Genomic DNA, 102,777 nt, shown 5'->3' on the forward strand with positions numbered 1-102,777 from the left:
TTTGTAGAGGGCAGGGGCACATCTGATAACATCAGGAAATTACTGAATGTCCTATATCATGCGGACCAAAGCTTGTCTCCTTTTGCGGTGGTTGCCCTCGATGCCGAAAAAGCTTTCGATCGGGTTAACTGGAAATACATGGAGGAAGTACTGAGGGCCTTCGGCATCGAGGGTTACTTTAAGGAGTGTACAATGGCGCTATATAAGGATCCTCAAGCCAAAGTATCAGGATATATGTTTCAGTCTAATTGGTTCTCTATTAGAAATGGGACTCGACAGGGATGCCCTTTGGCACCCCTGTTATATATCCTCTCCATAGAACCGTTGGCAGCCGCGATCAGACAGAATGAAGATATCAGCGGGCTAAAAGTGAATAAGATGGAGAATAAGATTGCACTATATGCAGATGATATTCTACTGACCTTAGCAGACCCTATTAATTCTATCCCAGCCGTATTTCGGCTTATTAATGTGTTTGGTATACACTCAGGCTATAAAATAAATATAAATAAAACACACATTTTGACAAAAGGTCTAAGTGGACCATGTATAGATAAACTTAAAAAAGACTTTAACTGTGATTGGGAAACAAGAAACATAAAATATTTAGGGGTAAAATTTTCTCTAGATTACAGAGAAACGGGAGAACTTAACTATACGGAAATTGCAACTCAATTTAGGAATACCATAAAAAATTGGCAGGGATTGGAACTTTCTTGGTTGGGTAGGATTGAAGCAGTAAATTTTTATCTCCTTCCTAAGTTGACATTTTTATTTAGTAATCTCCCGCTGAGGGTGTCATACCAGACGATACGCGGTCTTCAAAGGCAATTAACAAATTATATTTGGCAAGATAGGAGACCTAGAGTCTCATTGGAAATATTACAGAGAGACTGGAAAGAAGGGGGGATCTGTTTTCCAGATGTACAGAGAATATATATGAACAATATGGTAGCTCACCTAATTAAGTGTGATAACTACTCAATGGCCAGACCAAATTGGCTAGATATTGAAAAATCAGATCTTGGGGACATGGAACCATTTTTGCTCTGGTGGTGTGATAGTGAATTTTAAAAAAAGATAAGATCTAGCAATCCAATGAATAACTTAATGATCTATATCGTTAAGCACTTGAAAAAGAAATATGGAACAAGATATATATCAACAAATGCCCCATTAACAATTCTAAAATTTTATATAAAGGATATAAATATCCAAGAATGGGAAAATGGTGGAGTAAAAAGAATAGCGGAACTTTTAATTAATAATAAAATGTTGCCATTTCCAACTCTACAACACAAATATAATCTCCCTTCGAAGGAAATATTTAATTATTTAAGAATAAAATCCTTTATTATGGGAAAAGACTTTTCGGAAAGTTCCCCAATGGACCAGTTTGTAGAACTTCAATATAAAAAAAAAATTGCCTCTAGATATAACAAATTCGTAAGAAGCCAAAGGCAGATAGACAAAGCGCCAGCAATGTATAAATGGGAGCAAGAACTTAATTTTTTATCCCCGCTGGAGGATTGGCTGACGGGAGTACAAGCAATAAAAAGATATATACATGGGGTAAATATACAGGAAGTGTACTTCAAATTGGTATACCGATGGTATCTGGTGCCAACTCGCCTTCATAGATTCCAACCCACACTCCTGCCAGATTGTTGGAGATGCGGTAGGGAGTTAGGTTCATTCTCCCACATCTGGTGGGACTATGAGGAGTTGAAACCTATGAAAATAACTCTATCGAAACTGGCAGATTATATGTTTGAAACTCGGACTGAGATCACACCCCAAATGTTCTTGTTTCATCTAGATATTCCAAGAGGCAATATAAAACGAAAAATTCTTTGGATTCATATCTGTATGGCAATAAAGATAGTGATGGCAAGAAACTGGAGAAATATGGGTGCGTTAAACTGGCAGGATATATGCATACAGATTGACTACCAATGTAACATGGAAGCTGGGATTGCTAAAACTTCAAAAGAAAAATATAATGAAATTTGGGCCCCTTGGGTTAGATTCACTAACGATCTACTAACCCTCCCCCCCCCCCCGGCCCCCCCTCACAGAGATAGCTTTGGGTAGACAGTAGAGAGAATGGGATGTATGTTTGGATAGGATGCATGGTATGTATGGTATTCTTGTATGGCTGCAGATACAGTAGAACACTAGAGGTCTATTAGAAGCACGGTCCGTTTGTTATTTATAATTAACATCATTAACTTGATTACTATTATTAGTCTCACTATTGTATTGTATTAGTGTATTTTGTATTGTATTATTTCAAAATATTTTATTGTACCATGCTAAATATAATATGTAAGCTGTATCTGCATTTGAATGAACTTTTAAAAAAAATAATAAAAATAAAGATTTATATATATAAAAAATATAGAAACAAAAGAAAAACAAACATACATACATACAGATGTAGAGGACAACAAACATTATGGGAGTTATTAATTACTGGGGAACCCCAATTGATCAGTATTTCCCTCCCTCATCTGTTCCCTAAGTGCTTTCATGTCTGCCTCCAATCTCTCAGTCTGTCTCTTTAGGTCCCAGTAGTCTCTATTCCCTTCTTTATTCCTCCAATTATCCCAATTCCGTCTATTAGTCTGATGCTCATCCCATCTATGGTTCCTTCTCCAATTATTCTCCCAATAACTGTTCCTGTTGTTTCTCTGTTTTTCTTGCCAACTGTGATTTTTGCAGTTATTCTCTCTCCTTTTTAGCCTCTCCCATGTATTATTATTATTCCAATTATTATTGATTACCTTAGGCCCCTCCCATCTATTTTTCCAATTATCTCCCATTACATTGCTTCTTTTAGCACTGTCCCTATTCCTATGGTCCCTCTGTGGATCTCTCCATCTTTTGACAAAGTCCTGTTTTGGTCCAGTTCTCATTATCCCTCTTGTTCGGGTACATCCCACCTCTGGCTTCTCCATTTACCATCTAAATCTCTACCAGAGTCAACCTTGAATGTTCTTATGGCTGAAACGGAGAAGGCCTGTTCTGAGGAAGGATGCTTAACCCCTTAAGGACCAAACTTCTGGAATAAAAGGGAATCATGACGTGTCACACACGTCATGGGTCCTTAAGGGGTTAATCCACCAATTGTCAGCTCTAGTTAGTACAATCTCTAAGTCTGCTGGTGTTGGATCAAAAAGCCTGACAAATTCTTGACACTCCCAGGGAAGGGCTTCCATTACTTTAGCAATGTGTTCTGGTGAGCCCAAGATCAGAGGCTGTTGAGGTTGGCGTAGCGTATACCAGAACAATATCCTTTGAGCTACCTCTCTAGGACCATCTGCTGGCCTCATCATAATATTAGCTATTTCTTTCTCTATGCTGACTAGATAGAAATTTGTTGCAGCAATTCTTCCTGCCTGATCAGACACACTGTTATTAAATCCAAATAGTCTGCTAGCCAAAGGACCCATAGCATATTCTAACAGTTCTGTCCATTCTTCTAAGTTAAGACCTCCTCTTTTTGCTCTATTTGCTCCCCTCATAAACCAATGTGTAAAGGTGTTAAAGTCGTCAGTTGGCATACTTCCCCACCATTTCTGGAAATTATCTTTGTCTGTGATTGACATAGTCCTTGTCTGTCTAGAGAAGCTAGTAGGCATTTCTCTTACATTAAAATGTTCAGTTATTATTATAGGGGCTTGTGGGACACCATTTACAATTGGCACATTTCCCTTGTGTTTTGTTCCCAGCACTGGTTCTTTACTTTCAGATATATAATACGACTGGTCTGGGCATACTCTAGGAATCTCCTTATCCCATTTATTTCTGTTTTCTTTAATTTTCATTTTATATTCCATGACTAGGTCTTGGAGTTCAGTGATCTTAGCACTATATGCATCTCTCTGTTGTTCTATTTCCTTTAATTCCTTCTCCAACCCCTCGATCATTTTGTTTGTTCTTAGGGCAGCTATTTTAAAACAATCTCTTTTATCAAGAGCATCTTCCATTTTATTAGTGGTTACTAAATTAGCTTGCTGCAATTCGACTACCATGCTTGCCAAACCCCTTATTGTAGCAACAACCAAGCTTTTCCTTTTCTTAATATGGCACTTTTTATTAGCAACAATCTGTGTCAAAACATCCATGAAACCTTCATATTTTCCACAATTGGGGCCTGCTGGTTCTGGAAGCTCATATGGTCCATCATGTTTGTCAATGTCATTCTTGAAGTACTCTAGTACGTCTACAGAAAAATACTTAGTACCCAGAAATGACATTTTAAAACTGAGCTCTTTAATCGAAATAGACTAGCAGACTAAAAACAAACAAACAACAACAAGCTTTTAACAATGGCATTAATTTAAAAAAAACAACTGAAACTGGCTCCAAAGAGATTGAACCATTTGAAAAACTTAATTACATTAACCTATTCAAACAAACTCTTGTCTTTTAAGAAAAAAACGTCACAGTCTCAATACGAGAAATGCCCACAGATAGCAAAACACAAAACCACCCTGTTTGTTTAAGGGGAGGGGGTGGGGGGTTTACAAATAAACAGAATGATTTAAAAGGAAGATATGGGAACTGAAAAATACCTGACTGTAACTTCAGCACAATGATAATTCCCAGCCATATAAAAATCTAGGCACCTTTACTTCATAATATTTACCTCAAATACAAACTTTTCATTTTCTATTAAACACACTCCAGTGTAAAAATGGAAATGGTAACCTGGCTAAACAATAGCCACCACACTGTATTAGCCCCAATACCTTTATCATGTAAACACAATGCTCCTACCCAGAATTCAATGGTTCAAACAGACAAAAGAGAACCAACAAAAAAAAAAACCAAACAGATTGCTATTTAAACTTAGAATGCAATGAAAGCCACAAAATGTACAAAATGTAACATCTAAAAACAATTACAATATATTCAGTTTAGTTCTAGTTAGTTGCAACAGGAGAGAGACAATACAGCACATGGGCTATTAAAAATGGCCGAAACATCAATAATACCAATGCAGTGCAACTATTCAATCTTCCCCTTTAATCACCAATAATTTAAAACTGTGCAGAAACAAAATTAAACTATAAATGCTACAATTTGCAACAAAATACGTTCTGTCAGTCATAATGCACAAACATTATGCTCCTATCCTGAATTCAATTATTCAAACAGACAAAAGATAACAACAACAAAAAATGTTTGCTATTTAAACTTAGAATGCAGGGAAGCCTCAAAATGTAACATCTAAGAAAACAATTAAAATAGATTAAGTTTCATTCTGGTTAGTTGCAACAAGAGAGAGACAATACAGCACATGGGCTATTAAAATGGCCAAAACATCAAAGGTTCCAATGCAGTGAAACTATTCAATTTTCCCTTTTTATCACCAATACTTTAAAACTGTACAGAAACAAAGTGAAACCTATAAATGCTACAATTTGCAACAAAATATGTCAGTCACAATACACAAATTTAAAACAGTCAACAAAACACATTTGTATATTTGTTTCAACAACGAATCCTATGCTATAAAGTCTCTTGCTCTTAGATTATGTATCAATATGGTAGTTATTGCGCCTCACAAACATTTGTTGTAGAAGTCTAAAATTCATGGTCGCCACATGTGGTGTATTACCAAACTCTATAAATTATTATGTACGCATACACATATAAACTCTGGTCCGTCTACTTTAACAAATATTTATTCAGAGACAAAACAACAACAACATGCAAATAATGACACACAATCTAACTAACTATACCAACAACAACAACAACAGCAACAACAACCTAACTAACAATAACAACTAAATCTTATAAAATAACCAGATCCCACTCACAGTTCACCATGATAAAAATTAGCCCATGTCTGCTTAAGGGTCCGCTTAGTAGCGCAGCCAAGAAGGAACAGAAAGGAATGGGGATAGGGGGGAGTGGTTATCTCTTTCCTGACCTGTAAAGGTATTGAATTACCATATCAAAGGTAAAGCTTATCCCACTGTGAGAAAGGCATACATGAGCTTGGTCACATGACCCCTGGTCACCATATTAGTTTGATGACAGAATGTCACCACAGTGCAGTATCAATGGGAAGCTGTAACTAAAATATCCACTTGAATACAGTGGTCTGCATAGAGTTTAAGCTGGAGTGGGAAAAAAAGGATAGAAAATTGACTTCTGGGAGCATATAAAGTATATGTATGTATTGAAACATCCTATCTGCATTCCTTGTGCTCCTTATGGTTATAGAAACATAGAATGTGACGGCAGATAAGAACCATTCGGCCCATCTAGTCTGCCCACTTTTTTTTAAATACTTTCATTAGTCCCTGGCTTTATAAGAACCATTCGGCCCATCTAGTCTGCCCAATTTTTTTAAATACTTTCATTAGTCCCTGGCCTTAGGATAGCCTTATGCCTATCCCACGCATGCTTAAACTCCTTTACTGTGTTAACCTCTACCACTTCAGCCGGAAGGATATTCCATACATCCACTACCCTCTCAGTAAAGTAATACTTCCTGATATTATTTTTAAACCTTTGCCCCTCTAATTTAAGACTATGTCCTCTTGTTGTGGTAGTTTTTCTTCTTATAAATATAGTCTCTTCCATTACTGTGTTGATTCCCTTTATGTATTTAAATGTTTCTATCATATCCCCCCTGTCACGTCTTTCCTCCAAGTTATACATGTTAAGTTCCTGTAACCTTTCCTTGTAAGTGTTATCCTGCAATCCACGAACCAGTTTCGTACAATACCTTTTGTTCAGTGTAAGTCAGTCCAGGTAAAAGGGACATTAATGTAATTGTCACTGTGACATCCAGGCAGGGCCATACCAAAGGTGCTTTACTGAACCTGGATCCTTCTGTGTCCCTGGCCTGCTGTCTTGCCACTGAGCCACACTTCAGTACTTTGATTATAGATGTTGTCTTATGTAGTATGACAATACAGAATTTACATGAGCCAATAAATGGGTGACTAAAGAAATGCATGTTAGTAATCTCATACTGTATAGTTTCCACATATTTTATATTAAGTTCTAAGGCTATAAGGAATTCCTATGTGGATTGAATTTACTGTTATTTCTGAGATTGAAGGTGGTTCATGTCTTTCAATTTACATTTACGTTAATTGACATTTTGCATCTTTCCCTGGTGGTCTAGTGGTTAGGATTCGGCGCTCTCACCGCCGCGGCCCGGGTTCGATTCCCGGTCAGGGAATAGTAGTTTTCAATAATTATTTGATGGTTTTTTTTTTTAAATTATATCACTCTCAACACTAGCAGGAAAGTGCTATTATATGACTTTCGAAAAAAGAGGAAACATTAGAAATATAGCATATATTTTTGTTGTCTTACCAGAATACCAAGTAACATACAGAGAAGAACAATGCCCACTTGAAAAAAATGCTAATAGCACCCAAATAAAAATAAAAGTTAAAGCAAAAAACATAAGTGAAGAGAATGGCTAACTATTTGGTCAACCTGAAGCTAGTCTATTCCAGAGCTCGTTGTACAATGAACTTGAGAAGTGTTGAATAATGGCTGTTAAGTGAGCCACACACACATTGTTTTTGACGTTTAGAGACACTTTTGCTTTGGAGTAGGAGTGCAAATACGTAGCCAGATTTACACAAATAATTCTTTCGGGCATTATAACAACCATAAAATAATTTTTTTTTAAAAACAATTTTTTAAAAACAATTTTTTAAAAACAATTATATAGCCTGACCTTTGTCAGATTTCATAAAAGCTGCTCCTTTCCACAGAAATCTTTAGTAAAAGGCAAGAAAGCAGAGTATGTTAGTGTAACAGACCCTGGGTAACCCGGCTGGTTACCTCCGCTATTAATTATTGACCAGACCCATTTTCCCCCAGTAACTAGACGACACACAGTTCCCGGGGTACAACAACAAGCTTTATTGGCCACACTCGGCTTTATACTCTCCCCATGCAAGGGGGTGGAAAACAGGTAAAAGACAATGTCCCCTCCCTTTGTCCTTCCCCTCCCAGGGGTCGTATATTGGATCCGGGTCCCTAGTCCCTTTGTCCCCTGTTCCTGCCACACCATGTCCCTTCCCAAGGGCCTGTGCGTGTGAAAGATTCCCGCCTCCTGGGCTCCCAGGTACAGAAAGCCCGCCAAACCGCCATTGTCCACACAGAGTGTCCCCATCAATCTCAGGGACCCCCAGAATGGTAACCAGCATGAACAGCCTCTGTTCACGGGGTACCTGGGTGAAACCAAGCAAGGGAAGCGCCTCCTTTCCGTACACGAATGCTCCCCCTGACCGGCGTTCATCTATACGAATGGTGGCCACCCAGGGAAGCACTCATTAATTACTTCCCTTGCGGTTTCACACTTATATTACAAGTTGCCAACATTCTAATTGATTAGTGTGAACACTCCAAGGGTCGCTGGGGAGGTCCTCTTTTGGGAGCCGAACGAGGTGAGAACCAATCTGCGAGTGCTCCCTTGGATGGCGTTCGTCTAACGAACGGGTCGGCACACGCCAAAGCTTCCCTTGCAATTTGTGGTTTCCACAAGTCGTTAGCGAGGTGTGAACATTCTAAATAAAAATTCTAAATGGGGTATTGGGGTGGTCCCCGTTCGTGAGACGAACGGGCTGTGTTCGTACGCAGTCTCCCGAACGGGGAGAAGGTAAAACACACAAGTAATCACGAATACATGGGGAACATAGGCAAATACACTACCACACTTTACGGTTTAGTGGTGATCCCGCTACAAAGCTCCCCCTTAACCACTAGTCGGCATCCAGGTGGATCCCAGCGGATCAACCTGTTGATGTCTGGGGAAAGCACCCATGGATCACTTGTCCAGGGCGATTTTCCTGGACAGGTCATCGGCATTGCCATTCTGCTTACCGGGTCTGTAGTTAATGGCAATGTCATACGGCTGCAGGGCCAGGCTCCACCGTAAAAACCTGGCATTCTCCCCAAAGACCCGGTTAAGCCACACCAACGGGTTGTGATCCGTGAGCAGGGTAAATTGCTGTCCATACAAGTACGGCAGCAGTTTTTTGAGTGCCCACACCAACGCCAGGCACTTCTTTTCGATGGCGGCGTAGCTTACCTCCTGGGTAAGAGCTTCCTGCTGAGGTAACTGCCATCGTCCCCGACCTGGCTCAGTACTGCTCCCAGTCCGAACATAGAGGCATCTGTGTGGACGAGAAAACTTTTCCTGTGATTGAGGCAGCCAGCACAGGGGCTTTTACCAGGGTGTCCTTGAGAGCTTGGAATGCCTGCTCTCACTCTGGGGTCCAAGCTACCTGTCGGGGCAGGTTCTTGCGGGTCAGGTTGGTGAGGGGTTTAGCAATGGCGCTATAATTGGGGACAAATTTCCTGTAGTACCCCGCAGTCCCTAGGAAGGCAGGCACTTGGGTTTTGGTGGGGGAACTGGGCCAGCTAGCGACTGCCTCTATCTTGGCCGGTTCCAGTTTTTGCACCCCACCCGGTGTCCTATATACTGCACCTCTTCCATCCCGAGTTGACACTTACTTTGGTACAGATCTGTTCTAAAAATTTTCATTGAAACTGTTTACTGATCAATACAAAATTGTTTCCACAGTCCTGTTTACTGTCCTTGTCTTATGCTGAATAATAATAATTACACTGAGTAAGATATTGGGAAGGATAGTCGCTGTTATAGAATGTGGCTGTGTGTATGGGAGCAGTGTGGGAGTTTTGGGAGAATCCTGCAAACTGAAAGCTGTGACTCATTGGCTAGTGGGCGTGTTGTATGCAAAATAAGCCATTGTTATTTCACACCAACAATCTTGTCAATTTTATTTAAAAGCATTGCAATCCTATGAAACTTCAGGAATTATTTTTTAAAAATTTTGTTTGATAATATTGTTTATGTTTGTGTAAATGTGAAATGTACGGAATGTCACCACATGTGTAATAGAAACCTTTGGCAGCCTGTTCTTTGCTTGTAGTAAAGGTTCATTAAGACTATACTTTCAGGGATCATTTCTATAGTTTGTAACTGGTGAAATGTGCTCTAAAATGTCCAAACTCAGTACCCACGAGGAAGAGCTTGAGTGTTTTCTCCTGAGCGTGAAGTGGGCTCCCAGTGCTGCTTTATTGTAGCTGCTGGTTGCTGTTGATGACCGTTCCTATTTCCTTAATTGGAGAGTAGGAGGGAGAGAACACAAGCTGAGTGGTTACTACATACTCTGTCAATGAATAGATTACGTAAGCAAGCATCTATAATAAATATTATTACAACTATCTTAACAAAGATATCTCGTCAGGAGCTGGTATGCTCTAAAGTGTTTTTGAAATTGTCTCATTTGTTATCTATGTTTTAATTAGTGTGTGTGTTATTTCTTGGCTTTTTTTGTCGTGTGTAATCATTTGTCAGTCATGCGCCATCTGTTGGCTGCAAAGTGTATGTTCTGAAATCTATCAGTATTTACGTCATCTGTTGGTAGCTGTATGTATTGCATTCCATTTAAAACATTGTCTGATTTCTTACTAAATGTACACATACTGAAAAGGTTTGTGTCTGCTTCCTAACATCCAGCGGGGGGAGGGAGAGTACTTATTATCTATATTAAGTACTCATTTTAACTCTGGTTTAGTGAGTATTACAGAGTAAATTTCAATCCCCTGTGTCCCCCGGTGCATTGGATCAAACTCTCACACATGGGGTGAATTAACCCATTCACTTCCAAATTCTTTCAAGAATCTCGATTTCGCCAGAAATTAAAGTTTGCTACCGATCTGTTCTAAAATGTTCTATTTAAACTGTTTACTGATCACTTAAAACGTGTTCCCAGTCCTGTTTTCTGTCCTTCTATGTTAGAGAATAAATACACCGCGTAAGACAGTGGGAAGCATATTTGCTGTAATGTCCATAGGCTTTTATAACACTCTGAATTTCTGAATTTCCTGTGTTCAAGCACAAAGTGGGTGCTGTACAATGTAACACAGTCCATAAACAGTACTGCAACATTTATAATAGGGATAAGAAGCTGCTAGATCAGGTAGGTACAAAAGCTTTAGGCAGTAAGAGTGTCCCTGCTTTCTTACTTTATAAAAGGACTTATTTAAAGAGAAAGCAGTCCTTTAAAGGGACACTACCGGCACTTTAACAACTTCATCTTATTGAACTTACAGAACTTCATCTTATTGAAGTTGTTATAGTGCCTGCAGTCCGAATTGCCGAAATCTAATATTAAACGATTAATAGCTTCAAGCCACGCCTCCAAGCCCTCTGGGTATGAGAGCCAGGAATCTTACTTAAAGGTTTTTTTCCTGGCACTATAGCTTCCCCTCCCTTGCACCTCCCCACCTCCCCACCTCCCCGTAGTGCAGAAAGGGTTAAAATAAAACTTATTTTGCTTACCTCAGTCCTTGGTCACCTCATCAGATAGGAAGCTAAGAGAAATATCCGATTTACAATTTGTCTCTAATTCAGTCTCCTGGGAACAGCCTGAGGATTGGTAGCCTATTCGCAGTGTAATTACCATACTGCCTCCCAGAATGCATAGCACAGACCTAGCATGCACACATGTCTCTCCACAACGCAAATGAGAGTTTTCTGAATGTTGACTGTGCACTTTGATCATATGAGTTAGCTTTGCGCAGTGGCAGTATCGTAGCCAATGAGGTTTATCCGAGGCGTGATTATTGCTAATTGAAAACTTTTACCAATACCCCGCCATGATGACTTGAAATATAGTCAGCAATGGCAATTTTTGACAGTCTCTAAGGAGACTGAAATTGCATGTACAACAATAAAAATATATTTAACTATTTTTCAACAAGATTGATTTTTTTGTTTGTCTAATGTAAGATTCACTTAGAATTACTTTTTTTAATATTTGGTTTAAGAAATAAATGCTCATAAACTCATATAATGCAAAAAAAAACAAGGGTTTTTACTTTTAGAATATTACTTTGCCTTGTCTCTAAACATGTATTGTGTTATTCCTGATTTGCAGTCCCCTGTCTACAGAACGTAATGGTACTTGCTGATACCCAAACATTTGACGCCTGTCAGTTTGTATGTGCCCTGATTCCATGACAGTTAAGCATGCTGGGAGATTTTTACTATTGCTACTATTGCTCTGTAACACTTTACAATTTTAACATCTTGGACATAAAATAATCTCCAGATTAAATTCTGAGAAATATGTGACATTTCTAATTAATGACTTTATTTTGTCTCTGGAAACTGAACTTACTGGTAGGATTATATGGATGAACAAATGACACTGTAAAACAATACTGTAATATTTTATCATGCATGTACATTTTATTTTTTGCCCTAGAATTTAGTTGGTAACATTACCATTGAAGCTACATAACCAATTTAGTTGGTAACATTACCATTGAAGCTCCATTGTTTAGTTTGTTATTTATATCTGATTTTATACATTTGTTATGTAGCCTGATACGTGTCAGGCCTCTAAAAATTGAGTGAAACTCATGGTTGTTCCTCTCCACGGAAATCTTTAGTAAAAGGCGAAAGATTTATTCGGTCTGAAGAGAAACCAGAGTATGATAAACTTAACTCTCAGTAGCAGACCGGGTTCATAAATATCCTCTTAAGCATATAGAGAAATCCTTAGTTAAGACGTAGCTCGGAGAATCCGGCATAATTAATTATCACATAAACTTGCACACAACATAATATGTATGAAAAGATTATCATTACTTTACTACATAGATGAAAATGGGCATTATTTTTTGCAAAGCATTGTGGGTATGTAAATTAGGCACGCCCCCAGCTAGCATGGTGTTAAGCACATGCTTTGTCTATCTGTTGAGTCTGTCCAGAATGAGAAAAAATGCTCGGTGTATTTTGAGTGTACCCAGAAGTAGTGCATGCTGGGATGTGTAGTTCATCATGTTAGTGCACAGATTTCAAGAAACAAGAGCATGCAGGGATATGTAGTTATTCTACGTATGCAAATATTCAAAGAGAGGAGAGCATGCTGGTAGATGCTTTAATTACGATTTATTGTTCATTTAAATTCAGTGAGTAAAAATAATTGCCATTATTGAAGGTAATTGACGTGTGGTTTTATATTATTATGCATATTTTAATGTTTTACTTGTGTGGGTTCACAGGCAAATTTTGGACACAGAAGTATCTCCAGAGCAAATACTGAAACTATATGAAATTCTTTTTTAATGACTTTACTTCGTCTCTGGCAATTATTGACAGTGTCTTAGGAAAGTGAAATTATAGGTATGATCACACGGATGAAAGAATGATACTATTAAACAAATATTTCAATGATAATGTAACCATTTCAATGAGATGCTTTGTTTCACTTGTTACTTAAATCTGACATTTTACCACTTAATGTAGCCTGACGTTACTCAGGCCTCAAAAAATTGAGTGAAACTCATGGTTGTTCCTCTCCACGGAAATCTTTAGTAAAAGGCGAAAGATTTATTCGGTCTGAAGAGAAACCAGAGTATACCAAATGACAACCTGAGTAGCAGAGCGGGTTCACAAATGTCCTCTTAAGCATATAGAGAGAATCCTTAAGCATTTAGAGAGAAGGTAGCTTGGAGAATACGGTATGATTAATTATTAAATGAATACACATCATAGTATGTATTAAAAGCTTATCATTATTTTAACAAGTACATAAAAATGGGCATTATTTTTTGCAATGCAATGTGGGTATGTAAATTAGGCACGCCCCCAGCTCGCAAAGCAATTGCATGCTTTGTCTAACTGTTGAGCCCTGCAGCTGTTAACCATGTGAGTGCTGGGGTTGCACTTTGTCTAAACCCTCAAAACTACATTTACTGTTTATAACTAAGAAACTAATTATTATTATTATTATTATTATTGCCATTTATATAGCGCCAACAGATTCCGTAGAGCTTTACAATATTATAAGAGGGGGGATTTACCTATAAAGAGGACAAATACAAGAAAACTTACAAGAACCATAGGTTGAAGAGGACCCTACTCAAACGAGCTTACAGTCTATAGGAGGTGGGGTGTAAAACACAATAGGACATATTACTTTATGTACTGTTGGGCCATTTGCAAGAACTGACATTTAACAACTAACACAATTTGCATAATCATTGTTACAAGAACTGGACAAACTGGAAGGGGGCTTTCTGGTGTATCTCCCGAACCAGGAGGCTCTTAGACTGTACTTTAACTTTTGACACCAGCCTTCGGAGTTGGGGATGCCTATACCTTACTCTGGCTTTGTCCAATAGGGTTTCTCAATCCCTCTTTATATGGTTGGGCATAGGGTTATTTATTGAAACTAATCTTGCACTACTTGATTATTGGGCTCAGAGCATGGAGGGGACATGTGCCGGCTGACAAATACGTAGGGACTAGCTATTTGGCTAATTGTTAGACTATAATTGGGACCAATCGGCACCTTCCCTGTTGCCCAAGATTTATATATATTTTGACTCCTAGATTCATACTATAGCCTGGGGAATCACTCTACATGAAAATAGGAAACTATAATATCTTGTAGAATTTCAGCTACTATGTTGCAATTTCCTACAGGACTTTATACGGCTATTGAGTGACATCTAGAGGTGGATTAGCAACATTGTATCCACGTATTTGTATTGGATTCTTTTTGGATAGTTTACTTATCCTTTCATGTTTCTATTACACATGTAGTGTCCCTTCCAGGAAGAACCAGACCATATCATTTTATACTACAGTTACTATCTTTATTTATTCTACTATTATTATCACTATTTGTTAGACATGTGCAATTCGTTTCGGTCCGAATGTGAATTTGGACAAAATTCGGGCTATTCGGATAAGGGGGTGGGTGGGGGCCCCCTATATTAGAAGCTAGTCTGTTCCAGAGCTCATGAAGAAAGCTAAAAATAGAAGAAAAGATATTGGAAGACCAAGACAAAGAAAGGATAAAAAGAAGGGAAGGCGAGTGAGCAGACATAAGGAACCAGAATCTCATTTTAGAAAGATGTACTTAAGATGTGACAAATAATGGCCATTATCTTGTCCATACACATATCGCCTTTACACTTTAGAGACCTTTCGGCCGTAGAAGGCAATGATATATTCAGAACAGCAAAAGATTTGTTCTAATTACTATAACGGTCTCTTTTATTAAACAATTATTTAACCTGACGCAGGTCAGGCCTCAAAAAATTGAGTGAAACTCATGGTTGTTCCTCTCCACGGAAATCTTTAGTAAAAGGCGAAAGATTTATTCGGTCTGAAGAGAAACCAGAGTATGCAACCAAAAAGTCACAGTAGCACATCAGTTTCAGACATGTGCTTCTAAACATATGGAGAGCAATACTACAATAAACTGCAACATGGAGAATCCAGTATAATTATTACCGCCTTAAGGACACATGACGGATATATTCCGTCATGATTCCCTTTTATTCCAGAAGTTGTGTCCTTAAAAGGGGTTAAATAAAAAACATACCGTGTACGGTATTGCCTCTTAAAAACTGTTATTAATTTAGTAGCTAATTGAACACGGCCATCATGCCTTGCAATGCATTGTGGGTATGTAAATTAGGCACGTACCCAGCTGACATGCTGTTGACTGCATGCTTTGTCTAACTGTGGAGCCCTGCAGCTGTTAACCATGTGATTGCTGGGGTCGTACTTTGTCCACACATCCCTCAAAACGACATTTCCTGTTTGTAGACTGTATTGCTTGTTTTCCAAAAAAGTTCAAAGAGGCTATTAATTTCAAGAGTGCTTTCGTAATACTACACAAATGTAAATGTAATATACGCCTATCTACTATTGCACCCTCCCTTTATTTTTTTGTACACTACACCCCAGTGCCCCAATAAAAGAAAGAATGACAAAAAAAAAAAAACTTATCATTATTTGAATACGTAAATAAAAATGGCCATTTTGTTTTGCAAAGCATTGTGGGTATGTAAATTAGGTACGCCCCGAGCTGATATGCTGTTACATGAATTCTTTGAGCAACTGTTGCGTCCTGCAGCTGTTAACTATGTGAACGCCAGTGTCGTCCTTTGTCCACACTTTCCTCAACACTACATTTCCAGGTTGTACCTGCAATGTTTAAGCTTGCTCTAGCAAATACAAAGCTTGGTATAGTAAATAAAACACAACACCGATTATGGGTATAAGATAAAGCTGCAGACAATTTATTAAAATGATTATCCTGCAAAACCAGTAATAAAATAGGTGTGTTAACGCGGACAATGATCCAAAACATATTAAAACTAAAACATATGGTTTAAGGCTAGTGCTGACATGCACTTGTTAATACATCCCTCCCGAGCCAGATTAGTCAGTAAATAGCAATACCCCTTAATTGACCCTACCTGCGCCACCAGTCGGTACCAATCCTGCCAGACCCTCTCATACGCCTTCCATGTAGCAGGAGATAGCGAAGACCTCACCCCTCCTGCAAGCATGACGTCCTAAGCTTCCACATCACTTCCAGACAGGGCAGGCCCTCCGGTGCTGCCTGCCTGAACCGCTCCCACGGAAAACGAGAGAGAGAGTCTGCAATTGCATTAAGGTAACCAGGGACATGCTGCACCCGGAAAGAGACATTTAACTCCATACACAAGAGAACAAAGCCCCACAGAAAACTCACCACCGGCCTTGAAGCTGCTGAAAGACAGTTCCGAGTGTACAACTGCTAGATTATCCGTGAAGAAGACCACCTGTGGATTACGTATTTGCTAGCCCCACAAGGTCAGCACCACTACCAAAGGACACGGCTCAAAGAAGGTCTGAACTTTCCTTTTTGGGACTACACCTAAGTGGGAAATACATAAACCCTTAAGTGGAATTTATAAGAAGGTGCCCGCCAACCTCCATAAACGTACTTCTTTGGCCAACTTTGTGCGAACCGCCTCTGGAAAAGTTACGACCGACTTCAGATTGTGCAAGGACAAATGCGTGACAGTGAGAGGAAACACTGTAAAACCATTGGCTAAAAAAACCCTGAAGAGCCGCCCAAGCCGGCGAAACGCGCTTCGGGGTACACTCGCACTCTCGGACTGCCATATGTGAACATCATTTGACTCACGATCCATAGAGGGCTGACAGGAAGGATTTCACTTCACCTTACCAGGCTAGATTCAGTGTTATGCGCACTATAGTAATAGCATATTACCAACGATCTTACTATAGAATTCTATGCACTTTAGGCATGCACTTAGTATAGATAGTTTAAGTGTATTATTCTACGCAGGTGCCCTTGAAGGCTCAGATAAGGGTTTTTCCCGCTCAGACCGATCAGTCCAACTCCTACCAGACGGCAACTATCTATATAGAACCTTATGCTGAACAAGCTGACAACTTGTGCATTGTCTCTGCCAGTAACAGGTACTAGCAACAATACTGTGGCTTTAGACAGCACAGTATTTGCAGTGACAAGTGGGCTGCATGAGACATACATTCAGAGGTCTCTGGCAGTAACAGGAAGATGTATTAGTGTGTGCTAAATGTTCTTCACTAACGTGTAGCTGCATGAGACACATATTTTTCATTCTCTGCTAGCATTAGCAACACCTGTTACATAACAACACTGTGGCTTTAGACAGCACAGTATTGTATCCTTGCACTCACAAAGCTCCCTTCTAAGGGAGTCTGCATCATTTTTTGACCAACTCCCCTTTTTGCTGCACGAGACACATATTCACAGGTCTCTATCAGCAGCAGAAAGATTTCTCTCTGTGTGTTTAATCATTTCACTACAGTGAAGCTGTCTCTGCCAGCAAGAGCAACAATTCTCTCTTTTTATAAAGCACGTTGCAACATAGTTGCTTTAGACAACATTGTGCTTTATTTTGCACCTATTAAGGTACCTCTGTTTAAGGGAGTCTGTACAATTCCCACTCACTTCATCATTATGACTGATTTTAAATGATAGTTCTTAAAAGTGAATTTTTAAAGCAGTTTTCAGTACACTTTGGTCTGGGCAAAGCTTGTTTCCTTTTTTTGTCGCTTACATATAGGGTTGGTGCCCATCCTGCTCAGAGACCAGACATTATTTTCCTCTCCCAGCTCTCCTTTTAGTTCCTGTACATGGGAGTACTCATGAGACATTGCTGAATACAAATATGTGTATTTTACTGCAATAAAAGCTAACAGTATTATGATATTCACAGTTAAAATGCCATGCAGAACTAAAAAAATATAACATTTCTTAAACTTTGTTTTAGATTTTATTCATATTAAATAGTTCCAGATAGAAATATTTGATGTGAAATGAAAGCCCTGCTTCTCCTGAAAAAAAATATCTATAATAAGTGTGGGTGCACTTAATATGAAAAAGGTGAATTATGGTTGAACAGACACATAGTCAAATTCCAGGTTTTGCTTTGATCAGAACTTGTACAATTGTCTCTGTCCTTAAACGACCACTATAGTCACCCAGACCACTTCAGCTCAATGAAGTGGTCTGGGTCCCAGGTCCCACAGATTTTAACCCTGCAGCTGTAAACTGATATGTTTACACTAGGGTTAGTCCAGCCTCTAGTAGCTGTCTCACTGACAGCCGCTAGAGACGCTTCTGCGCTTCTCACTGTGAAAATCAAGACGCTGGACGTCCAGAGGAAAGCATTAAGAAAATGCTTTCCTATGGGCGCTTTGAATGCACGGGCGGCTCTTGCCGCGCATGCTCATTCAGCGCTGACGTCAGGAGGAGGAGGAGGAGAGTTTCCCAGCACCGAGGGAGCCCGGCACTGGAGAAAGGCGAGTGTTTAATCACTTCAGCCCCCTTGGACCCAACGGGAGTGGGATCCTGAGGGTGGGGGGAACCTAAAGACCCTATAGCGCTAAGAAACCAAGTTTCCTGGCACTGCAGGACCCTCTAGTGCCCCTTTCCCTCCCATTACAAGTTGCTGAAGGGTTTAAAACCTTCATTACCTTACCGGTGTCTAAAAGCAAGGTTCCCCATGATTCTCTGGCTATTTGAAAGTTTTGCCTTGGAGATGATAACCAAAACTTAGCTGGCCCGTACGGGGATCGAACCCGCGACCTTGGCGTTATTAGCACCACGCTCTAACCAACTGAGCTAACCGGCCACAATAGTCACGGTACTGACAGCTATGTCTACAGGAGCCAACTGAATGGGCCCTCGAGGAGTGATCAATCCCAGTTAGAGAAAGAAGCCTACATACCCAACAAGCCAGTGTCGCTGTAGATGCCAGGTAGTGCATGTGGTGTATTACCAAACTCTATAAATTATTACGTACGCATACACATATAAACTCTGGTCCGTCTACTTTAACAAATATTTATTCAGAGACAAAACAACAACAACATGCAAATAATGACACACAATCTAACTAACTATACCAACAACAACAACAGCAACAACAACCTAACTAACAATAACAACTAAATCTTATGAAATCACCAGATCCCACTCACAATTCACCATGATAAAAATTAGCCCATGTCTGCTTAAGGGTCTGCTTAGTAGCGCAGCCAAGAAGGAACAGAAAGGAATGGGGATAGGGGGGAGTGGTTATCTCTTTCCTGACCTGTAAAGGTATTGAATTACCATATCAAAGGTAAAGCTTATCCCACTGTGAGAAAGGCATACATGAGCTTGGTCACATGACCCCTGGTCACCATATTAGTTTGATGACAGAATGTCACCACATTCCCTCACTTTTTTTTTCTCTTATGTTGAGCACATTTAAAAGTGAGAGAAAGAATATAGTCAAACAGGGGTTGCATCACCGCACATTCCCCCAATTTCTATTGTTTTCAGTTGTTCCGTTTTTAAATTAACTACTGCCCTAGTGGGTTGGTAAGAACCCTGGTAGTTGTTCATTAATATTATATGGTAATGTGTTCATGTGAAGTAAAGTAAAATCCAGACACAATCAACCCCATACAGTAATTATCACTAGTTTATGACACAATATGATGTTTAGTTTAGCCTGGGACTGGAATCTGAAGACTGTGACTGATCTGTGTGCTTGATAGCTGTGATTTTAGAATGAATTCTCCTTGAACATTGTCTTAGCCAATCCATTACAAAGCTTGAGGTTTGTTTGTTTAATGGCACATGCAAGTTCATGAGTGTAGGGGAAACTCATTCTGTGACCACCTTGAAATGACACAAATTCCTGCTTCTTGCTGTTACTTTATCCTCATTCTGGGCTGTGTTAATAGTTTGACTTGGTAATCTCAGCACTTCTTCATCTGTATAGTATCCATTTTCAGGATAATAGTTTGACGTGTAATCCCAGCACCTCTTCATCTGAATAGTAATCATTTTCATGATAATAGTTTGTCTTGGTAATCCCAGCACTTCTTCATCTGTATAGTAAACTGTGACAGGACATGTCAGTTACCTTCACCTCTCTGGGCCTTCCAATTAAAATGTTCTTTGAATCAAACACAGACAATGAAAAATGTACAACAGTAATCAGCGTATTGTCTTGTGTCAAAGGCTTAACTAGTTTTGTCTAATAAAATCTATTTGGTTGTGGTGTCTTAAGGCTATGTTTAGATTTTAGATGTAGGTAAAAGACCCACAAATGTCTCCTGAAATTTTGATTAATTTAGACATTTACTCCACACCTGATGGAGAGTTGAACACAAAACCATATTAGTTATTTCATAATTTACTGGTGAATACATGCAATAATCACAAAATGTACATAGTTTTAACTGAAAATTACAATACATGAATGTGAGTGGGAAAGATGTAAGGGTGAAAAATGTATTCGCAATTGAACATAGGTGCAAATTCTCATACCCACAACTATTTAATCCCCTGCGTATAGCCAAATAGAACAAATAGCATACATTGTCACTTTATTCTTTATGCCATCTTCACTCAAGGCAATCTAATTTCCCTATATTCTTAATGACAAAAAGCAAAAAAAAAAAGCATCAAAGATGGAGAGAGAGAAGAAAAAAAAAAATAGACTGAATGCTACCATGACACAGTTTGGCAGCGTGCAATCTATAGATCAATCAAAAATCAACTTGAGGCTATATTTGTTGGGAACCAAATAAAAAAAAATGCTTTTAATGTTTTTACGGTTGTAAACAGAAAGTTACACTATCACATCTCTCCAGTGTGATCAAATATAAGCCTCACGTTGGCCACAATTCACTTAAACTATGATTTTTTTAAATTATTAATCCAGCATAAAAAAAAAAAAACAACAAAAAAAAAACATAGCTGGCAGTGCAGGCGTGCTAAACTAATAAAAACAAAAATATTTGGAATTTGGCCCACCTGACTGTAATTAATGAATTTAGAGGCTTATCCTTAATATGAAAATATATATATATATATAACAATACATACTAAGGTCCTCTTTAAACTGGAGTGTTACGAGATAATGGTGAGACAGATAAAATATAGAAACAAAAGAAAAACAAACATACATACATACAGATGTAGAGGACAACAAACATTATGGGAGTTATTAATTACTGGGGACCCCCAATTGATCAGTATTTCCCTCCCTCATCTGTTCCCTAAGTGCTTTCATGTCTGCCTCCAATCTCTCAGTCTGTCTCTTTAGGTCCCAGTAGTCTCTATTCCCTTCTTTATTCCTCCAATTATCCCAATTCCGTCTATTAGTCTGATGCTCATCCCATCTATGGTTCCTTCTCCAATTATTCTCCCAATAACTGTTCCTGTTGTTTCTCTGTTTTTCTTGCCAACTGTGATTTTTGCAGTTATTCTCTCTCCTTTTTAGCCTCTCCCATGTATTATTATTATTCCAATTATTATTGATTACCTTAGGCCCCTCCCATCTATTTTTCCAATTATCTCCCATTACATTGCTTCTTTTAGCACTGTCCCTATTCCTATGGTCCCTCTGTGGATCTCTCCATCTTTTGTCAAAGTCCTGTTTTGGTCCAGTTCTCATTATCCCTCTTGTTCGGGTACATCCCACCTCTGGCTTCTCCATTTACCATCTAAATCTCTACCAGAGTCAACCTTGAATGTTCTTATGGCTGAAACGGAGAAGGCCTGTTCTGAGGAAGGATGCTTAACCCCTTAAGGACCAAACTTCTGGAATAAAAGGGAATCATGACGTGTCACACACGTCATGGGTCCTTAAGGGGTTAATCCACCAATTGTCAGCTCTAGTTAGTACAATCTCTAAGTCTGCTGGTGTTGGATCAAAAAGCCTGACAAATTCTTGACACTCCCAGGGAAGGGCTTCCATTACTTTAGCAATGTGTTCTGGTGAGCCCAAGATCAGAGGCTGTTGAGGTTGGCGTAGCGTATACCAGAACAATATCCTTTGAGCTACCTCTCTAGGACCATCTGCTGGCCTCATCATAATATTAGCTATTTCTTTCTCTATGCTGACTAGATAGAAATTTGTTGCAGCAATTCTTCCTGCCTGATCAGACACACTGTTATTAAATCCAAATAGTCTGCTAGCCAAAGGACCCATAGCATATTCTAACAGTTCTGTCCATTCTTCTAAGTTAAGACCTCCTCTTTTTGCTCTATTTGCTCCCCTCATAAACCAATGTGTAAAGGTGTTAAAGTCGTCAGTTGGCATACTTCCCCACCATTTCTGGAAATTATCTTTGTCTGTGATTGACATAGTCCTTGTCTGTCTAGAGAAGCTAGTAGGCATTTCTCTTACATTAAAATGTTCAGTTATTATTATAGGGGCTTGTGGGACACCATTTACAATTGGCACATTTCCCTTGTGTTTTGTTCCCAGCACTGGTTCTTTACTTTCAGATATATAATACGACTGGTCTGGGCATACTCTAGGAATCTCCTTATCCCATTTATTTCTGTTTTCTTTAATTTTCATTTTATATTCCATGACTAGGTCTTGGAGTTCAGTGATCTTAGCACTATATGCATCTCTCTGTTGTTCTATTTCCTTTAATTCCTTCTCCAACCCCTCGATCATTTTGTTTGTTCTTAGGGCAGCTATTTTAAAACAATCTCTTTTATCAAGAGCATCTTCCATTTTATTAGTGGTTACTAAATTAGCTTGCTGCAATTCGACTACCATGCTTGCCAAACCCCTTATTGTAGCAACAACCAAGCTTTTCCTTTTCTTAATATGGCACTTTTTATTAGCAACAATCTGTGTCAAAACATCCATGAAACCTTCATATTTTCCACAATTGGGGCCTGCTGGTTCTGGAAGCTCATATGGTCCATCATGTTTGTCAATGTCATTCTTGAAGTACTCTAGTACGTCTACAGAAAAATACTTAGTACCCAGAAATGACATTTTAAAACTGAGCTCTTTAATCGAAATAGACTAGCAGACTAAAAAAAAACAAACAACAACAAGCTTTTAACAATGGCATTAATTTAAAAAAAACAACTGAAACTGGCTCCAAAGAGATTGAACCATTTGAAAAACTTAATTACATTAACCTATTCAAACAAACTCTTGTCTTTTAAGAAAAAAACGTCACAGTCTCAATACGAGAAATGCCCACAGATAGCAAAACACAAAACCACCCTGTTTGTTTAAGGGGAGGGGGTGGGGGGTTTACAAATAAACAGAATGATTTAAAAGGAAGATATGGGAACTGAAAAATACCTGACTGTAACTTCAGCACAATGATAATTCCCAGCCATATAAAAATCTAGGCACCTTTACTTCATAATATTTACCTCAAATACAAACTTTTCATTTTCTATTAAACACACTCCAGTGTAAAAATGGAAATGGTAACCTGGCTAAACAATAGCCACCACACTGTATTAGCCCCAATACCTTTATCATGTAAACACAATGCTCCTACCCAGAATTCAATGGTTCAAACAGACAAAAGAGAACCAACAAAAAAAAAACCAAACAGATTGCTATTTAAACTTAGAATGCAATGAAAGCCACAAAATGTACAAAATGTAACATCTAAAAACAATTACAATATATTCAGTTTAGTTCTAGTTAGTTGCAACAGGAGAGAGACAATACAGCACATGGGCTATTAAAAATGGCCGAAACATCAATAATACCAATGCAGTGCAACTATTCAATCTTCCCCTTTAATCACCAATAATTTAAAACTGTGCAGAAACAAAATTAAACTATAAATGCTACAATTTGCAACAAAATACGTTCTGTCAGTCATAATGCACAAACATTATGCTCCTATCCTGAATTCAATTATTCAAACAGACAAAAGATAACAACAACAAAAAATGTTTGCTATTTAAACTTAGAATGCAGGGAAGCCTCAAAATGTAACATCTAAGAAAACAATTAAAATAGATTAAGTTTCATTCTGGTTAGTTGCAACAAGAGAGAGACAATACAGCACATGGGCTATTAAAATGGCCAAAACATCAAAGGTTCCAATGCAGTGAAACTATTCAATTTTCCCTTTTTATCACCAATACTTTAAAACTGTACAGAAACAAAGTGAAACCTATAAATGCTACAATTTGCAACAAAATATGTCAGTCACAATACACAAATTTAAAACAGTCAACAAAACACATTTGTATATTTGTTTCAACAACGAATCCTATGCTATAAAGTCTCTTGCTCTTAGATTATGTATCAATATGGTAGTTATTGCGCCTCACAAACATTTGTTGTAGAAGTCTAAAATTCATGGTCGCCACATGTGGTGTATTACCAAACTCTATAAATTATTATGTACGCATACACATATAAACTCTGGTCCGTCTACTTTAACAAATATTTATTCAGAGACAAAACAACAACAACATGCAAATAATGACACACAATCTAACTAACTATACCAACAACAACAACAACAGCAACAACAACCTAACTAACAATAACAACTAAATCTTATAAAATAACCAGATCCCACTCACAGTTCACCATGATAAAAATTAGCCCATGTCTGCTTAAGGGTCTGCTTAGTAGCGCAGCCAAGAAGGAACAGAAAGGAATGGGGATAGGGGGGAGTGGTTATCTCTTTCCTGACCTGTAAAGGTATTGAATTACCATATCAAAGGTAAAGCTTATCCCACTGTGAGAAAGGCATACATGAGCTTGGTCACATGACCCCTGGTCACCATATTAGTTTGATGACAGAATGTCACCACAGTGCAGTATCAATGGGAAGCTGTAACTAAAATATCCACTTGAATACAGTGGTCTGCATAGAGTTTAAGCTGGAGTGGGAAAAAAAGGATAGAAAATTGACTTCTGGGAGCATATAAAGTATATGTATGTATTGAAACATCCTATCTGCATTCCTTGTGCTCCTTATGGTTATAGAAACATAGAATGTGACGGCAGATAAGAACCATTCGGCCCATCTAGTCTGCCCACTTTTTTTTAAATACTTTCATTAGTCCCTGGCTTTATAAGAACCATTCGGCCCATCTAGTCTGCCCAATTTTTTTAAATACTTTCATTAGTCCCTGGCCTTAGGATAGCCTTATGCCTATCCCACGCATGCTTAAACTCCTTTACTGTGTTAACCTCTACCACTTCAGCCGGAAGGATATTCCATACATCCACTACCCTCTCAGTAAAGTAATACTTCCTGATATTATTTTTAAACCTTTGCCCCTCTAATTTAAGACTATGTCCTCTTGTTGTGGTAGTTTTTCTTCTTATAAATATAGTCTCTTCCATTACTGTGTTGATTCCCTTTATGTATTTAAATGTTTCTATCATATCCCCCCTGTCACGTCTTTCCTCCAAGTTATACATGTTAAGTTCCTGTAACCTTTCCTTGTAAGTGTTATCCTGCAATCCACGAACCAGTTTCGTACAATACCTTTTGTTCAGTGTAAGTCAGTCCAGGTAAAAGGGACATTAATGTAATTGTCACTGTGACATCCAGGCAGGGCCATACCAAAGGTGCTTTACTGAACCTGGATCCTTCTGTGTCCCTGGCCTGCTGTCTTGCCACTGAGCCACACTTCAGTACTTTGATTATAGATGTTGTCTTATGTAGTATGACAATACAGAATTTACATGAGCCAATAAATGGGTGACTAAAGAAATGCATGTTAGTAATCTCATACTGTATAGTTTCCACATATTTTATATTAAGTTCTAAGGCTATAAGGAATTCCTATGTGGATTTAATTTACTGTTATTTCTGAGATTGAAGGTGGTTCATGTCTTTCAATTTACATTTACGTTAATTGACATTTTGCATCTTTCCCTGGTGGTCTAGTGGTTAGGATTCGGCGCTCTCACCGCCGCGGCCCGGGTTCGATTCCCGGTCAGGGAATAGTAGTTTTCAATAATTATTTGATGGTTTTTTTTTTAAAATTATATCACTCTCAACACTAGCAGGAAAGTGCTATTATATGACTTTCGAAAAAAGAGGAAACATTAGAAATATAGCATATATTTTTGTTGTCTTACCAGAATACCAAGTAACATACAGAGAAGAACAATGCCCACTTGAAAAAAATGCTAATAGCACCCAAATAAAAATAAAAGTTAAAGCAAAAAACATAAGTGAAGAGAATGGCTAACTATTTGGTCAACCTGAAGCTAGTCTATTCCAGAGCTCGTTGTACAATGAACTTGAGAAGTGTTGAATAATGGCTGTTAAGTGAGCCACACACACATTGTTTTTGACGTTTAGAGACACTTTTGCTTTGGAGTAGGAGTGCAAATACGTAGCCAGATTTACACAAATAATTCTTTCGGGCATTATAACAACCATAAAATAATTTTTTTTTAAAAACAATTTTTTAAAAACAATTTTTTAAAAACAATTATATAGCCTGACCTTTGTCAGATTTCATAAAAGCTGCTCCTTTCCACAGAAATCTTTAGTAAAAGGCAAGAAAGCAGAGTATGTTAGTGTAACAGACCCTGGGTAACCCGGCTGGTTACCTCCGCTATTAATTATTGACCAGACCCATTTTCCCCCAGTAACTAGACGACACACAGTTCCCGGGGTACAACAACAAGCTTTATTGGCCACACTCGGCTTTATACTCTCCCCATGCAAGGGGGTGGAAAACAGGTAAAAGACAATGTCCCCTCCCTTTGTCCTTCCCCTCCCAGGGGTCGTATATTGGATCCGGGTCCCTAGTCCCTTTGTCCCCTGTTCCTGCCACACCATGTCCCTTCCCAAGGGCCTGTGCGTGTGAAAGATTCCCGCCTCCTGGGCTCCCAGGTACAGAAAGCCCGCCAAACCGCCATTGTCCACACAGAGTGTCCCCATCAATCTCAGGGACCCCCAGAATGGTAACCAGCATGAACAGCCTCTGTTCACGGGGTACCTGGGTGAAACCAAGCAAGGGAAGCGCCTCCTTTCCGTACACGAATGCTCCCCCTGACCGGCGTTCATCTATACGAATGGTGGCCACCCAGGGAAGCACTCATTAATTACTTCCCTTGCGGTTTCACACTTATATTACAAGTTGCCAACATTCTAATTGATTAGTGTGAACACTCCAAGGGTCGCTGGGGAGGTCCTCTTTTGGGAGCCGAACGAGGTGAGAACCAATCTGCGAGTGCTCCCTTGGATGGCGTTCGTCTAACGAACGGGTCGGCACACGCCAAAGCTTCCCTTGCAATTTGTGGTTTCCACAAGTCGTTAGCGAGGTGTGAACATTCTAAATAAAAATTCTAAATGGGGTATTGGGGTGGTCCCCGTTCGTGAGACGAACGGGCTGTGTTCGTACGCAGTCTCCCGAACGGGGAGAAGGTAAAACACACAAGTAATCACGAATACATGGGGAACATAGGCAAATACACTACCACACTTTACGGTTTAGTGGTGATCCCGCTACAAAGCTCCCCCTTAACCACTAGTCGGCATCCAGGTGGATCCCAGCGGATCAACCTGTTGATGTCTGGGGAAAGCACCCATGGATCACTTGTCCAGGGCGATTTTCCTGGACAGGTCATCGGCATTGCCATTCTGCTTACCGGGTCTGTAGTTAATGGCAATGTCATACGGCTGCAGGGCCAGGCTCCACCGTAAAAACCTGGCATTCTCCCCAAAGACCCGGTTAAGCCACACCAACGGGTTGTGATCCGTGAGCAGGGTAAATTGCTGTCCATACAAGTACGGCAGCAGTTTTTTGAGTGCCCACACCAACGCCAGGCACTTCTTTTCGATGGCGGCGTAGCTTACCTCCTGGGTAAGAGCTTCCTGCTGAGGTAACTGCCATCGTCCCCGACCTGGCTCAGTACTGCTCCCAGTCCGAACATAGAGGCATCTGTGTGGACGAGAAAACTTTTCCTGTGATTGAGGCAGCCAGCACAGGGGCTTTTACCAGGGTGTCCTTGAGAGCTTGGAATGCCTGCTCTCACTCTGGGGTCCAAGCTACCTGTCGGGGCAGGTTCTTGCGGGTCAGGTTGGTGAGGGGTTTAGCAATGGCGCTATAATTGGGGACAAATTTCCTGTAGTACCCCGCAGTCCCTAGGAAGGCAGGCACTTGGGTTTTGGTGCGGGAACTGGGCCAGCTAGCGACTGCCTCTATCTTGGCCGGTTCCAGTTTTTGCACCCCACCCGGTGTCCTATATACTGCACCTCTTCCATCCCGAGTTGACACTTACTTTGGTACAGATCTGTTCTAAAAATTTTCATTGAAACCGTTTACTGATCAATACAAAATTGTTTCCACAGTCCTGTTTACTGTCCTTGTCTTATGCTGAATAATAATAATTACACTGAGTAAGATATTGGGAAGGATAGTCGCTGTTATAGAATGTGGCTGTGTGTATGGGAGCAGTGTGGGAGTTTTGGGAGAATCCTGCAAACTGAAAGCTGTGACTCATTGGCTAGTGGGCGTGTTGTATGCAAAATAAGCCATTGTTATTTCACACCAACAATCTTGTCAATTTTATTTAAAAGCATTGCAATCCTATGAAACTTCAGGAATTATTTTTTAAAAATTTTGTTTGATAATATTGTTTATGTTTGTGTAAATGTGAAATGTACGGAATGTCACCACATGTGTAATAGAAACCTTTGGCAGCCTGTTCTTTGCTTGTAGTAAAGGTTCATTAAGACTATACTTTCAGGGATCATTTCTATAGTTTGTAACTGGTGAAATGTGCTCTAAAGTGTCCAAACTCAGTACCCACGAGGAAGAGCTTGAGTGTTTTCTCCTGAGCGTGAAGTGGGCTCCCAGTGCTGCTTTATTGTAGCTGCTGGTTGCTGTTGATGACCGTTCCTATTTCCTTAATTGGAGAGTAGGAGGGAGAGAACACAAGCTGAGTGGTTACTACATACTCTGTCAATGAATAGATTATGTAAGCAAGCATCTATAATAAATATTATTATAACTATCTTAACAAAGATATCTCGTCAGGAGCTGGTATGCTCTAAAGTGTTTTTGAAATTGTCTCATTTGTTATCTATGTTTTAATTAGTGTGTGTGTTATTTCTTGGCTTTTTTTGTCGTGTGTAATCATTTGTCAGTCATGCGCCATCTGTTGGCTGCAAAGTGTATGTTCTGAAATCTATCAGTATTTACGTCATCTGTTGGTAGCTGTATGTATTGCATTCCATTTAAAACATTGTCTGATTTCTTACTAAATGTACACATACTGAAAAGGTTTGTGTCTGCTTCCTAACATCCAGCGGGGGGAGGGAGAGTACTTATTATCTATATTAAGTACTCATTTTAACTCTGGTTTAGTGAGTATTACAGAGTAAATTTCAATCCCCTGTGTCCCCCGGTGCGTTGGATCAAACTCTCACACATGGGGTGAATTAACCCGTTCACTTCCAAATTCTTTCAAGAATCTCGATTTCGCCAGAAATTAAAGTTTGCTACCGATCTGTTCTAAAATGTTCTATTTAAACTGTTTACTGATCACTTAAAACGTGTTCCCAGTCCTGTTTTCTGTCCTTCTATGTTAGAGAATAAATACACCGCGTAAGACAGTGGGAAGCATATTTGCTGTAATGTCCATAGGCTTTTATAACACTCTGAATTTCTGAATTTCCTGTGTTCAAGCACAAAGTGGGTGCTGTACAATGTAACACAGTCCATAAACAGTACTGCAACATTTATAATAGGGATAAGAAGCTGCTAGATCAGGTAGGTACAAAAGCTTTAGGCAGTAAGAGTGTCCCTGCTTTCTTACTTTATAAAAGGACTTATTTAAAGAGAAAGCAGTCCTTTAAAGGGACACTACCGGCACTTTAACAACTTCATCTTATTGAACTTACAGAACTTCATCTTATTGAAGTTGTTATAGTGCCTGCAGTCCGAATTGCCGAAATCTAATATTAAACGATTAATAGCTTCAAGCCACGCCTCCAAGCCCTCTGGGTATGAGAGCCAGGAATCTTACTTAAAGGTTTTTTTCCTGGCACTATAGCTTCCCCTCCCTTGCACCTCCCCACCTCCCCACCTCCCCGTAGTGCAGAAAGGGTTAAAATAAAACTTATTTTGCTTACCTCAGTCCTTGGTCACCTCATCAGATAGGAAGCTAAGAGAAATATCCGATTTACAATTTGTCTCTAATTCAGTCTCCTGGGAACAGCCTGAGGATTGGTAGCCTATTCGCAGTGTAATTACCATACTGCCTCCCAGAATGCATAGCACAGACCTAGCATGCACACATGTCTCTCCACAACGCAAATGAGAGTTTTCTGAATGTTGACTGTGCACTTTGATCATATGAGTTAGCTTTGCGCAGTGGCAGTATCGTAGCCAATGAGGTTTATCCGAGGCGTGATTATTGCTAATTGAAAACTTTTACCAATACCCCGCCATGATGACTTGAAATATAGTCAGCAATGGCAATTTTTGACAGTCTCTAAGGAGACTGAAATTGCATGTACAACAATAAAAATATATTTAACTATTTTTCAACAAGATTGATTTTTTTGTTTGTCTAATGTAAGATTCACTTAGAATTACTTTTTTTAATATTTGGTTTAAGAAATAAATGCTCATAAACTCATATAATGCAAAAAAAAACAAGGGTTTTTACTTTTAGAATATTACTTTGCCTTGTCTCTAAACATGTATTGTGTTATTCCTGATTTGCAGTCCCCTGTCTACAGAACGTAATGGTACTTGCTGATACCCAAACATTTGACGCCTGTCAGTTTGTATGTGCCCTGATTCCATGACAGTTAAGCATGCTGGGAGATTTTTACTATTGCTACTATTGCTCTGTAACACTTTACAATTTTAACATCTTGGACATAAAATAATCTCCAGATTAAATTCTGAGAAATATGTGACATTTCTAATTAATGACTTTATTTTGTCTCTGGAAACTGAACTTACTGGTAGGATTATATGGATGAACAAATGACACTGTAAAACAATACTGTAATATTTTATCATGCATGTACATTTTATTTTTTGCCCTAGAATTTAGTTGGTAACATTACCATTGAAGCTACATAACCAATTTAGTTGGTAACATTACCATTGAAGCTCCATTGTTTAGTTTGTTATTTATATCTGATTTTATACATTTGTTATGTAGCCTGATACGTGTCAGGCCTCTAAAAATTGAGTGAAACTCATGGTTGTTCCTCTCCACGGAAATCTTTAGTAAAAGGCGAAAGATTTATTCGGTCTGAAGAGAAACCAGAGTATGATAAACTTAACTCTCAGTAGCAGACCGGGTTCATAAATATCCTCTTAAGCATATAGAGAAATCCTTAGTTAAGACGTAGCTCGGAGAATCCGGCATAATTAATTATCACATAAACTTGCACACAACATAATATGTATGAAAAGATTATCATTACTTTACTACATAGATGAAAATGGGCATTATTTTTTGCAAAGCATTGTGGGTATGTAAATTAGGCACGCCCCCAGCTAGCATGGTGTTAAGCACATGCTTTGTCTATCTGTTGAGTCTGTCCAGAATGAGAAAAAATGCTCGGTGTATTTTGAGTGTACCCAGAAGTAGTGCATGCTGGGATGTGTAGTTCATCATGTTAGTGCACAGATTTCAAGAAACAAGAGCATGCAGGGATATGTAGTTATTCTACGTATGCAAATATTCAAAGAGAGGAGAGCATGCTGGTAGATGCTTTAATTACGATTTATTGTTCATTTAAATTCAGTGAGTAAAAATAATTGCCATTATTGAAGGTAATTGACGTGTGGTTTTATATTATTATGCATATTTTAATGTTTTACTTGTGTGGGTTCACAGGCAAATTTTGGACACAGAAGTATCTCCAGAGCAAATACTGAAACTATATGAAATTCTTTTTTAATGACTTTACTTCGTCTCTGGCAATTATTGACAGTGTCTTAGGAAAGTGAAATTATAGGTATGATCACACGGATGAAAGAATGATACTATTAAACAAATATTTCAATGATAATGTAACCATTTCAATGAGATGCTTTGTTTCACTTGTTACTTAAATCTGACATTTTACCACTTAATGTAGCCTGACGTTACTCAGGCCTCAAAAAATTGAGTGAAACTCATGGTTGTTCCTCTCCACGGAAATCTTTAGTAAAAGGCGAAAGATTTATTCGGTCTGAAGAGAAACCAGAGTATACCAAATGACAACCTGAGTAGCAGAGCGGGTTCACAAATGTCCTCTTAAGCATATAGAGAGAATCCTTAAGCATTTAGAGAGAAGGTAGCTTGGAGAATACGGTATGATTAATTATTAAATGAATACACATCATAGTATGTATTAAAAGCTTATCATTATTTTAACAAGTACATAAAAATGGGCATTATTTTTTGCAATGCAATATGGGTATGTAAATTAGGCACGCCCCCAGCTCGCAAAGCAATTGCATGCTTTGTCTAACTGTTGAGCCCTGCAGCTGTTAACCATGTGAGTGCTGGGGTTGCACTTTGTCTAAACCCTCAAAACTACATTTACTGTTTATAACTAAGAAACTAATTATTATTATTATTATTATTATTGCCATTTATATAGCGCCAACAGATTCCGTAGAGCTTTACAATATTATAAGAGGGGGGATTTACCTATAAAGAGGACAAATACAAGAAAACTTACAAGAACCATAGGTTGAAGAGGACCCTACTCAAACGAGCTTACAGTCTATAGGAGGTGGGGTGTAAAACACAATAGGACATATTACTTTATGTACTGTTGGGCCATTTGCAAGAACTGACATTTAACAACTAACACAATTTGCATAATCATTGTTACAAGAACTGGACAAACTGGAAGGGGGCTTTCTGGTGTATCTCCCGAACCAGGAGGCTCTTAGACTGTACTTTAACTTTTGACACCAGCCTTCGGAGTTGGGGATGCCTATACCTTACTCTGGCTTTGTCCAATAGGGTTTCTCAATCCCTCTTTATATGGTTGGGCATAGGGTTATTTATTGAAACTAATCTTGCACTACTTGATTATTGGGCTCAGAGCATGGAGGGGACATGTGCCGGCTGACAAATACGTAGGGACTAGCTATTTGGCTAATTGTTAGACTATAATTGGGACCAATCGGCACCTTCCCTGTTGCCCAAGATTTATATATATTTTGACTCCTAGATTCATACTATAGCCTGGGGAATCACTCTACATGAAAATAGGAAACTATAATATCTTGTAGAATTTCAGCTACTATGTTGCAATTTCCTACAGGACTTTATACGGCTATTGAGTGACATCTAGAGGTGGATTAGCAACATTGTATCCACGTATTTGTATTGGATTCTTTTTGGATAGTTTACTTATCCTTTCATGTTTCTATTACACATGTAGTGTCCCTTCCAGGAAGAACCAGACCATATCATTTTATACTACAGTTACTATCTTTATTTATTCTACTATTATTATCACTATTTGTTAGACATGTGCAATTCGTTTCGGTCCGAATGTGAATTTGGACAAAATTCGGGCTATTCGGATAAGGGGGTGGGTGGGGGCCCCCTATATTAGAAGCTAGTCTGTTCCAGAGCTCATGAAGAAAGCTAAAAATAGAAGAAAAGATATTGGAAGACCAAGACAAAGAAAGGATAAAAAGAAGGGAAGGCGAGTGAGCAGACATAAGGAACCAGAATCTCATTTTAGAAAGATGTACTTAAGATGTGACAAATAATGGCCATTATCTTGTCCATACACATATCGCCTTTACACTTTAGAGACCTTTCGGCCGTAGAAGGCAATGATATATTCAGAACAGCAAAAGATTTGTTCTAATTACTATAACGGTCTCTTTTATTAAACAATTATTTAACCTGACGCAGGTCAGGCCTCAAAAAATTGAGTGAAACTCATGGTTGTTCCTCTCCACGGAAATCTTTAGTAAAAGGCGAAAGATTTATTCGGTCTGAAGAGAAACCAGAGTATGCAACCAAAAAGTCACAGTAGCACATCAGTTTCAGACATGTGCTTCTAAACATATGGAGAGCAATACTACAATAAACTGCAACATGGAGAATCCAGTATAATTATTACCGCCTTAAGGACACATGACGGATATATTCCGTCATGATTCCCTTTTATTCCAGAAGTTGTGTCCTTAAAAGGGGTTAAATAAAAAACATACCGTGTACGGTATTGCCTCTTAAAAACTGTTATTAATTTAGTAGCTAATTGAACACGGCCATCATGCCTTGCAATGCATTGTGGGTATGTAAATTAGGCACGTACCCAGCTGACATGCTGTTGACTGCATGCTTTGTCTAACTGTGGAGCCCTGCAGCTGTTAACCATGTGATTGCTGGGGTCGTACTTTGTCCACACATCCCTCAAAACGACATTTCCTGTTTGTAGACTGTATTGCTTGTTTTCCAAAAAAGTTCAAAGAGGCTATTAATTTCAAGAGTGCTTTCGTAATACTACACAAATGTAAATGTAATATACGCCTATCTACTATTGCACCCTCCCTTTATTTTTTTGTACACTACACCCCAGTGCCCCAATAAAAGAAAGAATGACAAAAAAAAAAAACTTATCATTATTTGAATACGTAAATAAAAATGGCCATTTTGTTTTGCAAAGCATTGTGGGTATGTAAATTAGGTACGCCCCGAGCTGATATGCTGTTACATGAATTCTTTGAGCAACTGTTGCGTCCTGCAGCTGTTAACTATGTGAACGCCAGTGTCGTCCTTTGTCCACACTTTCCTCAACACTACATTTCCAGGTTGTACCTGCAATGTTTAAGCTTGCTCTAGCAAATACAAAGCTTGGTATAGTAAATAAAACACAACACCGATTATGGGTATAAGATAAAGCTGCAGACAATTTATTAAAATGATTATCCTGCAAAACCAGTAATAAAATAGGTGTGTTAACGCGGACAATGATCCAAAACATATTAAAACTAAAACATATGGTTTAAGGCTAGTGCTGACATGCACTTGTTAATACATCCCTCCCGAGCCAGATTAGTCAGTAAATAGCAATACCCCTTAATTGACCCTACCTGCGCCACCAGTCGGTACCAATCCTGCCAGACCCTCTCATACGCCTTCCATGTAGCAGGAGATAGCGAAGACCTCACCCCTCCTGCAAGCATGACGTCCTAAGCTTCCACATCACTTCCAGACAGGGCAGGCCCTCCGGTGCTGCCTGCCTGAACCGCTCCCACGGAAAACGAGAGAGAGAGTCTGCAATTGCATTAAGGTAACCAGGGACATGCTGCACCCGGAAAGAGACATTTAACTCCATACACAAGAGAACAAAGCCCCACAGAAAACTCACCACCGGCCTTGAAGCTGCTGAAAGACAGTTCCGAGTGTACAACTGCTAGATTATCCGTGAAGAAGACCACCTGTGGATTACGTATTTGCTAGCCCCACAAGGTCAGCACCACTACCAAAGGACACGGCTCAAAGAAGGTCTGAACTTTCCTTTTTGGGACTACACCTAAGTGGGAAATACATAAACCCTTAAGTGGAATTTATAAGAAGGTGCCCGCCAACCTCCATAAACGTACTTCTTTGGCCAACTTTGTGCGAACCGCCTCTGGAAAAGTTACGACCGACTTCAGATTGTGCAAGGACAAATGCGTGACAGTGAGAGGAAACACTGTAAAACCATTGGCTAAAAAAACCCTGAAGAGCCGCCCAAGCCGGCGAAACGCGCTTCGGGGTACACTCGCACTCTCGGACTGCCATATGTGAACATCATTTGACTCACGATCCATAGAGGGCTGACAGGAAGGATTTCACTTCACCTTACCAGGCTAGATTCAGTGTTATGCGCACTATAGTAATAGCATATTACCAACGATCTTACTATAGAATTCTATGCACTTTAGGCATGCACTTAGTATAGATAGTTTAAGTGTATTATTCTACGCAGGTGCCCTTGAAGGCTCAGATAAGGGTTTTTCCCGCTCAGACCGATCAGTCCAACTCCTACCAGACGGCAACTATCTATATAGAACCTTATGCTGAACAAGCTGACAACTTGTGCATTGTCTCTGCCAGTAACAGGTACTAGCAACAATACTGTGGCTTTAGACAGCACAGTATTTGCAGTGACAAGTGGGCTGCATGAGACATACATTCAGAGGTCTCTGGCAGTAACAGGAAGATGTATTAGTGTGTGCTAAATGTTCTTCACTAACGTGTAGCTGCATGAGACACATATTTTTCATTCTCTGCTAGCATTAGCAACACCTGTTACATAACAACACTGTGGCTTTAGACAGCACAGTATTGTATCCTTGCACTCACAAAGCTCCCTTCTAAGGGAGTCTGCATCATTTTTTGACCAACTCCCCTTTTTGCTGCACGAGACACATATTCACAGGTCTCTATCAGCAGCAGAAAGATTTCTCTCTGTGTGTTTAATCATTTCACTACAGTGAAGCTGTCTCTGCCAGCAAGAGCAACAATTCTCTCTTTTTATAAAGCACGTTGCAACATAGTTGCTTTAGACAACATTGTGCTTTATTTTGCACCTATTAAGGTACCTCTGTTTAAGGGAGTCTGTACAATTCCCACTCACTTCCTCATTATGACTGATTTTAAATGATAGTTCTTAAAAGTGAATTTTTAAAGCAGTTTTCAGTACACTTTGGTCTGGGCAAAGCTTGTTTCCTTTTTTTGTCGCTTACATATAGGGTTGGTGCCCATCCTGCTCAGAGACCAGACATTATTTTCCTCTCCCAGCTCTCCTTTTAGTTCCTGTACATGGGAGTACTCATGAGACATTGCTGAATACAAATATGTGTATTTTACTGCAATAAAAGCTAACAGTATTATGATATTCACAGTTAAAATGCCATGCAGAACTAAAAAAATATAACATTTCTTAAACTTTGTTTTAGATTTTATTCATATTAAATAGTTCCAGATAGAAATATTTGATGTGAAATGAAAGCCCTGCTTCTCCTGAAAAAAAATATCTATAATAAGTGTGGGTGCACTTAATATGAAAAAGGTGAATTATGGTTGAACAGACACATAGTCAAATTCCAGGTTTTGCTTTGATCAGAACTTGTACAATTGTCTCTGTCCTTAAACGACCACTATAGTCACCCAGACCACTTCAGCTCAATGAAGTGGTCTGGGTCCCAGGTCCCACAGATTTTAACCCTGCAGCTGTAAACTGATATGTTTACACTAGGGTTAGTCCAGCCTCTAGTAGCTGTCTCACTGACAGCCGCTAGAGACGCTTCTGCGCTTCTCACTGTGAAAATCAAGACGCTGGACGTCCAGAGGAAAGCATTAAGAAAATGCTTTCCTATGGGCGCTTTGAATGCACGGGCGGCTCTTGCCGCGCATGCTCATTCAGCGCTGACGTCAGGAGGAGGAGGAGGAGAGTTTCCCAGCACCGAGGGAGCCCGGCACTGGAGAAAGGCGAGTGTTTAATCACTTCAGCCCCCTTGGACCCAACGGGAGTGGGATCCTGAGGGTGGGGGGAACCTAAAGACCCTATAGCGCTAAGAAACCAAGTTTCCTGGCACTGCAGGACCCTCTAGTGCCCCTTTCCCTCCCATTACAAGTTGCTGAAGGGTTTAAAACCTTCATTACCTTACCGGTGTCTAAAAGCAAGGTTCCCCATGATTCTCTGGCTATTTGAAAGTTTTGCCTTGGAGATGATAACCAAAACTTAGCTGGCCCGTACGGGGATCGAACCCGCGACCTTGGCGTTATTAGCACCACGCTCTAACCAACTGAGCTAACCGGCCACAATAGTCACGGTACTGACAGCTATGTCTACAGGAGCCAACTGAATGGGCCCTCGAGGAGTGATCAATCCCAGTTAGAGAAAGAAGCCTACATACCCAACAAGCCAGTGTCGCTGTAGATGCCAGGTAGTGCATGTGGTGTATTACCAAACTCTATAAATTATTACGTACGCATACACATATAAACTCTGGTCCGTCTACTTTAACAAATATTTATTCAGAGACAAAACAACAACAACATGCAAATAATGACACACAATCTAACTAACTATACCAACAACAACAACAGCAACAACAACCTAACTAACAATAACAACTAAATCTTATGAAATCACCAGATCCCACTCACAATTCACCATGATAAAAATTAGCCCATGTCTGCTTAAGGGTCTGCTTAGTAGCGCAGCCAAGAAGGAACAGAAAGGAATGGGGATAGGGGGGAGTGGTTATCTCTTTCCTGACCTGTAAAGGTATTGAATTACCATATCAAAGGTAAAGCTTATCCCACTGTGAGAAAGGCATACATGAGCTTGGTCACATGACCCCTGGTCACCATATTAGTTTGATGACAGAATGTCACCACATTCCCTCACTTTTTTTTTCTCTTATGTTGAGCACATTTAAAAGTGAGAGAAAGAATATAGTCAAACAGGGGTTGCATCACCGCACATTCCCCCAATTTCTATTGTTTTCAGTTGTTCCGTTTTTAAATTAACTACTGCCCTAGTGGGTTGGTAAGAACCCTGGTAGTTGTTCATTAATATTATATGGTAATGTGTTCATGTGAAGTAAAGTAAAATCCAGACACAATCAACCCCATACAGTAATTATCACTAGTTTATGACACAATATGATGTTTAGTTTAGCCTGGGACTGGAATCTGAAGACTGTGACTGATCTGTGTGCTTGATAGCTGTGATTTTAGAATGAATTCTCCTTGAACATTGTCTTAGCCAATCCATTACAAAGCTTGAGGTTTGTTTGTTTAATGGCACATGCAAGTTCATGAGTGTAGGGGAAACTCATTCTGTGACCACCTTGAAATGACACAAATTCCTGCTTCTTGCTGTTACTTTATCCTCATTCTGGGCTGTGTTAATAGTTTGACTTGGTAATCTCAGCACTTCTTCATCTGTATAGTATCCATTTTCAGGATAATAGTTTGACGTGTAATCCCAGCACCTCTTCATCTGAATAGTAATCATTTTCATGATAATAGTTTGTCTTGGTAATCCCAGCACTTCTTCATCTGTATAGTAAACTGTGACAGGACATGTCAGTTACCTTCACCTCTCTGGGCCTTCCAATTAAAATGTTCTTTGAATCAAACACAGACAATGAAAAATGTACAACAGTAATCAGCGTATTGTCTTGTGTCAAAGGCTTAACTAGTTTTGTCTAATAAAATCTATTTGGTTGTGGTGTCTTAAGGCTATGTTTAGATTTTAGATGTAGGTAAAAGACCCACAAATGTCTCCTGAAATTTTGATTAATTTAGACATTTACTCCACACCTGATGGAGAGTTGAACACAAAACCATATTAGTTATTTCATAATTTACTGGTGAATACATGCAATAATCACAAAATGTACATAGTTTTAACTGAAAATTACAATACATGAATGTGAGTGGGAAAGATGTAAGGGTGAAAAATGTATTCGCAATTGAACATAGGTGCAAATTCTCATACCCACAACTATTTAATCCCCTGCGTATAGCCAAATAGAACAAATAGCATACATTGTCACTTTATTCTTTATGCCATCTTCACTCAAGGCAATCTAATTTCCCTATATTCTTAATGACAAAAAGCAAAAAAAAAAAGCATCAAAGATGGAGAGAGAGAAGAAAAAAAAAAATAGACTGAATGCTACCATGACACAGTTTGGCAGCGTGCAATCTATAGATCAATCAAAAATCAACTTGAGGCTATATTTGTTGGGAACCAAATAAAAAAAAATGCTTTTAATGTTTTTACGGTTGTAAACAGAAAGTTACACTATCACATCTCTCCAGTGTGATCAAATATAAGCCTCACGTTGGCCACAATTCACTTAAACTATGATTTTTTTAAATTATTAATCCAGCATAAAAAAAAAAAAACAACAAAAAAAAAACATAGCTGGCAGTGCAGGCGTGCTAAACTAATAAAAACAAAAATATTTGGAATTTGGCCCACCTGACTGTAATTAATGAATTTAGAGGCTTATCCTTAATATGAAAATATATATATATATATAACAATACATACTAAGGTCCTCTTTAAACTGGAGTGTTACGAGATAATGGTGAGACAGATAAAATATAGAAACAAAAGAAAAACAAACATACATACATACAGATGTAGAGGACAACAAACATTATGGGAGTTATTAATTACTGGGGACCCCCAATTGATCAGTATTTCCCTCCCTCATCTGTTCCCTAAGTGCTTTCATGTCTGCCTCCAATCTCTCAGTCTGTCTCTTTAGGTCCCAGTAGTCTCTATTCCCTTCTTTATTCCTCCAATTATCCCAATTCCGTCTATTAGTCTGATGCTCATCCCATCTATGGTTCCTTCTCCAATTATTCTCCCAATAACTGTTCCTGTTGTTTCTCTGTTTTTCTTGCCAACTGTGATTTTTGCAGTTATTCTCTCTCCTTTTTAGCCTCTCCCATGTATTATTATTATTCCAATTATTATTGATTACCTTAGGCCCCTCCCATCTATTTTTCCAATTATCTCCCATTACATTGCTTCTTTTAGCACTGTCCCTATTCCTATGGTCCCTCTGTGGATCTCTCCATCTTTTGTCAAAGTCCTGTTTTGGTCCAGTTCTCATTATCCCTCTTGTTCGGGTACATCCCACCTCTGGCTTCTCCATTTACCATCTAAATCTCTACCAGAGTCAACCTTGAATGTTCTTATGGCTGAAACGGAGAAGGCCTGTTCTGAGGAAGGATGCTTAACCCCTTAAGGACCAAACTTCTGGAATAAAAGGGAATCATGACGTGTCACACACGTCATGGGTCCTTAAGGGGTTAATCCACCAATTGTCAGCTCTAGTTAGTACAATCTCTAAGTCTGCTGGTGTTGGATCAAAAAGCCTGACAAATTCTTGACACTCCCAGGGAAGGGCTTCCATTACTTTAGCAATGTGTTCTGGTGAGCCCAAGATCAGAGGCTGTTGAGGTTGGCGTAGCGTATACCAGAACAATATCCTTTGAGCTACCTCTCTAGGACCATCTGCTGGCCTCATCATAATATTAGCTATTTCTTTCTCTATGCTGACTAGATAGAAATTTGTTGCAGCAATTCTTCCTGCCTGATCAGACACACTGTTATTAAATCCAAATAGTCTGCTAGCCAAAGGACCCATAGCATATTCTAACAGTTCTGTCCATTCTTCTAAGTTAAGACCTCCTCTTTTTGCTCTATTTGCTCCCCTCATAAACCAATGTGTAAAGGTGTTAAAGTCGTCAGTTGGCATACTTCCCCACCATTTCTGGAAATTATCTTTGTCTGTGATTGACATAGTCCTTGTCTGTCTAGAGAAGCTAGTAGGCATTTCTCTTACATTAAAATGTTCAGTTATTATTATAGGGGCTTGTGGGACACCATTTACAATTGGCACATTTCCCTTGTGTTTTGTTCCCAGCACTGGTTCTTTACTTTCAGATATATAATACGACTGGTCTGGGCATACTCTAGGAATCTCCTTATCCCATTTATTTCTGTTTTCTTTAATTTTCATTTTATATTCCATGACTAGGTCTTGGAGTTCAGTGATCTTAGCACTATATGCATCTCTCTGTTGTTCTATTTCCTTTAATTCCTTCTCCAACCCCTCGATCATTTTGTTTGTTCTTAGGGCAGCTATTTTAAAACAATCTCTTTTATCAAGAGCATCTTCCATTTTATTAGTGGTTACTAAATTAGCTTGCTGCAATTCGACTACCATGCTTGCCAAACCCCTTATTGTAGCAACAACCAAGCTTTTCCTTTTCTTAATATGGCACTTTTTATTAGCAACAATCTGTGTCAAAACATCCATGAAACCTTCATATTTTCCACAATTGGGGCCTGCTGGTTCTGGAAGCTCATATGGTCCATCATGTTTGTCAATGTCATTCTTGAAGTACTCTAGTACGTCTACAGAAAAATACTTAGTACCCAGAAATGACATTTTAAAACTGAGCTCTTTAATCGAAATAGACTAGCAGACTAAAAAAAAACAAACAACAACAAGCTTTTAACAATGGCATTAATTTAAAAAAAACAACTGAAACTGGCTCCAAAGAGATTGAACCATTTGAAAAACTTAATTACATTAACCTATTCAAACAAACTCTTGTCTTTTAAGAAAAAAACGTCACAGTCTCAATACGAGAAATGCCCACAGATAGCAAAACACAAAACCACCCTGTTTGTTTAAGGGGAGGGGGTGGGGGGTTTACAAATAAACAGAATGATTTAAAAGGAAGATATGGGAACTGAAAAATACCTGACTGTAACTTCAGCACAATGATAATTCCCAGCCATATAAAAATCTAGGCACCTTTACTTCATAATATTTACCTCAAATACAAACTTTTCATTTTCTATTAAACACACTCCAGTGTAAAAATGGAAATGGTAACCTGGCTAAACAATAGCCACCACACTGTATTAGCCCCAATACCTTTATCATGTAAACACAATGCTCCTACCCAGAATTCAATGGTTCAAACAGACAAAAGAGAACCAACAAAAAAAAAACCAAACAGATTGCTATTTAAACTTAGAATGCAATGAAAGCCACAAAATGTACAAAATGTAACATCTAAAAACAATTACAATATATTCAGTTTAGTTCTAGTTAGTTGCAACAGGAGAGAGACAATACAGCACATGGGCTATTAAAAATGGCCGAAACATCAATAATACCAATGCAGTGCAACTATTCAATCTTCCCCTTTAATCACCAATAATTTAAAACTGTGCAGAAACAAAATTAAACTATAAATGCTACAATTTGCAACAAAATACGTTCTGTCAGTCATAATGCACAAACATTATGCTCCTATCCTGAATTCAATTATTCAAACAGACAAAAGATAACAACAACAAAAAATGTTTGCTATTTAAACTTAGAATGCAGGGAAGCCTCAAAATGTAACATCTAAGAAAACAATTAAAATAGATTAAGTTTCATTCTGGTTAGTTGCAACAAGAGAGAGACAATACAGCACATGGGCTATTAAAATGGCCAAAACATCAAAGGTTCCAATGCAGTGAAACTATTCAATTTTCCCTTTTTATCACCAATACTTTAAAACTGTACAGAAACAAAGTGAAACCTATAAATGCTACAATTTGCAACAAAATATGTCAGTCACAATACACAAATTTAAAACAGTCAACAAAACACATTTGTATATTTGTTTCAACAACGAATCCTATGCTATAAAGTCTCTTGCTCTTAGATTATGTATCAATATGGTAGTTATTGCGCCTCACAAACATTTGTTGTAGAAGTCTAAAATTCATGGTCGCCACATGTGGTGTATTACCAAACTCTATAAATTATTATGTACGCATACACATATAAACTCTGGTCCGTCTACTTTAACAAATATTTATTCAGAGACAAAACAACAACAACATGCAAATAATGACACACAATCTAACTAACTATACCAACAACAACAACAACAGCAACAACAACCTAACTAACAATAACAACTAAATCTTATAAAATAACCAGATCCCACTCACAGTTCACCATGATAAAAATTAGCCCATGTCTGCTTAAGGGTCTGCTTAGTAGCGCAGCCAAGAAGGAACAGAAAGGAATGGGGATAGGGGGGAGTGGTTATCTCTTTCCTGACCTGTAAAGGTATTGAATTACCATATCAAAGGTAAAGCTTATCCCACTGTGAGAAAGGCATACATGAGCTTGGTCACATGACCCCTGGTCACCATATTAGTTTGATGACAGAATGTCACCACAGTGCAGTATCAATGGGAAGCTGTAACTAAAATATCCACTTGAATACAGTGGTCTGCATAGAGTTTAAGCTGGAGTGGGAAAAAAAGGATAGAAAATTGACTTCTGGGAGCATATAAAGTATATGTATGTATTGAAACATCCTATCTGCATTCCTTGTGCTCCTTATGGTTATAGAAACATAGAATGTGACGGCAGATAAGAACCATTCGGCCCATCTAGTCTGCCCACTTTTTTTTAAATACTTTCATTAGTCCCTGGCTTTATAAGAACCATTCGGCCCATCTAGTCTGCCCAATTTTTTTAAATACTTTCATTAGTCCCTGGCCTTAGGATAGCCTTATGCCTATCCCACGCATGCTTAAACTCCTTTACTGTGTTAACCTCTACCACTTCAGCCGGAAGGATATTCCATACATCCACTACCCTCTCAGTAAAGTAATACTTCCTGATATTATTTTTAAACCTTTGCCCCTCTAATTTAAGACTATGTCCTCTTGTTGTGGTAGTTTTTCTTCTTATAAATATAGTCTCTTCCATTACTGTGTTGATTCCCTTTATGTATTTAAATGTTTCTATCATATCCCCCCTGTCACGTCTTTCCTCCAAGTTATACATGTTAAGTTCCTGTAACCTTTCCTTGTAAGTGTTATCCTGCAATCCACGAACCAGTTTCGTACAATACCTTTTGTTCAGTGTAAGTCAGTCCAGGTAAAAGGGACATTAATGTAATTGTCACTGTGACATCCAGGCAGGGCCATACCAAAGGTGCTTTACTGAACCTGGATCCTTCTGTGTCCCTGGCCTGCTGTCTTGCCACTGAGCCACACTTCAGTACTTTGATTATAGATGTTGTCTTATGTAGTATGACAATACAGAATTTACATGAGCCAATAAATGGGTGACTAAAGAAATGCATGTTAGTAATCTCATACTGTATAGTTTCCACATATTTTATATTAAGTTCTAAGGCTATAAGGAATTCCTATGTGGATTGAATTTACTGTTATTTCTGAGATTGAAGGTGGTTCATGTCTTTCAATTTACATTTACGTTAATTGACATTTTGCATCTTTCCCTGGTGGTCTAGTGGTTAGGATTCGGCGCTCTCACCGCCGCGGCCCGGGTTCGATTCCCGGTCAGGGAATAGTAGTTTTCAATAATTATTTGATGGTTTTTTTTTTAAAATTATATCACTCTCAACACTAGCAGGAAAGTGCTATTATATGACTTTCGAAAAAAGAGGAAACATTAGAAATATAGCATATATTTTTGTTGTCTTACCAGAATACCAAGTAACATACAGAGAAGAACAATGCCCACTTGAAAAAAATGCTAATAGCACCCAAATAAAAATAAAAGTTAAAGCAAAAAACATAAGTGAAGAGAATGGCTAACTATTTGGTCAACCTGAAGCTAGTCTATTCCAGAGCTCGTTGTACAATGAACTTGAGAAGTGTTGAATAATGGCTGTTAAGTGAGCCACACACACATTGTTTTTGACGTTTAGAGACACTTTTGCTTTGGAGTAGGAGTGCAAATACGTAGCCAGATTTACACAAATAATTCTTTCGGGCATTATAACAACCATAAAATAATTTTTTTTTAAAAACAATTTTTTAAAAACAATTATATAGCCTGACCTTTGTCAGATTTCATAAAAGCTGCTCCTTTCCACAGAAATCTTTAGTAAAAGGCAAGAAAGCAGAGTATGTTAGTGTAACAGACCCTGGGTAACCCGGCTGGTTACCTCCGCTATTAATTATTGACCAGACCCATTTTCCCCCAGTAACTAGACGACACACAGTTCCCGGGGTACAACAACAAGCTTTATTGGCCACACTCGGCTTTATACTCTCCCCATGCAAGGGGGTGGAAAACAGGTAAAAGACAATGTCCCCTCCCTTTGTCCTTCCCCTCCCAGGGGTCGTATATTGGATCCGGGTCCCTAGTCCCTTTGTCCCCTGTTCCTGCCACACCATGTCCCTTCCCAAGGGCCTGTGCGTGTGAAAGATTCCCGCCTCCTGGGCTCCCAGGTACAGAAAGCCCGCCAAACCGCCATTGTCCACACAGAGTGTCCCCATCAATCTCAGGGACCCCCAGAATGGTAACCAGCATGAACAGCCTCTGTTCACGGGGTACCTGGGTGAAACCAAGCAAGGGAAGCGCCTCCTTTCCGTACACGAATGCTCCCCCTGACCGGCGTTCATCTATACGAATGGTGGCCACCCAGGGAAGCACTCATTAATTACTTCCCTTGCGGTTTCACACTTATATTACAAGTTGCCAACATTCTAATTGATTAGTGTGAACACTCCAAGGGTCGCTGGGGAGGTCCTCTTTTGGGAGCCGAACGAGGTGAGAACCAATCTGCGAGTGCTCCCTTGGATGGCGTTCGTCTAACGAACGGGTCGGCACACGCCAAAGCTTCCCTTGCAATTTGTGGTTTCCACAAGTCGTTAGCGAGGTGTGAACATTCTAAATAAAAATTCTAAATGGGGTATTGGGGTGGTCCCCGTTCGTGAGACGAACGGGCTGTGTTCGTACGCAGTCTCCCGAACGGGGAGAAGGTAAAACACACAAGTAATCACGAATACATGGGGAACATAGGCAAATACACTACCACACTTTACGGTTTAGTGGTGATCCCGCTACAAAGCTCCCCCTTAACCACTAGTCGGCATCCAGGTGGATCCCAGCGGATCAACCTGTTGATGTCTGGGGAAAGCACCCATGGATCACTTGTCCAGGGCGATTTTCCTGGACAGGTCATCGGCATTGCCATTCTGCTTACCGGGTCTGTAGTTAATGGCAATGTCATACGGCTGCAGGGCCAGGCTCCACCGTAAAAACCTGGCATTCTCCCCAAAGACCCGGTTAAGCCACACCAACGGGTTGTGATCCGTGAGCAGGGTAAATTGCTGTCCATACAAGTACGGCAGCAGTTTTTTGAGTGCCCACACCAACGCCAGGCACTTCTTTTCGATGGCGGCGTAGCTTACCTCCTGGGTAAGAGCTTCCTGCTGAGGTAACTGCCATCGTCCCCGACCTGGCTCAGTACTGCTCCCAGTCCGAACATAGAGGCATCTGTGTGGACGAGAAAACTTTTCCTGTGATTGAGGCAGCCAGCACAGGGGCTTTTACCAGGGTGTCCTTGAGAGCTTGGAATGCCTGCTCTCACTCTGGGGTCCAAGCTACCTGTCGGGGCAGGTTCTTGCGGGTCAGGTTGGTGAGGGGTTTAGCAATGGCGCTATAATTGGGGACAAATTTCCTGTAGTACCCCGCAGTCCCTAGGAAGGCAGGCACTTGGGTTTTGGTGCGGGAACTGGGCCAGCTAGCGACTGCCTCTATCTTGGCCGGTTCCAGTTTTTGCACCCCACCCGGTGTCCTATATACTGCACCTCTTCCATCCCGAGTTGACACTTACTTTGGTACAGATCTGTTCTAAAAATTTTCATTGAAACCGTTTACTGATCAATACAAAATTGTTTCCACAGTCCTGTTTACTGTCCTTGTCTTATGCTGAATAATAATAATTACACTGAGTAAGATATTGGGAAGGATAGTCGCTGTTATAGAATGTGGCTGTGTGTATGGGAGCAGTGTGGGAGTTTTGGGAGAATCCTGCAAACTGAAAGCTGTGACTCATTGGCTAGTGGGCGTGTTGTATGCAAAATAAGCCATTGTTATTTCACACCAACAATCTTGTCAATTTTATTTAAAAGCATTGCAATCCTATGAAACTTCAGGAATTATTTTTTAAAAATTTTGTTTGATAATATTGTTTATGTTTGTGTAAATGTGAAATGTACGGAATGTCACCACATGTGTAATAGAAACCTTTGGCAGCCTGTTCTTTGCTTGTAGTAAAGGTTCATTAAGACTATACTTTCAGGGATCATTTCTATAGTTTGTAACTGGTGAAATGTGCTCTAAAGTGTCCAAACTCAGTACCCACGAGGAAGAGCTTGAGTGTTTTCTCCTGAGCGTGAAGTGGGCTCCCAGTGCTGCTTTATTGTAGCTGCTGGTTGCTGTTGATGACCGTTCCTATTTCCTTAATTGGAGAGTAGGAGGGAGAGAACACAAGCTGAGTGGTTACTACATACTCTGTCAATGAATAGATTACGTAAGCAAGCATCTATAATAAATATTATTATAACTATCTTAACAAAGATATCTCGTCAGGAGCTGGTATGCTCTAAAGTGTTTTTGAAATTGTCTCATTTGTTATCTATGTTTTAATTAGTGTGTGTGTTATTTCTTGGCTTTTTTTGTCGTGTGTAATCATTTGTCAGTCATGCGCCATCTGTTGGCTGCAAAGTGTATGTTCTGAAATCTATCAGTATTTACGTCATCTGTTGGTAGCTGTATGTATTGCATTCCATTTAAAACATTGTCTGATTTCTTACTAAATGTACACATACTGAAAAGGTTTGTGTCTGCTTCCTAACATCCAGCGGGGGGAGGGAGAGTACTTATTATCTATATTAAGTACTCATTTTAACTCTGGTTTAGTGAGTATTACAGAGTAAATTTCAATCCCCTGTGTCCCCCGGTGCGTTGGATCAAACTCTCACACATGGGGTGAATTAACCCGTTCACTTCCAAATTCTTTCAAGAATCTCGATTTCGCCAGAAATTAAAGTTTGCTACCGATCTGTTCTAAAATGTTCTATTTAAACTGTTTACTGATCACTTAAAACGTGTTCCCAGTCCTGTTTTCTGTCCTTCTATGTTAGAGAATAAATACACCGCGTAAGACAGTGGGAAGCATATTTGCTGTAATGTCCATAGGCTTTTATAACACTCTGAATTTCTGAATTTCCTGTGTTCAAGCACAAAGTGGGTGCTGTACAATGTAACACAGTCCATAAACAGTACTGCAACATTTATAATAGGGATAAGAAGCTGCTAGATCAGGTAGGTACAAAAGCTTTAGGCAGTAAGAGTGTCCCTGCTTTCTTACTTTATAAAAGGACTTATTTAAAGAGAAAGCAGTCCTTTAAAGGGACACTACCGGCACTTTAACAACTTCATCTTATTGAACTTACAGAACTTCATCTTATTGAAGTTGTTATAGTGCCTGCAGTCCGAATTGCCGAAATCTAATATTAAACGATTAATAGCTTCAAGCCACGCCTCCAAGCCCTCTGGGTATGAGAGCCAGGAATCTTACTTAAAGGTTTTTTTCCTGGCACTATAGCTTCCCCTCCCTTGCACCTCCCCACCTCCCCACCTCCCCGTAGTGCAGAAAGGGTTAAAATAAAACTTATTTTGCTTACCTCAGTCCTTGGTCACCTCATCAGATAGGAAGCTAAGAGAAATATCCGATTTACAATTTGTCTCTAATTCAGTCTCCTGGGAACAGCCTGAGGATTGGTAGCCTATTCGCAGTGTAATTACCATACTGCCTCCCAGAATGCATAGCACAGACCTAGCATGCACACATGTCTCTCCACAACGCAAATGAGAGTTTTCTGAATGTTGACTGTGCACTTTGATCATATGAGTTAGCTTTGCGCAGTGGCAGTATCGTAGCCAATGAGGTTTATCCGAGGCGTGATTATTGCTAATTGAAAACTTTTACCAATACCCCGCCATGATGACTTGAAATATAGTCAGCAATGGCAATTTTTGACAGTCTCTAAGGAGACTGAAATTGCATGTACAACAATAAAAATATATTTAACTATTTTTCAACAAGATTGATTTTTTTGTTTGTCTAATGTAAGATTCACTTAGAATTACTTTTTTTAATATTTGGTTTAAGAAATAAATGCTCATAAACTCATATAATGCAAAAAAAAACAAGGGTTTTTACTTTTAGAATATTACTTTGCCTTGTCTCTAAACATGTATTGTGTTATTCCTGATTTGCAGTCCCCTGTCTACAGAACGTAATGGTACTTGCTGATACCCAAACATTTGACGCCTGTCAGTTTGTATGTGCCCTGATTCCATGACAGTTAAGCATGCTGGGAGATTTTTACTATTGCTACTATTGCTCTGTAACACTTTACAATTTTAACATCTTGGACATAAAATAATCTCCAGATTAAATTCTGAGAAATATGTGACATTTCTAATTAATGACTTTATTTTGTCTCTGGAAACTGAACTTACTGGTAGGATTATATGGATGAACAAATGACACTGTAAAACAATACTGTAATATTTTATCATGCATGTACATTTTATTTTTTGCCCTAGAATTTAGTTGGTAACATTACCATTGAAGCTACATAACCAATTTAGTTGGTAACATTACCATTGAAGCTCCATTGTTTAGTTTGTTATTTATATCTGATTTTATACATTTGTTATGTAGCCTGATACGTGTCAGGCCTCTAAAAATTGAGTGAAACTCATGGTTGTTCCTCTCCACGGAAATCTTTAGTAAAAGGCGAAAGATTTATTCGGTCTGAAGAGAAACCAGAGTATGATAAACTTAACTCTCAGTAGCAGACCGGGTTCATAAATATCCTCTTAAGCATATAGAGAAATCCTTAGTTAAGACGTAGCTCGGAGAATCCGGCATAATTAATTATCACATAAACTTGCACACAACATAATATGTATGAAAAGATTATCATTACTTTACTACATAGATGAAAATGGGCATTATTTTTTGCAAAGCATTGTGGGTATGTAAATTAGGCACGCCCCCAGCTAGCATGGTGTTAAGCACATGCTTTGTCTATCTGTTGAGTCTGTCCAGAATGAGAAAAAATGCTCGGTGTATTTTGAGTGTACCCAGAAGTAGTGCATGCTGGGATGTGTAGTTCATCATGTTAGTGCACAGATTTCAAGAAACAAGAGCATGCAGGGATATGTAGTTATTCTACGTATGCAAATATTCAAAGAGAGGAGAGCATGCTGGTAGATGCTTTAATTACGATTTATTGTTCATTTAAATTCAGTGAGTAAAAATAATTGCCATTATTGAAGGTAATTGACGTGTGGTTTTATATTATTATGCATATTTTAATGTTTTACTTGTGTGGGTTCACAGGCAAATTTTGGACACAGAAGTATCTCCAGAGCAAATACTGAAACTATATGAAATTCTTTTTTAATGACTTTACTTCGTCTCTGGCAATTATTGACAGTGTCTTAGGAAAGTGAAATTATAGGTATGATCACACGGATGAAAGAATGATACTATTAAACAAATATTTCAATGATAATGTAACCATTTCAATGAGATGCTTTGTTTCACTTGTTACTTAAATCTGACATTTTACCACTTAATGTAGCCTGACGTTACTCAGGCCTCAAAAAATTGAGTGAAACTCATGGTTGTTCCTCTCCACGGAAATCTTTAGTAAAAGGCGAAAGATTTATTCGGTCTGAAGAGAAACCAGAGTATACCAAATGACAACCTGAGTAGCAGAGCGGGTTCACAAATGTCCTCTTAAGCATATAGAGAGAATCCTTAAGCATTTAGAGAGAAGGTAGCTTGGAGAATACGGTATGATTAATTATTAAATGAATACACATCATAGTATGTATTAAAAGCTTATCATTATTTTAACAAGTACATAAAAATGGGCATTATTTTTTGCAATGCAATATGGGTATGTAAATTAGGCACGCCCCCAGCTCGCAAAGCAATTGCATGCTTTGTCTAACTGTTGAGCCCTGCAGCTGTTAACCATGTGAGTGCTGGGGTTGCACTTTGTCTAAACCCTCAAAACTACATTTACTGTTTATAACTAAGAAACTAATTATTATTATTATTATTATTATTGCCATTTATATAGCGCCAACAGATTCCGTAGAGCTTTACAATATTATAAGAGGGGGGATTTACCTATAAAGAGGACAAATACAAGAAAACTTACAAGAACCATAGGTTGAAGAGGACCCTACTCAAACGAGCTTACAGTCTATAGGAGGTGGGGTGTAAAACACAATAGGACATATTACTTTATGTACTGTTGGGCCATTTGCAAGAACTGACATTTAACAACTAACACAATTTGCATAATCATTGTTACAAGAACTGGACAAACTGGAAGGGGGCTTTCTGGTGTATCTCCCGAACCAGGAGGCTCTTAGACTGTACTTTAACTTTTGACACCAGCCTTCGGAGTTGGGGATGCCTATACCTTACTCTGGCTTTGTCCAATAGGGTTTCTCAATCCCTCTTTATATGGTTGGGCATAGGGTTATTTATTGAAACTAATCTTGCACTACTTGATTATTGGGCTCAGAGCATGGAGGGGACATGTGCCGGCTGACAAATACGTAGGGACTAGCTATTTGGCTAATTGTTAGACTATAATTGGGACCAATCGGCACCTTCCCTGTTGCCCAAGATTTATATATATTTTGACTCCTAGATTCATACTATAGCCTGGGGAATCACTCTACATGAAAATAGGAAACTATAATATCTTGTAGAATTTCAGCTACTATGTTGCAATTTCCTACAGGACTTTATACGGCTATTGAGTGACATCTAGAGGTGGATTAGCAACATTGTATCCACGTATTTGTATTGGATTCTTTTTGGATAGTTTACTTATCCTTTCATGTTTCTATTACACATGTAGTGTCCCTTCCAGGAAGAACCAGACCATATCATTTTATACTACAGTTACTATCTTTATTTATTCTACTATTATTATCACTATTTGTTAGACATGTGCAATTCGTTTCGGTCCGAATGTGAATTTGGACAAAATTCGGGCTATTCGGATAAGGGGGTGGGTGGGGGCCCCCTATATTAGAAGCTAGTCTGTTCCAGAGCTCATGAAGAAAGCTAAAAATAGAAGAAAAGATATTGGAAGACCAAGACAAAGAAAGGATAAAAAGAAGGGAAGGCGAGTGAGCAGACATAAGGAACCAGAATCTCATTTTAGAAAGATGTACTTAAGATGTGACAAATAATGGCCATTATCTTGTCCATACACATATCGCCTTTACACTTTAGAGACCTTTCGGCCGTAGAAGGCAATGATATATTCAGAACAGCAAAAGATTTGTTCTAATTACTATAACGGTCTCTTTTATTAAACAATTATTTAACCTGACGCAGGTCAGGCCTCAAAAAATTGAGTGAAACTCATGGTTGTTCCTCTCCACGGAAATCTTTAGTAAAAGGCGAAAGATTTATTCGGTCTGAAGAGAAACCAGAGTATGCAACCAAAAAGTCACAGTAGCACATCAGTTTCAGACATGTGCTTCTAAACATATGGAGAGCAATACTACAATAAACTGCAACATGGAGAATCCAGTATAATTATTACCGCCTTAAGGACACATGACGGATATATTCCGTCATGATTCCCTTTTATTCCAGAAGTTGTGTCCTTAAAAGGGGTTAAATAAAAAACATACCGTGTACGGTATTGCCTCTTAAAAACTGTTATTAATTTAGTAGCTAATTGAACACGGCCATCATGCCTTGCAATGCATTGTGGGTATGTAAATTAGGCACGTACCCAGCTGACATGCTGTTGACTGCATGCTTTGTCTAACTGTGGAGCCCTGCAGCTGTTAACCATGTGATTGCTGGGGTCGTACTTTGTCCACACATCCCTCAAAACGACATTTCCTGTTTGTAGACTGTATTGCTTGTTTTCCAAAAAAGTTCAAAGAGGCTATTAATTTCAAGAGTGCTTTCGTAATACTACACAAATGTAAATGTAATATACGCCTATCTACTATTGCACCCTCCCTTTATTTTTTTGTACACTACACCCCAGTGCCCCAATAAAAGAAAGAATGACAAAAAAAAAAAACTTATCATTATTTGAATACGTAAATAAAAATGGCCATTTTGTTTTGCAAAGCATTGTGGGTATGTAAATTAGGTACGCCCCGAGCTGATATGCTGTTACATGAATTCTTTGAGCAACTGTTGCGTCCTGCAGCTGTTAACTATGTGAACGCCAGTGTCGTCCTTTGTCCACACTTTCCTCAACACTACATTTCCAGGTTGTACCTGCAATGTTTAAGCTTGCTCTAGCAAATACAAAGCTTGGTATAGTAAATAAAACACAACACCGATTATGGGTATAAGATAAAGCTGCAGACAATTTATTAAAATGATTATCCTGCAAAACCAGTAATAAAATAGGTGTGTTAACGCGGACAATGATCCAAAACATATTAAAACTAAAACATATGGTTTAAGGCTAGTGCTGACATGCACTTGTTAATACATCCCTCCCGAGCCAGATTAGTCAGTAAATAGCAATACCCCTTAATTGACCCTACCTGCGCCACCAGTCGGTACCAATCCTGCCAGACCCTCTCATACGCCTTCCATGTAGCAGGAGATAGCGAAGACCTCACCCCTCCTGCAAGCATGACGTCCTAAGCTTCCACATCACTTCCAGACAGGGCAGGCCCTCCGGTGCTGCCTGCCTGAACCGCTCCCACGGAAAACGAGAGAGAGAGTCTGCAATTGCATTAAGGTAACCAGGGACATGCTGCACCCGGAAAGAGACATTTAACTCCATACACAAGAGAACAAAGCCCCACAGAAAACTCACCACCGGCCTTGAAGCTGCTGAAAGACAGTTCCGAGTGTACAACTGCTAGATTATCCGTGAAGAAGACCACCTGTGGATTACGTATTTGCTAGCCCCACAAGGTCAGCACCACTACCAAAGGACACGGCTCAAAGAAGGTCTGAACTTTCCTTTTTGGGACTACACCTAAGTGGGAAATACATAAACCCTTAAGTGGAATTTATAAGAAGGTGCCCGCCAACCTCCATAAACGTACTTCTTTGGCCAACTTTGTGCGAACCGCCTCTGGAAAAGTTACGACCGACTTCAGATTGTGCAAGGACAAATGCGTGACAGTGAGAGGAAACACTGTAAAACCATTGGCTAAAAAAACCCTGAAGAGCCGCCCAAGCCGGCGAAACGCGCTTCGGGGTACACTCGCACTCTCGGACTGCCATATGTGAACATCATTTGACTCACGATCCATAGAGGGCTGACAGGAAGGATTTCACTTCACCTTACCAGGCTAGATTCAGTGTTATGCGCACTATAGTAATAGCATATTACCAACGATCTTACTATAGAATTCTATGCACTTTAGGCATGCACTTAGTATAGATAGTTTAAGTGTATTATTCTACGCAGGTGCCCTTGAAGGCTCAGATAAGGGTTTTTCCCGCTCAGACCGATCAGTCCAACTCCTACCAGACGGCAACTATCTATATAGAACCTTATGCTGAACAAGCTGACAACTTGTGCATTGTCTCTGCCAGTAACAGGTACTAGCAACAATACTGTGGCTTTAGACAGCACAGTATTTGCAGTGACAAGTGGGCTGCATGAGACATACATTCAGAGGTCTCTGGCAGTAACAGGAAGATGTATTAGTGTGTGCTAAATGTTCTTCACTAACGTGTAGCTGCATGAGACACATATTTTTCATTCTCTGCTAGCATTAGCAACACCTGTTACATAACAACACTGTGGCTTTAGACAGCACAGTATTGTATCCTTGCACTCACAAAGCTCCCTTCTAAGGGAGTCTGCATCATTTTTTGACCAACTCCCCTTTTTGCTGCACGAGACACATATTCACAGGTCTCTATCAGCAGCAGAAAGATTTCTCTCTGTGTGTTTAATCATTTCACTACAGTGAAGCTGTCTCTGCCAGCAAGAGCAACAATTCTCTCTTTTTATAAAGCACGTTGCAACATAGTTGCTTTAGACAACATTGTGCTTTATTTTGCACCTATTAAGGTACCTCTGTTTAAGGGAGTCTGTACAATTCCCACTCACTTCCTCATTATGACTGATTTTAAATGATAGTTCTTAAAAGTGAATTTTTAAAGCAGTTTTCAGTACACTTTGGTCTGGGCAAAGCTTGTTTCCTTTTTTTGTCGCTTACATATAGGGTTGGTGCCCATCCTGCTCAGAGACCAGACATTATTTTCCTCTCCCAGCTCTCCTTTTAGTTCCTGTACATGGGAGTACTCATGAGACATTGCTGAATACAAATATGTGTATTTTACTGCAATAAAAGCTAACAGTATTATGATATTCACAGTTAAAATGCCATGCAGAACTAAAAAAATATAACATTTCTTAAACTTTGTTTTAGATTTTATTCATATTAAATAGTTCCAGATAGAAATATTTGATGTGAAATGAAAGCCCTGCTTCTCCTGAAAAAAAATATCTATAATAAGTGTGGGTGCACTTAATATGAAAAAGGTGAATTATGGTTGAACAGACACATAGTCAAATTCCAGGTTTTGCTTTGATCAGAACTTGTACAATTGTCTCTGTCCTTAAACGACCACTATAGTCACCCAGACCACTTCAGCTCAATGAAGTGGTCTGGGTCCCAGGTCCCACAGATTTTAACCCTGCAGCTGTAAACTGATATGTTTACACTAGGGTTAGTCCAGCCTCTAGTAGCTGTCTCACTGACAGCCGCTAGAGACGCTTCTGCGCTTCTCACTGTGAAAATCAAGACGCTGGACGTCCAGAGGAAAGCATTAAGAAAATGCTTTCCTATGGGCGCTTTGAATGCACGGGCGGCTCTTGCCGCGCATGCTCATTCAGCGCTGACGTCAGGAGGAGGAGGAGGAGAGTTTCCCAGCACCGAGGGAGCCCGGCACTGGAGAAAGGCGAGTGTTTAATCACTTCAGCCCCCTTGGACCCAACGGGAGTGGGATCCTGAGGGTGGGGGGAACCTAAAGACCCTATAGCGCTAAGAAACCAAGTTTCCTGGCACTGCAGGACCCTCTAGTGCCCCTTTCCCTCCCATTACAAGTTGCTGAAGGGTTTAAAACCTTCATTACCTTACCGGTGTCTAAAAGCAAGGTTCCCCATGATTCTCTGGCTATTTGAAAGTTTTGCCTTGGAGATGATAACCAAAACTTAGCTGGCCCGTACGGGGATCGAACCCGCGACCTTGGCGTTATTAGCACCACGCTCTAACCAACTGAGCTAACCGGCCACAATAGTCACGGTACTGACAGCTATGTCTACAGGAGCCAACTGAATGGGCCCTCGAGGAGTGATCAATCCCAGTTAGAGAAAGAAGCCTACATACCCAACAAGCCAGTGTCGCTGTAGATGCCAGGTAGTGCATGTGGTGTATTACCAAACTCTATAAATTATTACGTACGCATACACATATAAACTCTGGTCCGTCTACTTTAACAAATATTTATTCAGAGACAAAACAACAACAACATGCAAATAATGACACACAATCTAACTAACTATACCAACAACAACAACAGCAACAACAACCTAACTAACAATAACAACTAAATCTTATGAAATCACCAGATCCCACTCACAATTCACCATGATAAAAATTAGCCCATGTCTGCTTAAGGGTCTGCTTAGTAGCGCAGCCAAGAAGGAACAGAAAGGAATGGGGATAGGGGGGAGTGGTTATCTCTTTCCTGACCTGTAAAGGTATTGAATTACCATATCAAAGGTAAAGCTTATCCCACTGTGAGAAAGGCATACATGAGCTTGGTCACATGACCCCTGGTCAACATATTAGTTTGATGACAGAATGTCACCACATTCCCTCACTTTTTTTTTCTCTTATGTTGAGCACATTTAAAAGTGAGAGAAAGAATATAGTCAAACAGGGGTTGCATCACCGCACATTCCCCCAATTTCTATTGTTTTCAGTTGTTCCGTTTTTAAATTAACTACTGCCCTAGTGGGTTGGTAAGAACCCTGGTAGTTGTTCATTAATATTATATGGTAATGTGTTCATGTGAAGTAAAGTAAAATCCAGACACAATCAACCCCATACAGTAATTATCACTAGTTTATGACACAATATGATGTTTAGTTTAGCCTGGGACTGGAATCTGAAGACTGTGACTGATCTGTGTGCTTGATAGCTGTGATTTTAGAATGAATTCTCCTTGAACATTGTCTTAGCCAATCCATTACAAAGCTTGAGGTTTGTTTGTTTAATGGCACATGCAAGTTCATGAGTGTAGGGGAAACTCATTCTGTGACCACCTTGAAATGACACAAATTCCTGCTTCTTGCTGTTACTTTATCCTCATTCTGGGCTGTGTTAATAGTTTGACTTGGTAATCTCAGCACTTCTTCATCTGTATAGTATCCATTTTCAGGATAATAGTTTGACGTGTAATCCCAGCACCTCTTCATCTGAATAGTAATCATTTTCATGATAATAGTTTGTCTTGGTAATCCCAGCACTTCTTCATCTGTATAGTAAACTGTGACAGGACATGTCAGTTACCTTCACCTCTCTGGGCCTTCCAATTAAAATGTTCTTTGAATCAAACACAGACAATGAAAAATGTACAACAGTAATCAGCGTATTGTCTTGTGTCAAAGGCTTAACTAGTTTTGTCTAATAAAATCTATTTGGTTGTGGTGTCTTAAGGCTATGTTTAGATTTTAGATGTAGGTAAAAGACCCACAAATGTCTCCTGAAATTTTGATTAATTTAGACATTTACTCCACACCTGATGGAGAGTTGAACACAAAACCATATTAGTTATTTCATAATTTACTGGTGAATACATGCAATAATCACAAAATGTACATAGTTTTAACTGAAAATTACAATACATGAATGTGAGTGGGAAAGATGTAAGGGTGAAAAATGTATTCGCAATTGAACATAGGTGCAAATTCTCATACCCACAACTATTTAATCCCCTGCGTATAGCCAAATAGAACAAATAGCATACATTGTCACTTTATTCTTTATGCCATCTTCACTCAAGGCAATCTAATTTCCCTATATTCTTAATGACAAAAAGCAAAAAAAAAAAGCATCAAAGATGGAGAGAGAGAAGAAAAAAAAAAATAGACTGAATGCTACCATGACACAGTTTGGCAGCGTGCAATCTATAGATCAATCAAAAATCAACTTGAGGCTATATTTGTTGGGAACCAAATAAAAAAAAATGCTTTTAATGTTTTTACGGTTGTAAACAGAAAGTTACACTATCACATCTCTCCAGTGTGATCAAATATAAGCCTCACGTTGGCCACAATTCACTTAAACTATGATTTTTTTAAATTATTAATCCAGCATAAAAAAAAAAAAACAACAAAAAAAAAACATAGCTGGCAGTGCAGGCGTGCTAAACTAATAAAAACAAAAATATTTGGAATTTGGCCCACCTGACTGTAATTAATGAATTTAGAGGCTTATCCTTAATATGAAAATATATATATATATATAACAATACATACTAAGGTCCTCTTTAAACTGGAGTGTTACGAGATAATGGTGAGACAGATAAAATATAGAAACAAAAGAAAAACAAACATACATACATACAGATGTAGAGGACAACAAACATTATGGGAGTTATTAATTACTGGGGACCCCCAATTGATCAGTATTTCCCTCCCTCATCTGTTCCCTAAGTGCTTTCATGTCTGCCTCCAATCTCTCAGTCTGTCTCTTTAGGTCCCAGTAGTCTCTATTCCCTTCTTTATTCCTCCAATTATCCCAATTCCGTCTATTAGTCTGATGCTCATCCCATCTATGGTTCCTTCTCCAATTATTCTCCCAATAACTGTTCCTGTTGTTTCTCTGTTTTTCTTGCCAACTGTGATTTTTGCAGTTATTCTCTCTCCTTTTTAGCCTCTCCCATGTATTATTATTATTCCAATTATTATTGATTACCTTAGGCCCCTCCCATCTATTTTTCCAATTATCTCCCATTACATTGCTTCTTTTAGCACTGTCCCTATTCCTATGGTCCCTCTGTGGATCTCTCCATCTTTTGTCAAAGTCCTGTTTTGGTCCAGTTCTCATTATCCCTCTTGTTCGGGTACATCCCACCTCTGGCTTCTCCATTTACCATCTAAATCTCTACCAGAGTCAACCTTGAATGTTCTTATGGCTGAAACGGAGAAGGCCTGTTCTGAGGAAGGATGCTTAACCCCTTAAGGACCAAACTTCTGGAATAAAAGGGAATCATGACGTGTCACACACGTCATGGGTCCTTAAGGGGTTAATCCACCAATTGTCAGCTCTAGTTAGTACAATCTCTAAGTCTGCTGGTGTTGGATCAAAAAGCCTGACAAATTCTTGACACTCCCAGGGAAGGGCTTCCATTACTTTAGCAATGTGTTCTGGTGAGCCCAAGATCAGAGGCTGTTGAGGTTGGCGTAGCGTATACCAGAACAATATCCTTTGAGCTACCTCTCTAGGACCATCTGCTGGCCTCATCATAATATTAGCTATTTCTTTCTCTATGCTGACTAGATAGAAATTTGTTGCAGCAATTCTTCCTGCCTGATCAGACACACTGTTATTAAATCCAAATAGTCTGCTAGCCAAAGGACCCATAGCATATTCTAACAGTTCTGTCCATTCTTCTAAGTTAAGACCTCCTCTTTTTGCTCTATTTGCTCCCCTCATAAACCAATGTGTAAAGGTGTTAAAGTCGTCAGTTGGCATACTTCCCCACCATTTCTGGAAATTATCTTTGTCTGTGATTGACATAGTCCTTGTCTGTCTAGAGAAGCTAGTAGGCATTTCTCTTACATTAAAATGTTCAGTTATTATTATAGGGGCTTGTGGGACACCATTTACAATTGGCACATTTCCCTTGTGTTTTGTTCCCAGCACTGGTTCTTTACTTTCAGATATATAATACGACTGGTCTGGGCATACTCTAGGAATCTCCTTATCCCATTTATTTCTGTTTTCTTTAATTTTCATTTTATATTCCATGACTAGGTCTTGGAGTTCAGTGATCTTAGCACTATATGCATCTCTCTGTTGTTCTATTTCCTTTAATTCCTTCTCCAACCCCTCGATCATTTTGTTTGTTCTTAGGGCAGCTATTTTAAAACAATCTCTTTTATCAAGAGCATCTTCCATTTTATTAGTGGTTACTAAATTAGCTTGCTGCAATTCGACTACCATGCTTGCCAAACCCCTTATTGTAGCAACAACCAAGCTTTTCCTTTTCTTAATATGGCACTTTTTATTAGCAACAATCTGTGTCAAAACATCCATGAAACCTTCATATTTTCCACAATTGGGGCCTGCTGGTTCTGGAAGCTCATATGGTCCATCATGTTTGTCAATGTCATTCTTGAAGTACTCTAGTACGTCTACAGAAAAATACTTAGTACCCAGAAATGACATTTTAAAACTGAGCTCTTTAATCGAAATAGACTAGCAGACTAAAAAAAAACAAACAACAACAAGCTTTTAACAATGGCATTAATTTAAAAAAAACAACTGAAACTGGCTCCAAAGAGATTGAACCATTTGAAAAACTTAATTACATTAACCTATTCAAACAAACTCTTGTCTTTTAAGAAAAAAACGTCACAGTCTCAATACGAGAAATGCCCACAGATAGCAAAACACAAAACCACCCTGTTTGTTTAAGGGGAGGGGGTGGGGGGTTTACAAATAAACAGAATGATTTAAAAGGAAGATATGGGAACTGAAAAATACCTGACTGTAACTTCAGCACAATGATAATTCCCAGCCATATAAAAATCTAGGCACCTTTACTTCATAATATTTACCTCAAATACAAACTTTTCATTTTCTATTAAACACACTCCAGTGTAAAAATGGAAATGGTAACCTGGCTAAACAATAGCCACCACACTGTATTAGCCCCAATACCTTTATCATGTAAACACAATGCTCCTACCCAGAATTCAATGGTTCAAACAGACAAAAGAGAACCAACAAAAAAAAAACCAAACAGATTGCTATTTAAACTTAGAATGCAATGAAAGCCACAAAATGTACAAAATGTAACATCTAAAAACAATTACAATATATTCAGTTTAGTTCTAGTTAGTTGCAACAGGAGAGAGACAATACAGCACATGGGCTATTAAAAATGGCCGAAACATCAATAATACCAATGCAGTGCAACTATTCAATCTTCCCCTTTAATCACCAATAATTTAAAACTGTGCAGAAACAAAATTAAACTATAAATGCTACAATTTGCAACAAAATACGTTCTGTCAGTCATAATGCACAAACATTATGCTCCTATCCTGAATTCAATTATTCAAACAGACAAAAGATAACAACAACAAAAAATGTTTGCTATTTAAACTTAGAATGCAGGGAAGCCTCAAAATGTAACATCTAAGAAAACAATTAAAATAGATTAAGTTTCATTCTGGTTAGTTGCAACAAGAGAGAGACAATACAGCACATGGGCTATTAAAATGGCCAAAACATCAAAGGTTCCAATGCAGTGAAACTATTCAATTTTCCCTTTTTATCACCAATACTTTAAAACTGTACAGAAACAAAGTGAAACCTATAAATGCTACAATTTGCAACAAAATATGTCAGTCACAATACACAAATTTAAAACAGTCAACAAAACACATTTGTATATTTGTTTCAACAACGAATCCTATGCTATAAAGTCTCTTGCTCTTAGATTATGTATCAATATGGTAGTTATTGCGCCTCACAAACATTTGTTGTAGAAGTCTAAAATTCATGGTCGCCACATGTGGTGTATTACCAAACTCTATAAATTATTATGTACGCATACACATATAAACTCTGGTCCGTCTACTTTAACAAATATTTATTCAGAGACAAAACAACAACAACATGCAAATAATGACACACAATCTAACTAACTATACCAACAACAACAACAACAGCAACAACAACCTAACTAACAATAACAACTAAATCTTATAAAATAACCAGATCCCACTCACAGTTCACCATGATAAAAATTAGCCCATGTCTGCTTAAGGGTCTGCTTAGTAGCGCAGCCAAGAAGGAACAGAAAGGAATGGGGATAGGGGGGAGTGGTTATCTCTTTCCTGACCTGTAAAGGTATTGAATTACCATATCAAAGGTAAAGCTTATCCCACTGTGAGAAAGGCATACATGAGCTTGGTCACATGACCCCTGGTCACCATATTAGTTTGATGACAGAATGTCACCACAGTGCAGTATCAATGGGAAGCTGTAACTAAAATATCCACTTGAATACAGTGGTCTGCATAGAGTTTAAGCTGGAGTGGGAAAAAAAGGATAGAAAATTGACTTCTGGGAGCATATAAAGTATATGTATGTATTGAAACATCCTATCTGCATTCCTTGTGCTCCTTATGGTTATAGAAACATAGAATGTGACGGCAGATAAGAACCATTCGGCCCATCTAGTCTGCCCACTTTTTTTTAAATACTTTCATTAGTCCCTGGCTTTATAAGAACCATTCGGCCCATCTAGTCTGCCCAATTTTTTTAAATACTTTCATTAGTCCCTGGCCTTAGGATAGCCTTATGCCTATCCCACGCATGCTTAAACTCCTTTACTGTGTTAACCTCTACCACTTCAGCCGGAAGGATATTCCATACATCCACTACCCTCTCAGTAAAGTAATACTTCCTGATATTATTTTTAAACCTTTGCCCCTCTAATTTAAGACTATGTCCTCTTGTTGTGGTAGTTTTTCTTCTTATAAATATAGTCTCTTCCATTACTGTGTTGATTCCCTTTATGTATTTAAATGTTTCTATCATATCCCCCCTGTCACGTCTTTCCTCCAAGTTATACATGTTAAGTTCCTGTAACCTTTCCTTGTAAGTGTTATCCTGCAATCCACAAACCAGTTTCGTACAATACCTTTTGTTCAGTGTAAGTCAGTCCAGGTAAAAGGGACATTAATGTAATTGTCACTGTGACATCCAGGCAGGGCCATACCAAAGGTGCTTTACTGAACCTGGATCCTTCTGTGTCCCTGGCCTGCTGTCTTGCCACTGAGCCACACTTCAGTACTTTGATTATAGATGTTGTCTTATGTAGTATGACAATACAGAATTTACATGAGCCAATAAATGGGTGACTAAAGAAATGCATGTTAGTAATCTCATACTGTATAGTTTCCACATATTTTATATTAAGTTCTAAGGCTATAAGGAATTCCTATGTGGATTGAATTTACTGTTATTTCTGAGATTGAAGGTGGTTCATGTCTTTCAATTTACATTTACGTTAATTGACATTTTGCATCTTTCCCTGGTGGTCTAGTGGTTAGGATTCGGCGCTCTCACCGCCGCGGCCCGGGTTCGATTCCCGGTCAGGGAATAGTAGTTTTCAATAATTATTTGATGGGTTTTTTTTTAAAATTATATCACTCTCAACACTAGCAGGAAAGTGCTATTATATGACTTTCGAAAAAAGAGGAAACATTAGAAATATAGCATATATTTTTGTTGTCTTACCAGAATACCAAGTAACATACAGAGAAGAACAATGCCCACTTGAAAAAAATGCTAATAGCACCCAAATAAAAATAAAAGTTAAAGCAAAAAACATAAGTGAAGAGAATGGCTAACTATTTGGTCAACCTGAAGCTAGTCTATTCCAGAGCTCGTTGTACAATGAACTTGAGAAGTGTTGAATAATGGCTGTTAAGTGAGCCACACACACATTGTTTTTGACGTTTAGAGACACTTTTGCTTTGGAGTAGGAGTGCAAATACGTAGCCAGATTTACACAAATAATTCTTTCGGGCATTATAACAACCATAAAATAATTTTTTTTTAAAAACAATTTTTTAAAAACAATTATATAGCCTGACCTTTGTCAGATTTCATAAAAGCTGCTCCTTTCCACAGAAATCTTTAGTAAAAGGCAAGAAAGCAGAGTATGTTAGTGTAACAGACCCTGGGTAACCCGGCTGGTTACCTCCGCTATTAATTATTGACCAGACCCATTTTCCCCCAGTAACTAGACGACACACAGTTCCCGGGGTACAACAACAAGCTTTATTGGCCACACTCGGCTTTATACTCTCCCCATGCAAGGGGGTGGAAAACAGGTAAAAGACAATGTCCCCTCCCTTTGTCCTTCCCCTCCCAGGGGTCGTATATTGGATCCGGGTCCCTAGTCCCTTTGTCCCCTGTTCCTGCCACACCATGTCCCTTCCCAAGGGCCTGTGCGTGTGAAAGATTCCCGCCTCCTGGGCTCCCAGGTACAGAAAGCCCGCCAAACCGCCATTGTCCACACAGAGTGTCCCCATCAATCTCAGGGACCCCCAGAATGGTAACCAGCATGAACAGCCTCTGTTCACGGGGTACCTGGGTGAAACCAAGCAAGGGAAGCGCCTCCTTTCCGTACACGAATGCTCCCCCTGACCGGCGTTCATCTATACGAATGGTGGCCACCCAGGGAAGCACTCATTAATTACTTCCCTTGCGGTTTCACACTTATATTACAAGTTGCCAACATTCTAATTGATTAGTGTGAACACTCCAAGGGTCGCTGGGGAGGTCCTCTTTTGGGAGCCGAACGAGGTGAGAACCAATCTGCGAGTGCTCCCTTGGATGGCGTTCGTCTAACGAACGGGTCGGCACACGCCAAAGCTTCCCTTGCAATTTGTGGTTTCCACAAGTCGTTAGCGAGGTGTGAACATTCTAAATAAAAATTCTAAATGGGGTATTGGGGTGGTCCCCGTTCGTGAGACGAACGGGCTGTGTTCGTACGCAGTCTCCCGAACGGGGAGAAGGTAAAACACACAAGTAATCACGAATACATGGGGAACATAGGCAAATACACTACCACACTTTACGGTTTAGTGGTGATCCCGCTACAAAGCTCCCCCTTAACCACTAGTCGGCATCCAGGTGGATCCCAGCGGATCAACCTGTTGATGTCTGGGGAAAGCACCCATGGATCACTTGTCCAGGGCGATTTTCCTGGACAGGTCATCGGCATTGCCATTCTGCTTACCGGGTCTGTAGTTAATGGCAATGTCATACGGCTGCAGGGCCAGGCTCCACCGTAAAAACCTGGCATTCTCCCCAAAGACCCGGTTAAGCCACACCAACGGGTTGTGATCCGTGAGCAGGGTAAATTGCTGTCCATACAAGTACGGCAGCAGTTTTTTGAGTGCCCACACCAACGCCAGGCACTTCTTTTCGATGGCGGCGTAGCTTACCTCCTGGGTAAGAGCTTCCTGCTGAGGTAACTGCCATCGTCCCCGACCTGGCTCAGTACTGCTCCCAGTCCGAACATAGAGGCATCTGTGTGGACGAGAAAACTTTTCCTGTGATTGAGGCAGCCAGCACAGGGGCTTTTACCAGGGTGTCCTTGAGAGCTTGGAATGCCTGCTCTCACTCTGGGGTCCAAGCTACCTGTCGGGGCAGGTTCTTGCGGGTCAGGTTGGTGAGGGGTTTAGCAATGGCGCTATAATTGGGGACAAATTTCCTGTAGTACCCCGCAGTCCCTAGGAAGGCAGGCACTTGGGTTTTGGTGCGGGAACTGGGCCAGCTAGCGACTGCCTCTATCTTGGCCGGTTCCAGTTTTTGCACCCCACCCGGTGTCCTATATACTGCACCTCTTCCATCCCGAGTTGACACTTACTTTGGTACAGATCTGTTCTAAAAATTTTCATTGAAACTGTTTACTGATCAATACAAAATTGTTTCCACAGTCCTGTTTACTGTCCTTGTCTTATGCTGAATAATAATAATTACACTGAGTAAGATATTGGGAAGGATAGTCGCTGTTATAGAATGTGGCTGTGTGTATGGGAGCAGTGTGGGAGTTTTGGGAGAATCCTGCAAACTGAAAGCTGTGACTCATTGGCTAGTGGGCGTGTTGTATGCAAAATAAGCCATTGTTATTTCACACCAACAATCTTGTCAATTTTATTTAAAAGCATTGCAATCCTATGAAACTTCAGGAATTATTTTTTAAAAATTTTGTTTGATAATATTGTTTATGTTTGTGTAAATGTGAAATGTACGGAATGTCACCACATGTGTAATAGAAACCTTTGGCAGCCTGTTCTTTGCTTGTAGTAAAGGTTCATTAAGACTATACTTTCAGGGATCATTTCTATAGTTTGTAACTGGTGAAATGTGCTCTAAAATGTCCAAACTCAGTACCCACGAGGAAGAGCTTGAGTGTTTTCTCCTGAGCGTGAAGTGGGCTCCCAGTGCTGCTTTATTGTAGCTGCTGGTTGCTGTTGATGACCGTTCCTATTTCCTTAATTGGAGAGTAGGAGGGAGAGAACACAAGCTGAGTGGTTACTACATACTCTGTCAATGAATAGATTACGTAAGCAAGCATCTATAATAAATATTATTACAACTATCTTAACAAAGATATCTCGTCAGGAGCTGGTATGCTCTAAAGTGTTTTTGAAATTGTCTCATTTGTTATCTATGTTTTAATTAGTGTGTGTGTTATTTCTTGGCTTTTTTTGTCGTGTGTAATCATTTGTCAGTCATGCGCCATCTGTTGGCTGCAAAGTGTATGTTCTGAAATCTATCAGTATTTACGTCATCTGTTGGTAGCTGTATGTATTGCATTCCATTTAAAACATTGTCTGATTTCTTACTAAATGTACACATACTGAAAAGGTTTGTGTCTGCTTCCTAACATCCAGCGGGGGGAGGGAGAGTACTTATTATCTATATTAAGTACTCATTTTAACTCTGGTTTAGTGAGTATTACAGAGTAAATTTCAATCCCCTGTGTCCCCCGGTGCGTTGGATCAAACTCTCACACATGGGGTGAATTAACCCATTCACTTCCAAATTCTTTCAAGAATCTCGATTTCGCCAGAAATTAAAGTTTGCTACCGATCTGTTCTAAAATGTTCTATTTAAACTGTTTACTGATCACTTAAAACGTGTTCCCAGTCCTGTTTTCTGTCCTTCTATGTTAGAGAATAAATACACCGCGTAAGACAGTGGGAAGCATATTTGCTGTAATGTCCATAGGCTTTTATAACACTCTGAATTTCTGAATTTCCTGTGTTCAAGCACAAAGTGGGTGCTGTACAATGTAACACAGTCCATAAACAGTACTGCAACATTTATAATAGGGATAAGAAGCTGCTAGATCAGGTAGGTACAAAAGCTTTAGGCAGTAAGAGTGTCCCTGCTTTCTTACTTTATAAAAGGACTTATTTAAAGAGAAAGCAGTCCTTTAAAGGGACACTACCGGCACTTTAACAACTTCATCTTATTGAACTTACAGAACTTCATCTTATTGAAGTTGTTATAGTGCCTGCAGTCCGAATTGCCGAAATCTAATATTAAACGATTAATAGCTTCAAGCCACGCCTCCAAGCCCTCTGGGTATGAGAGCCAGGAATCTTACTTAAAGGTTTTTTTCCTGGCACTATAGCTTCCCCTCCCTTGCACCTCCCCACCTCCCCACCTCCCCGTAGTGCAGAAAGGGTTAAAATAAAACTTATTTTGCTTACCTCAGTCCTTGGTCACCTCATCAGATAGGAAGCTAAGAGAAATATCCGATTTACAATTTGTCTCTAATTCAGTCTCCTGGGAACAGCCTGAGGATTGGTAGCCTATTCGCAGTGTAATTACCATACTGCCTCCCAGAATGCATAGCACAGACCTAGCATGCACACATGTCTCTCCACAACGCAAATGAGAGTTTTCTGAATGTTGACTGTGCACTTTGATCATATGAGTTAGCTTTGCGCAGTGGCAGTATCGTAGCCAATGAGGTTTATCCGAGGCGTGATTATTGCTAATTGAAAACTTTTACCAATACCCCGCCGTGATGACTTGAAATATAGTCAGCAATGGCAATTTTTGACAGTCTCTAAGGAGACTGAAATTGCATGTACAACAATAAAAATATATTTAACTATTTTTCAACAAGATTGATTTTTTTGTTTGTCTAATGTAAGATTCACTTAGAATTACTTTTTTTAATATTTGGTTTAAGAAATAAATGCTCATAAACTCATATAATGCAAAAAAAAACAAGGGTTTTTACTTTTAGAATATTACTTTGCCTTGTCTCTAAACATGTATTGTGTTATTCCTGATTTGCAGTCCCCTGTCTACAGAACGTAATGGTACTTGCTGATACCCAAACATTTGACGCCTGTCAGTTTGTATGTGCCCTGATTCCATGACAGTTAAGCATGCTGGGAGATTTTTACTATTGCTACTATTGCTCTGTAACACTTTACAATTTTAACATCTTGGACATAAAATAATCTCCAGATTAAATTCTGAGAAATATGTGACATTTCTAATTAATGACTTTATTTTGTCTCTGGAAACTGAACTTACTGGTAGGATTATATGGATGAACATATGACACTGTAAAACAATACTGTAATATTTTATCATGCATGTACATTTTATTTTTTGCCCTAGAATTTAGTTGGTAACATTACCATTGAAGCTGATTCCATTGTTTAGTTTGTTATTTAAATCTGATTTTATACTTTTGTTATGTAGCCTGATACGTGTCAGGCCTCTACAAATTGAGTGAAACTCATGGTTGTTCCTCTCCACGGAAATCTTTAGTAAAAGGCGAAAGATTTATTCGGTCTGAAGAGAAACCAGAGTATGATAAACTTAACTCTCAGTCGCAGACCGGGTTCATAAATGTCCTCTTAAGCATATAGAGAAATCCTTAGTTAAGACGTAGCTTGGAGAATCCGGCATAATTAATTATCACATAAACTTGCACACAACATAATATGTATGAAAAGATTATCATTACTTTACTACATAGATGAAAATGGGCATTATTTTTTGCAAAGCATTGTGGGTATGTAAATTAGGCACGCCCCCAGCTAGCATGGTATTAAACACATGCTTTGTCTATCTGTTGAGTCTGTCCAGAATGAGAAAAAATGCTCGGTGTATTTTGAGTGTACCCGGAAGTAGTGCATGCTGGGATGTGTAGTTCATCATGTTAGTGCGCAGATTTCAAGAAACAAGAGCATGCAGGGATATGTAGTTATTCTACGTATGCAAATATTCAAAGAGAGGAGAGCATGCTGGTAGATGCTTTAATTAAGATTTATTGTTAATTTAAATTTAGTGAGTAAAAATAATTGCCATTATTGAAGGTAATTGACGTGTGGTTTTATATTATTATGCATATTTTTTTTTTTTTTTTAATTCTTTATTTTTGTCGTGCACATAAAACAGTACAAGCATGTCTTGCCACAACAGCAACAGCACACATAAGATTTACACAGAATTTAAAACAGTGTGGCTGTGGGTATGCACATTTTATATATTTTGTAGGACATCATACTTTAGTGTTAGTCAGAAAGGAGGCTAGTAGGCTTATGTTAGGCTTGGTGTCTGACTGTGTGTGGTATAACAGAATATTAACGAGACAGGCTAGAAATTAGGTAGTTCCCTGTGTAACATGCTGAACAGGGAGAGGGTAGTCTGCGGAGGACAGCATGGGAGTGTACCCAAGGTCGTTTGCCCGGCGGCACTGCCTAAATTAACATTACTAGTAAGCTTTAAATATAAGAAGAGGGTCTACCTGTATAGCAGGAGATAATAAAATAAAATTAAAAAAAATAACCACTGGGTTGCTTGTCATTTCAATATGTGGGTACCGCTTGCATTGTATGCGTGTTGTGTGTGTCTTTGGGGGCTGCCTAGCCGATGCCAAGAGATGGGAGGCTGCAGATACATAACAGCCAGAGTCTGTTTAGCCCCGTGTGGGTGCCCTCCCAGTCACAGGTACCGCTGCACTCTCGTGTTGTTCTGCTCGGGCTCCGGTACAGATCATCACCAGGCACGTGGCTTCTGGGTCTCTGCGGTGCATGTGGCCGACCCCTCTGAGCAGGAACCCTCAAATGGCGCGATCTGCGCATGGAGCTACTGTGCCAACCAGAGTGCCGTCTTCTGATGCTACCATGGAGTGGCTTGTTGGGCTGTCGGCGTTGCCGCTTTGGTGGTCGGCCCGGAGGCAACTTCTTCCCTGTCTGGACTCTGCGTGAGGTGCGCTTCAGGTGCTTCCTTTGATCTCTGCAGCCCGTAGGCCTGAGCTGAGCCTGAACTTGTGGATCCCTGGGTAAGGTATATGCTTGTCTCCTTGCCATCTTGGCCCAGAATTGGGCACAGATTCTGTCAAATGCTCTCAGCCATGGCTCTGCATCCATAGGCACCTGGCGGGGAGCTTGTGTGGGGGTATCCACTTGGAAGGCAGTCATCTTGCCTGGCAGGCTGCAGTCACCGGCGTTGCTGGTGCTTGTTAAAGTCCACTAGAGTGAATCAGAGGGTTCTCCAGTGGGGACCGGGATAACCCCCACCAGTCCTGGGGGGGAGGGGGAAGGGAGGATCAAAAGCAGTATTGTGGGGTCCCACGGGTAGCTGAAGAACGAGGAGAGCGGCCGCCTCTCCCCCTCTCTGTCACGAGTAGGCCTCAAATCTCTGAATCCTGTTATCTGTGTAATAGTCGCTTGTGTGGTATCCAGAAGGCCACCGGGACTCCCTCTGCTTAGATCATGCCCAGCTGACCTGGTATTTTGCCTTGAATTAGACAGTTTCGTTGATTAATCGGTGCCAAATGCAGGAGCCAGCACGACACACGTCTGGTCCGCTCGGCAACCAGACTCCGCCCCCTTATTATGCATATTTTAATGTTTTACTTGTGTGGGTTCACAGGCAAATTTTGGACACAGAAGTATCTCCAGAGCAAATACTGAAAATATATGAAATTCTTTTTTAATGACTTTACTTTGTCTCTGGCAATTATTGACAGTGTCTTAGGAAAGTGAAATTATAGGTATGATCACACGGATGAAAGAATGATACTATTAAACAAATATTTAGTCGCATATTTATATTTGATTTATTTTGCACTAAGATTTAATTAATAATGTAACCATTTCAATGAGATGCTTTGTTTCACTTGTTACTTAAATCTGACATTTTACCATTTAATGTAGCCTGACATTACTCAGGCCTCAAAAAATTGAGTGAAACTCATGGTTGTTCCTCTCCACGGAAATCTTTAGTAAAAGGCGAAAGATTTATTCGGTCTGAAGAGAAACCAGAGTATGATAAACTTAAATCTCAGTAGCAGACCGGGTTCATAAATATCCTCTTAAGCATATAGAGAAATCCTTAGTTAAGACGTAGCTCGGAGAATCCGGCATAATTAATTATCACATAAACTTGCACACAACATAATATGTATGAAAAGATTATCATTACTTTACTACATAGATGAAAATGGGCATTATTTTTTGCAAAGCATTGTGGGTATGTAAATTAGGCACGCCCCCAGCTAGCATGGTGTTAAGCACATGCTTTGTCTATCTGTTGAGTCTGTCCAGAATGAGAAAAAATGCTCGGTGTATTTTGAGTGTACCCGGAAGTAGTGCATGCTGGGATGTGTAGTTCATCATGTTAGTGCGCAGATTTCAAGAAACAAGAGCATGCAGGGATATGTAGTTATTCTACGTATGCAAATATTCTATGAGAGGAGAGCATGCTGGTAGATGCTTTAATTAAGATTTATTGTTAATTTAAATTCAGTGAGTAAAAATAATTGCCATTATTGAAGGTAATTGACGTGTGGTTTTATATTATTATGCATATTTTAATGTTTTACTTGTGTGGGTTCACAGGCAAATTTTGGACACAGAAGTATCTCCAGAACAAATACTGAAACTATATGAAATTCTTTTTTAATGACTTTACTTCGTCTCTGGCAATTATTGACAGTGTCTTAGGAAAGTGAAATTATCGGTATGATCACACGGATGAAAGAAAGATACTATTAAACAAATATTTCATTGTTAATGTAACCATTTCAATGAGATGCTTTGTTTAACTTGTTACTTAAATCTGACATTTTACCACTTAATGTAGCCTGACATTACTCAGGCCTCAAAAAATTGAGTGAAACTCATGGTTGTTCCTCTCCACGGAAATCTTTAGTAAAAGGCGAAAGATTTATTCGGTCTGAAGAGAAACCAGAGTATACCAAATGACAACCTGAGTAGCAGAGCGGGTTCACAAATGTCCTCTTAAGCATATAGAGAGAATCCTTAAGCATTTAGAGAGAAGGTAGCTTGGAGAATACGGTATGATTAATTATTAAATGAATACACATCATAGTATGTATTAAAAGCTTATCATTATTTTAACAAGTACATAAAAATGGGCATTATTTTTTGCAATGCAATATGGGTATGTAAATTAGGCACGCCCCCAGCTCGCAAAGCAATTTCATGCTTTGTCTAACTGTTGAGCCCTGCAGCTGTTAACCATGTGAGTGCTGGGGTTGCACTTTGTCTAAACCCTCAAAACTACATTTACTGTTTATAACTAAGAAACTAATTATTATTATTATTATTATTATTGCCATTTATATAGCGCCAACAGATTCCGTAGAGCTTTACAATATTATAAGAGGGGTGATTTACCTATAAAGAGGACAATTACAAGAAAACTTACAAGAACCATAGGTTGAAGAGGACCCTACTCAAACGAGCTTACAGTCTATAGGAGGTGGGGTGTAAAACACAATAGGACATATTACTTTATGTACTGTTGGGCCATTTGCAAGAACTGACATTTAACAACTAACACAATTTGCATAATCATTGTTACAAGAACTGGACAAACTGGAAGGGGGCTTTCTGGTGTATCTCCCGAACCAGGAGGCTCTTAGACTGTACTTTAACTTTTGACACCAGCCTTCGGAGTTGGGGATGCCTATACCTTACTCTGGCTTTGTCCAATAGGGTTTCTCAATCCCTCTTTATATGGTTGGGCATAGGGTTATTTATTGAAACTAATCTTGCACTACTTGATTATTGGGCTCAGAGCATGGAGGGGACATGTGCCGGCTGACAAATACGTAGGGACTAGCTATTTGGCTAATTGTTAGACTATAATAGGGACCAATCGGCACCTTCCCTGTTGCCCAAGATTTATATATATTTTGACTCCTAGATTCATACTATAGCCTGGGGAATCACTCTACATGAAAATAGGAAACTATAATATCTTGTAGAATTTCAGCTACTATGTTGCAATTTCCTACAGGACTTTATACGGCTATTGAGTGACATCTAGAGGTGGATTAGCAACATTGTATCCACGTATTTGTATTGGATTCTTTTTGGATAGTTTACTTATCCTTTCATGTTTCTATTACACATGTAGGGTCCCTTCCAGGAAGAACCAGACCATATCATTTTATACTACAGTTACTATCTTTATTTATTCTGCTATTATTATCACTATTTGTTAGACATGTGCAATTCGTTTCGGTCCGAATGTGAATTTGGACAAAATTCGGGCTATTTGGATAAGGGGGTGGGTGGGGGCCCCCTATATTAGAAGCTAGTCTATTCCAGAGCTCATGAAGAAAGCTAAAAATAGAAGAAAAGATATTGGAAGACCAAGACAAACAAAGGATAAAAAGAAGGGAAGGCGAGTGAGCAGACATAAGGGACAAGAATCTCATTTTAGAAAGATGTACTTAAGATGTGACAAATAATGGCCATTATCTTGTCCATACACATATTGCCTTTACACTTTAGAGACCTTTTGGCCGTAGAAGGCAATGACATATTCAGAACAGCAAAAGATTTGTTCTAATTACTATAATGGTCTCTTTTATTAAACAATTATTTAACCTGACACAGGTCAGGCCTCAAAAAATTGAATGAAACTCATGGTTGTTCCTCTCCACGGAAATCTTTAGTAAAAGGCGAAAGATTTATTCGGTCTGAAGAGAAACCAGAGCATGCAACCAAAAAGTCACGGTAGCACATCAGTTTCAGACATGTGCTTCTAAACATATGGAGAGCAATACTACAATAAACTGCAACATGGAGAAACCAGTATAATTATTACCGCCTTAAGGACACATGGCGGATATATTCCGTCATGATTCCCTTTTATTCCAGAAGTTGTGTCCTTAAGGGGTTAAATAAAAAACATACCGTATTGCCTCTGAAAAACTGTTATTAATTTAGTAGCTAATTGAACATGGCCATCATGCCTTGCAATGCATTGTGGGTATGTAAATGAGGCACGTACCCAGCTGACATGCTGTTGACTGCATGCTTTGTCTAACTGTTGAGCCCTGCAGCTGTTAACCATGTGATTTCTGGGGTCGTACTTTGTCCACACATCCCTCAAAACTACATTTCCTGTTTGTAGACTGCATTGCTTGTTTTCCAAAAAAGTTCAAAGAGGCTATTAATTTCAAGAGTGCTTTCGTAATACTACACAAATGTAATATGCGCCTATCTACTATTGCACCCTCCCTTTATTTTTTTGTACACTACACCCCAGTGCCCCAATAAAAGAAAGAATGACAAAAAAAAAAAAAGCTTATCATTATTTGAATACGTAAATTAAAATGGCCATTTTGTTTTGCAAAGCATTGTGGGTATGTAAATTAGGTACGCCCCGAGCTGATATGCTGTTACATGAATTCTTTGAGCAACTGTTGCGTCCTGCAGCTGTTAACCATGTGAACGCCAGTGTCGTCCTTTTGATACCGGAGAAACTGACGGAAGCCAAGCACAGAGAGATGGACACAGGTTTCTTCAGGAAGGAAGAGATTCTTTATTGGATCACCGATCGGGACTCAGAGGGACTAATGTCACCAAAATACAGCAAGTTCTGAGCCCCGGTCAATAGTGCAGGCTCCTTATATAGGCATATAACTCCTCCCATATTAAGCTCCACCCGCACATTCTCTTAACCAATCAACACAAATAAGAATTAACTTCCTGTTTGACCGCATGGCTTGTCCAGCACAATGGAGGAGGGGGAATACTACATCCTGTATTCTTGCACATGCTCCGTACACTACTGATCGTATCTTGCCTCGTGCAACCAACTGATCGATACGTCAGCATATGCACGTACACATGCCACGTGGTAATCTCGGCCTACTAAATTTATTTTTACCGAGATTCCACCACATTCCCCCCTTTGATGCCTCTTGATATTTTACAATTACTTGAGGCATCACTTAACCTTGGTTTGCTTACACCGCAAGTTACCTTGAACCAGACCAGACTTATCTTATGATGTGAATCTTTTAACACTCATCTTCCTGCATTGGTTCTCCCTGATCTAAAGCCTTATACTTATAAATCGCCATTATCTGTGCAGCAGCCTTCCTCTCTGCTATACTTCCTATCAGGCTTTGCACAGACCTAACTACTAGGGGTATAAGACACGGCAGGAGTAGACACAACATTAAAATTAGTAGGACTCCACCTACCACTGCCTTAAGCCCTCCAAACCACTCATACCAGCTACCAAACCAACTACTTGGATTATACCCTTTCCATACCTGAGTAGGCACATGCGCTAGTTTAACCATATGGCTAGTAAGCTCAGCTATTGCTTGCCCTTCGTCATCTATTTGAAGACAGCAATTGCTCAGGTTAAACTTCCCACATACACCTCCCTCTACTGCCAAAAGGTAATCCAAAGCTAATCTATTTTGGTAGACTGCTGTCCTCATCCTGGTGTTATGCTTCGCTAGAAGATTGAGCGCTTGTGATGTTTCGTTAGTGATAATCTCAACCACCGCCTGTAATCTTATAATGCGGTTGAGCATATAAATAGGGGTTCTGTAACCAAAGGTACCATCCTCAGCCCACGTGGCTGGCCCATAATAATCTATAATACGCTGGGGAGGCCATTCATTATCTTCCCAGGTGCCTATCTCTATGGGTCCCCTTTTCTTCCTATGATTCACATCATACACTTTAACACCTAAAGTCTCACCTGTTTCAATCGGTAACAAGAAGAAGGATGGTTTGAGCATACCCAACACACATGCCCCTTCCCAGTCCTGTGGCAACTCCGAATAGGCTTTCTTACCACAGATCCAGTACAAATTTGCTGGGGCTCTCCAGGTAGATGTGATGGATAAATCAAACCACACATCCTTTAAATTGGCGTATCTAGCAAACGGGTTTGATGGTTCTGAGACATTTGAAGCCGACCACCAAGTTGTATTTTTTGTATCATCATCATAAGCTTTTTGCCCTAGACAAGTTAATTCTCCTACAGAAGTATTATACATTATTCCTTTCCTTGCTATGCAAACATAACCTATGATGGAGGTCTTTAATCTCCACTCAGATTTACCTCTAACACTCATATGATAATCGGCTTGTGTAGATATTAGTTGGTCAACTGCCTCAGAACCGGACATTACCTCCTTTGCTTCCCAAGGCCATTGGTCTCCCATGTTAGTACCTCCACACACATAGCAGTTGGTAACATTAAGACTACCGGCAATACTTTCGGCTAAATCGATGAACAGGTTTTTAGCATTATGGGGGATCTTATTATCTATACTCATCTCTTCGTAAAAGGAATGGTATACTTGATGAGTTTGGGAGGATACCGTATCAGTCTCTATCCCTATAAACAATAATGTCCCAGGATCTAAACCCGTCCCGTATATCTGAAACCCAAATAAATTGCCATATTTGTCTAAGAACTTATCGGGGTTATTTATAAGTATATGGATGGGATTACATTCCATAGACTTACAATATGGGCTAGTCGGCAACTTAGTCACTATCATGTCTTTATCTACTGTCTGTCCCCAAGTCGCCCACCCCACACAAGACCAATATGGGCAAAAGTTATAGTCTTTATTTGGGCATCTAGGACTTACATATTTATTTTTACTACTGGGACAAATATATTTATCATTAGACCCATACGTCCTCTCCCATCTAAGATCCCCACATACATTCCACGGCTTTCTACCACTCGATATCGCTTTACACGCATCAAATAGCAGAACACCCGAAGAATGTACGGATTCTAACACCGTCTTATTAATTAGGGTCCCCTGAGGATCTCCATTCCTGAGAGTCAACCAAATTGTACGAGGTTGATACTCTGGACTGAAGCACTTAGGTTCTCCTACTCCTAAATGGCACACACTATAGTCTATATTTAAGTATCTACATCTCGATACATCTCCTTTACACTTGTATTGTGAATGCCAAATTAGGGTTTGGGAAATATGGTTACCTGTTCTCGTAGTCTTAATGCATACCTCACAGCTAGGAGTGTCGGTACCTCTACCTTCCTGAATATAAAAACACATATAAATAAACACTATAAAAAGCACATCTTTCGCCGTCATCCTCAGTCTTCGTCCGTGCGATGGAGCCTCAGCTTCCAGGATGTGAGGGCTGCAGGGAATGGAGTTCTGCTCGTCTTCACAGGTGTCCCTTCGAGACTTTCCTGGCTTATACACTATGTGTTGGTAAGCGGACAGGCTTTATTATGGCCTTCTCACTCACACCTGTAACAATAAAATTTGTAATCCACACGATTCCTCGTTACTCCGACTGAGTAGTGCGTTTTAACCGGATCTTGCAGGGATTCTCTGGATCTGCTGTAACTTGCCAAGAATCGACTGCTGCTGGTTTAACCCTGGAGTGATGTATCCACGGAGTCACTTCGGCTACTTTTATCGCTGTAGGGGTAGACAAAAGAACAACATAAGGACCTCTCCACTTGGGCCCTAACGGTACATTATTCCACTCTTTAATCCACACTTGATCTCCTGGATGATAACTATGAACAGGGGGATAAATATTCACAGGTAATCTATCTTGTACCCATTTCTGTACCTCCTCCATAGTCTTACCCAACTCTACAACCTGCTGCCGGGTAATTCCTTCTCCCAACTGACTCAAATCCCCCCTTAAGTTACCAAGTACGGGAGGTGGTCGCCCATACATAATTTCAAAAGGAGAGAGGCCCATCCGTCTGGTAGGGGTACTGCGGATTCGCAATAGAGCTATGGGTAAGAGAACGTTCCACTTAAGTTGGGTTTCCTGACACATTTTAGCCAACTGGTTCTTTATAGTTCTATTCATTCTCTCTACCTTACCAGAACTCTGGGGTCTATATGCAGTATGAAGCCTCCACTTTATACTAAGCATATGAGTCAGTTGTTGTAGGCACTGATGAACAAAAGCTGGACCATTGTCCGATCCTATAGAACAGGGTAGTCCATATCGGGGTATTATTTCTCGTAGCAGGAATCTCACAACTTCTCCTGCTTTCTCTGTACGAGTAGGACATGCTTCTACCCAGCCTGAATAGGTGCACACAATTACCAACAGGTAACGATGTCAACCCGATTTAGGCATCACTGTAAAGTCTATTTGTAGATCGGACATGGGGAGTCCCCCCATAAACTGGACTCCTGGTGGCTTAACTGGTCCTTGTCTTGCATTATTTTTAGCACACGTTACACATCTGCGTACAATGGCCTGAGTCAAGTTGGACAATCTTGGTATGTAGAAATGTTTTCTGAGAGATTCTTCAGTACTGTCTCTCCCAGAATGTGTCCCGTTGTGATAATTTTGGACAATTTCTACCGCTAGTGATGCTGGTATGACTATTCTTCCATCTTCTAGCTGATACCACTTGTTCTCCAAATACTTTCCCGGTTCAGTCTTTAACCACTCCTCTTCTTGAGCTGTATAAACTGGAGTCCATTGGGACAGTGGAGTTGGTATAAGAGCAGCTATATGCCCCACATACTCCTGTCTTCCTGATTCAGCAGCACGCTTAGCTGCACTATCTGCCATCCGATTTCCCTTGGTTACATCACCATCTCCTCTCAGATGCGCTCGGCAATGTATGATACCGACTTCTTTCGGCTCCCACACTGCTTCCAATAGTTGTAGGATTTCAGCTGCGTATTTGATTTCTTTGCCTTCTGAATTCAGTAGTCCTCTTTCTTTATACAAAGCTCCGTGGGCATGAGTGGTTAAAAACGCATACTTAGAGTCCGTATAGATATTCACTCTTAAACCTTCAGCCAATTGTAACGCTCGTGTTAGTGCTATTAATTCTGCCTTTTGTGCTGATGTTCCTTTCGCCAGTGGCCGAGCTTCTATCACCTTGTCTATTGTTGTTACTGCATATCCTGCATAGCGGATCCCTTCTTTCACATAACTACTGCCGTCGGTGTAATATTGAACATCGGGGTTCTGGATGGGAAAATCACGAAGATCTGGTCTACTTGAGAATACTTCATCCATTACTTCCAAACAATCATGTTGACTTTCAGTAGGTTGTGGCAAAAGGGTAGCTGGATTTAAGGTGTTTACAGTCTCTAAATGCACTCTGGGGTTTTCACACAACATTGCTTGATACTTGGTCATACGGCTGTTACTAAACCAATGATTTCCTTTGTAATCCAACAACGTCTGTACTGCATGTGGGACTCGTACATAAAGTTCTTGACCCAGAGTGAGTTTATCGGCTTCAGCTACTAGCAGGGTGGCTGCAGCTACGGCTCTTAGACAAGGTGGAAGTCCGCTGGCCACTGCATCCAATTGCTTAGACATGTAGGCAACAGGTATTTGCCATGATCCCAAGTACTGTGTCAATACTCCCACAGCCATTCTTCTTTGCTCGTGTACATATAAGTAGAATGGTCGTGTGTGATCAGGTAGACCTAATGCTGGGGCACTCATCAAAGCCTTCTTCACATCTTCAAATGCCGTTTGCTGTTCTTGGGTCCATAGGAAGGGGTCGTGCTCTGTACCTTTGATAGCTGCGTACAGAGGTTTTGCTAGTATCGCATAGCTGGGAATCCATATCCTACAGAAGCCTGCTGCCCCCAAGAATTCTCGCACTTGTCTTCTATTCTTGGGTATTGGTATTTGGCAGACAGCCTCTTTTCTCTCTGGCCCCATAATTCTTTGACCTTCAGAGATATGGAATCCCAGATACTTGACAGTTGGCAAACACAACTGAGCCTTCTTTCTAGACACCTTGTATCCTGCCTTCCAGAGAATGTGTAGTAGATCGTGCGTTGCTTGCTGACAGATTTCTTTTGTAACTGCTGCTATCAACAAGTCATCTACATATTGTAACAAGACACACTCTCCTGGGATGGACTCGAAATCCAGTAGATCTTGACTTAGGGCTGAACCAAATAGGGTAGGTGAATTTTTAAACCCTTGGGGTAGTCTTGTCCAAGTCATTTGGCGTTTTGAGCCCGTTACAGCGTTCTCCCATTGGAAAGCGAAAATACATTGACTTTCTGCGGCAATTCGGAGGCAAAAGAAGGCATCTTTGAGATCTAAGACTGTGAAGTAAGTAGCCCCGCCCGGAATTAAAGCAAGCAGGTTATATGGATTGGGTACAACTGGATGTATACTAACAACCGCATCATTGACTGCTCTCAAGTCCTGCACAGGTCGATACTCATCTGTACCGGGCTTTTGAACAGGCAGCAATGGGGTGTTCCAGGGGGAAGTACAGAATTTTAGGATACCATACCGTATGAACTTATCCAGATAGGATTGAATGTTCTTCTTAGCCTTCTGCGGGATGTGGTATTGTCTTAGGCTCACTGGATAAACCCCAAGTTTTAGTTCAATTTTTATAGGTGGAATATTGCGGGCCAGTCCTGGTGGGTTGTTCTCTGCCCAAACTCCTGGTATATTAAACAATGTCTCATCACTCCTAGGGTTTTGGCTAGTCAACACTGTATAAAGTCGCCACTCTTCTTCCTTTGGTACAGATAATGTCATGATACCTGAAGGTCCATTAAACTTTAAAGATGTTGTTCCATTTGGTAGGAACGTAATCTGCGCTTGTAATTTTGATAGCATATCACGTCCCAGCAATTGGACTGGACATTCAGGCATATAAAGGAATTGATGTTTTATTACGTGGCCTCCCAATGTACAGAGTCGACTTTTAAGAACCGGTTTTTCAGCACTTCTTCCAGTTGCTCCTATCACAGTAATAGTCCTTCCAGATGGAGGAGCAACTAGATTAGTCACCACTGAATGTTCAGCACCAGTGTCGATCATGAACGCACTCCTTTTTCCCCCTATTGATACATCGACCATAGGCTCCGCTCGACCAAGGGGGATGGAGCCCGGTCGGTATCAATAGTCCTCCATGACCGTGTCAGCCAATCCTACGAAGTCCCTACCTTCTCTATCGCGGGACCTTTGCGCTGCTGGAATATACCTGTCTTCCCTAACACTTCCTCTGTTCCCATTACTCCCTCTATAACCATTACTCCCTCCGGGGCCTCCTCTACCTCTCGCTCTGCCTCTAAAGTTTACATAACCTGTCCTAGGTCTGTCTCTCTCAGACTGTTCTCTTCGCGGACACTCATTTCTCCAATGCCCTTCTTCCCTACAGTAAGCGCACTGATTTCTACTTAGAGGTTCCTCATTCCACTTACTATCGCCTCTATCTGGGCCCCGTCTATCTACGCCTGCGATCGCTACCGCTAACATATCAGCCTTTTTACGCATCTTGCGCTCTTCCTCCTTCTTGCTTTCTGTTTCCCTATTCATATAAACCTTATTCGCTACCTCCATTAGTTGGGTGATTGACATACCTGCAAACCCTTCTAACTTTTGTAGCTTGCGCTTAATATCTCCGTAAGCTTGGCTGACAAAGACAGAGTTCACCATTCGGGAATTATCTGCGTCTTCCGGATTAAAGGGGGTATACAAGCGGTATGCCTCCAATAATCGGTCATAAAAGACACTGGGCGCTTCATCGCTTTTCTGAATCACCTCAACTGTCTTCGACATGTTAATAGCTTTCTTTCCTCCGGCTTTCATGCCAGCAATTATAGCGTCTCTATAGGCTCTGAGTTGAACCATATCAGCACCATTTACGTTCCAATCGGGATCGGTGTTGGGATAATGTGTTGCAGCCCATGCTGATGGATTAGCTTGGTTTAAAGTACGGGCTTTATCTTCTAATGCTTTAATGGCTGCTTGATTTATTCTTGTCCTTTCCTCATTGTTAAATAAAGTCATTAATAACTGCTGGCAATCAGCCCATGTCGGGTTATGTGTCTGTACTATTGAGGTGAACAGATCAGTCATAGCTTGTGGTTTCTCGGTATACGAGGAATTGTGGGTCTTCCAGTTTAAAAGGTCGGTTGTAGTAAATGGGACATATACGAAGACAGGGTCAGCGTGTGCCATTTGACCTGCGGCATCGATATAGGCTGACCCGGGATTCAGACGAAGAGGCATCTGATAGTGCTTTAATTGTTGGGCACCGGTCAACTGTCGGGTCTGTATGGGGCTACGTGGAGGGGCGTCAGTCATGGGTTCCGGTCGGGGAGAAATAGGGTATGGGGATGTGGGAGCTTGGTTTTGGGAAAAGGTTGTAAATAGAACACTTCGAGTCGAGCTAGATGAAGCTTGACCGGAAGTCTGAAGTGGCGCCAAATCAGGATATTCGTTTTTAATGGGGGTTGGTTCTGATTCCGGAAGGGGAGATTTAGTACGAGGGGGGGTAGATCCTGTACTGGAGGAGGAAGCGGAAGTGGATGGGGGTAATGAGGGGAGGGCTGCAGGTCTTCCTGCATTTACGTCACTTCCTCTTAACGGAAAGTAAGGGGGCGGCATAGGGATCTCTGACTCAGGGGGCGTGTCCAAAATGGGCCTAACACCAGTCCTAGTGGACGAACAAGTCCTAGCTACCATGAGGCGACATTGCTCCTCGTGGCATGTCCGGAGCCATTTTGGCGAGTCATTTACGGCCTGTCTCCAACAGTCAATATAAGGAAACTGGCCGTAAAGTTCAGGCCTACCTGATACAGCCACGTGTAAGCGCTGTACCAGAGTTGGATCCAAACTGCCACGTGGCGGCCATGCCGCAACCAAAGTAGGCCACTCCCTAGTACACAAAGTGACCAAACGTACAGGAGACATTTTAACCCCAAAATCACAAGTTTTAAATCCCTTTTTAAAATTCTTCACCATACAACCTAAGGGATCCGGGATCGTTGACTGCGACGCACCCATACTTAACAATGGAACGTCGTCGACAACGAATACTATACACACGTACTTATTCAACAGTCACACCCGTTTCCTCTGGCAACAGCACCACGTGGTACGGTTACCAAGTGAAACGTACACAATAACAATAAACACTCAGGGAATTCCCGTACACACACAGCTGTTACACCAGTCACTATATAATCAATATTATGCCCTTTGGCGTAACTATACAGTCACCCACGCTATAATTCTCTATATACGAATTACCCGTCTATAACACACCCCAGTAACATCGTCTTTTACAAATAGCGGTTACAGTACGGTTAGCATAGGTCAAAGCACAAGTTAAGGTCACAATACAATTATTAGTGGTTATGGTGTTAAACATGCAATGGACGACAATGATTAGTACTTATATACAGTGTCAGTAAATATACAGGGTTATGGTACCGTGCACTATGATACAGCAACACACTATTAACACTCTCGCTAGACGGCTGAGCTCGCGCTATCTAACAAGATATACACTTTACTAAACAATCGTTAACACATTTACAATTCCCAACTAAACTATTGGCCAGTACCTTGAATGGACTACCAAAAAACAATCTACATACGTTTTGGTTAGCCACACTGCCCAATCACCACATATATAGCGAGCTAGAGGACCGAATTTACACAGACGCCTCTTAGTCGCACTATCAAAAGTCTAGTGGGTTCCAAATTTACACGCCTTCCCACTTAGCCCAGATAGGATGAGAACTAGCGAACCGAATTTACACAGACGCCGCTTAGTCTCCCGGTCCCTCCGACCTAGCGAACAAAATGTACACCCTAGAACGCTAGTCTAGACAAGACACCGGTGTCCGGCTAGGGCTATTTACACCAGAGCCCCGCCTGACTAACAGAATCAAACGGTCTGACTAAAGAGCGTTCGATCGAGCGGTGCGCCTTCGCTCCTTCCCTCCGACAGAGGGGGCAGATACACAGATTCAAAACCCCTTTGGGCCTACCGCACAATCGGTATACCCCTAGTGGGTCCTGCCGTCTAAAACAGCAGTTGTCTTACCTCCTCGTTCCTGAACCTGAGTTCACACTCATCGACGGGGACACCCCAGCACTTCTCACGTAGAGGCTGATGATCTCCTGGACAACAGACCAGTGGCGCCGAGACGAAGGGAGGTCCACGCAGAAGTTCAGGGGTGCAGCCGTAGAGAACGTGGGCAAAGATAGACCGTCTCACGCCTCTGCCTCTCAGCTACCGTTGAACGATGAGCTTCCCGGCCAATGCACCAAATGATACCGGAGAAACTGACGGAAGCCAAGCACAGAGAGATGGACACAGGTTTCTTCAGGAAGGAAGAGATTCTTTATTGGATCACCGATCGGGACTCAGAGGGACTAATGTCACCAAAATACAGCAAGTTCTGAGCCCCGGACAATAGTGCAGGCTCCTTATATAGGCATATAACTCCTCCCATATTAAGCTCCACCCGCACATTCTCTTAACCAATCAACACAAATAAGAATTAACTTCCTGTTTGACCGCATGGCTTGTCCAGCACAATGGAGGAGGGGGAATACTACATCCTGTATTCTTGCACATGCTCCGTACACTACTGATCGTATCTTGCCTCGTGCAACCAACTGATCGATACGTCAGCATATGCACGTACACATGCCACGTGGTAATCTCGGCCTACTAAATTTATTTTTACCGAGATTCCACCACACTTTGTCCACACTTTCCTCAACACTACATTTCCAGGTTGTACCTGCAATGTTTAAGCTTGCTCTAGCAAATACAAAGCTTGGTATAGTAAATAAAACACAACACCGATTATGGGTATAAGATAAAGCTGCAGACAATTTATTAAAATAATTATCCTGCAAAACCAGTAATAAAATAGGTGCGTTAACGCGGACAATGATCCAAAACATATTAAAACTAAAACATATGGTTTAAGGCTAGTGCTGACATGCACTTGTTAATACACCCCTCCCGAGCCGGATTAGTCAGTAAATAGCAATACCCCTTAATTGACCCTACCTGCGCCACCAGTCGGTACCAATCCTGCCAGACCCTCTCATACGCCTTCCATGTAGCAGGAGATAGCGAAGACCTCACCCATCCTGCAAGCATGACGTCCTAAGCTTCCACATCACTTCCAGACAGGGCAGGCCCTCCGGTGCTGCCTGCCTGAACCGCTCCCACGGAAAACGAGAGAGAGAGTCTGCAATTGCATTAAGGTAACCAGGGACATGCTGCACCCGGAAAGAGACATTTAACTCCATACACAAGTGAACAAAGCCCCACAGAAAACTCACCACCGGCCTTGAAGCTGCTGAAAGACAGTTCCAAGTGCACAACTGCTAGATTATCCGTGAAGAAGACCACCTGTGGATTACGTATTTGCTAGCCCCACAAGGTCAGCACCACTACCAAAGGACACGGCTCAAAGAAGGCCTGAACTTTCCTTTTTGGGACTACACCTATGTGGGAAATACATAAACCCTTAAGTGGAATTTATAAGAAGGGGCCCGCCAACCTCCATAAACGTACTTCTTTGGCCAACTTTGTGCGATCCCGCCTCTGGAAAAGTTACGACCGACTTCAGATTGTGCAAGGACAAATGTGTGACAGTGAGAGGAAACACTGTAAAACCATTGGCTTAAAAAACCCTGAAGAGCCGCCCAAGCCAGCGAAACGCGCTTCGGGGTACACTCGCACTCTCGGACTGCCATATGTGAACATCATTTGACTCATGATCCATAGAGGGCTGACAGGAAGGATTTCACTTCACCTTACCAGGCTAGATTCAGTGTTATGTGCACTATAGTAATAGCATATTACCAACGATCTTACTATAGAATTCTATGCACTTTAGGCATGCACTTAGTATAGATAGTTTAAGTGTATTATTCTACTCAGGTGCCCTTGAAGGCTCAGATTATCGTTTTTCCCGCTCAGACCGATCAGTCCAACTCCTCCCAGATGGCAACTATCTATATAGAACCTTATGCTGAACAAGCTGACAACTGACAACATCTTTCCTTGGTGGTCTAGTGGTTAGGATTCGGCGCTCTCACCGCCGCGGCCCGGGTTCGATTCCCGGTCAGGGAATAGTAGTTTTCAATAATTATTTGATGTTTTTTTTTTAAATTATATCACTCTCAAACAAACGGATGAAAATGTGGGGTGATGGTGAAGCGCTATATATTGAATAAAATATAGGAAATGGAAATAATATTGGAGATGAGTGAATATACCTGAATAAAACTTCTTTCTTGCAACCTTAACCTTGATATAAGATTCCTTAAAAGTATAAACACAAAAAATATCTCATAGTATAAAACTGTAATATGCACAGTAAAATATATACATAAGATCTTTCCCACTCACACTCTCTAGAGCCAAAAGATTTTAGCTCAGTTCTGGCGCCTATAGGGTCCGTAAAGGCGACCCTCTCCCTTCTTTAAAAAATATTTTGCAAAAAACCCTATAGAGCTCCAATTAAATGATGAGGACAAATCAAGACATACAAGGCTAAAAGAGAAATCCCAATTTTACCCTAAACAGATGATTTCAGAAAAAATGGTGACATTCGAAACGATGGTTATGACTGAGATTAAAAAACTGGATAAAAAAGATAACTTCAGCCATAACCTGACCTCACAAGAAAGAAAAGCTCTAAAAGATTTAAAAACAGATTTAAACCTAGTGATTAAACCAGCGGACAAGGGAGGGGGAACAGTCCTTATGTCTAAAGAATTCTATGAGAAGGAGGCTGGCAGAATACTCGCAGATAACACTACCTATAAAAAGTTACATTTTAATCCTGGAGACGAGATGATTTTAAAGTTTCAAGAGTTTTTAAAGAAAGGTTTAGAATTGAATATATTAAATGAAAAAGAATTTAATTTTTTTAATATCAAGCACCCCAAAACTCCTGTGTTTTATTTTCTTCCCAAAGTCCACAAAGATGTTAGCAACCCCCCAGGCAGACCCATAGTGGCAGGGATAGACTCGATATCTAGCCGACTGTCCCATTATGTGGATCTACATCTCCAACCTCTAGTAAAGAATACCATTTCCTATATAAAGGACACTATTACGGTTTTAAATCTTTTAAATAAATGTATTTGGAATAATAATTATATTTTAGTTACAAGCGATGTAGCAGCACTTTATAGCAACATTCCCCATAAATATGGATATAATGCAGTAAAACATCACTTAAACAATTTTTCAGATTTAACCGAGACGAAAATTGAATTTATTTTAGAAGGGATTGAATTAATTTTAAATAACAATTTTTTTTGGTACGGTGAGGAATTCTACTTACAGATTAATGGAACGGCCATGGGGACCAAGTTTGCCCCCAGCTATGCAAATCTGTTCATGGCCCATTGGGAAGATACGTTTATTTATGGCCCACATAGCTGGAGGGACAATTTGGTCACTTATGGCCGTTACATTGACGACATCTTCTTTATTTGGAAGGGAGAAGAAAAAGACCTTAGGGAATTTTTAAACCTTTTGAATTTAAACTCATGGGGGATTAAACTCACAAGTAATTGGAGTAAAACAGAAGTTATATTTTTAGATCTTTTAATATATATAGAGGAAAATACCATCAAAACTAAGAATCATTTCAAAACCGTAGAAGCAAACAGCTATATAGAAAGAGAAAGTTGCCATTTTTCACCATGGCTGGAAAATGCCCTGAAGGGCCAGTTTTTAAGAATTCGGCGGAACTGCACTGATCTTAATGTTTTTAAAGTCCAATCAGATAAGATTAAACTTGACTTTTTTGAGAAGGGATACGAAGAACAGAAATTAGAAAAAGCCAGAGAAGAAGTGAAGGGAGTAGAAAGAAACAGCCTTTTAAAATACAAGGAGAAAAAAGAAAATGAAATAAAAGATATCCCCTTCATATGTAATTACAGTACCGATAACTTTAAAGTAAGAAAGATAATTTCCAAATTCTGGCCAATCTTATTACAGGACCCCATTGCAAAAACATTTCTTCCAGACAAGCCTAGGTTCATACATAGAGGGGTAAATAATCTACGCACCACCCTAACATCAAGTTTTATAAAAAAGAAAAAAATAGAGAATTATTTTTTAAATTCCGAAAAAGGATTCTTTGGCTGTGGCCAATGCCTGGCCTGTAAAAGAACTACGAATAAAAAGAGACACATAAAATCCTTCATGAACAAAGATGGTACAGAATATTCTATTAAAGACCTTTTAACTTGCCACTCAAATAATCTGATTTATGCACTTATATGCCCGTGTGGCTTATTTTTTGTGGGCAAAACCACCAGAGCCTTACATATCAGAATAGAGGAATGTAACGGATCACCTGGCACCCCGACTTGGTACCTCCGTTAATGGATGCTCCTAGTGCTTCCTGAGGACTCCAAGCACTCTGGCAGACACCATAATCACCGAATCCGAGAAACCTTTAAATTCTCCCAAGCGTATGAATGCTGTAGACCATTGAATAGGAACCATACGAATAGGCCTGTACTCCTAGCAGTCAACTGGAACAGCATACAATCAATCCTTCCCCCAATAATGAGACGACACACCACTTTGTGGTTAAAACAGGAACTCTGGACTGGCTCATCCAGCCTGGCTTTTATTACACTAATCCACATACAGGCCACACCCAGGGGGAGGCATAAAATAACCAATCACATACATGGTTCAGCCCACACATCCCCTCCCCTCAGATAACATTAAACTCAATTATCCGGTACACTTTTTCAGCCCAGTTCTGGATGTACCCCAAAACCCGGGGGTACACCTTTAAATCCAGCATCGCTGGATAGCCCTTATTCAGGGGGACAACATATCCAAAATTCAAGTAATTCGGATGAATGGTTCGTGAGATATGGGGTTCCAAAGATTTGACCGACCGCATGGGTAAAGTATCCGAAAACAGTTCCATGCATTTTGGCCCTGCGGTCGGTCACAAACAAGGGAATGAAAACAGGCGAATTGCCTGTGTTATAGAGCCTGGAGAGGGTTTGAATGAATTCCCTTGTTTGAGGGGTTCTTTCTACCGAACGGCGGGCCATTCGGTAGTTTTTATACGAATTTCTGGAAGTATGGAGGTCTCAGCGGTGTTTGCCTAGTCAAGTGTCCGATTTTAGTTCCAGACACTCGACGGCAAAACACCGCTGTTCGGTAGTTTAAGATGGCCGCCGCCACGTGTTTGTTTCCCGAATGGCGGCCACCCAGAGGACAAAGAATACATTACACTGATTGCCAATTACCAGTTTGCAACATTGTTGCAAACTGTAATTGGAGGCACACTTATTCCTGGGTGGTCTGGTTGTTCGGTAGTTTCACTCAATATAATGAATGGAGTGATTCTACCGAACAATCAGGTGAATGCTGCATACATATCCCAGGTTAAGCTTAACACACAAATACACATATAATATTACAGGCAGTACACTTGAATATGTAGCACAGTCTTAAAGGGACAGTAGTCCCAAAAGTCCCAATATGTCCATAGATGCTGTTAAAAGGGCCAGTAGCAGCAATATACAGTACAATATGCCCCAAATAACCCAGGGGCCATAGTCAGTAGGTAGGAGGCTAGCAAACAGGCTTCTCCAGGGCCCAGTGGCGAGGTTGGTTTCGCCACATTTCTCCCCTTTTCCCAACATACTAACAGGGTACCTGACCTCTTGCCGGTCAGTGCCCTTGTTAGTCCAGCAGCCCACCCACAAAACAGAAACAGCAGTACAGTCCACCCACAATGAATGGTTACTACACCTGAGTAATGGAAAAACTTGTCCAGGTCCAGGTGCCTCACCCCGGCTGTGTGGGGGACTGGTAGGCTGTTTTGGTGGGTTGCTGAGTGGGCAGAGACCAGCGGTACTCTGCCCTGGTGCCAGCACTACTACAGGAGTAGTCTGGTTGGAGCCTGGTTGCTGGAGACCGACTGTCTCCCCTTTAGCTGCGCAGCTCTGCTGCTGGAGACCGACTGTCTCCCCTTGAGTTACACCGCTCTGCTGCTGGAGACCGACTGTCTCCCCTTGAGTTACACAGCTCTGCTGCTGGAGACCGACTGTCTCCCCTTTGGCTAAACAGCCCTGTTGTGGGGGGGCAGGACCGACCGTCCCTACCCCCTGTGCTGGAAGTGCAGAGACCACGGTCCCATCTGCACAGGTGTGGGGCTTACAGTCTCCCCCTGGTACATTAAGCTGCCGCTGGGGAGAGGTGGTAACCAGCTCCTCTCCCATTAGAACACTCTGCCCATTGATGCTCCGCCGCTGGGGAGAGGTGGTAACAATCTCCTCTCCCATTAGAACACTCTGCCCATTGATGATCTGCCGCTGGGGAGAGGAGGTAACAATCTCCTCTCCCATGCCTACTTTCAGTCTTTGTGGAGGGAGACCGACTGTCTCTCCTCCCAATTCAGTGTCCTGCTGCTGGGGAACGGAGACTGGGCTCTCTATTCCCAAAAAATCACGCTGCTGCTGGGGGGTAGGACCAACTACCTCTGCCCCCTGTAACTCAGCCTGCCGCTGGGGAGGGAGGACGCTGCTCTCCTCTCCCTGCACTTCACACTGCCTTCCCGGCATATCACTCTGCTGCTGGGGGGTAGGACCAACTACCTCTGTCCCCTGTAACTCAGCCTGCCGCTGGGGAATGGAGACTGGGCTCCCAATTCCCTGCAATTCACACTGCCGCTGGGGAATGGAGACTGGGCTCCCAATTCCCAACAAATCACACTGCCGCTGGGGAGGGAGGACGGCCCCTTCAGCTCCCTGTAACTTGGGCGCAGAGACCACGGTCCCATCTGCGCTGGTGAGGGGTTTACTGTCTCCCCTTGGTGGGTTAGGTTGTCGGTGGGGAGAGGGGGTAACAAACTCCTCTCCCTTACACACCTTCAACCGCTGGGGAGAGGGGATAACAGGCTCCTCTCCCTGCACTGTAGACTGCCGCTGGGGAGCAAGAACGGCACTTTCAGCTCCCTGTAACGCACACTGCCGCTGGGGATCTGGGCCGACTGCCCAGCATCCCTGTAGGGCCGGTAGAGAGACCGCAGTCCCATCTCCACCTGCCATCTGTGGGTCTTCCCAGGACCAATCCGTGAGGCCCCTCAACATTTGTGAGTAAGGGCCACCTGCTTCCCCACCTGGCAACTCTGGCTGCTGCTGGGGATCTGGGCCGGCTGCCCAGCATCCCGGTGGGCCCGGTGGAGAGACCTTGGTCCCATCTCTACCTGCCTGTTGTGGTTCCTCACAGGACCAGTCTATGAGGACCCCCACTTTGGGTTCCTCCCGCCGCCTCAGGGAAAGACGGCTAACCTCCTCGGATGCAGCCTCTACTCGGCTGCTGTAACGCTCCTGCTGCTGAGCATACTCCCTCTCTTTCGCCAACCTGAATTCTCGGTCCAGCCTTGTGTTTCGCTCGGCCATGACCTGGTTCCAGATCACCCGGCGTGTCTCCATGGGTATATCATCCCCATACTCGGCCACTCGCTGCCTCACCTCGGCCAGCCAATCATCTCCAGAGCCAGAACCTTCCATACTAGTCTGCTCCCAGGGGCGCTGCACGACTGCTCGCGTTGCCCTCAATTTGTAAATCCAAACGTACTGTGTCTCCGAGCTGCTTTACCTCGCACTAGGACGCCATCCCACCGCTTGCCACCAATGTAACGGATCACCTGGCACCCCGACTTGGTACCTCCGTTAATGGATGCTCCTAGTGCTTCCTGAGGACTCCAAGCACTCTGGCAGACACCATAATCACCGAATCCGAGAAACCTTTAAATTCTCCCAAGCGTATGAATGCTGTAGACCATTGAATAGGAACCATACGAATAGGCCTGTACTCCTAGCAGTCAACTGGAACAGCATACAATCAATCCTTCCCCCAATAATGAGACGACACATCACTTTGAGGTTAAAACAGGAACTCTGGACTGGCTCATCCAGCCTGGCTTTTATTACACTAATCCACATACAGGCCACACCCAGGGGGAGGCATAAAATAACCAATCACATACATGGTTCAGCCCACACATCCCCTCCCCTCAGATAACATTAAACTCAATTATCCGGTACACTTTTTCAGCCCAGTTCTGGATGTACCCCAAAACCCGGGGGTACACCTTTAAATCCAGCATCGCTGGATAGCCCTTATTCAGGGGGACAACATATCCAAAATTCAAGTAATTCGGATGAATGGTTCGTGAGATATGGGGTTCCAAAGATTTGACCGACCGCATGGGTAAAGTATCCGAAAACAGTTCCATGCATTTTGGCCCTGCGGTCGGTCACAAACAAGGGAATGAAAACAGGCGAATTGCCTGTGTTATAGAGCCTGGAGAGGGTTTGAATGAATTCCCTTGTTTGAGGGGTTCTTTCTACCGAACGGCGGGCCATTCGGTAGTTTTTATACGAATTTCTGGAAGTATGGAGGTCTCAGCGGTGTTTGCCTAGTCAAGTGTCCGATTTTAGTTCCAGACACTCGACGGCAAAACACCGCTGTTCGGTAGTTTAAGATGGCCGCCGCCACGTGTTTGTTTCCCGAATGGCGGCCACCCAGAGGACAAAGAATACATTACACTGATTGCCAATTACCAGTTTGCAACATTGTTGCAAACTGTAATTGGAGGCACACTTATTCCTGGGTGGTCTGGTTGTTCGGTAGTTTCACTCAATATAATGAATGGAGTGATTCTACCGAACAATCAGGTGAATGCTGCATACATATCCCAGGTTAAGCTTAACACACAAATACACATATAATATTACAGGCAGTACACTTGAATATGTAGCACAGTCTTAAAGGGACAGTAGTCCCAAAAGTCCCAATATGTCCATAGATGCTGTTAAAAGGGCCAGTAGCAGCAATATACAGTACAATATGCCCCAAATAACCCAGGGGCCATAGTCAGTAGGTAGGAGGCTAGCAAACAGGCTTCTCCAGGGCCCAGTGGCGAGGTTGGTTTCGCCACAAGGAACATGGCCGGAACATTACAAAAGGATTCGAAAATCACAGTGTCTCTTTACATTACAAATCTGTTCACAACTGTGAGTTTAAAAACACTAGATTCCTAAGTATAAAAAAAAGTAGAGAAAGACTGGAGAGGAGGCAATTTTAATGCAAAAATGAGCAAACAAGAAATGGAGTGGATTTTTAAATTAAATACTCTCATTCCAAACGGGCTGAACGTAGATTTTGAGATGTGCCATTTTCTTAAATAGACCCACACCTTTTTTGCCCCCTCCACTTCCGTTACTAAAAATATGGACGTTTTTTATGGACTCTTTTATACAGACGGATTTTTATGTATACACATACAAACTGGTTCTTATAGACATATTTCTAGAAATCTATTAAGTCTTATAGCACTTTATATGTTAGGTCAAACTTTTCAGATGACAGAATTCCTTTGTATTAATAACATCTCGCCTATGACTGATTCACATTCTATGTTTCACCCTTATTCATGCAGAGCATCTTAAGTGGTTTATTTTGATTTTGGGTAGTTTTAGCACTATATAATTTTAACTAAATCCTAAGCACCTTAAGTGGTTTGTTTTAATGTATATGTATTTGTGCCCATTTTATTTGTATGTTTTTAGTGCCATATTATTTTAAGAAAACGAAATCTTAGCACCTGAAGTGGTTTATTTTCACCTACTATCAATTCCTCTTATGCCTATTTTTTATTCATTTCTAGTATTATACAATTTTAAGAAACACTTGTTTCTTAAAATTGAAATAAACCACTAGTTTTAGTGGTTTATTTCAATTGTATGCTTTTAAAATTCATTATAAAACTTGTGCCTTTATAATTTATACTATATAAAAAAGACACATAGAATTAGAATTCCTATGCTTTATTCACAATTATACAGTGGTGTTTAGACACTAATCGAATACACATGATGTGAGACAACAGTTATATAACGTTAAATATTAGAATCCGCATTCTTCATAAATAAAACGAATCAAGAAAAATGAACTAAAGATCCATGTGAGTCATATAAAGAGAAAAAAAGAGAATGCGTTTGAACTTTTACGGGATGTATTCTCCCTCTCTTCTTTCATAATCATGCCGATCCGGAAATACCCGTGAATGAACCGCAAGTTGGAACGCACGAAAAACCAGAAAGACGTCATACCGGAAGTGACGAACACGGAAGCAAACACACGAGAGAGGCTTGACGCGCAGGGCATCACGGTTACCATGGTGATAGCCCGCGAAATTAAAAAGCCCATACAGCAACAATTAGGATAAGAAAAAGGGATATAAAAGCAGGAACTGGTCCAAGGATCTTCACAAAGACTTTTTTTGATCCAGCTGAGGAAGCCTATTTGGCGAAACGCATCCTGGAATATGAAAAGACTGTAACTATTGGACTTTTTTGATTTTGCCTATATAGTGGATATTTGTATAGAAATTGTTTTATACTTTTATATACTTTTAAAGTGATAGTTTAATAAATATATTTTTACCAAGACACTATTTGGCAAATTTCTTCCTGCTACAAGAAAGAAGGATTGTGGTCCTTAACCACATATGCTGTCCCATTGAGCCTATACTGAAGGCTCTGGGTTTGTGAGTACCCCTTCTTATATTTTATACATTTTAAGATATTTTTACCAAAGGTACTGCACTATATATGCTCTATATCTTAGATTGAAAAAGGAAGAACAAAGGTTCCCAAGAAGGGAGAGGGTCGCCTTTACGGACCCTACAGGCGCCAGAACTGAGCTAAAATCTTTTGGCTCTAGAGAGTGTGAGTGGGAAAGATCTTATGTATATATTTTACTGTGCATATTACAGTTTTATACTATGAGATATTTTTTGTGTTTATACTTTTAAGGAATCTTATATCAAGGTTAAGGTTGCAAAAAAGAAGTTTTATTCAGGTATATTCACTCATCTCCAATATTATTTCCATTTCCTATATTTTATTCAATATATAGCGCTTCACCATCACCCCACATTTTCATCCGTTTGTTTAAAAGATAAGATTTTGGTGTTATAGCAGCTTAAAGTATATTATATTATATCCAATTGGTATATATGAATTTTGGTGTTTCACATTAGCGCTGGTACATCCCCCCTTTTCGATATATCACTCTCAACACTAGCAGGAAAGTGCTATTATATGACTTTCGAAAAAAGAGGAAACATTATAAATATAGCATATATTTTTGTTGCCTTACCAGAATACCAAGTAACATACAGAGTAGAACAATGCCCACTTGAAAAAAAATGCTAATAGCACCCAAATAAAAATAAAAGTTAAAGCAAAAAACATTAGTGAAGAGAATGGCTAACTATTTGGTCAACCTGAAGCTAGTCTATTCCAGAGCTCGTTGTACAATGAACTTGAGAAGTGTTGAATAATGGCTGTTAATCTCCCTGGCGGTATTCCCGAGCGTGACTCGGGGTTAATTTTCGCTGCCAGAAGCGGTAACCCCGAGTCACGCTCGGGGTAGATAACAGAGCTGGCAGCTTCCAGCCCCCGGAGGTAAGATGTACTTACCTCCGCCGCGATCCGCTTCGGGAGGACTGCCTCACAGCCCAGGCAGCCCTCCCACGGCAAATCAGGCCCCCGGGGGCCATGTGATCGCTCTCAAAGAGCGATCACATGGCCCTCTATAGCTGGCTGTGGATCTGCCAGCAGGGGGACTGTTTGAAATATCAGACAGTCCCCCTGCTGGTGGGAAGTATATAAAAAAAAATAAAAGACAAGTGTAAAAATAAATTAAATATATTTTTATATATATATATAATATGTATATATATTATATATAATATATATACATATTATATATATGTAACGTCATACAAAGTGTATTTTAATATTAATATAAGTATATATATTAATATTAAAATACACTTAGAATGAAGTTACATATATATATATATAATATGTATATATATTATATATATAATAGATGTACATATATATATTATATATAAATACGTATAATTAAAATAATAAATAAATAAAATAATAAAATAAATAAATAAAATATTGAAACAAAATTTAATATAAATTATATATGCATATGTAATTTCATTCTAACTGTATTTTGTTATTAATATATATATATCGGTAACAAAATACACTTAGAATGACATTCTATATATATCTATATATATATAAAATACAAATAACCGCAAATATATATATAGAGATAAATACATATAATTACATAAAAGATTACATTAGTATACACGTAGAATTTAAATACCTATAAATGCATATATATTAAAATTCTACATGAATATTTAAATAATCTTTTAATGTAATTATGTGATTTGATTAATTAAAATTTGATTGACATGCCTGACAACACAGGTAATTCAAATGCAAAAGTGCAAAAAAATGGTACCGCTTTTGGTACAAAATTCCTGACATAATCATACCGCCAGGGAGGTTAAGTGAGCCATACACACATAGTTTTTGAAGCTTAGAGACACTTTTGCTTTGGAGTAGGAGTGCAAATACGTAGCCAGAGTTACACAAATAATTCTTTCGGGCATTATAACAACCATAAAATATATATTTTTTAAAAACTATTTTTTAAAAACAATTATATAGCCTGACCTTTGTAAGATTTCATAAAAGCTGCTCCTTTCCACAGAAATCTTTAGTAAAAGGCAAGAAAGCAGAGTATGTTAGTGTAACAGACCCTGGGTAACCCGGCTGGTTACTTCCGCTATTAATTATTGACCAGACCCATTTTCCCCCAGTATTGGCCACACTCGGCTTTATACTTTCCCCATGCAAGGGGGTGGAAAACAGGTAAAATACAATGTCCCCTCCCTTTGTCCTTCCCCTCCCAGGGGTCGTATATTGGATCCGGATCCCTAGTCCCTTTGTCCCCTGTTCCTGCCACACCATGTCCCTTCCCAAGGGCCTGTGCGTGTGAAAGATTCCCGCCTCCTGGACTACCAGGTACAGAAAGCCCGCCAAACCGCCATTGTCCCCACAGAGTGTCCCCATCAATCTCAGGGACCCCAAGAATGGTAACCAGCATGAACAGCCTCTGTTCGCAGGGTACCTTGGTGAAACCAAGCAAGGGAAGCGCCTCCTTTCCGGACACGAATGCTCCCCCTGACCGGCGTTCATCTATACGAATGGCGGCCACCCAGGGAAGCACTCATTAATTACTTCCCTTGCGGTTTCACAGTTATATTACAAGTTGCCAACATTCTAATTGATTAGTGTGAACACTCCAAGGGTCGCTGGGGAGGTCCTCTTTTGGGAGCCGAACGAGGTGAGAACCAATCTGCGAGTGCTTCCTTGGATGGCGTTCGTCTAACGAACAGGTCGGCACACGCCAAAGCTTCCCTTGCAGTTTGTGGTTTTCACAAGTCGTTAGCGAGGTGTGAACATTCTAAATAAACATTCTAAATGGGGTATTGGGGTGGTCCCCGTTCGTGATGACAGGACTCTAAGTACATTTTGACCCCATTTACAACAGATGCAGATGACAGGACGCAATTACCCGGGATAATGTACAGAACCACAGCCCCAGGTCTGGGGGGGGGGGAGAATGCATCCTTAGCTTGGCTGGCATTCCCACCCATTTAAACGCTCTAAGAATGCACATCATGGCCGCATCCATCTCCTTCCATCCCTCACTCTCGTTCAGCGTAAACATAAATGAGAGGGAGTCCTGGTGGAACCTCCATTTTCACCTCCATTTTCCTCTCTTCTGCGCTAAGTACATTTTGACCCCATTCACAACAGATGCAGATGACAGGACGCTAAGTACATTTTGACCCCATTCACAACAGATGCAGATGACAGGACGCAATTACCCGGGATAATGTACAGTCCCACAGCCCCAGGTCTGGGGGGGAGAATGCATCCTTAGCTTGGCTGGCATTCCCACCCATTTAAACGCTCTAAGAATGCACATCATGGCCGCATCCATCTCCTTCCATCCCTCACTCTCGTTCAGCGTAAACATAAATGAGAGGGAGTCCTGGTGGTAGTATCTGTTAAAAGCTGTTATTATTTGTCCGACTAGTTTAAAAAGGACAACATTCTTTGCAATGCATTGTAGGTATTCAAATTAGGCTCACACCCACATGACATTTTTCTAAATGCATGCCTTGTCCAACTGCAGAACCCTGCAACTGTTAACCATGTGAGTGTCAGAGTTAAACAATATCTAAAATGCAAACAGTGTAAATAGTGCCAAATATCTAACATTGCACTAAATCACAACAAAGTGTTAATTCTTGGTACCCCTTTAAAAGTCTAAATAAATTGTAAACGCCACTGCAATATAACAACCATGATTTAATACATAGAACAATGTGATTATCCTAGTAAAAAACACAATAACAAACTTTTGAACTCTAAAGTAAAAATAGAAAAAGATATAATAGTGGAGACAACTTACTAACACAGCCCAAAAATCTAATAAAGCTGTAAAGCATCTAGAGGTATTGGCAACTCACATGAACCAGAGCCCACAATCTGGCTCTGGAATAAAAGCATTGGACTCTTAAATAGGTGACTCCCTCTCCTCTTCTTATTTATAGGTATCAGATCCACCTTTTCCCTAGACACAGACTTCCGGCAGATCATATATGTACATATAATATATACATACAATAAAACAGGAAAAATGTGTACAGTGTAAAACCTTATTAAAATTATACCATGAAGAATTACACTTGTGTACAGGAGTCTTGAAATTCAGCTCACAGAAATGGCTCTGGTGTCTTCCTGCCTAGAGACAACCCTACCCGCATAGTGCTTCCAAATATTGGTATATAATATGACTCAAGAATCCAACTTGGAACAATCTCTGAAACACATTTCCCCCCTTAAAAAAAGCTTCCTCAGTTAAATTGTGAATAGTGGTGTACCGAACTGTCCGCCGGCGAACAGTTCCCGGCGAAATTAGCGTGTTCGCGTTCGCCGCGGCGGGCGGACACATGCGCAGTTCGATCCGCCCCCTATTCGTCATCATTGGGCAAACTTTGACCCTGTGCCTCTCGGTCAGCAGACACATTCCAGCCAATCAGCCGCACTCCCTCCCTTCCATACCCTCCAACCTCCCTCCCAGCATCCATTTTCGATTCATTCGGAAGCTGCATGCTTAGTGAGAGGAGGGAAAGTTTAGCTGCTGCTGATTAGATAGGGAAATTGATAGCTAGGCTAGGGTATTCAGTGTCCACTACAATCCTGAAGGACTCATCTGATCTCTGCTGTAAGGACAGCACCCCAAAAAGCCCCTTTTAGGGCTAGAACATCAGGCTGCTTTTTTTTTTCCTGTGCAGGTGCCTGCCTGCCAGCTTCTGTGTGAGGTTCACATTGGATACTGTGCCTATTTGCCCAGTGCCACCACTCATATCTGTTTTAACAATAGGTTAATCTTTACATTTAAAATAAATATTTTTTTTTCACTGTAATAGAAGAGCAGTTGCCTGCCTGCCAGCTTCTGTGTGAGGTTCACATTGGATACTGTGCCCACTAGCCCAGTGCCACCACTCATATCTGTTTTAACAATTGGTTAAGCTTTAGATTTAAAATAAATATTTTTTTTTCACTGTAATAGAAGAGCAGTTGCCTGCCAGCTTCTGTGTGAGGTTCACATTGGATACTGTGCCCACTAGCCCAGTGCCACCACTCATATCTGTTTTAACAATTGGTTAAGCTTTAGATTTTAAAGAAATAATTTTTTTTCACTGTAATAGAAGATCAGTTAGTTGTCTGCAAGCATTTGGGTGTCAGGCCTACTTCAGCGTGTGCTCTGCAGACCTGTGCCAGCGTGCTTTGACAGTTGCCAATCATATCTGGTGTCTCTATAGCGTGCTTTTACAACCAAAATTTTGTTTCCACTGTAATAGAAGAGCAGTTGCCCGCCTGCCAGCTTCTGTGTGAGGTTCACATTGGATACTGTGCCTACTTGCCCAGTGCCACCACTCATATCTGTTTTAACAATTGGTTAAGCTTTACATTTAAAATAAATATTATTTTTTCACTGTAATAGAAGAGCAGTTAGTTGTCTGCAAGCGTCTGGGTGTCAGGCCTACTTCAGCGTGTGCTCTGCAGACCTGTGCCAGCGTGCTTTGACAGTTGCCAATCATATCTGGTGTCTCTTTAGCGTGCTTTTACAAAGAAGAAAGGTTTCCAGTGTAAGCTAATAGCAGACAGTCAGTGTCCTTCAAGCGGCTCTGTCAGGCCTTCCTTCAGCGTGTGCCCTGCACAACCCTGCCAGCGTGCTTTGACAGTTGCCACTCATATCTTGTGTCTCTATAGCGTGCTTTTACAACCAAAATTTTGTTTCCACTGTAATAGAAGAGCAGTTGCCTGCCTGCCAGCTTCTGTGTGAGGTTCACATTGGATACTGTGCCCACTAGCCCAGTGCCACCACTCATATCTGTTTTAACAATTGGTTAAGCTTTAGATTTAAAATAAATATTTTTTTTTCACTGTAATAGAAGAGCAGTTGCCTGCCTGCCAGCTTCTGTGTGAGGTTCACATTGGATACTGTGCCCACTAGCCCAGTGCCACCACTCATGTCTGTTTTAACAATTGGTTAAGCTTTAGATTTTAAAGAAATCATTTTTTTTCACTGTAATAGAAGATCAGTTAGTTGTGTGCAAGCATCTGGGTGTCAGGCCTACTTCAGCGTGTGCTCTGCAGACCTGTGCCAGCGTGCTTTGACAGTTGCCAATCATATCTGGTGTCTCTATAGCGTGCTTTTACAACCAAAATTTTGTTTCCACTGTAATAGAAGAGCAGTTGCCTGCCTGCCAGCTTCTGTGTGAGGTTCACATTGGATACTGTGCCTACTTGCCCAGTGCCACCACTCATATCTGTTTTAACAATTGGTTAAGCTTTACATTTAAAATAAATATTTTTTTTTCACTGTAATAGAAGAGCAGTTAGTTGTCTGCAAGCGTCTGGGTGTCAGGCCTACTTCAGCGTGTGCTCTGCAGACCTGTGCCAGCGTGCTTTGACAGTTGCCAATCATATCTGGTGTCTCTTTAGCGTGCTTTTACAAAGAAAAAAGGTTTCCAGTGTAAGCTAATAGCAGACAGTCAGTGTCCTTCAAGCGGCTCTGTCAGGCCTTCCTTCAGCGTGTGCCCTGCACAACCCTGCCAGCGTGCTTTGACAGTTGCCACTCATATCTTGTGTCTCTATAGCGTGCTTTTACAACCAAAATTTTGTTTCCACTGTAATAGAAGAGCAGTTGCCTGCCTGCCAGCTTCTGTGTGAGGTTCACATTGGATACTGTGCCCACTAGCCCAGTGCCACCACTCATATCTGTTTTAACAATTGGTTAAGCTTTAGATTTAAAATAAATAATTTTTTTTCACTGTAATAGAAGAGCAGTTGCCTGCCTGCCAGCTTCTGTGTGAGGTTCACATTGGATACTGTGCCCACTAGCCCAGTGCCACCACTCATGTCTGTTTTAACAATTGGTTAAGCTTTAGATTTTAAAGAAATCATTTTTTTTCACTGTAATAGAAGATCAGTTAGTTGTGTGCAAGCATCTGGGTGTCAGGCCTACTTCAGCGTGTGCTCTGCAGACCTGTGCCAGCGTGCTTTGACAGTTGCCAATCATATCTGGTGTCTCTATAGCGTGCTTTTACAACCAAAATTTTGTTTCCACTGTAATAGAAGAGCAGTTGCCTGCCTGCCAGCTTCTGTGTGAGGTTCACATTGGATACTGTGCCTACTTGCCCAGTGCCACCACTCATATCTGTTTTAACAATTGGTTAAGCTTTACATTTAAAATAAATATTTTTTTTTCACTGTAATAGAAGAGCAGTTAGTTGTCTGCAAGCGTCTGGGTGTAAGGCCTACTTCAGCGTGTGCTCTGCAGACCTGTGCCAGCGTGCTTTGACAGTTGCCAATCATATCTGGTGTCTCTTTAGCGTGCTTTTACAAAGAAAAAAGGTTTCCAGTGTAAGCTAATAGCAGACAGTCAGTGTCCTTCAAGCGGCTCTGTCAGGCCTTCCTTCAGCGTGTGCCCTGCACAACCCTGCCAGCGTGCTTTGACAGTTGCCACTCATATCTTGTGTCTCTATAGCGTGCTTTTACAACCAAAATTTTGTTTCCACTGTAATAGAAGAGCAGTTGCCTGCCTGCCAGCTTCTGTGTGAGGTTCACATTGGATACTGTGCCCACTAGCCCAGTGCCACCACTCATATCTGTTTTAACAATTGGTTAAGCTTTAGATTTAAAATAAATAATTTTTTTTCACTGTAATAGAAGAGCAGTTAGTTGTCTGCAAGCGTCTGTGTTTCAGGCCTACTTCAGCGTGTGCTCTGCAG

General features: G+C 40.4%; 29 non-coding genes across 29 annotated transcripts; 13 read left to right on the forward strand and 16 right to left on the reverse strand.

Moving 5' to 3' along the window:
- The first annotated feature begins 7,141 nt into the window (after window positions 1–7,141).
- TRNAE-CUC (transfer RNA glutamic acid (anticodon CUC)) lies at window positions 7,142–7,213 on the forward strand. The gene has a single exon. It is a non-coding gene; the product is annotated as a tRNA-Glu (tRNA).
- Window positions 7,214–9,959: 2,746 nt separating this feature from the next.
- Window positions 9,960–10,176, forward strand: LOC134603938 (small nucleolar RNA U3). The gene has a single exon (XR_010090671.1). It is a non-coding gene; the product is annotated as a small nucleolar RNA U3 (small nucleolar RNA).
- Window positions 10,177–11,592: 1,416 nt separating this feature from the next.
- Window positions 11,593–11,733, forward strand: LOC134603759 (U4 spliceosomal RNA). The gene has a single exon (XR_010090506.1). It is a non-coding gene; the product is annotated as a U4 spliceosomal RNA (small nuclear RNA).
- A 673-nt stretch (window positions 11,734–12,406) lies between these two features.
- Window positions 12,407–12,521, reverse strand: LOC134603830 (U5 spliceosomal RNA). Its single transcript, XR_010090574.1, has one exon. It is a non-coding gene; the product is annotated as a U5 spliceosomal RNA (small nuclear RNA).
- Window positions 12,522–13,334: 813 nt separating this feature from the next.
- Window positions 13,335–13,449, reverse strand: LOC134603807 (U5 spliceosomal RNA). The gene has a single exon (XR_010090552.1). It is a non-coding gene; the product is annotated as a U5 spliceosomal RNA (small nuclear RNA).
- A 1,662-nt stretch (window positions 13,450–15,111) lies between these two features.
- On the reverse strand, window positions 15,112–15,226 carry LOC134603845 (U5 spliceosomal RNA). Its single transcript, XR_010090587.1, has one exon. It is a non-coding gene; the product is annotated as a U5 spliceosomal RNA (small nuclear RNA).
- Window positions 15,227–18,952: 3,726 nt separating this feature from the next.
- On the reverse strand, window positions 18,953–19,026 carry TRNAI-AAU (transfer RNA isoleucine (anticodon AAU)). The gene has a single exon. It is a non-coding gene; the product is annotated as a tRNA-Ile (tRNA).
- Window positions 19,027–26,071: 7,045 nt separating this feature from the next.
- On the forward strand, window positions 26,072–26,143 carry TRNAE-CUC (transfer RNA glutamic acid (anticodon CUC)). Its single transcript has one exon. It is a non-coding gene; the product is annotated as a tRNA-Glu (tRNA).
- A 2,746-nt stretch (window positions 26,144–28,889) lies between these two features.
- On the forward strand, window positions 28,890–29,106 carry LOC134603734 (small nucleolar RNA U3). Its single transcript, XR_010090484.1, has one exon. It is a non-coding gene; the product is annotated as a small nucleolar RNA U3 (small nucleolar RNA).
- Window positions 29,107–30,522: 1,416 nt separating this feature from the next.
- Window positions 30,523–30,663, forward strand: LOC134603760 (U4 spliceosomal RNA). Its single transcript, XR_010090507.1, has one exon. It is a non-coding gene; the product is annotated as a U4 spliceosomal RNA (small nuclear RNA).
- A 673-nt stretch (window positions 30,664–31,336) lies between these two features.
- Window positions 31,337–31,451, reverse strand: LOC134603831 (U5 spliceosomal RNA). Its single transcript, XR_010090575.1, has one exon. It is a non-coding gene; the product is annotated as a U5 spliceosomal RNA (small nuclear RNA).
- An 813-nt stretch (window positions 31,452–32,264) lies between these two features.
- LOC134603808 (U5 spliceosomal RNA) lies at window positions 32,265–32,379 on the reverse strand. Its single transcript, XR_010090553.1, has one exon. It is a non-coding gene; the product is annotated as a U5 spliceosomal RNA (small nuclear RNA).
- Window positions 32,380–34,041: 1,662 nt separating this feature from the next.
- LOC134603846 (U5 spliceosomal RNA) lies at window positions 34,042–34,156 on the reverse strand. Its single transcript, XR_010090588.1, has one exon. It is a non-coding gene; the product is annotated as a U5 spliceosomal RNA (small nuclear RNA).
- A 3,725-nt stretch (window positions 34,157–37,881) lies between these two features.
- TRNAI-AAU (transfer RNA isoleucine (anticodon AAU)) lies at window positions 37,882–37,955 on the reverse strand. Its single transcript has one exon. It is a non-coding gene; the product is annotated as a tRNA-Ile (tRNA).
- A 7,045-nt stretch (window positions 37,956–45,000) lies between these two features.
- Window positions 45,001–45,072, forward strand: TRNAE-CUC (transfer RNA glutamic acid (anticodon CUC)). The gene has a single exon. It is a non-coding gene; the product is annotated as a tRNA-Glu (tRNA).
- Window positions 45,073–47,804: 2,732 nt separating this feature from the next.
- On the forward strand, window positions 47,805–48,021 carry LOC134603736 (small nucleolar RNA U3). The gene has a single exon (XR_010090485.1). It is a non-coding gene; the product is annotated as a small nucleolar RNA U3 (small nucleolar RNA).
- Window positions 48,022–49,437: 1,416 nt separating this feature from the next.
- LOC134603761 (U4 spliceosomal RNA) lies at window positions 49,438–49,578 on the forward strand. The gene has a single exon (XR_010090508.1). It is a non-coding gene; the product is annotated as a U4 spliceosomal RNA (small nuclear RNA).
- Window positions 49,579–50,251: 673 nt separating this feature from the next.
- On the reverse strand, window positions 50,252–50,366 carry LOC134603832 (U5 spliceosomal RNA). The gene has a single exon (XR_010090576.1). It is a non-coding gene; the product is annotated as a U5 spliceosomal RNA (small nuclear RNA).
- Window positions 50,367–51,179: 813 nt separating this feature from the next.
- LOC134603809 (U5 spliceosomal RNA) lies at window positions 51,180–51,294 on the reverse strand. The gene has a single exon (XR_010090554.1). It is a non-coding gene; the product is annotated as a U5 spliceosomal RNA (small nuclear RNA).
- A 1,662-nt stretch (window positions 51,295–52,956) lies between these two features.
- Window positions 52,957–53,071, reverse strand: LOC134603847 (U5 spliceosomal RNA). The gene has a single exon (XR_010090589.1). It is a non-coding gene; the product is annotated as a U5 spliceosomal RNA (small nuclear RNA).
- Window positions 53,072–56,796: 3,725 nt separating this feature from the next.
- TRNAI-AAU (transfer RNA isoleucine (anticodon AAU)) lies at window positions 56,797–56,870 on the reverse strand. The gene has a single exon. It is a non-coding gene; the product is annotated as a tRNA-Ile (tRNA).
- A 7,045-nt stretch (window positions 56,871–63,915) lies between these two features.
- TRNAE-CUC (transfer RNA glutamic acid (anticodon CUC)) lies at window positions 63,916–63,987 on the forward strand. Its single transcript has one exon. It is a non-coding gene; the product is annotated as a tRNA-Glu (tRNA).
- A 2,732-nt stretch (window positions 63,988–66,719) lies between these two features.
- LOC134603939 (small nucleolar RNA U3) lies at window positions 66,720–66,936 on the forward strand. Its single transcript, XR_010090672.1, has one exon. It is a non-coding gene; the product is annotated as a small nucleolar RNA U3 (small nucleolar RNA).
- A 1,416-nt stretch (window positions 66,937–68,352) lies between these two features.
- Window positions 68,353–68,493, forward strand: LOC134603762 (U4 spliceosomal RNA). Its single transcript, XR_010090509.1, has one exon. It is a non-coding gene; the product is annotated as a U4 spliceosomal RNA (small nuclear RNA).
- Window positions 68,494–69,132: 639 nt separating this feature from the next.
- Window positions 69,133–69,247, reverse strand: LOC134603864 (U5 spliceosomal RNA). Its single transcript, XR_010090605.1, has one exon. It is a non-coding gene; the product is annotated as a U5 spliceosomal RNA (small nuclear RNA).
- Window positions 69,248–71,597: 2,350 nt separating this feature from the next.
- LOC134603801 (U5 spliceosomal RNA) lies at window positions 71,598–71,712 on the reverse strand. Its single transcript, XR_010090546.1, has one exon. It is a non-coding gene; the product is annotated as a U5 spliceosomal RNA (small nuclear RNA).
- An 813-nt stretch (window positions 71,713–72,525) lies between these two features.
- On the reverse strand, window positions 72,526–72,640 carry LOC134603802 (U5 spliceosomal RNA). The gene has a single exon (XR_010090547.1). It is a non-coding gene; the product is annotated as a U5 spliceosomal RNA (small nuclear RNA).
- A 1,662-nt stretch (window positions 72,641–74,302) lies between these two features.
- LOC134603862 (U5 spliceosomal RNA) lies at window positions 74,303–74,417 on the reverse strand. Its single transcript, XR_010090603.1, has one exon. It is a non-coding gene; the product is annotated as a U5 spliceosomal RNA (small nuclear RNA).
- A 12,099-nt stretch (window positions 74,418–86,516) lies between these two features.
- On the forward strand, window positions 86,517–86,588 carry TRNAE-CUC (transfer RNA glutamic acid (anticodon CUC)). The gene has a single exon. It is a non-coding gene; the product is annotated as a tRNA-Glu (tRNA).
- The last annotated feature ends 16,189 nt before the right edge of the window (window positions 86,589–102,777 follow it).

The sequence above is a fragment of the Pelobates fuscus genome, chromosome 3, assembly GCF_036172605.1.
Source record: "Pelobates fuscus isolate aPelFus1 chromosome 3, aPelFus1.pri, whole genome shotgun sequence".
NCBI lineage: Eukaryota > Metazoa > Chordata > Amphibia > Anura > Pelobatidae > Pelobates > Pelobates fuscus.